This window comes from Agelaius tricolor, unplaced genomic scaffold (assembly GCF_023055355.1).
Source record: "Agelaius tricolor isolate 1412-34295 unplaced genomic scaffold, bAgeTri1.0.p SCAF_6, whole genome shotgun sequence".
Classification (NCBI taxonomy): Eukaryota; Metazoa; Chordata; class Aves; order Passeriformes; family Icteridae; genus Agelaius; species Agelaius tricolor.
Window position 1 is genome coordinate 22418004 of NW_027269266.1, and position 144179 is coordinate 22562182.

The following is a 144179-nucleotide window of genomic DNA, read 5'->3' on the forward strand; positions in this document are numbered from 1 at the left end:
AATAGTGTCTCATTTTGAAATATGCTGCACAATAAATAGCCTTAATTTACAAAAGGGCCTTCTAGAAATTTAAGTGCTTTTAAGATGTCCTACTTTTTCTTACTCAAAAATTTGGAAATGCATTTTTTCACAGATTTTCCTTATCTTATAAGCTTATAAGAATTGCTTATAATTTTATTTGCAGTTTTTTTTTTTCATGCTTCCTGTGCATCTGAAAGTCTGCCTTCTGGGATATAATCCCTTTACTAAAACAAGATAAACATCTGAAATTGCTCTTTTCATGGTTCTTGCCCTTTAAGTCCTGTTTGTCTGCACCACTGGCACTTGCTCACAATCATCCACTTGTAAATCCAAGGGAACAACATTCATCCTGTGCTCCAAAAAACCCTTGTAAATGAGTTCAGGAGTGATGCTGTAGGTTCTGCTCACACATATGGGAGCTTGGGCTCCTCCAAGGTCTGTAATGCAGCACCCTCTAGTCCAGAAGGCAAGAGTCACAGTGCTCAACCCCATGGGCCAACCTTCCCAGCAGCTTGAGGGTAAAGTATCCAGTAGGTCACCACTTACCCTACAAACTGAGAGCATATGGCATGGACACTGTGTCAGTGTCCCAAAAGGATGAAACTGTGATCAGAACCAGTGACAATAGCAGTGAGTTGAAGAGTTTAGAGTTTTTTGTTTCTTTCTTTTCATTCTCTTAAAGATAAAGCTAAGCATAGACTTCCATCACCTCTGTCTTGGGTCACTGGTGTAATTCTCTAGTTTTCAGGTGTTGAAGCAGGGGAGTAGCTTTCCCTGCTAGTGGGTTATAGAAATAGATTATGGATCTGAAAGGTAAGTGGTGCCCAAAGGAAAGTTTGCTGCCAAGGCTTTTCTGACAGGTGCAAGTACACCAACAGCTTCTGTCTGAGCTCTGCAGGTGTGCTGCTAGTTTTCAGAGCTTGCCTGATAGCTTACTTCTGCCTCATTTAACCTCATTTAATGCTGTAAATCATTTATCTCTCTTTAACATAATTCACAGTCTCTTTAACTTGACAGTGGTAATAGACACTCATCTGGCTAATCTTCATATAGAATTCCCCGTTTAGATTTTATTTAATTTCTATTAGTTCAAATATTTTTAAGGAACCTGAAGGAAATTTCCATTGAAATGCCCTTATGAAAGATAAAATATAATTTTTGAAAGATAAACTACCCTTTTTTCAACTTTCAAACATCCTTCATTACTCACATGTCATCCATTATAAATGTGATACTGGAATAAGCAGAAAAAAAAGTTAAAAGGAAGCTAGACAATAAAGTTCACATCACAGAAAACATTTCTATATTTGCAAAATAAAAGATAAAAAAAAAGAAAAATGGACTTCTGAAATTTCCTCTGAAAAAATGCATTAAAATAATCCCATCTTCACTTTTAATCTTGCTGTGAATAATGTCAGTTCTGGGTGAGCTTTGCAGTAGTGACCCCCACTCTCCCTCCTCTTCTCTGCCAACTGTTTCCCTTCCTTTCTTGGATTCCACAACAGAGCTGGTATTTCTCTTATCTCTGTTAGGTTTTCCCACATCTAAACACATAATTTCCTTCCCTAACTCCCCCAGTCACCAGCTCCTGGTAGTGCATGTACTCTCCAAGTAATAATTCTTGCTAATCTTGGCAAGCCATGTTGCTCTTCTGGCTCCTTTGCTCTCCAGAGCAGAACTGGGTGCAAAGCAACCAGGCTTGTACCAAAGCACTTTCCTATATTCTCTTTCCTATGTTCTGTGTTGCAAAATTCAGTCTGTAAAATGTTATTCTCTATTATTTTAATAGTGGCCATGAAGTTTATTTAGTTTTATAGAAGAAACAAGTATTTTAACCTGCTCTTTCTCTTTTGAAAAGCGCTTCAATTTCATATTACTATTTTCCTCTAATTCATTCCTTAAACTGTTAGGATATCGAAAAACAACACCTCCTCCACATGTTTGCTAGAAACATGTTTTTGGGAGACCTATAAAAATGAAGTAGAAAAGCGACCTCAGACATAGTAAGCATAAGAAAGAACTGCCCAAGAATGCATTCCTGTGTGCTACCAAATAGGAATTAATTTGATATTCAACATTTCTATGAATGGTTTGTTTTTTTGCCAAGACTCTGGAGTGCCTGGGAGCTCTCACCAGAGCAGGGCACTGCTGTCGGAGGCACTGTGCAAACAAAGGGGAAAAAAAAGATACCTGAAAAACTAAGTCACACAATAAACCACTTGGGATCTGCATAGATGTAATTGCTGAAGTAAAAACCCTCATTGTTCTGTCTGATTTTGTCAAAATAAAATTCCAGCTGGTACAGAAGGCCTTCCTTCAAGGACATCAGAGTCTTAAAGTACTGGGCATGAACTCATTAGGCAAAATATCTGGCTCCTCATAGTCCAGCCTGAACTGTGAAATCCAACTATTTATATTTGCATTTTTGCAATGGCTATCAAGATGACATTAAAAAAGAAATCTAAAAGAAAATTAAGTGTGATAGAAGGGCAGCACTGCTGTGGAAACAAATGTAGGAGTGACATCAAAAGGTAGCTGTGCTTAGTCATGAGACCAGACTCCTTAGAGGACAAATGTGCTACCCTGGCTCGCAGCTATGACTCTTGGAGGCTGTGGTTTCCCACCTATCCAGCAGTAATAATGAGAGGAAATGAATGCCACTAATATTTGACAAAAGTATTATGGGTTCCAGGTGAGGTACAATGCTGAGTATTTACAGAGTTTGGTCTGGTTTGGTGTGGATTACCGCTTATTTCCTTGAGACCCAGAGCTAGAAGTGGGTGCTTAGACATTTCTTGTCCAGCAAATGAGAAGTTCCTCTTGATTTAGAGGAAGTTTTGGGTAAAAACAGAATCTTTTTTAGCCTTTTTTCTTCTTTTTTTCTGCCCTCTTTGTGTACCTGAGGATGCAGTACTCAAACTGTCTTTTTCCTGTAAGAAAAGATGATATGAGAAAGGTTTTCTACATGCACAAGTCTATTAGTGGCTGAGTGCAAATTTCTTGAAGGAGAAAACTTCACAAAAAGTTTGAATCCACAGGTTAACTCTCATTAGCTGTTAAAGCCTGACCAGTTGGTAAACACAAGCCAAGAATTTAAGCCATTTCCTCTTCTATTTCTTTGTCCTCAGCCTTTAACAAATGACCCAACTAAGTAAAAACATAATAGCATAAATGTCTATAAAACAAAGAATAAAGGATAAAGAAAATTATTTCCTTCACACCTCCAGGGCAGTCCATAATAGCACACACAGCAATGACTCTGTACAGTCCTGTACACACACTTTTTCAGGGAACTTGTGGGGCTTGAAGCATGGAGCAAAACAGAGAAGGGTTTGGAGGTGCAAAAAAGCCTCTAGCAAGATATTCTCATCTTCTGAGATAAGCACTGAACCACTTTTTGTCTATCAAATGCTGACCATTTTACACATAGTCACTATCAATCAATAGGAATCAATAAGTGTTTATTGTAGATCAATCACCACTGGAGATTTTATTCATTATGTGTTCAGTTAATCATTTTAACATTAAAATTGATTTTGTTTACAAGAGGATACCTGGAGCCTACTTGGGTAAGTGAAGTGATCAACTTTTCAAGAAGCAGAGAAAAATGAAGGGAAACCCTAGAATCAGTTTGGGTAGATTATATTCATACTCTGACTCCAGTAAGAACACCATTTTGTCCATGACCTGATTTCTGAATCAATAAATACATTCACTGTTTTACTAAATTTTATTTTTAAAAAGTCATTTGTGAAAAAAATAGGACATTATTTGTGCTATCTTTATCAAGTTACTTGGGAATTAACTTATCATGGCAGTATTTCATTTGCCAGAAATCTTTTCTTTGATATTTTACAATTTATCTGCCTGATTGTTCAGGGAATACAGCTCAGACTTAAGTACAAGCAAGAAATCACTGAGAAAGCAGAATTTTAAATGCAACCAGGTTCTTTTAGCCCACAAAATCAAGAAAATTATATATAGAATTTTTTTTTTCAACAGTTAAAATAATTATCTCCACAAAGTGGTCTGGAGTCATAACCTAGTCCTCTGGATTCATTTAAACCTCCCCTATTTCTCACAGCTGACAGAGATTCAGCCTAAAGGTGCTGTGGCAGGGCAAGGTAATTAAAACCACAACACAAAATGACACCTTTCTTTCCATGGAATCGATCTAGCAATTGCTCTGGATATATTGCTGTGAAAACAGATCTTTTGGCTGAATTACTTTGGCTACTTCTCTGCATTATGCAACGCCCAGTAAGAGCAGATAAACTAAGATTGTTTTGCAGCTGAAATTATTTAACCTATGGGATTTATTGCATCTGAAAAATGAAGTCAGTTCTCTGGAGGGAACACACAGTTACTTAGAAATACATGAGAAATATTTGGGGTGAAGTAATTCATCTGGAATGGTGAACATTTAATTTCTGTAATTTAGTCCTAGATCTGTAACTGTACTTTGTTTCACAGGAAATTTCAGGAATTGTTTTATTTGACTAGCAGTATGGAATCAATCCTGAGAATGTTGAAAAGAGGCTGGTGCTGGAAGAGTCTGGTGCTAAAGCACAACTGAAGCATCTGTGACCTACCCCACCAGCAGAGCATGCTGGTGTAACAGTACTGGTTCCAGAGGAGTAACACTGGAGAACCAGCCCAGGGAATTGTTATGAAGAGCAAAATTAAAGGGCACATACAAAATATTTTGTTCATTTGTGCTCCACAACTTTCTGCATTCAAAATTTTGGTCCTCGGATCTCCAGCTAACCTAGGAGATTCTAAGTTCTGTAGATACCTACATTTTTTCCTCCAAAGTCCTAAGCAAATAAAGATTTTTCAAACATGGTCAGAAGTAAACAAACATCTCTCTCATAACCACCCTGGTGAGATTTACTAAGTTGTCATTCTTTCATGTCTCATAATAATCTAGACATTGGCATTCTTAGAGCACATAAATGAGGAAACCTTGGACACAAAGGGGCTATAGGATATGGGTGATTAATCTGATGCTGGAATCTGACTGTAAAGCTGGTTTCTTTTCTTTTGAAGAAGCAGAAATTCAGATGGCAAATACCTAAATTTTTCGTACAAAATGTTCCCTACTTCAAGTTTCTGGAATCCAGCTCTCTCTCTTTATTTTTTTGTATTCCATTGGGATAGTTATGTTTAATAACATCTTTTTCTTTCAATGAATACTGAATTATTGAATAATTTCAACAAGAAAGATCGGAAGAGATAGGCTGTATTGTGAGCCTAGAGTGTTTAAGAGGAATGTGTGGGTTTATAATATCTTAGTAGAAGAAAGAACTCTGGGTCTTCACATCTATGCAAGGGTGGTAACCATTGAGCTTATGGCTAAAAGAATAGGAACAATATTATTTAGCACACACTTCCCTGAAAGGAAGAACCTAGTGGGGGATTCCTTGCAGAATGACAGGCCAGTACTCTGCTAAGACTGAATTGTGTCCCATTGGCCCACTTGAAGACTGCTTTTTACCAGCTACCTTAACTGTTAGCTGTGATAGATGCTACTTGTTTGTCTTCCCCAAGTACAATTTAGGGGCCTCAAGAATGGCATTGGAGGTTATGGGTTTCTGCATTTCAACGGTGATGAGGCTGAATAAGTATGCATGAATTTATTTTTTCTTTTGGTGAATCATCTTCAGCTAGTAATGAGGATTTTGAGCATAGCTGAATCTTTCCTGTACACTTCTAAGCTCCTGCTGGCACCCAGACAAGCACACATCATGGTATTGGCACCCTGCTCCTGGCAGGAGGCTGGGACATGTAGACTCCCACAACAGCAGCAACCAAGAGTGCTCCAACACTTGCTTGGCCCATAGCCATAATGTGTTTTTGCCATCTCTCTAGAAGCTATTGAAATCAGCTTCTAAATGTTCCCAGATTCTTTCCCCTGGGGAGAAGAAATCTGATGGTGACATTGAAAGGCAAGACTCCCACAGGATTATGTATGTCAGCCTGTCACAAGGCCCTTTAGCCAGAAATATTTCTTTTTTGTCTTAATCTTTTATGTGGCCTTTTTACAGCTTGAAATAATGTTTTCTATCAGTTACAGATAATATTATAGTATCCTTATAAATGTTTATTTATCTGTTCAGTAAAACAATGAGATCTGGGGCTAAATGCTACAGACAAAAAGGAGATTGAAGTAGCATGCACAGAGATGCAGCTAATACCTCTAAGCAAATGTCATATTCACAGTTCTCGTGGTGAAATGGCATTAGCCAGAGCAGTGTCTTTTCTCTCATGTCTTCCCAATAATCACTGTTTCTTTCTAATCTGAAATTCTTCCTATCCTCTCATTCTATTAGTGACTCTAGCTAGGCAGAGACTTTTCATTGAATAGGCACAACCTTGGCAGAATATCTTCAGGATATTTACAGATAAAACTAGATTTAAAAATTTAGCCTACTCTAATGAAACATTTCATTCTCTTTCCTTTTACTTCATTCAAGACAAGCATTCAAGAGGTTGAAGTGAAGAGGTAGCAAGGAAACATCCTGTTACCTATCCATCTTTGGGGGATTCCTCGAGATACTCAGTGTAGTTACTCAGAAAGTCAATGGTTCATGAAACAGAGAAAATGTAGCTTATGTCTAGGAAAACATTTGGGCAGAAACTCAACTCATATTGCAGGTATTTATCCAATTCAAAAGAAAATGGTTCAAAATAGTTCCTTGCACTTTAAGCCACTGAGTCACTAATTTCCTCATTAGCAGAAAAGCAGCTCCTATGTAACATATAGCAAGAAAATCAGAAAATTTGCTAAAAAAGGGGTCACTACTACTATTTCACTAAGGACATGGGGCAGGTTTTCAGGTGGCCCATTCATCAGACCAGTGCTAATTTGTAGCTGGTAAGGACCTTTTCACAGCAATATTGTGACAGCAGCAGATGTGAGCTGTCACAGACACTGAGCTGGGATTTTTGAGCAACAAAGCCTTGTTGGGTGCATGCATTACAGCCTAACAATGCTGAACCTTGCTAAATGATGGGCAAAATAAGTCACTTGCTATATGGCATTAACAGGTCATGCTCAAGGCTCTTGGTATATTTTCATGGTCATGAAACATTTCTCAGATTACGTGCATATAAGACAAATATCTATCACTTGAAAGAGGGACTTAATTTGTCTGGACAAAAATAACCTCAAAGGCTCTGGGAGCTCTGAAGACAAACTTCTTGGTATTTCTAACAGGCTAGAAAAAGAAGAGGAAAAATTTCTGCCTTGATCTAATTAGAATATTGCCTTTTTGATCCCCATTTTCAAGCTGCTGTTTTTCAGGACCCAGTGAATTTGGGCTTTGGTCACATGGCATACATGCCTGTGTGCAGGCAGGGAGCTGTGGGTGTTGTAGTGAAGGGACCTCCTCACCAGGTTTTGGAGAGTGCAAAGCAGAGTTGGGAGTGGGGATACTGCAGCAGCTGAGGCCAGTGCTTGTCCAGGTGGGAAACAGCACATTTCAGAGTTCCTGCTCTGGAAAGGAAGAATACAGCCCAGCCCAGCACTCTGGAAGGTTTCCAGGTCCTTGCAGGCTGATAGAGAGGCACAACACACACAGTATGTGTCTAGCTTGGGAACAGGAGGTGCTTGCTGTGTTATAATGTGCAGGTTGGTCTCACAGAAAACTGGCTTTCCTGAAAGATGAGGCAATTTGTACTTTGAAGCAGTTCAGCATTTATGAAGCATCATCTCTGATTGTGTAATGAGCAGTGATATAAATCTACTTTTTTATTGCTTTTCACATTGAGTTATATTTTGTATTTTTAAAAACTTCTTAGTCAACCTTATTGAGTATAATTTCCCATTCTGTTTTCCAGTAAGTACTGAAAGGAATCTCACTTCATTGTGGGGTATGTCAGCTCTGTGTGGCCTGGAACCAAATTGGAATAAAAAGGGGAATTATATGGGGGACAGGGTAATGTCTGCTCTATAGTGGAAATTCAGATTGTGTAGTTGTCCTGCAATGCCACATGATTTCTCTGTCCAAATCCAGCACAGCATGATCCAAACCTTGTTTCTAATAACACATAAGGTGATCACTTGCTCAGCCCTGTCTGCTGCCAAACCCCTGTGAAAGAAATGGTACCACAAGGGCTGAGCTTCACACAACTGTGACAGCAGGGGCTGGCAAATCTGATGAACATCAATTGTCTAAAGTGAGTTTATCCCCCTTCTGAGCCATGAAAAGGTTTCCTCCAAAACAATTCCAGGCAATAATGATTTTACAGACAGAAATGTTGTGTTTCTTGAGACTGTACATTGCACCTTTTTGAGGGAAAAAATAAAGAAAACGGACAGTCCTCAGGACAATTCAAAGGACTTTTTGAACTTGGAAAGAAATCCTTGTTATGGTAACAAAATAGTTACTTTATAATTTTTTCCTGGGTGTTATTTTTTTAAGAACATTTCCTGTTTAATTGTCATTGCTAACTGGTTTTCATTTTTTTTTCCAAACATGTGAGAAGAATTATAAAGTACTCTCTATCAATAGTAAAAGGCAGTAAAAAAGAGCTGAGTTACAAGGGGTACAAGAATGCAAAGCAAAATTTTAGGGAAGCAAACTAGTGAAGCAAAGCTAGTACAATTTTCTGAGAGATGCTGTCATCATATTTGGTTGCAACAGGGCATCTCTGAAATTAAAACTGATGAAACAAATGAAAATATCAAATTAACTAAGAATGTTTGAAACACAAATTCTATGGTATTCCAAGAACTTCAGTACGAGTATTGCCTCAAAAAAGATTGGAAAGTTAGAATTTTGGCTAATAAGAATATGTGGGATACTTCTGGGTTAGTTTTACAGAACATCATAAAACACTGGGCTATAAAACCAGCAGTGCATACATAATAACAGCTAACTGCAAACACTCTGTAATGTTTTAACTTTAGAGGAAAATTTGATTTCAGAAGTAAAGGAAACGTGTGTTTCTTCCAAATACCTCTAACTAGACAGTATTTTATGTAGTAAACAAAATGGGAGACAATAGCTTCTTTCAGACTAGAGTATGATAATAAACCTGAGTTTGAAAAAATAAATGTTTCATCCTAAAAGATTATGACTTAGCAGGAATAGCCAATTACACACATTTAGCTTTCTAGAACCACTTTATGTGATTAGAAAAATGAATACAAGGGAATTAATGCATACACTCCTACATTCCTCAGTATAATTTGTGCTCTATACATCTGTCTTTTAGATGACAAATTTTAGAGACCAGGGCTTTTACAAAACATCAAATAAGCTGTTCATCTAAGTATAAAAGAACAGTATTGTGTAGCAAGAAAAACTGCTGATCAGATTTAACTTCGGAAAATAGCATGGATGTTCATGTAGCTTGTAAAAAAGATGGTGAGATTTAATTTTTTGAAAGAGTTTTGAGATACAGGAATGGCTCAATGCGTGAGAAGAATCCCCCTGGTGTCTGCCTATGTTGAATATTGCTGCCATGACTTTGCTTTCCATCATACTAGATTTCAAACCTTTATGTTTAAAGAGAAAGAATCCAAATATTAAATGTGGAACAGAAAAATTGTATGTAAGAAGAAAACAAAATACAAAAGAAATTTGCATTGATATATAAAATATTTGGCTAACCAGACTAAAAGTATGTCCATCTTTCTTTTTGCAGATGGCCCAGCCTTGGTTTACTCCTGCTGTGGTCTGGCTGTACATGACTCTATTAATGCTAAAACCAGCTGCCTTTTTGAGAGCTGCTTTTCTTGACCTTAGGTACCAGAATTATCCAAACTGAAGTTTGCCTGCTATCCCAGTCCTTCTGTTCTTTTTTAGGCAGATCAGTTGGGTCCTTTATGATCCAACTTGCAAGCAATTCCCACTAACTTTGTGAAATGTGATCATGAAAGCTCTGTTGTTCACAGCGCATGGTGAGTAGAACCGACAACTTATGCCGTGGGAGACTGTGCCTTGAGGCTTAGCCATGTGCTGGGTGCTGAGATGCCCCCAGTTTTCCTGCTTATTTTCTAGCTTATGTGCAGTGTCAAGAAAATGCAGCTTCACAATCTTTTTAAAGTCATGCAGGCCAGCAGCAGCCTTGGTGCTTTCATGCAAGGCTGGGATGGTATCTCCAGGCTGAAAGCCCTGGGGTTTCAACACAGTGATGGATGATGTGGCTCTGCAGGGACTTGGGCAGCTTCAGAAGCTGAAACACTTTATGTGAACACTTTATGTGAACACTTCATGTTCACTTATCCACTCAGCTTTAGCCCCAGTGCCTCAGATAAAGGGCACATCTCTGTAGATTAAGCACCTCTGATAAATGTTCATGGTGCATGGTGGACTACAAGCACCCTGAAAGGACTCCCAGGCCTTGCCGTTCTTCAAAAGATGTAAGACTGGGGTTTGTCTGCATTTCTTTGTGACTTCTCAGTCAAATAAACAAATCAACTTTTCATCTACCAGGCTTCCAAAACTTCTCATTGATATGGAAATTATATACGTGCAAGGTATATATGAAATCTCTGACTTGGATTTGTCAAAGCATTACAAAAGAAACAAACTTAGTGTTAAGAAATCTCAGTCTGTGTGAGACTGGCTGTTTAGTGAGAACATACTACTCCACACATTTTATAGGGCAAAGCATTTTGCCCTACAAAGAAAGGAACAAAGCATTTTGCTTCTTTACATGAAGGATGTTTTGGTTAGATTTGATTACTCTTGCTCTTTTACTAAAAATGAGACATTTGAGAGGAAATTCAATCTTATAAAAACAATATTTCGTTAAAACCTGGTATTTATACTTATATTTTTGTTCCAGGCCAGCAGTAAAAGAAAATATTTGAAACTTGGAGATTACCCAAAGGACAGAAATTTGGAGTTATAAGAAGCAGCACTGCTTACCAGGTCTGAATTTCACACATATTGAGCGCTCTCATTGCTCCCAAACCAGTTCCTTACTGTGTGGCCTCTGTAGAAAAAATCCATCAGTTCACCGTTTACTCATATGTTGGTCATTCTCAACCATCAATGCATTTGTGAACTTCCCTGCTGTTTTACTAGCATGACTGGATCCACATGAACCCAAATCTCTGGCCTTTCCCACAGTCTGCTACAAGGCCACCCCATCAGAGCTTTCTGATTCACGGCTGGTGCAGGGCACCAACGCAAGAACCATTTCACAACACAGAAGGTGTATGTGTATTTTCCCACATTACTCCTCACCCATCCCAGCCACTAACCAAACATGAGGTCTCACAGAAGACATATTGTCAAACATAGGTAAATCTGATAGATCATTCATCCTCCTCGTCTTTGCTGTAGGATTATAGCTGTCCTGTTTTTTCAGCAGACAATGAGAGAATTTAAGTCTCAGAAACTGATTGTGTTCCTTACAGATTTCCAAAATAAACAAAAACTTGAGCAACATATCTAGCAACTTAATTCTCTCTTTTGTGTTGAACACCAAAAAAATATATACATATTTCCAGTTATATTGCAGTCTATGCCAAAAATGTTATCAAAAGGTCAAATGTTAGAAGTCAGTAAAAGAAGTTGTTTTGGATGATGATAGGGACTAATTCAGTGGCACAGTACCTCCATTAGCTGAAAGGACTGACCTTGTGGGTGAAATGGCAGAGACCTTGAGGGTTACCACGTGCTCATCTCAGTCCCATTTCTGAGATTTAGTGACATAGTAGCAGAGTCAGACATAAGCACAGAGAAAGTAAAGATAACCACTACCTAAGGACAAAAAATAAGAGATTAAAACCAGCCTGTTTATCCTGGTTGATCTTACAGAAATATTTAATGTAATTGTATAATTATGAAGAGAACAGTAATGGTTTTATTCAGCAGGTTTTCTGGATTGCCTTTTAAGTGGATGAGAGGTACATATGAAATTGAGCTTCAGTCCCACCTTCCCCCCTGAAACCATCACCCTTACTTTATACAGCACAGTAAAGCCTCTTGATGTGGTACTACTCCCTTAAGTGAGCTGGCAGACCTATCTGTCCTTGCAATCTTCACAGTCTGCCTTCATCAATTCTCCTTCTCTTTCATGTATGCAAATACATATCTGTGGCATGAGCTATCCCGTTGAGTTTTAGATCTCATGAAGAGGCCCAACAATAGTGCTCAGATCTTTGAAAATCTGCATATTTTTTGGTCAATTCTGTTCATTTCAGGTCTGCCATTAAGATGCACTTGAAATTTCAACTTCCTTCAAAAAATCAGTTCTTTGTGTCCTAGCCTCAGACCACAAGCTCATTCCATACTGTGCATCAAGTAAACTTGGATATCAAAAATATTCTGGTCTTGGGTCTTACTGGAACTGGAAGTAGCAAGGTAAAGGCTGTGTATTGCAGGAATCCAAACTATTCAGTATGTCAACACTGTTTGAAGAGCCACGTGTGCGTCATGTTCTTGTTTGCAAGCTAATTAGATTGCTTGTTTTGAAAGATGGATTAATGAATTAATCACAGGGTGCGGTAGATGTTTTTTCTTGGCATTCTGAGGCTGATTTAATATAAAGTGTTTTATTTTTTTCCATGTATGATTCACTTCAGAACTCAAAACCACAAAAACCAGAAATGTAAAAATGATAGCTGAGTTAAAAAATGAATATTATAATCACTTTGGCACAGTCAGTTTTCATTTAGGTTATCTGAAACTGTAGATAGTACCATCAACCATGGAAAGAAGGAATGATCTGGGAGCTTTCTTGTTAAGAAATCAAAGCTGAATGGAAAAGGGTGTGGTTTTGATTGCACAAAATGTCAGACGGGTTTCTGGTTTGCAAATCTGAAAACAGGAGTGGTTCACATTTTGATGCTTTCTCATACTGCAGCATTTATGGAATTTATATTTTTTATTTTTTCAAATCAATTAAATTTTGGCAACTCCTAATATTGCAAAATTCACATTCAAAAGCAGAAGGCAGCAGAGACTGGGATCTGGCTCAGCCTCTGACCATTTCTGGCCACTCATTTCTGGCCAATTTACCAAGTCAGGCATTTATATGTGCACTTTTCACTTATTTTCCTGTTTTTCAGCTTTCCCATTCTAAACAACTGCCCACCTAATGGGTAGAATTATGCACATCATTTTCATGCTGATCCAACCCACTGAGCACTGCATGGTGAGATCCTGGCCCTTGGCACACAAGAAAAGGAAGAGCAATACCAAGTTGTGTGATTCTAAGCAGGACACTCAGCATGAACTATGAACCACCTGGTCTTCAACCACTTTGAAAATGAAAGGTGGAGCCAGATTTTCAAAGGTATTTACCTTAATAAATAAAAGATAGATATAAATATCCAACGACAGAGATAAGGTGCCCTAGACACTTATATTTCTTGGGAAATTCTTGGGAACTCTATCAGTAGGGGTTAGAAAGCTATGCACTTATTAAAATCACACAAATCAAACCTTTGCAAATGCAGTCTTTGTTTCCTGATCCCTTCTGTTTTTCACCTTCAGCTATACAAACACTGTGCAGATACAGGACTGTGCAGTTCCTTCACCAACAACCTCCTTCTCCTTCTTCTTCATTACTAAAGCTGAAGAAATGTAAGAGACCAAAGCACAGACTGCAAAATCTGTGTTACTAGTAAAGGAGACATTGTACACCCCAAACATACTCCATAAAGTCATGCACTGAGTCAAGGCAGAGTCCCATACCTGTTGATTAGTAAAATAAGCATTTTTCTTGAATACTGACTAACAGTTACAAGGAAATTTAGCAGAAATATCACACAGGAAGACTGAGTCCTAATTATGTATCAGAGCATGACTATAAAAGTGTCTGAAGGAGATGTTATCAAGCCATAGTGAATGAATGCTACCAATAACCCATAACACTGCGAGTTGTGGATTTAGTTACGCATTGCAATTTCTTTTCACATCTGCTTTGTTTGAAAGCAATAAAATAGAGAAAACTGTCACCATCATCCACCTGTTCCAAAAGTCTCAAATTCATGCTTTAGCATGTTTTATGGAGCTCTCACTGCTGCTGAGATTTATTGCATCAGCTGGGGAAAAAATTGTAATTATTTTATGTTTTCAGTTGTCTGACTGAAAATGTCTGGTGAAAACCACTACCTTTTAGGCTGTTGCCGAGTACAGTGATGCATTTCAAAACTGTATTAATACCCTATGCTCCCACCTGAGAGTCCAGACAGCAATTTTTTAAATTTCTTTTTCTTTTTGTACATTAGCTGGTGTGTGATAGTGCTGCAATATGACCACATGACCAACAAGTTTACAATGTAGCGCTCAAAGAATATAAATCAATATTGCTCCTTGGAATAAAATATCCAGGTTTTACCACAGACCATACTGTACAGAACAGACAGGAGGATGGATTTGCCAGAAGGGGCTCTGTCACCAGCCTCAGGATTTCAGCAGGCTGGATCATGTGGTGGGAGCCCCCTGTTCACGCCTGCTCTCCCTCTCCCCATAGCTGCTTCTCCATCCCCATTCTGAGGGATGCAGCCAGGGCTGTGTCCTGGCTCAGACCCTGCTCCTCTTGCTCTGTGCCTCTCAGCTCAGGTACCTGGCAGTGAGCTCCCCTAGCTCTGCACAGCACTGGGACAGATGTCCTCCCCAAATCAAAGTCATACTTCTAGCACAGGCTGTGACTTGCACTGGGAATAGGGATTTCCCCAGGCAATAGCAATCCTAAGTGACCTGGATGTCCAGAAGTGTTGATGGACTCAGTTGTATCCTTAGTTTTTCTGTGATGTCCTCAGAAAACTTAGTTGCATTTCCAGCATTGTGTTACTCTTCACTTGGGAGAGTCACTCACACTCATAGGGAAATTTGGAGTGAAAAGAGCTCAGACCACCTGGCTGATAAGCACAGAGAACATGGTCAGGTCCTGTGGTCACTGGGTCTTTCAAGAACATGGTGCAGGCAGAGGCTGCTCAGAGGGCAGAGCAGAAGGAAGTGCAGTGAGTCAAAAAAGCTCTCCCCTCCTCCTTCCAACCCAGGATTCCTTAGCCAAGGAATGATCATTGCTGTACAACTTATAAAAATGTCTCCTGTGATTTGGAGGGAGCATGCAAGAGCTGGGACTATTTTATTTTCCTCTGATTTACCTTTCTCAAGTGCTTAAGGTATGTCCTACCTCTTTTCTCTCCAGAAAGCCATTTGAACTGTTTGTCAGTGGCTTCTTCACAGAGCTGAGGGTTTCAGCAATAAATAGTTTGAGGCCATTTTGAGGTTCTGAGATCTGAAGCCTCCCCCTCTGCAGCTGAGACTCAGCATGCTCCTCCCTAACACTTTATGGGATGAAATCAGAAAACTATTTTGAGAAATCAGATTTCTCAAAAATAAGAAAAAAAAAAGCCCTCAAACTTCAATGCTACTAAGTCCTTACTGTCATACTTAAAGGCATATATTTCTGTGTGTTTGGGATAGAAAAACTGCAGATACCTGTACAAAAATGAGGCAATGGAGAGTTGGATAATTCTGTCAGCTCTATTGCAATGGTTTTACAAAGAGCTTTTTTACTGTGTATATGGAGTTCAAGAGCAGCTTTCCATCTGCATTACTGCAGAGTACAGTCTGTAATGTTTTTTTCAGTCTCATATTAAATAAAAAATAGAAAATTGGAAAACAAAAAGGAGGTGAGTACTACTTCAGTGACCCATTTACTTTTTATTAAACTTATTTTATTAGAACTTATGTGATTCATACTGTATAGTTTTGTTTGACTATTGCTTAGGTTAATTCACACTAGAAGGATGCAAAACTGCTCATATGAAAGCAGTCAAGGAGCACATTTTAATTGCCAGTACCAAAGGGGCACTTAAGTGTCTACTAATATGTAATCTATTGGAAAGAAGAGTATCCAAACTAAATTATGAATTTAAACCATACTAAATTCCTCCTTCAATATAAACTGATCTCTAATTATCTAAATATTGTTTTAGATTTTAAAAGAAGTCTTGACAAAGGTGGAAGGAACAAATCCTTAGAAACCTAATCAAGGAAACAGCTTAAATATTGAAACAGATATTTCCCAGTGTTTTTGTAAAATAGGCTTCATAGCAGTTTTAGTTCTAATCCTATTTAAAGACATATTGGAGTAAAGCAATGAGTTAGTTGCCCCACCAGATCCAGCAACTCTCTGGGCACTGAAATGAAGTTTGGAAACTTCTTGCTTAGCCTTTGTTCATTTGCTTACACCCACTGATGGACACTGGTGAAGTAGATCTCAGGTAAAGCAGATGCATGTGCTGCTGCAGGGGAATGCTGCTCTGTGCAAGATCATGTTTCTGCACTTAAAAGGATGTTATTGAAGTCTTTGGATTCACTCCAGCTGTTGTTGAAATCGTGGTAGAGTCCCTCTGGCTGGCACAGTGGAAATTGTACAGGCTCCTTATGCTCCAGTGCAGCAGCCTGCATCCATGAAAGAGCAGTAAATACCATTTGTCATCACTTTTTTCTCATTAGACTTCCCTCCCACTTTTAGAGAAACAAAAAAAAAAAGGGGGGGGGAAAGACTTCAGAGTTGTGCTTTCTACTGGAAGGAGGCATTTCTATAAAGTGTTCTTTTTCAACATCAGTGAAAATCAAGATTCTCCCTGTTGAAAATTACTGTAATGATGAAAAACTTCCCTCTGATTTGGTTGTGTGGTATATTTTTCACCCTCTACTCTCTTGATTTTTTAAATAGCTTTTATTAGTATAATCTAACCTCTTTATCTTGCTTCCTACGCAGAGGAAAAAAATTCTCATAGACAATAGTTTTCATATGCATTTATTAGACACTCTGAGTTTTATTACTGCATTTCACTCTAAGCCTTAATATAAACAGGCAGTGCCATCTTAGAAAAGCTGCTGCAAACTTCCTTAGTAGTGCTCTACCTCCAAAAAAACTCACTGGGCAAAACCATTGTAACTCAGCTGGTAGATATTGTAAAGTATTTGACCTGTAGTTAATATACTAAGGCTTTTCATGGGGATCTGGCCTAGGAAATAATAAGGCTTAAGATTCCTATATGCTCACCAGCTTGAAGTTTAGCCCCACCAAGTCAGACAATGTGATGTGTTTTGAGTAGCAATTGCATTTAAAACCTTTCACTCAACAGCAGATAAGCACCTAACGTGATTTGTCTGGAAGAGCACCAGTTTTGTCCATATTAATCCTAAATTATGGTCAGCTGCCAGTATAAAGGGAACCTTCATTAAAAGTGACTTCTTTTATTCCCACATAATAGATACAATGCTCTACATTTCATAGATAGCCTTTAACTTGCCTGAACTATCTCTCTTCTATAAAGAGTTCACACATGAGCTAGGAACACTCATTTCTCTGGCATTTATTTGGAAATCACAGCTCCCAATCACACCAGTGGCTAATGCTTTTATGCTTCTTGCTTTTTAAATATCACTGCTGTTCATTAGGCTGTATATTCTATAATTAACACCCCTTCTCCTCAGCAATTAAGTAATTTATCAGATAACAGACATTACTGTACAGGACCACCAGACACTGAAAAATGAGGCTTACTTCAACAGAAGCATGTATTTCTGTGCAAATTATTGTGATAGTCTTTCTAACTAGAAAGAAAAAGAGGCAGATTTTGCTTTCAACAACACTGCTGTAAATGCATAACAATTCTGGCACATCCCATCATGGTTTTCCCAGATTCACACAATCATAGCTGGACTATGTTTCTCTAGTAGAACAGAATTCTTGTCCCTGTCTGGGTCAGAACAGCTGCCCTCAGCCATACAGCTGACTGCAAGCTTCAGGATAAAATCTCTCCCCTCTGACTGGGGACACAAGTTTAGGGATTTTTATTTTTTTTTAACACGGCCCATTGTTTCTAAAAAATGCTTCTTTCTAAAAAAAAAAGTTCCACAGTTTCTACCTCCTCAGCTGATGAGAAGTGACAGAGAAACAGGAATGCTTTTGGTTATCAGAAATCTGACTCCAGGCATACAAGCTGAACTCATTGTCACTTCACTACTAAAGTATGGAATTGTGAGAAAGCCACTTATTGTGGCAAATCACTGTTAGAATTATATGTGCTTGCCATCATGTAGCTTATCAATAAAAAATATTATGTGCTTCCACGTGGACTTTTTTTCTTTTCTCTTTTTGACATTCAAAGTTCCATTGAAATATAATCTCCTACTCTGTAAATAATTTACAAAGGAAGTCCTTGAGTACTGCCACATGATGAAGAATCAGTGCAGATTTTCATTTTTGTAATTTTTATACAATTCTTTGCACGATATCACTAAGAAATGATCTGGAATTATGGGTCACAATGAAAGTTAAAGAGCATGGATGTTGCAATGCAGTTTATTAAAATCTGCTTATTCCAGCAACTACTTTCCAGTGGCAGGTATGACTGTCCCAGGCAAATCAGTAGTCAGGAGTTTCAATGGCAGCTTGCCTATGCAAACCCAACTGATTATAATCACTGCTTCCCTCCTCTGCTGTAGAAATTTGCACTGTGACACACAACACCAGATGCTGGACACTGGCTACTATAATAAAAGTTAATTTGCAGGATGGTACAGGCTGCATTAATTTTCAACGTGGCAAAACACTAACAGCTGGCCCAACCTTGGGCCAGTGTTGTTTCATCAGCAAACTGAAAAAGGAAGTAAGTAATGAATCATATAAAGGGCTTTAGATGGCAAGTGTTTCGATCAGTCAAAGTCACAGTAGGCTGAAGGAATGTAAGAGTAACCTAAGAGCACAAAGCAGAGCAGCACAGTGACAGCTGAAATTTTTTATAGCTAAAACAAAAGAAAACAAAAAAAATCTCAAGATGAAGGCATTTACCTGGAAATATGGTACAATTTATATAATAGCTTCAATAAGGAACTGAAAAAATCTACCATGAGCACTTCCTTTCCCTGCCCCACCTCCTCCAGAATACTCTGCAACCTGCTCGCTATGAAACCCTGTGAAAAACATAGTTTATGTTAAATTTCTATGTGATACCAGGTAGATAAGGGATTAACACCCAAGCCTGTGATATTTCACTATGTACTTTAGCAGCAAGCCCTAAGGCTTTAAATTATATTTTTATGCAAGTAAAGAAAGTGCCCATGGAGCAGCTGCATTGCACAGGGTGCTGCAGTGGTCCCTGCAGCATCCTGGTTCCATCAAGACAGCTCTTGCTGAGCCCCTGAGTTGGCATGAACAGATGAGTGCCAAATTCCTGGATCCTTTCCAGGACATGAGCAGGGTATTGCATTACTCAAGGCACCCAGTTCTGGATCAAAAACAAGAGTGGAGCTGCTCTCAGATTTGGGGCTCCCTTTAAATTCTAGGTTCACTTTTGTATCCCATCCAAAGATACTCCTATGAAAGTCAAAGACACAGAGAGATAAGGAGTAACAGAAATTTCTCAAACATTATTCCAAAGATTGTATCTATTATATACCCCACGGTGTTTCTGTTAAAATACAGCCATCCTTTACAGTTACAAACTGTGTTTAAATTGAACTTCAACTTCCTAAACAGGCTTAAGTTTTTATAAGCCATGGTTTGAACATGAAAACGAATGCAGCCCTAAATGTTTGTGTTATGTACAAAAAGATATTCAGAGGACACTCTGGGCTGCTGCTCTAAACAGCACAAAGTTCACAGCCAGCAGGAAGGGATATGGGCAATGTCCACAGATACTGTGCCCTGGCTCCACCAGGGAGTTTATACTGGCCCTTTTCTGTTTGAAGGCTGGCTACCAAGAGGTTTGGCATGAGACTCAAAACTGTGTCACAAGTTACTTACCATTGTCTGCCACAGTGTCCTCATTCACCTGCACTAAGCACGGGATGATTAAAATAAAAAGGGGCTTTGAGACCAGAAATGGAGTGACAGAAAGACAATGGCAAGCACAGACAACTGTTTTAATTGAAAATCTGGCAGTGAGAGAAACATCAGTAAGAAAATCAGATCTTGACTAGTTTGCCCATCATGTTCCCTCTCTGAAATAGGTTTAAAGCACACACCTGAATTATTCAAACTGAAAGCCAGTGTAATTTCAAACAAATAGCTTGTTACCCACACAAAAGCTATTCAGATAGTGCAACATCAAACAAGAGAGCAGCAGCAGACAATAAGCTAAACTCCTTTGAGAGCACCTCTTTCGAGAAAACCAGCTGAGCTACAAAACTGCTGAGGATGATTAACATCCATGCAATTTATTGGCTTTCTTCAAATAAAGACCTCAGTGTAAGGAAATGATTGAAGAGACAACTAAACTCTGTTAGAGTCATAATTAGCAAATTATAGGTTCCATTACATATACTGGTCTATACAACTCATTCAGGATAATGACAGAACAAGCTTTTTTTCCACAAAAAAAATTTTATTAACATTACTTATTAATTTTTATTTAGAAAATATTGACGGTGAAATTAACTGAAATTCAGACATTATGAAAATACAAAATATAAAAGAATGTGCAAAAGTATCACCATAGGCATAACCTACCATAAGAAATATAAAAGTGCCTCAAAAGAAGGATTACCCTTTTGTAGATGAAATTTGCAGAAATTTCTGCTGCTCTGCTTCAACAGCTACTGCATTATCACAAATATCAAAATGCTCTGCAGATGTAAACAGCATAGCTCCATTAAAATCAGTAAAACTATGCTGATTAATGCCATATGAGGATCTGGAGTAACTTAGCCAAAATTTCAAATGTCGTGAAGAAGTAATGGCTACACTTTAATTTTAATGCTCAACTAGCTTATTCATTGCCTTTGTCAGAGTGTTTATCAAGGCATCTCTATTCCAAATTCTCTCCTGTGGGATAAGCTGCACTTTAAATTTATACTTCTTGTACTGTTATGAAGACTTCTGAAAGCCTTTACTATGAACATTGACTGTAAATGACCATCTATTTAAATGATAGGGCCAAACTATGTAAATGGCAGGGCAATAAACCTCTGAACACACTTGTGAAAAGTTCCTCTTCTTCAGCAAGCAGAGGATGCAAAAAAATTTTAAAAATCCATGGTAGATTTTCAGTGTTGGACTCTCCTTAGTTATAATAACAGACATTTGATTTTTCAAATTTTAACTGATTTGCAACAGCTGAAATCTTCTCCCAAGGCAGTAGTAACATTTCCCCCATAAAAACATGGAAATTTAAACAAGTCTTTCCAAAATATTATTGCAAAGACAACACAGCAGAAGAACCAAACTTAGGTTCGTTATTCTATTAAATGCAGTTTCTTATAAAAAAGTAAATTGCATAAAAAGCAGCTCTGAAAGACAGAACTATGTCAGTATAAAACTTTGTGAAAAATATCTTACAAAAGAATAAAGTGGAATCAACAGAAAGTGTATCAAACATCCAAGTGCACATCAGCTTTAAGACTTCAGGTTATACATCTGAGATTTTTTCTTCAGTTTTCTCACTATTTTTCTGCGGGATAAATTTGTTGGCTTGTTGATACCTGGTTTCTGATTTCCTGCTAACAAAACAAAGGAAGCAGTTAGGGAAACTGAAGGACAAAACTGTTACTACTTGTTATTGTTTAAGTTTGGTTCATGTTACACTGTTCACTGTCCAATAATAACAAACATAGCAGAAACTGTAACATGTGTTCTGCATTCTCTATTCTCACACTGTAAGGTCACCAGTGTGTTCACCTTTGGCACTGGAATCCTACTTTGCTGCTCTTTTCCTGAGCAGGCATCAATGCCTTATCCAAGTGTCCTGCAGTGACAGCAGAATGGAACTAAATACACTGCCCTCTATTAAAAAAAACCAAAAAAACAAAAAAACAAAAACGCAACAACCAAACCAAAAAAAACACACACAAACAAAAAAACCCAATCTATTCTTACATTTCTCCAAACAGTGGGACAAAGGTTAAAATACAGCCAGTGCTTGTGGGAGATGTAAAGAGAAAATTATTTGAGTTTCTGCACAAAACTCACAGAAGCTGCAGAGTGGCCTATGACAGTCAGAGCTAACATCAGACATGCTTCTAAAGGCTGCATGAATTGCAATTCAGAAAACAAGTATTCAGCAATCTTGACTAAAAATCTTTGTCTTTATGCTACCTATTTACCAGCACCCAGAGCCACTGTGGCCAATTCCCAATTATTTTGCTGTCATCCCAAGGCATTTGCTTTCTTTTCCAATATAAACTTTAAAGATGAAATTAATCACAAACCTTTTCACTCAAAACACTATAGATCAATTTAACAAACAAAGTGGTATATTTGCAGAGGGAAGGTCAACTGAATTCAACCTGAGACTCCAAGAGGTAACATGAAAGCTGCTGAGAAGGAAATAATGGAAGCAGGAGAGGAGGAGCAGGAGAGGCTTAAGTTGCCTGAATTATTTGCTTAATGTTGCTGTGCACTCCCAAGCTCTAGAAAGGAATATGCATAGCACAACATTAATCAGCACTAATTATGCCCTTAACTTTGGTCTTCAGCTGTACCAAGCCTTACTGAACTGCGAAATCCCAGAGTTGATGAAAAAGCTTGTAACTGGTACTTTGCATGTGGCTATCTGGTGCTCTAGTTACAAGACAGACAGCATCTCCTTACCTCTTTCTTACACACACACAAAAGAAAAAAAAAAAAAAAGAAAAAAAAAAAAAAGGTGAGGAAGAGAGAATCGAGAATCCCCAGGTGAATCTTGATCTTGCTGGGTGTGGGCAGGGACAGTGTGGAGGCGAGATGCTGAAGAAGCAGTTTCCTTCCTCCTCTCTCTGAACTCTCCACACTGGAGCCTGGCCCAACCACTTCACAGGTAGCAATGGATGCAAATTAGATAATCACAAGCATCTCAGATAAACTTAACATACTATTAGAGACTCTCTCATAATACAATGGCAGAGACACACTCAGACTTGTCATCCACAGAAATATTACTGTAATGACTAACTGGCAGGCAATATTTTTATTTCTGAGGACTGTGCTCAAGGTACAATCCTTGCCCTAGACCTGGATTTCCAGCCCAGAACTGAAGAATCATCTCCCAGCATAAGGCTTCTGACTATACAACTTCCATACTGAGGTACTCAGGTCTTGTGCTTATTATGTTTAAAACAGAGCTGCTTTTTAGTTTTTCCTTTTTCTTTTTGCCAAAGGCAATGTACATGCTTAATACAGCCTTAAATATTTTTCCCATTAGTATCTATTTTTAAAATACTGCACTATGTCTGCTTCCTAAGTGTTCTGGGCAACAACATACAATTCTCTATCTCTCTCATTTATTTTCCTATCAAATTAATTAAATTAGAGTATTAAAACTTGCAATAGCTGCAATATGACTGCAAATAAAAGCACAACTGTTTCTATTTACAATCACAGCCACTAGCTGGTTTCAATAAAAGCATTAGGAAAATCTATTATCATTCCAAGCTTTCCCCCCACGGCCTGAGAAACAGCTGACACAGCACAACTGATGAGGCAGAATCTTTAGTAATGGGAATAGGAAATGTGAGTAGGCAACAGGGAATTGAGGAAGGATGGTAACTTCTGAAAATGCAAAAGAAAAAAGTAAATTGAGTTCACAACAGAATTTAATCCTATTTAAAACTATCCAGAATAAAAGGATATCTTAGTTTGTGGTCATGGAGATACTGAACAGTTTAAAGACTGATTCCTTGTAGGCTCTAGGAAGTAGGCTTAGTCTTTTTGTGTGCCCTCCTCTACACTTCATTCAAATATGGTGTAACCACCTCACATCACACTGATCTTGCCAGAAGGATTTAGCATTGCCTTTCAATTTTCCCTGTCCTTAAAAACATAAGAGTCCAAAATGCAAAAAGCATACCCCCGTAGCTAGCCAAGGTGAGTAAAAGAACACTATGAACATTTGATACTGTTATATGGATTGCTTTAAATGCTTGTGACTGACAGCATATGAAAAACAAACAAAAACAATAAAACAAAAAAACCCCAAAACCAAAAAACCCTCACCATTTCTGCAGACATTGTAGCAATCCTTTTCAGTGACAAAGTTGTTGGCATTTCCACCACAGCCAGTATATCTGAACTCTTTACATGATTTAGTCTTGGTGTCATAGTAATAGCGAGGCACAGAAGAGGAACACAATCCTTCATCCTTTGGGTTATAGCATAGCAACGGGCCAGCTTGGGAACAAAGGAAAAAAAGAAGAGAGAGCGCGAGAAAAATTACATAAATGCAATCACTGTAGGTGGCTTCTTAAAATTGATCCTGAAATAAATTTTGTGTCTAAACAGCACTTTTCCCCCTTGAATTGACACTATTACCAATGACTTCAGAGACTTCCTACATCTAATTCCTGGGAGCTGTGAATTTGAGAAAGCAACAGACCATCCTAAAAAACAGGATTAGATCACATAAGTGAAATTCATCAGCTATCCCCATTTGTGATGTTATACATATGACAGCAAAGATTTTTATGTAATCTTATTCTGTATATATAGGAATATAGCAATAATTTTAGTGGAACAACCTCTGCAGAGAAAAAAAAAGGCACAACTTTGCTATGATTTTCCCAGCAAATTCTGCTCGCAGCAAAAAGTACAAATCCAACAACTTTCCTCAAGAGCATGTTTCTTTTTGCCTCAACAAAATTTTATTTTTTCTGCTGTACCCCCTTTATCATCTCATTGTATGTACAACAGAAATAATTCAGCTTTCACCTAAGAAAATACTGATAATCTGTCATCAGCTACAAATAAATGCTTTTACACATTCTGGTAGATCTTCAAAGAGCCTATCTTGAACTAGATATTAATCTGGTGTTCACATCAAAACTTAGTTATAGTCACCTGCTCATAACTGCCACCAATCTTATTTAAACCTCAAATGGAGAGACAGTGAAGAACCACATCAGGCATCTCACTTTTATGAGAAGCTGAGCTGTTGAGTGCCAAAAACCTGAGCCGCCTACCACCATCTCCCAGGCCTGAATTTTAAAAAGGCGCTTCTGCTTTACATTACGCTTCCCTGAAAGTGACTGCAACACTCTCTGACACATTGTCCTCAACACAGATCTTCAACCTTATTATTTCTCTTCAGATACATCTGTACAGCTCTCTAGAAGTCAAGAAATTGATTTGGTATAGCTCTGGGTGTATTTAAGATCTCAGCATTTTTGTTCTTCCAGTAACAGCTAAGACAACATATTAAAATTAAAGTCGACAATATAAACATCTGCTTTACAGAAGTCTTCAAAAATACCACTGTATGGGTATTCAGAGGAAAATATAAAATGAAGTATCATCTTCATATTACTTTCAAACCATCTATTTTATTAAAAATTTGGAACAACCATTACTTTTTTCTGGCAGACAGTGGTCCACACAAGACTGCAAATCTCTGAAGTTGTTGCCATTTCCATAACAGCCACCATAGATGAATTCCTCACACCTCATCGAGCTCAAGTTAAAGGCATATCTTCTTAGATAGCTCCTGCAAGGTCCTCCATCAGCCTCCATCCGGCATAATTTCGGCACTTCTGCAGAAATAAAGAAAAAAAAAAATTCATCCTCTGTAAAGCCAGCCCTTCATGCTTTGCATACAGAGCAACATGGTAGTGCAGGTAAAACTGTATTACTTCAGTTGCAGGCAAGTCCCAGTTTGTCCCACTTGCTTTTTTTCTGGAGGAATCCAATGCATTAATTAGCGAGTAAGTGCAATATTAAATCACATTTAAAATCCTAATAGATAAATTCCACACGTCATCTCTGGGTCAACTGACTGTATTTTCTGCCCAAAACTGCCATCAGCAAGAAGCTGCAACAAGCAGGAGGGTCATCAGTTGGACTCGATCATCTTAAAGATCTTTTCCAACCTAAATAACTCTATGATTCTAAGACTCTATGATATATCGGGTGGGCGCAAAGCGTCCCGCAAATCCAAGCAGCCTCCCCGGTGTGTCCCCTCCAGCCCCTGCCACCCCGGGGCCCTCTGGGGCACTGCCGCTCCCGGGACTCACTCTTGATAGTCCAGCAGCTCTTCTCGCAGTCGTCGAAGGTGAGGAAGTTGTTGGCGTTGCCGTAGCATCCCCCGTAGGTGAACTCCTGGCAGCTCTGCGTGTGCCGGTCGTAGTACCAGCGCGGCACCAGGGCGCGGCAGGGCCCCTCGTCGGGGGGCAGCAGGCAGGCGCGCTGCTTCTCTGCGGAGACACCAGCCCCCGGGGCTGAGGCCACCGCGCCGGGGAGGCGGCCCCGGCCCCGCGGGGTCCCACCGAGGGCCCTTTCCTACCTGTGAGGGGGCGCTGGGCCAGCGCGGCGCAGGCCAGCAGCAGCAGCAGCGCGGACAGCGGCAGGCAGCAGCCAGGGGCCATGGCAGCAGCGGGGTCCCGGCAGCGAGCGGCGCTTCCCCTCCGACGGCAGCGCTTTATATGCACCGAGGCGGCTTCCCCGGGCCGCCTCCTTGCGCAGGTGGTGGGAGGGGAAGTTCTGATTCAGCGGGGCGGGAGGTCGCCGCTGACCCGGCCGCCACCGGGGCGCGGAAGGCTGCGCGATGCGGGATCCGGGGGCGCGGGCAGCCCCCGCCCCGTCCCGCTCCGCTCCGCCGGGGGAGCAGCGGGGGGCGCGCGGGGGGCGCCGCCGGGGCTGCCTCCCCGCAGAGCTGCACCGCCCATAGCCCAGGGGCCTCTGCCCCGGGGCTGCGGCGAGCTGGCTGGGGGCCACCCCCCGCCCCGCTCACGTTACGGGATGATGCTCAAAGAGCGTTTCCTGTAAATCACGGCGAAATCCGGGACAGGTCACTCAGCGAAAGCCCCCCTCTCTCATCATTGCGCGTCCCCCCTTCGTCATCCTCGCCTTTCCCACCCCCCGAGGCCGCTCCCTATTCGGAAGCTCCGGGTAGGACGGGGGGACTCCGAAAATCAAACGCTGGTCCTGCTGCCGGTCCCGATCCAGCCGGATCGAGTAGAGGCTGCTTAGAGAGTGCCGCCGAGACAGACGCGCGGCATTAGTTTACCTCCGTAGTATAAAACGCTGATGAAGTTGAGAAAATGAGGCTTGGACTCTGGGGAAACCCAGAGACGGGCCGAATGGATAACAACTCTGGCCGTGCAAAGAGGGATGAACTTCAGGAAATATCATGACCTGGTTTATTCTACAGATTGTAACCCACCAGGCAATGAGGCGTGATCTGTGGGAGGAGGGGGTGAGCAGCAAACAGCATACTTTCCCTCTAATCTGTTAGACACATTGCATTAATTAGTGTTTACCCTAGATTGAATATAGTAAGAGAGATAAAAGAGTGGCTGTAAATTAGGCGTGCTCTCAATAGATAACGACAAACTAATCTGATCTCCTATTGTTCTTCTCTGCTCCCTTTACAGCGACATTGATCCATAGTCCTGCAGGCAGGCACTGCCCGGGATGGGTTGCAATACAGGGCCCTGGAAATGTGTGGCCTGCAGGAAAGAAGACACAGTCTGTATGGGCTGTAAGCAAGAGGCACTTCAGGGCACCCTGATTACTTGAACTGACTTTCTCTCCATGGCTTCTGTGCTTTACTTATGTCATGGAGGACTACAACCTAGCTTCCTGACATAGTTTTATTTTTCATAAAGGCAAGAAAGGAGCAAGTCTAATTCCTACTCTACCTACATGACTTATGAAAGGGCGTGAATGGCACCTCTTTCCCTCCTTTTTCAGAACTGCTCCCTTTTTCAGAATCTCCAGCAGTTAAAGTATAAGTGGGTGCTTTACTGACAAGAAAATAAATCGTGGTGCAGCTTGAGTCATCATGATGGGACATATCTGCCATGCTTTAGATTCTTATAGCTACAATGGTTACTAATGGGTGTCCTCATTTTTAGGGATTTTGTTCAGCATATTAGGCAGAGCAGCTATATCAAAGCTTATGTCCCTCCCGAAGAAATGAACCAAAAAAACAAACAAACAAACAAACAAAAAAAACCCCACATACTTTTTCTATTTCCAAAAGAAAGCTGTCCTTTCTAATATTGGGAAACTAAAGTGGTTTTAATATTATGTTCTTTAAATGTCATGTCCTTTAGTTTTCATGACATTTTTTGGAATTGCAAAGAAAGAAATTTAAATACCACTTTAAACAATAGCAGCAAAGTGAATGCTGTAATGAAAACACCATTTTCAATATTTTCAATTTCCTCTGTGCACAGACATATAGAAATCAAAGTCTGATTTAAAGGCACCTATCTATCAATGCTGCTATTCAGCTTCTCTTTTGCTTTAACTTAGATCACGTAAATATCTGTAAAAATATATGAACCACAATAAAAGTTAACACAGTGAGTGGTAGAAAGTCCATTACTGACTGCCATCTGCAGAGCCAGTCACGTCAGCAGACAGGTCAGTGAAAGCTTTCCATTACAGAGCTAGGGACACCAAATTCTTCCCACCCCAACCATGTCAGTGGTGTGCCAGAGTCCACCTTCAGCTCACTCCTGCACCCTACACCTGCCTCCACCACATCACATGCTTTCTGCCTCTCCACACCACAATGCTTCTGCCCCCACCTACAGCCCAGGCTGTTGTGAGGCACTGGCCAGCCAGCTCCTTCCAGCTGTTTTGACTGGCCCAGGACCAGCAGCTAGTGGGGTTTGGGAATGCAGCTGTCAGTGTAGGTCATGGGCATGTAGAAAGCGCATGCCACCAGCTGGGGAGGGGAAGATAGTAGCCATAGGGAGAGGAAGAGAAACTGATTTTAGTGAACTGGCTGAAGTAAAACGAATACAAACCCCAAGGGCACTACAGGAGCAGTGCTGGAGAAGATGTAAATTTTACATGCTGCTGACAGCTGCTAACAATCTGGTGAGTAGGAAGAGGTTGGAGAAAGCAGTGTGTTTAACAGGAAAAAAAAGAGGAGGAAAGAGGGAGGGCCAACTGCCTATAAAGATCTTTGAAGTGGCAGATAACAGAAGGACTGCAAGCCCATTTTAATGGCTTGTAGCTGTGTTCAGTCTCAGGGGTCCTGAACTGTGCTTCCATTGCCATTGTAGGAAAGCAGCTGCTCGGATGAGAGATGCTGGGTGATGTACAAGCATGCATGGAGGGACCCCTTGGTTTCTAAAAGCTTAGAAACCTATTTGGGATCTAGACCTCAAAACCATATGCAACCACAGGAGAAGAATTTCCTAACTCCTTCTTGCATTTTCTGAATGCATCACTTCCCTTATGTTGAGTACTCCACCCCAACACCTGTCATAACTCCACGTGTTCGGAGACCCTTGTGCAAGCCAGGCACAATAACCCTTTTATGTAGTGTTGCAATTCTGCTTTGCAGACATACCTACCAAAAAGTTGCAATGTCTGGCATTGATGGGCTGGCCACCTTTTGAAGCACTTTATATAGGAGCTGTTTCTTCCCCCTCTACCTTAGTCCAGTTCATCTGTAGTGGTAATGCACAAGTATTGAGGAAGGTACCCATGCACACCACCTGCTTCTGCCTTAGCAGCGGGGGAGAAGAACACAGAGCCCAAGGATGCAGGTGGCACAAAGCATGAGTCATTTCTATGGCCGAGAGGTGCGTGGGGAGAAAGATCTCACTGCTGGGACAAAACCTCCAGCCGACCTCGCTGCTCTTGCTCCGTACTGGAGTTGCAGAGGGTGAAGCCAGGAAGGTCAGCACAGGAGGGTCTTCCAGCTCCCGGCTCCTGCTGGGATGGCCGGACCTCCCTGCGCTGGCAGGGCCCGTGTCAACGCCCCGGCAGCGGGGCCGGGCCGGGCTCTAATCCGGTTAGGGGGGATTAGCGCGCAGGTTTAAAGGCCGGAGCGGCGCGGGGAAAGGGTGCGGGCGCGCTGGAGAGGAAGCGGCCGCCGCCGAGCAGCGGGGCAGCCCGGCCGGCAGCGTGTGAGTGAGCCCGGGGGCGGGCCGGGGGCGGCCGTCCCGCAGCCCCGCCACCGCCCGGGGGCTCCGGCCCCGGCGCCCTCGCTGCCCAGACGTAACCTTTTGTCCTCACTCCCTGCGCGCTTCGTAGTGTAGACGATGCCAGCCATCAACATCGAGGACCTGAGCGAGAAGGACAAACTGAAAATGGAAGTGGAGCAGCTCCGGAAAGAAGTGAAGCTGGAAAGGCAGCCGGTGAGCGGGCGCGGAGAAGGGGCCCGGAGCTGCCCGGGGCTGGGTGTGGAGCGGGGAGCGAGCCCGTTCCGCCCTGGGCGGCGGGGCCGGGCGCGGCAGGGGCGGCGGGGCTGTGGGAGCCGCTCGTCCGCAGGGCCCCGACTGTTTTGGGACGGCCGCGGTTTGCACCGACGGTCCTGCCACCACTTTGGGTCAGGGGCCGGAGACGGCGCTGTTGGCACAGCGCTGCTCACACCGCGTAGGAGCGCCGGTCCTTGCCGGGGGTGGCTGTGGAGCCCGGGGGAAGGAGCGCATCATCGCTAGGATAAAGCGCCCCGAGGGGCTGGCACGGGGCGGCCCGCCGCGGGCAGGATTTGGCACCCCTTAACTTAATCCCGGTGGATTTGGCACCCCTTAACTTCCCCTCCCCTCGAGTCCCTGGCGCCCAAGGCCGGCACAAGACCGCCTGCCAGGCGAGGGAGGAGCACGTCGCGCTGTTCCCCTGTTCTGTAGCAGAACGCCCAGGGACGTGCTGGTGCTAGGGGAGGGGTGGTCCTCCCCTGGGAAGCCAGGGGAGCGCTGTCGCGGCACTACACCCTGCCTGGCCCCTAGCCGCGTCTCTGCTGCCCGCGTCCCCGCCCCGCTTCCCGTGCTGTGCAGTGCCCGGGCAGGAGCCAAAGCACCGCCCGTGCCGAGCCGTGATCCACCCAGCCTTGTTCCATGGACATTTAGACATTCACACTGATTGTTCCTTCCCACAAGTACTTTCCCCTTAAAGGTTTATGGGTTTGTACATTTTCTATAGACGAAAGATGTGCAGAACTGATCTTGGTCCATGATGAAACAAATTTTTATTTTTAATTCTGCATGCCAGCAGAGGCAAATTACACCTAAATAAACCCTTCAAGTTAGGACCAAAAATACATTTGTATGTAGGAATCAGTAGCATTAGTCATGTTGATTACATTGAAGGTCTAGGTTTTACCCCAAGAATAAAAATGCCAATGCTGAAGTTATGTTTTAGCTGTGAGTTGGGTATCAGTGATTGTAGATGTTACAGTATAGTCTAAAGCTCCAGCAGTACTGAGGGCTCAACACCCAGCTAGTGTTGATACCTATGTCATCTCTCAGAGATGATTCTTAGACAACTGAAATACACTCTGCAGGATATAAAGTTTTGGAAATAATAATAATTTCAAATACTTGTCTACATTTTTGGAATAAACCAAAACCCTGATCACTTTAGGAAAATGGGTATTTTTCAATTTTCCTGTAGTGAAGCATGCTTAATTCTACCAGTGCATTGTAACAGGAGTTTCACTGTGAGAATGAAATTGGTGTTGTAGTTGCCATGGTCCCCTGGTACCTGTATGGGTGTTACAGGGACTGGGAAATGCAGAAACCACATTACTGTTGGTACCAAAAGAAAAACATCAGCCAAAATTTTCTTGACCCCCACTAACAACTTTACAAAATAAAAAGGAAGAGGCCTTTGGAATGAATAAAAATTTCTAAATGTATATTTAAGCAGGCTTTTTTTCTTTTAAGTGAAAGTCATCCTGGCAGTGCTGACTGAAGTAAAACCCTGGTCCTTCATATACTTTGGCGTGCAACTGTACTATGGTGTTAGGTGCTCCAGTTTGAATGAACAAAGTCGGCAAGGCACAGAAGAACAAGACACGTGTAATGGGATTTCTAGGTGCAGCTTCTTCTTTGCTCTAAGGCAGCTAGATCTTATTTTATGCACTGTTTAATTGGGAATTAACTCTGTTCTTTCTGATGGCTTAAAGCTTAATTTTGCACAGGCCATGCTCTGTTGTTTGTGATGCAGCAAGTAAATTCATTGGTTCTCTTGTCATAGTTTTACCTTTGAAATAAAATATAATTAACAGAGGAGGCAAGGGGCCTTAAATTAGAAATACTAATCATCTAGTGGCCTGGCCAACAGCTGGTTCCTGCTGCTGACTCTGCACAGCAGTACCACTGCAGGGCCTGCGGGTAGGAAGGGAGGAGGAGGGGACAGAGCAGGTGCTTATCCTCAAGCATGTCAGGTATTTGAGCATCTAGGGACAGTTTCTGCTGACACAGAGCAAGAGATGTGTGTGCACAAGGAACCTCAGGAGCCCCAGACGTTCACTTATGCACTCTCAGGCACCACAGACACCACTACCACATGTGCTGCATGGGCTCCTGTGACAGTGAACAGAAACTAAACACCCTTCTTCTTCATAGGTGGGTTCTATTCAGGCTTGCCTACATCAGTGCTAGTTTGGTATGAATGCTATGAGAACTGTTATGGTCTCAAAACACAATAGGCTCTTTTATTAACCATTGTTTGAAATAACCCCAGGTAACCAGTAAATAAATTGTCTTTCCTAGTTAGACTCTCATTCAAGGTGCATCATTTCTATAGTAGAACTGCAAAGTAAGAATTGGTATTACCACTGAAAAATCATTGCTGAATGTTTTGTTTGTGAAAAACACATAAAGCCATAAATACTTTGAAACTGAATTTCAGTTTCTGACCCTGAAACTATTGACCATAAGTCATGCTAGTGCTGAGGGAGAGTGTGATCCGCAGCTTAATAAAACTAGATTGGCTAATTATGAACACAAGTTTAACTATGCAGCAACGGCTGTTTGGAGTGGCGTTTACATTCTCAGAGACGCTCACCTGTTCTGTCAATATCAGGCTGTGAAAAGAGAGGAAGGAAGCTGAGTGTGCACGTGCTTAGTGCTCTGTGGCCAGGTATTTTATGCTTGGTGGGAAGGTGAATGAGAGAGAATATAAATTCATGGGTTTCCTCTACTGATGAACGTTTCCCGCGGCCGTAACGCAGCCACTTTTCTGTCTTTTCCCTCGAGGTGTCCAAGTGCTCCGAAGAGATCAAGAACTACATCGAGGAGCGGTCGGGAGAGGACCCGCTGGTGAAGGGGGTCCCCGAGGACAAGAACCCCTTCAAGGAGAAGGGAGGCTGTGTCATCGCTTAGGAGAAGGAGCCCCGCGCCTGCCCCGGGAGCAGACATTCCTCCCGTACCCGTAGGGAGCGACTAGCGTGTCCCCACCGCCGCCGGTCTGTGTCGAACGAGCACAGGAGCGGATTTCTTTTTATTTTCTATTTCTCCTTACAAAAATACAGAAACCCTCGCGAAAGCTGCCGAGCCCCGCTCCGGCCGCTGGCCAGGGCCGGCTGTGCCCCGCTCCCCGCCGTGGCCGGCCTCTGTCGCTGCGCGGGGCCCGCTCGCCACCCGCTTGTCGGTCGCTTCATGGCTGTTCGTTGGCATTAAAGAAAACCTGGCCGTAACCCGAGAGCTGCCGTGACTTGCTGCAGGGGCGAGAGCAGGGGGACGAGGGGCGGGGCGGGGGCTGCCAGGCGCCCCGGGCTGGCTGTCGGAACAGGCGCCTGTCCCGGCCTTTGCCCGGCACTGGCGGCGGCCATGGCGCTGCGCGGCGGCGGGCGCTGGGCTCGGCGCCTGGGCTGGGCGCTGCGGGGCCGCAGCTCGGGGCCGCGGTACGCCGGTGACACCCCGCAGCACCGCGACCTGCGGGAGGCCCTCCGGAAGGTACCGAGGGGCGACCGGGCAGCGGCGAGACCGCGGGACACCCGGCCTCGCCGCCCCGTGCGGGGAACGAAGCAGGGCAAGGGCAGCGAGCCGAGAGAACGGCTCGGGGTATGCTTAAATGAGTAAACTTCGCTCTGCCAAGGCCAGAAACGGAACCGTGCGTTCCTTGCCTGCGGGTGACCCGCCGGGTGGCAGAGCCCTGCCCGGGGCTGCAGAGCAGGGCCACCGGGCACTGTCCCCGTTCTAGAGGCGCACGACGGACACATAATGGGAGTCTCCTGCAAAACTCAGTCATAAAATCAAGAGGAAACGGAGCGCTTCTGGTAACGTAGCATGTAGATTGAGTGCCAAATGGCAACCTGCAAGAACAGTAGTGCTGGCGATCTCTGTGTAGTCCATGTCAGTGAGGTCAGTGTCACCTGTAGATCCCCGTGGTACTGCTCAGGGCGCCTGCCGAAGCCAGAGAATCAGCAGGTTCGGCTGTAGGGAGCCCTGGTGTGGTGCCCACTGCAGGGCCAAGCACCAGTGGGAAAGAGAAATCCACCTTTAACCTACGAACGGCTGCGAAAAGTGCTGGAGTTCAGTACCTGCTGCAAGGGCCAAACACCATTATTGTGGCCACCACATAAGAACGTACAGTGGGTTCAGGTGAAGGGAATGTAAGGATTTATCTCAGATTGTAGGCAAGTTTCCAAACTAGCTGGCGTGCAGTGCTCTGCTGTAGTTTTTTAAAAACAGTATGCTCTGGATTGCCAGATACTTTCATGTGAGTTTGGAGCTATGCTGTCGTATCTTTCATGGATGCTTTTAAAAAATACTTGCAGAATCTTGTATTTCCCTGAATACACTTAATTGTTTCCAAACTTCACCTCCAGTCCACCGTGGACAAAAGATAGTGGAGTTTCTTCTGAAGGTAAGATTTTTTTAAACTTTCACACCTAACATATTTGGGATATGTTAAAATATCCCAAATCCAGTGTTTGGGTCAGATTTTCTGTCACTGAGATCTGTTATCATCCAGCTTTGGGAGAAGGGGATGTATCTTTTGTATTACAAAAAGGAAATCCAAGCAAGGAGGAAAAGAGACCCATGACTTGTCACTTTCTTAGTAAATTAGTTTCATTACTCTACATTCCTGGACTCCTTGCAAAGCAGAAATAAGATGATACAAAGAGAACCAGAAGCTGGAAATGAATCCTCACCTGGATTAATAGTGTAGAATTTTGTAGTTAATACCATTGTGTAAAATTTGTGCTGATTCTGTCTGGAGAGAGCCTTCATATATCTGTGTATCTGCAGAGCTATCTGCCCAATGAACTTGTTCCCTGGCATGCTGCTCTTCATTACCTGCCCAGGGACAACAACTGCATTAATAAAAAATTCATGTCACGAAAGGCAGAGGACAAGGCCAGATCTTGTAAAGGAGGTAATCTGGTTCTTTGTCATGGATAGGTTAAGGCGCACATTGTTTTGTATCTCAAGTAGATGTGTATTTATTGAGGACAGGGGAAGTAGCTATATTAGTGTCTGCTAGTGCAGTGTTTGCTGCTCTGTTGTGTGACACACTGCTTTTTTAAAATAAAACTTTCCCCTCCTTTTCCCCTTGTTTTTATGCCCTCCATGCCTACTGAAGTGCAGATAACAGTATGCTCTACCTTGCTGGGTTCAGTGCAGATAATTAAATCATGGGCTAAGAGGGAATATGATGCTACATTTATCACATAAAGCCCTGTGATGAATATATTGTAGAATAAATCACAGTAGACAATATAAACCCACTTTTTTCATTCCCCCGCATTTAAAAAAATGCTTATATAGCACTTATTTTAGATTTGCTTTGATCATATTGGAAAAAAATAAAAATCACAATTTATGTCAAATCCAGTCTGATGTTGTTCACACAAAGCTTCTAGCAATCAATGTTTGTTTTGTCTTAAGTTAAGCCTTTCTCTAGTGACTTTAGGATAAATTGAAAAGTGTCCCCAAAGTCTTTGGGAGAGAATGATCATTCAGTACCTGCAACACATTTTAAGTATACCTGTTATACATACTGGGGTACCCTTTCCAGTAGCTAAATCCAGATGCGAGTACCAGAGAAATCAGAGAAATGAGCAGTGCAATTCCATGAGTGAGAACTGGGGGTTTTGTTTGTTTGTTTGCATTAATTTTATTTTTTAGTGTATTAACGTACTTTAAATGATCTATAATTTCCCAATTGTTCTGAGCAGGATGAGGAAGAGACTCTTATAATTCCAGGGGGCTGTTTTTAGCAAGGGTATTGAAATAATTCTGTGAGTGGTTTCCTTTACAGCTTTATAGGTCACCACCCTTCCTCTTGGAAATTGAAAACGTAACTTTTCCTTAACTTGTTGAACAATGCTTGCAGTACACTGGTATCCTAGAGCTTGCTTCAGTAATTACTACAGCTGGTTTGAAGAAAAAAGTTTAACTTATTCTGTGTATGTGTGTCTAACAGTATTCATATATATACAGAATGTATATGGGCTGCTTATTTGTCTTTTCCTCTGGCATTAGTAGGAAGAAACTTTGGGAAATGGTGAAATTTGGCATACATTTTGCTAGAGCTGCATGTAATGTAAAAATGACATTTAGTTTTATGCCCAGTGGTGACTGAGTATAGTTACACTGTGTTGTGTGTCTGTAGGATGAGAATTTCCCCTCATGACAATAAGACTCCCCCAAGGGACACTGCTTCATTGTTTACCACTCCTGGCTTGTATGTCATGAGTTTCTATTTATTAATATATATCAATATATTTTTGCAGCAGTTAATGTCTCTTTGTATTAGAGCATGCAGGATCTGAATTTAATATTGACATTTCCTATAACTTTCTGGTAAAATTTCTGTAAATATTCCATCAAAATAATATGGTTCTTTCTGACTACCTGCAAAATAATGAAGGGTGACAACATTGGGGCACCTTGGATGGAGGGAGTTTATTTATCATTGTAAGAAATCATAAACCCCTGCCACAAGATGGTGAAGTAATAGCTTGTTGGTATTAGAAAGAATCACTTAAATGCCAGTTTCTCACTAAGTTGGAAGAGAGAAAACATGCAGCTGAATCTGAACAATTACATGACTGGCACTTGCAATTTTAAAACCTAATTTATCATACACCCCAGTTAAAAGCTTCTGGAAGAAAACAGTTGGATGTGACACTGGCAAGGCTCACAGATTCTGCACTGACTGCCCTTCTGTCTAAGGGAAGCAAAATGTATTCCCGATTCCGGGGTATTGCAGTAGTCTTTTTCATCTTATGTCTGCCAGAAACATCACACAAACATTTAGGGGCTAATTCTCTTGCTGGTACCAAGAATTTTTGATAGCAATTTATCAGAGAGGAAATCTTCATCATTGAATTTTGTTGTTATTGGAAGAGGCAGCTGGGATACACCACTATAATATGAGAGACCATCAAGTACACCTACTAGTGCCCTACCAAGAAGTGCTTTTAAGTCAGTGTAGGAGGGGAAAAAAATGAGGTACAGTTTATTTAAGCAAGTTCTGTAAAAAGCTTTTCCTCATAATAAGAAAAATGTCACTCTCTGTACAAATGCTTCAGTGTGTAGCAAAAGTGCAATTAAGGCAATTTTGTAATCAGTGTTCCTATTTGTTACTTGATGTCAGAATAGAGCTGACATTGAGATTGAGTTGTTATGTCCTAACACTGGATTTTTTTTTCCTGCCTCTTATCAGTGTTAGAAAAAATTTCCACTGTATCTAGTTAGACTTTTCAGTGAACAGTTTTTAGTACAACTATGCCTAGTGGATATTTTTGTGCCTCAGATCTAGCTATTATATTGCTTTATCATTGCCACATTTTATTAGGCAATACAGTTATGCATTTATGACAACTAAAATTTTGTCTTAATAAGCATTTTATGCCTGAGGAAAAAACTGAGGTTGAGACTGGTTTTGTCTGACAGTTCAAATGTGATGGTGTGGGCTGCAGTGAGAGAACTTGTTTTGTTCCTCCAGGGATGTAGATTCGGAAGGAGGACCCAAACCCCAGCATGCCAGCCTCTGGTGGACATTACACTCTATCTAATCAGCACCTCTGTGCTGGAAAGTATGATTTGCAGGTGCAAGAAAATCTCTGTGGTCAGTTGCTCAGTCCTGTATCTCTTTCATAACTCAATACAAGTAGCCTGGATACAATTCCAGAGGCCAGAGCTCCCCGTCACCCAAAATGCTTGTCCCAGATCAGTGCCTAGATTGGCACAGCACACATTTTTGGTCTTGTAGGACTACCCTGGTTTAAAAGCCTCTGCCCTCAGATCCTAGGAATAGCTGTGCCCTCAGCACTTGGTTTTTTACAAATTTTGGGATCCTCCCTTTTCTGCCATACTCTTGGATAGGGCAGTTGCAAGGGGTGTATTTGCGAGTCTGCAGGGACTGCCAAGACACTCAGGTCTGCACAGGAGGGATTTGTCTTTGCAACTGTCTTTGGAAAAATGACATAAGGAGGTGGTGTTGGCTGGGATCATGTGTGTTCCTTCCCAGCTGGAGCTGCCTTCTAGCCTCTCATTCCTCAGGAAATGGTTGGGCAGGGCTCAGCTCCAGGGTAGGGGGCTGAACCTTTCATTTTCTTAGCATGGTGATGATGTGTGCCCTCTCTGCTTCAGCAATGGGGCCCCCAGATGTGCAAGCAGCTGCATGGGGTGGAGGGCATGCTTCTGGACTCCTTGGTGAACTTTTAGCTTTTTAAGAGTTCAGTAAGTATTGGCAAAAACTTTGTAGTTGATTCAGGGTTTGGATTTTTTGGTTTCCTGATGTAAAAACTGTAGTCAGATGTATGGGATCAAAAGATAATCAGTATGCAAATTTCTGAACCAGTAATCAGCCTTCCTTTACCTGTTAGGTTTATTGCAAGGAGCTGCGTTGCAGTGAAAAGGAAGAAACACAATGATTTAAACAGAAACATGTCTGGATACTGACAAATGAATAGACCAGGCACAATTGCAGAATACTTATAAAGTGCGTGCTTTTTTCCCATGGAAAATCAGATTTTGTAAAAATAGATGAGGACAGGTATGCTTTGTTATGCAATAAGAAACTGCCAGCTCTTACATTATAGGGTTTTTCCCTCCACTATTTTTTTCCCTCTGAGAAAGGGAAAATTTCCTTTAGTAACTGTTTGTTCCCGTATTTGGTGATCACTGCAGTCTTTGGTACCCAGTGCAGTAGCAGATTGCAGATTACTTTGTTGCCTGTGGCACAGCTTAATTAAGGTACAAAAATGAATTGTTGTGCTCTAATTAATCAGTTTTAACTGCATGTATTTCCCATTTAAGCCTTATATTTTCCAGCTATTAGGAAAATTTTCTGGGTTTTTTCTTTATATAAGCCTACTCAATATTGGTTTAAAATCCATTGGAATCTTCTCTGGCAGGTCAGTTCTGGCCACAGCTCTGTGCAGCAGGATTGGAGAAACCCTTTTTTTTTTTTTTCTTCTCAGTGATATATTCCAGCTGGCTTGAAGCGTCCTCTTCATCCAGTAGGTTTTTTTTCTCTGTGTGGGCTACACCTTGTCCTGCAGGCACCAAGTAGAGCTATTGGCTTCTGCATATTCCATGTATTAAAAGCTGGGGAAATCAAATGTTTGAAAAACTTTAGTCAAAATTAATTCATTTTTGTTTTTTTTTAATTATCAGGAAATTCTACATCTAGGACTTTTTTTCTGCCACATTTTTCACAGTGTCACAAAATGGATGTCTACTTTTAAAGTGAAATTTTTCAGTTCAACCCCATATCATCATGGAAAATGTTTTCTTGGCTTGTTTCCAGAAACAGTCTGATGACAACTCAGGTTACAAAAGTTTCCATATCATCATTTAGGCCCAGCCTCAAATCCCATGGGCAAATAGGGCAAATTTTTCATTGACAATTCTTGTAGCTGATCATTTGCCCAGGTGTGTCACATGATATATTTGGCTGGGTAGCCAGCTGGGAATATTGAGTAAGAGATGCATATTTTGTCCAAATGCCAAATCTTCTATATTGTGGGCAAGAGGAGACTTGTCTGTGAGGCAGAGAAGTGTTTCAGCAGCATCTGGGACATTTGCTATCTGGACATGACCCCTTGCATAGCAATGAGTTATATTTTACATACATCTTCTAGGTGAGCTCCTAACGAATAATAACAACACATGTTTTTATAGGAAGATCCAGGGCTCTCCCCCTTGTTTCAGTTAGTTTTAAAAAATCCCCAAAAACAACAACAACAAAGAAAACCAACCCAACACCCCAAACAACCCCCCAGATAACCCAACCACAAAGAAAACAATCCCCAGAAAACAGTCCCGCAAAACTTCCTGAAGACCTTTGCCCTGTGCTGGTGGTGCATCCTGAAAGAGGAAGCAGTAGGCTGCAGCTTTGCTCTCTAGGTTACTGCAGACCACAGGCAAGCCTGTAATGAAGGATTTTCCTTGCCAGAAGAAAATGCGCTAAATAACTTTGTATGAGCAGGCAAGGTTAGCACTGCAGGGAACATTTTCTGGCTGCTGTGTGGTTAAATCATATTTGTTTAATGGGGTTATTTTTAGCCTGTTGGGGTGTTTTAGGTCACATACTGCCTCTGCTTCTGCACCCGATGTCATCGCAGACTGAATGATTGCCTCTTCTGCTGCGGCGCTGAGCCTGTCAGGTCAGGCTCTCCACCACCATGCTGGGTGATCCAGGCATGTGGGCAGCTCCTGGCTTCTGCTAGGGTCTCCTAGCATGTGTCATGGGGGCTGGAAGCACAGCACTGCCATCCATCCTGCCAGTGCTGGAGGGACTTCATAAATGCAGGACATGGATTTGCCTACTGTGTGCCATAGACATTCTCATCAGTGAGCTGCCATGGCAGAAGCTCAGTCTCTCCACAGCCTCTCTAGTAGGGAGCAGCTACAAGGAGCTGACCTGCTTCTCTCACACGCCTATATTCCCCCATAGTTCTGTCCTGAACATGTTTCCACACCTCAGTCTCCTTCCCTGTGGCCTTTCCCTACCTTTCTGAAGAGTATTACTGGGAAAGGATTGTCCATCAAACTTTATTTAGGACTTTGGAAGAGTCTTGAGAGAGTCAAGGAGAGCTGTGACCTCCAAGCCCTGGAGTGAGAAGAAATGAGTAATATATTCTGAGAAACTCATTCAGGTGTGCTGGGATGCATTCCTTGGGGGAACCAAGATGGAGATCAACATGTGGGAAGTTGGCAGCTGCTCTTTGAAATGGGGACTATTTTTCCACGTGTTTTTCACAGGGTCATGAAATGAATGTCTACTTTTAAATTGAACTTTTTCATTTCAACCCCATATCATCATGGAAAACCTTCCCTAGGTCTTCTGGGCAGCAGCTGAGAAGAGCTGCACAGGCTGCACATGTGGCCAGTCAGGAGCTCACCAGTGGGGTCCTGGCTGCCTTGCACTCCTGGGGTGGGTTTCGGTGTCCAGGTTTGGTAGCACGAATGTGTGGCCCATGGGTTTGCCCACCTCAGCTTTGCATTTATTTTTTTTTGCCTTAGCATCTTTCTAAAGTACTACCTTGACCTCAGTACAGTGTTGCTACAATGCTGAGTTGTCTCACTGTGCAGTCATTACTCCTTGTGGTTTTGATTAAAACTGAAGGGAAAATGTAGTTTTGAAGGCTGTTAATTATTTGCTTTATTTATTGCTGATATAGAAAGCAAAGAAATCTCTGGTCTATTACCTCTTGTTTGAGTCATTGTTGCACTAATGTCTAGGTACAACTACTTGAGAACTGTCATTAGTGGTTTGTTGTTTATTTATTTGCTTTTTACATTAAAGATCCTATTAACTGTGTCATGTTTGCTTATTATATCAATAGAGCTAAGTTCAATTACTGTAACTTGATTTAAAGGGGAAAAAATTCTGCTTCTAACATAATATGGAACAGTTATGTCATAAAATCATAGAATCAAAGAATGGTTTGGGTTGGATAGGACCTTAAAGATCTTCAATTTGCAGCCCCCCTGCTCTGGGCAGGGATGTTGGACACCAGATCAGCTTTCTCAAGGCCCCTTTCAACCTGACCTTGAACTCTTCCAGGGACAAGGCATCCACAGCTTCTCTGGGCAATCTGTTCCAGTGTTTTACCACCCTCTGAGTAAAGAATTTCTTCCTAACATCTAATCTAATCCTGGCTCCACAGACTCCATTTAATCTTCTTAATCCAAAATACCTTTTTCTTAGACATTTTCTCTTGCTTCTCTAATAAATTACTCTAATCTCAGCTGAGGTATAATTCACAGGAAGCTGTAGTAAAAATTTGTGTAATTTTTTAAGAATTCAGTTTTTTGTTTCAAAATTCATCATCTTGCTAATAGTGTGCTGAAACTGTACACTGCAAGGGGTACTTAGAAGAGGTATTGTGTGTAGGACTGGTGTGGTCTTTAATTTCTGAATTGCATGATAGGAGGTGAACATTCTGGTGAATAATGAAAAATAATCTTAATTGCTGTAAAAGTCATCTGTACATACTCTCAGTACCCAAATTAATTCAGGTACAGTTTCTACTGTTGTAGACTGCATTTATTTTAGAATTCAGAATTAAATGGCATTTCTAATTTTTCTGGGTAGTTGCTGATACAACTACAATATCAGCAAAAATACTGCATCAGCATCATATATTTTTGTTACTTTTCTCATTTAAATAACATACTAAGTTTCAGTGGGGAATAGTCAAAACTGTGGCAGTGATTTGGGGGGATATTTTCCTTGCTCTTTTCTGAAGAAAAACTAAAATTACCTGTTTCTAAAAAAAATCTGAATTTATGTCTCTGTCCCCTCTCCAACCCTGCCATGGCATTTCCCCAGACCTGGGCAGGAAGCTACAGATGCTGTTTTCACAAAACTTTGTCAAGACAGTTTCTAATGAAAACACTCATTTTTCTTACCATCATTCAACATGAAGTAAATTTGTTGGCTTGATCTATTTCCACTCTGGCAAGTATCCAGAGTGTTTTTAATAATTCACAGCTGATAACAGCCCTGAGGGCATTTTTGGAGGCTCCCCAGAGAACAGCCTGAGCTCATGCTGGGATGCAGGCTAAACCAAGGCTGCCTCCAGAGCCCATCTTTATTGTTCAGATGAAGCAGCCTGAGAAAAACACCAGTTCCATACAAACTGTTCAAACATACAGTTCACATGAGACTTACTGTGCCCTTGCTGTCAGGAAAAGAACAGTTTTTGTTGTGGTATACTGGTACTTCAGCAGGTAGGAAGGTTATATGGCTCCTTAATCAACTTTGCATCCCAAATGCCATTGAGATTTGGACAGCTAGATCAGGTGGAAAGATTTCTTTTGTGATTGGGCATATCTGTCAGATGACATCTGTAGTATGCTGTGCTAAATATTTCTACTTTTAGAAGTTTTAGATCTTGTTATAGTTGGTATCCTGGTGATGGAAGTCTAAATGCTGTACCCATGATTTCCATGTTTCTCATGATAAAGCAGCAGACCAGATGCTCACATACTGCTGAAAGCTTGCTTCTGTGCAATTGCCAAACACTGCATGGATACTTTAGGGTTTAAGTTAAGATCCCTACATAATATTTTCCTGAAGTTCAAGTGTAAAGTATTTTTCTGAGGGCACAAATGTGAGGAAATAGCTAAAGCCAAGGGAGGGGACAAATCAGATGGTTGAAGTACAAAGCATTATTTGACCTGTCTTCAGCAAGGTTTTAAACAAATGTTTAATTTTGTGATCATTCAGTAACTGCTGGCTCAACCCTTTAAAAATACCTCTCCTTGTTTCAATTAGCTTTTCTAGGAAGAGATGACAATACCCAGTAATGAGTGCTGAAGCACCAGCCAGTTGAGGAGTACTGTAGTTCTTCAGGAATTTGGCTTATGTTTTTATGAGGTAGTACAAGGGAAGGTGTGCCCACAAAACCACCGTGAATGGTCAAGTACCTAAGAAGAAACTGTGGCTATCAGTATCTGGACTGTGATTTAAAAAAAAAAAAAATTAATGCCATACACAATTTATGGTTTATGCAATGAAATTGTCTTTGGGGGTTTAATTGTGTCATGCAAGGAAGACCTTGTTTTACTCAATTTGGCAAACTCACCTGGTAATAAATCAGTTCTGTTAAGCAATTTGAGTTTTGCTCAAAGTCACAGGAGCAAACCTGCAGAAATCATGGCTTAGTCATTGAGAATCTGCTTAACTTCAAAGGTAGCTTTGTATGTAGGCTACACAAAAACTTGGCCCAGTACCAGCTACAACAAACAAAACTCTGTGTTAGTATATTCACCACCACATGTTTTTGCCAAGATCATCAAAATACTGGAATAACTTTTTGTATGCTCTTTTCCTGGGTGTTATCCAGTGAGCATTGCCAGATGCTATAACAGCCAAAAAGGTGTAACCACCTTCAACATCAAGTGTCAGTGTCTTAGGGTCTGAGCATATGGGACATGGTAATATAGAAGAGAAATGTGAGCTCTCCTAGACAGGGTTCTCCCAAGTATTTTTTTACTACTGATCATTAGGCCTGTGTTAATCAATATAACAGTGGGAGAGAGATAATAATTACTGAATGAGTTGAACATTCAGTATACGAATTTCTCAGAATTTGGTGAGAGAAGTGAAAAAGTGATTTTCCTGTTACCAGCATTCAAGTATGCTTATTTCTGTGGCCAGCTGGAAGACAGAAAGCAGCCATATATGGGCTGAAATTCTCCAAAGAATGTGCAATAAATACATGGTTTGAAGAAAGTTTCGCAGGGTCTCAAGAACCCAGCAGTCATGGAGGGAGAGGATTCTATTTCCAGCTTAAGAAATAGTTAGCACCACAGGACTTGTTTATTTATTGGGGAAAGAAGACTAAGAGGAGTAAGTTCTTGAAATAACAAATTCTCTCTTCATGAAACAGCATAGTAGTTAAATCATGGTCCCACGTTAAAGGCATTACCTTTCTATTGGGAACTGGTGTTTGTTAAAGGCATTACCTTTCTGTTGGGAACTGGTGTTTAGTTTGGACCCAGTCATGAGGCTGACCGAGGTGTGGGGTGCCCTTGGCTGCATGGCAGAAGCAGCCTGTGCCAAGGCCTGGTTTGGGCTGCAGAGCTGGGTGGAGGTGGGCCAATCCAGCTGCCTCATGATGAGCTGGTAGGCAGCAAGAACACACCTGCAGGCTGCCCACTTTGCTCCTTTCCCATAGCCATGGAAATCTGGGACTTTGTGGAGCAAAACATCCAGCTCTTGTGCCCTGAAAGCTGAAAGTGTTGCTGAATGTAGTGGCTGTACTGCAGTTGTGTTTTTCTTGCAAAGGGAAGGGAAGGGAATGCTGCAGCCTGAACAGTGTAAGGACTGTAGTCAGGCAGCTTAGGACACTGACTTTTGGAAGGTGTGCAGCACTAGCAGTAGCACAGACAAGAGCTGCTCAGGGACTAGATTTGGAATATTATCAATTCTGGAAGAAGGTCATACTTTTCCAGTACATATTGTGTCAGACTTGTGGGGAAGTTTAAATACAGACATGCTCCACACAGCACCAACTTCCTAGAGTGTTTCAGGCAAAAAGAGAGGAAATTAATCTCTTCTACTTGACTTTCTTGGAAATGTGTATGGTCATCAAGAACAGATCAACCTTTTTTGCAAAGGTTCTTTTGAGAATAATCCAGATTTCCTTTCTTGTCACTTTCTAGAAACTGTAACCCTACCTTCTAGAAAAGGTAACAAATAATGAGGGAAAGAGCCATTTTCATAGACCTTGGAGAGGCTTAAATTTGCCCAGATGGCCTGTTCTAGTAGTAATTGTTAAAATAATTACTTACATTTGCTTGAATACATCTTTTGTAATAGTTGTGGGTGAATGGAAAATAAGAATATACATCAGGAAGTAAGAAAATTAATGGGCTTTTCTCAGTATATTGTTTTTTCCTTTTCTTCTTGAATTTCAGTTTTTAGGTGAAAGTAGTCAAAAGCTTTTGTGCAGGATGCCTGTGTTTATAACTTGTACATTTTTTTTGTCCAAATCTAGATCATTGACAAGGAGATTAATCCCTTTGTGGATAAGTGGGAAGAAGAAGGACAGTTCCCAGCACATAAAGTGTTTAAAATCCTGGGACAGGCTGGATTCCTTGGTGTGGATAAGCCAACAGGTAGGCGAGTGTGTAACTCCTGACTATTAATAATGATAGACTCAAAAGATTAATTCGCTTTTGCCCCAGGTCAAAGCATGGGTTGGAATTCAGTGCAAAGTCTGCTTATATTCCTCAGTCACCTACAGAGTTACCAACTCTGCAAATACACAAAATAACATTGTTGCATACTTGTTGATATTCTTCTAAATACAAACGTTAAAACCTGTATAACTATTATTTTAAAATTAGGGAAATGAACATCACTTCAATTTTCAACATAAAATCTGTATAAGAACTTTTCTTCTCCATCCAGATATGTATGAAATAATCCAGATCTTCATTAAAGAAACCACAATTTGTAGGCATTGGAAGCATTTTAAGATTTGGCTTATTGTACTGCCTGAACATGCAACCTCTCCGTCACTTCAAAGGATGAGGATAGTGTGGCCTTTTGGCCATTATCCCCTAGATTGTCTTTAAAATGCATTATTCCAGCCCACAGAAGCCTGAACAGAACAGGAGGCTGATGACACAGAGAGCAGGTTTTTGTGTGTATGTTTATATATGTCGACGACCCAAAAAGTCCAGAGGAATAGGAAGTATTTCTGCTCTTCAGATAAGATACATATTCTGCTATCTATTTTTTTTAATATGTGATATAATATATACTTATTTTCTTTTCAAATGCTGCTGTTACATGTAGAATTCTTGGTGATTTTCTTTACCCCCATTTTCCTACATTCAGAGCAGCCCAAAGTGTTTAACAGTTAACTGCAGATAATTTTCTATATGGGGTAGCTCACATAATCTTGGTATGCTACACCACATCATGATATTGCTAAGGCACAGGGTTCTGTGCAACAAATTATGTCTTTTTATCACTTAATTTCAGAGGAAATATTCCCTCTTGAAATGAACTCAGATTCTTATATTATAATGTGGAAGGTTTTCCCACAGCTGTTCAGCTGTTAGATCTCAGAGAACTCATGGGCTGTGATTGTCTGACAAATCCAATTAGGTCTGAGCTGGTATTTCTTTACAGAAATGCTGACAGTTCAAGATTATGCTTAAGATCTATTTAAAGGACAAATAGGATTACTGGAGGAGAGAGAAAACTGCTTCTACTTTCTGCCATAATTGATAGGCAGATTTGAATTGCATCTCAGTGGGTCTCCTTTGCATTGCTGATATTCGTGTTGGGTGTAATAATGGTGCATTGCATGGCTGGCAGATTTCAGTTCTGCCTTCTTATATTCATCTCAGGGCATGCAGAGGCTTCAGCTGGGTTAAGGAACCTCAGTGCTGAAGGTGCTGCACATACAACAATACAGAGGTAGGAACTTTGTGGAACACTCACAAAATATCTGGACAAGAAATAACTGGAGTAAAATCCAGTGAAAAGTGAAGAAGGGACTCGTGGAGGTAAAGGTGGCACAGAAGGTTGCATGCACTTATTACACTTGTCCTACTCATGTTTAAGACCATTTTAACTTTGGCTTTGATGTTTGCATCTAGCTGTTAATATAATTTATTTGACCTCTGCAGCTACATTTTATAAAAGGTAAAAAAAATTGATAAAATCCTCAGCAACCTGTGATCCATCTCAGTTCAGTATTGTTGGGCACAGAAAGTGCACCAACTCCTTGGAAGCTGCTGTCTTTGCAGCATTCGGTTGTGCAAGAGGACGTCACCAGATCCAGCTTTGCTCTGTAATGGTGCAATGCCACCAGGTACATCTTGAAAGTCCTGAAACTTTCTCCTGATGGTAAGTCAAAGTAAGGTGTGTAACAGCACAGTGTATGTAACTGCACAACTTTGGCAAAGCCTGAAATTCTTTGTGTTCTACACTTCTACACAGTGCTTAGGCTTGCTGTATGATTAGTGTATACTGTAAAATAGAATTAAAAGATCCACTTTTATACTCTGCTCAGCCACTTCTGTTATTTAGTTGCTGTTTGCAGAAGAAGAGAAGTCTTATGAAATTTGAAGAAACCAAGAGCAGCCAGGAGCTTTGGAGGGTTGTTGCAGGAGAAGAAGGGAGGGTAAATTGATTTGAGGAGAGCAATTGCAATGCAGAGCATTTGTGAGTTAACAGTCTGCCCTACTTTCTCTTTCACAAACCAAAATTATCATGTTGTATCTCTTCAAATCCAGATCATAAGACATTCTCTTTAAAGAGCGCTGTTTTTTTTTTTAAAGTTAATTCACTTTAGTAATACTTGCTATTTTGAAATACAAGTTTTATTGAATTTGTTTTCCAAGATCATTCTGTCAAGTTTGGAGGGTTTTTTTTTTCCTGCAGAAATAATTTTGAAGCTTTCTGATTGGGCAGAAATGGGTCACAAACTTGTTTTGCTTAGATAGAAGGAAACATCTGTTGGATTTTAGATTTGTTGAAAGTAGACTTTTTCCTGTGTAAACACCATTCCCTTTATGAACAATGAGCTTCTTCATGGGAGGCAGGTTTTTAAAAGAACGTGCCTTACATGTGTCCTTTATCACTGGAAACTTTCTCTGTGTGGAGAACTGATTTGGGGCACTATTTGTGTTGCAAAAGCTCTATAAATTCCCACTGTATGCAGTTGCAGGCTACAAACTTGAAAAAGCTTTTCCTGTATCTTTTTTCACAGTTGTTTACACAGTAGTTGGTTCTAGTGAATATTGGCTGTAGTTCAGGATGTTCATTGGAGGTCATGTAAACGCTGTGGGCAAAGCTCAGACATGCACCCATAATTGGAGAATTTTTAAGATCATCAGTAGATTTGATTTACTGTCTGGTCAGTTCTCTGCCAGAGAAAGAGTCTTCTCTTTGAACAATTTCTCTGCTCTGGTATTCTTTACATGACTCAAAAATAGTGCACATGTTAGTTTTCCTTAGGAAAGAGTTTGTTTTCTGTTACATTGCAAGATTCTTCCTACTAGTAAAATACACGGTGAAAAGTGAATATAATTTATGCATAAAGAGTATTTTTGTTGTATGCAAAATGTGCATAAATTTACTTCATTCAGGATTTAGAAGGAAAAAACAACATGCCTATATACTTATTATTCTTCATTTATATTTACTGTCTATTTCTTCATAAATGATAAAATTCTGAGTTACTGAGCTACTGCCAGTCCCAAAACTAAGGGCAGAGAATATTAGGGCAGGGAGAAGAAATATTTAACCAGTCTTGGTAGTTTGCCATTGTCTGTTTTGCCAAGGGAAGTGGGCAAGACATATTCTTTGAACTGTTCTATGTGCAGATTAGATGAGATACTGGATTAAAAGGGGAAAATATCTGTGTGGTTATTTGTGATCTTATGGCTTATGAATCAAAGCCTTGGCTGTTGCTAAATTTTAGGATGTATTGCCAAAAATGCAGGCTCAAAATGTACTGTGTGCCTACGTATGCCAATGCAGATGATTAAAAGTTGTTTTATCAGCTGATGTAAAAGCACAGGAATCCTGTAGAGGATGGGAGAGAAGGGTTTGTGGAAGGGCAATGTTTCCTCTCCTGCATATTCACATGGCATCACTGTGAAACATGAGTGATAATGATGCTTGCTCTGGGTGTTTCATTAGTGTTTACACTGGCAGTACTGTAAGAATATTTAGTGGAATGCGTTAGCATCTAGAAATAATTATGACAGGTTTGTCCAAATAGTAGCCTTCATTTATTACTGTCAGGCACCTAGCAGTGAATGTAGAAAATATGTTCTTATATATTTCAGGAAAATTAAGTAACTGTGGTAGGATTTGCACATGGATGGGAAAGTGTAGCTCTACACTATCGGTCCCCTTCCTCTGCTGCTGGGACAAACGCCAGATTTGGGACTGGAGAAAGTAATAATCATTACCTTCTTGTCACTTCAGACAGAGAAGCATCTAATAAAAATAATGTTTCAAGTGTATGATTGCACTGCAATTGGAAAATGATACCTTCCCTTCAGAAAGTCTGCCATTGTCTGCCAGTTTATTACAAGTGTCTCTGTCTGCCAGTTTATTACAAGTGTCTCTGTGTTGAATGTGGGGAGGGAATATAGATCTGTACTATCCTCTAAGGTTAATTCTGTTGTTTTCTTTGCAAGTATACATTTATCTGGAAAAATAAGACCTTGTGAGAGTTTGGGCATGGAGAATCACTTGGAAAAAATGTACGGGTTTTCTGTAATACTAAGGCCTGTTATTACACAGAATGAGCATAGAAGGACCTGGGAGGAGCAAAAACTAGAAAGGGATTTAGTAGTTCAGGTGAAACAGGATTCTATGGTAACTTAGAAAGTCAATGGAAGGTGTTCAGGTACTTCTGTAGATAGAATTAGGAGCGATACATTTGTCAGAAGTGAATTAATTTACCCCAAACTGTTCCTGCATGGCAGTAGTGGACCAGCTGCAGTGCTTGTTCTTGGTTTAGTAGATTTAAGTATAGTCAGCTGAATTAACTGTGTGATCTTTTTCCCACTTACAAAAGAGTGCAATAATCATTAATAAATAGTAGTTGCACTCTAAAGGTTTGCAAGAGAAGCCTTTGGGCTGTGCTTTCAGACACCAATGAACCAATAAATCAACACTCTCAAGTGTTTACCAGCTATAATCTATACCTGTTTTGCAATCAAGAAGTAATTTTGATAGGCCTTCAAAAAGCAGTAGACCAAATCAGTCACTGCTTTATTTGAATCAATTTGATAACAAGAATTGTGATGTGTGGCAGGGGTTTGGAGACCTTGATCAGATAAGAAATTTCAGATGCTTATTGGACCTTCTAATTCAGTGGATTGAAATCTCAGGAAAACAGGGGTTTGTATGTGTATATACACCTGAGTTTTGTGTAGTTGAGACTTTTTTTCCCCTTCTTCACTGTTGTGAAATGCTGACTATTCAAGTCCCATTTAGTATCTTGCATGATGAAATTCAGTTGAAAATGGTAAGGGGGGGACAGTTTGCTACATTTCAGAGATCATCAGGTATTTCTGATCAGACAGAGAAATGAGCACTTGAGTTGACCTTTGGTTTTTCTTTAACTGTGAGCCTGACTTGGGAAATGGTTGTGTTTCTTTTCTTCATGGCTTGTTGGGAAATGCAGTGTTACCTCTGGGAATAGCTTGTTCAGCTATCAGTAGCAGCCAGCAGAGAACTGACTTACTCAAGGACACTCAGTCTTTGCAGAAGAGATAATCTTCCTTTAAATGTGTTGTTGATAGAGGGATCAGATTAGTTCCTGGGATTCTGCTTTTGTGTTTCAGATAAGGCAAATCCTCACACTTGTGGCTTGTAATGCAGAACACAGCAGTATTTCATGCAGTTCAGGTGAGCTAATAACAATGCCTTAGGGGTCAGACGTAGGTGTTTCTGAAATCTGGTATGTGTACAGGTTATGTCAAAATTATATCGAGAAGGCAATTTAAAATGTCTCTTTCCTGGAGAAAGTTAGAAGCATCTAACTGGTAGCAAATGCTCAGTTATGTATGTGCAATTAATGCCTGAGCTTTTGACACACATTTCTCTCACAGCAGACCTGCCATGCCAGATTTCCTTCTGTGAATCACAGGCTTTGCACAAACTGTCAGACCCACGTGGTGTCTTGAATCTGACTTGGAGCATCTAGAATCTGAGATGAGAGTGTTACAAGCAGCTGTCACTGTTCTGTCCCTGTTCTACTCTGGGTTGTGTAGAAAACTTTGTCCTCTGTTGTACTTGACTTCCCTCTAGTTTTGTAGGAAATTGTTGGGCTTGGGGATTTTCAAAGAGATATATCTGATAAAAATCTGATGTTCTTGATTTTATAGTTGTGAATAAGAGAAGAATGTGCACTAAAGAGAATAGTTGAATATATTAAAGAAATATGAAATAATATAACACCTGAAAAGAATATAGGGATTGAGACATTATCAAGTAAGACATATTGTTCAGGAAGTTTTTATTAGAGGCGTCTTGCTTATTCTTTACTTCTGTAGATCAAGTAGCAAGACTGTCTCTTGACAAAGCTTGGCCAATGAATGAGGTTATACTGAAACAACCTGGGTATTACAAATATGTCTAATTTACACATAACTGTCTTTTCCCAGCCTCAAGATTCTTGACATCTGTCATATACATAAATGGCATAATTTAAAAGCTTTCTGAAAGTATAAATGCATCTCTTATGCTTACATGTCAGTACACATTTGAAGTGTGGACCAACTGTGAGAGAAAAGGTTTAAGAAAACTGTTCTTCCCATCACCAGAGTTGTACATACACTGAAATTTAATTTAAGTTTTCTGTTTTACAGAAAAAGTTTTGAAGTAAGACCTCAGTGTCAGGGTTTTTTTCTGTTTTTTTCCCTTTGTTTTGTTTCTTAAGCAGAGGCATGGGTGGCCATTTGTGATAAACAAAGTACTTCTTGCAGGACAATTTATTTCCTGAAGAATATATCTGTTTTTTTTTCTCTTTGTGCCTTTCCTGGGTGGCCTAGAATGGCTGATTCCTGTTATCTCTAGTGCAGTAGCTATAATTTTCCATAAGACTACCAACCTGCTCTGTGGTCTTGCCTGCCCTGGGAGATACCTTCAGTGCTGGGCAGCAGGAGCCAGGAACGTGACGTGACTCTGGAGGAGAGGAGGAACTTCTTGCATGGGATCTTTGGAGCAGCACGACCTCTGTACATGCCCCTTGAGCCTGAGAACTGGCAGAAAATGGGCACTTGCCCAGAGCTTCAACCATTTACAAATCAGCTTCACTTGTACACCTGAAAGGGGGAACAAATATAGAATTAATGAAAAATTTCCATGAATGTGTATCACAGGAGTTTGAGTTTTTTGTGACACCATTGAATGCTTTAAAATTCTTTGAAGGTGACTTTAATCAGCATTTCTTGTGCTTCCTATACTGTGTGTCAGAGGAAATGAATGGGACTGTTCTCACCATTGCTTTATTATTCAAGAACAGGGGTCTCTCAATAGAGCAGAAGATCAGTGAGTAATAATCCTTCTGAAAGGAATTTTTTTTTTCCTTTTTACATTATGTATAACCGGTGAAACTCATTCCAGGAAATCACAAGGAGCAAAGTTTAACAGGAATCCAGAGAATGTTAAATAAATATACAGATGGTGGCACCATCCACAGTTACTACAGGGAGAGTAATTGTATTTCTGATCATCAGCTGCTCACTTAGCAGGTGAATACACCATTTCACAGCTTCTTGCACTCTGTGGCCTCACCAACTCCCCCCTGAATAGCACATCTAGCACTGCTCCGTGTGCTGGAGCTTGAGCCTGGCAAAAACATTCACAATACATATTTCGACTTGTTCAGGATCCATCCACAGCCCAAGAAAGGAAGCCTTAAATTAGTTACAGAACCATAAAGTTTGGAAAAGACCTCTTAGATCATCAAGTCCAACCATTAACCCAGCACTGCCAAGTTAATTTTTGTACTTTTCTCCATCTTTTATATTGGAATGGTTGTGAACATGTTTTTTACTACTATACATATTTAGTTTTTAAATCTTACCAACTGCTTTCAGCCACCTCTATCTACTTGTGTTTCCCACTGAGCCTCATCTCTTTCTTCTTGTTTTTTTTCCCTCTTGAGAGGATTCTGGTAGGTCCTTGTGTAACTTCCCTAACAAATTCTATTTGCTACTTCTATTTTAACTGACTTTGAAAGGACTGAAGGCAATAAAAATATTTTGCGAAAAAGTAATGAAAAGGGCCTCTGAATAAATTTTACTGTCTTTTTGGTCTTCGATTGTTTGCTTGTTTTAGGTAGAATAATGAGGGGCTCTTTCCCCTCTCATCCCCTCCCCCTTTTATTTTTTTTTTTTCCCCAAGAGCGATAGCATGGGAGCAACTTGCTCTTCTGTAGCTGGTGTAAAATAGCTGTTAGTTGAGTTTGTCACTCAGAGCTGGTCAGGAAATTCCTTCCAGTGTGTCCAGATGCTTCCTGTGCACAAGGCTGATGTCATACTTGGCACATGATTAAAAAAAAAAAATCACACTGAAGCTGTTTTTTAATTTGGTTTTAACCAGGTCCTTTTGCACCATGGAGGGAGGACAGTTTTGCTGGGGGGACAGTGACTCTGTGCTTGGGGTTGTTTGGAAGAACAAAAAGGAAACCATGTAAAATTTATCTGTTTCTAAAGCCTTACACTAATTCATATTCTGCACATGTCAGGTTCTGCATTATTAAAATAGTTATAGCATCTGATACTTGTAGCAGTGCTGCATTTAAGAAGAGATTTTGGCATCTTTGTATTCTAGGGAGTATTTGAGCTGATCATGATGCATCCTCTGACCTCTTTGTGGATTGTATTATTCTTTTACATGCTTCTGCATAGGAAAGGTTGTGTAAGCTGTACCTTCTGGTTGTTCCTGTAAAACCTGTGGGCTGCTGGACCTATAAAGGAAACAATTATGCACTTCTTACCTTTGGACAGGTCTCACATGGACTCCCTGGCACCACACTAATGAGATGCCCAGATAAACCTGATTCTCTCAAGAATAAAGGGAGTTTCCTACATTTTAACCCCATGTCCTCACCAACACAATGTTGGGAATCCCATCCTCTGTCTCTGCCCAGGTTGAAACTGTGTGTCATCAGATCCCGTAGCCCCAGAGGAGGATGTGGAGAGAGGAGAATACAAGAGGAAACAAACACCAGGAGTAAAATTCTTTACATAAAACTCATTTTGACAGGAAATGTTTTCCTCCTTCCGGTAGAACTTTGTAACTATTTTCAAGACACCAATTTCACTTTATTCCATTTTTGCATTTATTTCTTTATACAGAGAATCCAGTTTCTTCTTTCCTAGAAGATGGATGAGTATTTTGGTCTTTGAAAAGTTTGCTTCATCATCAGTTTAAAGTCACCAGCAGGTCTTCAATGCACATGAAAGATGCTATAAGTTCTGCTGGATAGTACATTTAAAACTGAAGGAATCCTGAGTTTTGGAGGTGCCCACTGAACATGCTTCTGCAAACTGATTGTGCAAGAATTGGCCTGGCCTGTAAAGCCACTGTATTGTGTAACCCATAAGCAGCTCCAGGGATTTCAGAGTATCATCTTTGAGAGGGATCAGAATCTGGCTACTGCACAGATTCTCTGGTGCTGCCTGCTAAATTAGGGAAGGGAAGGAAAATATTCATTTTCTGTTAGGAGACTGGAAAAACAGCAGAAGATAATGAACTGGACTTTCCCTAAAGATATTTTTCAAGCAGTTTAGTTAGGTATCTGAAACATAAAACATGTAAATGCAGAGGATTAGAAAAATCTTCCAACTTTGATCTTGCTAAAAGTTTGGCATGTTTTAAATGCTCCCAGGTTTCCGACTACGGACTTTGAAACAATCTGATAAAAAAACTAAAATGATGAGATTATAGGAGATTTTTACCTTTGCAGCAACCACTATCTAGCATAGTGTGGTTCTATAGCATAGTGGATTTATAGCATAGTGTGGTTTCTGCAAGGAAAAATGCACAGCAGAGTGTGGAAGGTGGAGAGGGGGGCCCATTCTATGTTGTACCTTGTGCCTGCATGATGAGCATTCAGGAGGCATCCTCAGGTCTTCTGTCATAGTTTCAAGCTGTCTGGGGTTCATGCTGAGATCTGTGGATAGGCTCTCCAGCGTGGCTTTAAAATATTTTGCCTGGATTTGGGTAGATGTGTGTTTGTGGTGTGCACAGTCTTCCACTGATGGATTTAGTCAGGAGAAGCTGAATAGAGAGTGTGTACGTGGACATGGCCAGGAGAGCTGGGGCTTGAACCTGCTCCCTTCTCCCACCATTCCAGCGAGCTCTGTAATTAGCTTGTCTGCAATGAAAGGTGGAAAAAGCCTCCAGCAGAGACTTTCCATGTCCTGATGAGAGATGAAGCAGCACATGTGAAGGGTGGTGGTCTCTCTCACTGTGAGAGAGACCACCATCATCTACTATCACCCTCTTTCCTGTCATTTGAATGAAGACACTGGTAGTGCTTGACAGAAAAAAACAGCTGATATTTTAACATAATTTTCCCTTCATTTCACTATTTTATTTATTCAATGGGTAGTTGTGAGCTGTATTCTGTAAATGCCTCCACATGCTGAATGATCTAATTTTCCACGTGGGAGTACAGAATAAACTTTAGAACACAAAAGGTTGCACAGAAAGGTGGCATTAATTATACAAAATTACCATCAGAAGGCAGATTATTATACAGAACATTCTTTTTAACATTATGAAACAGCTTTTAATTTAATACTAAGTTTGAACTGACAACATTCAAAAAACAATCACAAAGCTTTGGAGTTTAATTTCTTGTAAGGAAGTATCCTTAGAGGTAGTTGTTGAAGCATATTAAGTAAGTTTAAGAGGAAAGGAAATTTAAATATAAGTTCTGCTGAATAATAATAAAGGGATTAATTGAAATCATTAATTTCTGGTCATAACAGAGCTTGGTCAGAAAAGGTGAAATGGAACAATACCTGAGTTCTTCTCTGAGTCTCAAATATCCACAAGCTGTAAATATGAGAGTAGTTTTGCAGAGAACAACACTGCAGCTGAGGGTACTGGTGGATGAAAAGCTGGACATGACCTGGCAAATGTGCACTCATAGCCCAAAAAGCCAGAAGTATCCTGGCCTGCATAGAAAGCAGTGTGGCCAGCAGGTCAAGGGAGGTGCTTGTCCCCCTCTCCTCTGCCCTTGTGAGACCCCACCTGCAGTGCTGCATCCAGCTCTGGGTCCTCAGCACAGGAAAGATCTGAGCCTGTTGGAGCAAGTCCAGAGGAGGGGCATAAAGATGATCAGAAGGACAGAGCACCTCTCCTATGGGGAAAGGCCGAGAGGGATGGTGTAGTTCAGCCTGGAGAAGAGAAGACTCCAGAGAGACCTTGTTGCAGTCTTTCAGTACCTTAAGGGAGTTTATAAGAAAGGTGGGGACAAGCTCTTTAGCAAGGTCTGCAGTGATATTGAGTAATTGTTCTAAATTAGAAGAGGGTAGATTTGGATTAGATGTAAGGAAAACATCTTTTACAATGAAGGTGCTGAAGCTCTGGAGCAGGTTGCTCAGAGAGGTGGTAGATGTCCCTTCTGTGGAACATTCAAGGTCAGGTTAGACAGAGGTCTGATCTAGTTGGAGTCCATGCTCAGCACAGGAGGGGTTGAACTAGATGACATTTAAAGGTCAAGCCAAAACATTCTATGATTCTACACAGTTAATTTCGCAGGCATACAAATATAAACAAAAGCTTGCAAAGAAAAGGATTGTCATTTGTTTGAGGTATTGTTTAAAAAGAAATAAGAAAATTAGGCAACAAATAAGAGGAAAAATCAAAACATAACATGGCCACTGATTTGTCTATGGCTAAAGTTGCAAAATATGAAATAGTCAGTGATGAGGTAAGACTTGTGTTTTGTAATTATCCCTGGCTTTGGAGTGGTACAAGCTCTTACATGTTTCCTTTTTATCTCTAATTATGCCAACTTATTAAAAAAAAAAACCAACACAAAAAAACCCTAAAAAACCCCAAAAACCAACAAAAAACCCCAAAGCAAATAAACCACCAGCCTGCTCCAAGAGCTACACTTCTGGGATATTAGAGGCCACCTATGTAACCAGGTCCATGATGCTGGGTGGATGGTGGGTGCCCACCTGGAGCCAGGCTTCCCAGCTGGGAGCTGAAATGCAGAGATGGCAAAGTCTGGAGCAGAGCCAGAAAATGAACCCTAAATTTGGGAGTCTAGGTAGCTGTGATGAATGTGGGAGACAGGAGATTTCTGATCATGATGGTTTGTGCTTGCTCTCGGACAATCCTGAGAGAGTTACTGTAGTCCAAGACTTGAAAGATCCCAACAGATGAACCTTGTGGAGAAGTGTTTACCTCCAGCATCTCCCAACATCCCTGCTCAGCTTCCAACTAGCCTTCTCACTCTTGTCTGTGATGTTTTTGAGTCAAGATTGTTTGGGTTTTTTTTTTTTGTGAGAGTGTTAAGTTTCAGAAAAAAAGGTGAATGTTTTAAGAACATAGTAGAAAATTTGCTTAGGTATCATGCTGTGAAACCACTTGGCAGGGGTGGTTTTATTTCAGCTGACTCTGGAGAATCTGAGGAATGCCACAAATGCATTTTTAATGGTCAGCTGCAATTTTAATAAGTAAAAAATTGCACCAAGCAGGGCATAATTTAGAGTGAAAAATATCTCAATGATATGAAGTCATTCTAAAGCACAGGGCCAGATGAAAACACCCATGTTCAACACAGGCTTTGAACTCACTATGTTTGTGGAGCTGAAAGCACAATCAAACATTGCTCTTCTTTTTGGTGTATGAGATGTGTGTCATTTGCAAAGAGTGAAACTGGAGGGATTATAGTCAAGATCGGTTTTAAGTTGATCCTCTGTTAAAACCATATGTCAACCTACATCTTCTTGCAACAATGTTTTCAACACTCAGGCTTCTGGCTGAGACTTGGATAATTGCATATAGCTTCCCTGTTGCTTGCCTGTGTCTTTTTAGCTGCTATAGGTCAAATATCACCTTTCTTTAAATAACCTCTGCAATAAAACGCCTGAGTGCTAGTTATTGGGTTTTGGCTCTATTGAACATTAATGAGAATTGGGGACATACTTGCAATTTTAGTGTTTTGAAAACTGAGATTATAATGAGAGAAAGGAAATGATGTGATAAATATGCTTCCTCTTTGTTTGCCTCCTTAGAACATCTTTCCTTGCTGGTTTCTACTAAAGCCTTCAAGCTACCTGGAAGCATGTAACCAGATCAGTCAGTCTGTCCTGGTGTGTGTCTGCTGCAGACCTCCCCAGTCTCCCAGAATGATTGCACTGTTGCAATGCCCAGCAAGGGAATGATGGGCAGGTGGCAATCTCTGCTTGCAGTGATTTTAAAGGCAGCATCCTCGCTAACTTTAATAAACCCTGGATTAAAGGGCAGGAGACATCTAATGCAACTTCTCTGTAATAAAGGAAAGCTCCCTGAGCCACTCATGGAGATGTCACACAAGGGATGGGCAGATGTCACCATGCCCTCTTTCTAAGTTTTTAAAGTTTGGGCAGAGTGATACCTGTGATGAAATAACACCAATGCTACCTGGTCTGTAGCAGTGGTCTTTGGAAGCAAAGCTGAAAGCTGTTTTTATGAAGCTGTGATGTGGTTAAAGTTTATTTCTGAAAAAAACTTACTTTATTAAGTGCTCAGTTTCCTTTAATACTTCCGGATATTACGAAGCTCAGCCAGATTAATTTGAGGTCCCAAAGATAAGCAGTTCCTGAGTGTCTGAGAAAGTCCTTAAAGGGTGAGAGGAGAGAGACAAGAATGTGTGCTAGCAAGAAAAGAAATGGGGTGTGAGCTGAAGCTGCCCACTCCCTTGGCCCAGCTGGGGTAGCTGCTTTTAGAGCTGTTACCCCACACACCCCAGCCTTTCTCCTGGCTGCAGCCCGAGAGCCTGGAATGGGGAGCTGGTGGTGCAAAGCCTGGGCACAGAACAGGGGGAGCAGAGCACCTGGAGCTCAGACAGGATTTCCCTCTACATGATGGCAAAAAACACCACAGTCTAATTATTTTTTGTTTGCTGGGTCACCAGGCAGAGTAGTGATCATCACTGATGCCATAAATATTTATAGAAAAAAATTCCATTCCATCTTCCACTTTCACTGAGGTATTTATCCTCACTGTTTCTCTGTTTGTTGTCAGGGTACCCACCTGATTCATTTTTCATCACTCTACACTTGTGGGCTAATGCAATGTGGCATATATTCAGATATCCGTGAGAAGAATGACTATACTGTTTTTGCAGGAGTGCTTTTTTACTATACATTTTGCATGCTGGTAATAAAGCATTTCTGTATTGCTTTGAGATGGTACATTATTATTGTTGAGTGGTTTTTTTTCTTCTTTTGGATATATTATCAAAGCCTTCACTGGTTTGTTTTTTCTAAGAAAATCTTTATAAATCCATTTTCAAAGCTGTGCCTTGCATTTATACATATTTTACACAGCCTTAATATGTTGAAGAAAAATCAGGGGTCAAGCAGAAGCTCACAGATCCAATTAATGAGTTCTAGTAAATGCCCTTAAATCCTTTGTGCATTGGGAGTAGAGCACAGGGACACCTCTCCTGATGCTTCACTTATTCCTTCAATATTTAATTAGCATGGCTTACTCACTAATTCTCAGTGAATTTTGAAAATATTTAATTTGAAACTAATTAGACCAATTCCCTGACTATTAATTACCCAAACCTGCAGATGTAGGAATGGTAGGAGATCATAGGTGAAGACACTGGGTGCAGTTTTATGTCAAGGCTGAATCTCAGGTGTGGCTGAACAGACTTAGGCAAATCTCTGCAAATCTTTCTCTGTACCCCTTTTGTCCTTTGAAAGAGGGAAGAGGGGAGTGGCAAAACAACCTCAATATTGTGCTTGTCCTGCAGGGAGAACCAGGCCAGCCCCAAGCAGTCATGTCTGCTGTTCAGTCATGTCTGAAACATGAGTCAGAGTGGCAAGACATGTTGCTGGTGCAGAGATGTGCATACCAGGTGTGTGTCTTATGGTACATGCATGTTTGTGTGTGCATATGCATATCATGACACATCACAGAGTCACAGAATGTCTCGAGTCAGAAGGGACCCACAAGATCACAGGGTTCAGATCCCTGCCCCTCTCAGGACTATCTAAAACTAAACCATATGAGGGAATCATCCAGACATATGCATTTTCCAGTCTTTAAATTAATGAACAATTTTTATTTTGCCATAATTTTAAATGGTGAAATAATTGTATTGCTTGGAACATCGTATTCTTCTGAGGCTCTTTCCTGACTGGATTTACAGATATGGGAGTCTGTAGGGGAGGTCTTGTTTTTCACAGGTTCAATGTCCTGAAGTAGATATACTGCTGGTTGGAGATGCTCATTTGGTAATCAGCAAGTGAAATTTCAGTGAAGCATTACAAACTCTTAAGTTTTCCATTCCTGCTTCTGGGCAGATGGGCATTACTGTAATCTTGCAATAAATGTGTCATGAAATGTGTTACTGAGATTTGTAAACTTGCCAGTTTGATTGAAGTGAGGAAGCTTGCTCATGCTTCATTACTCTTGTGGTTTTGTATAAACATTTCTTAAGCAGTCTCAAGTTGTCATAAGGAGCATATACCTGAGTCTCTTTGTTACTTCAGTAAAGACACTGAGGGTTAGGTCTCACTCTTGGAAGAGTAAAAAAGGAAAATTATTCTTTTTTTTTTTTTTTTTTTTACATTTTCCAAAATAATGCTGTCCATTTTTCCTGCTGGTACTTTGGTTCTCATCTGAGGCTTTGTTTTGCATCTTGCTGAGTGTTTGGATGTGACTTTTAGCAGTGGACTTGCAGGCATGGAAGCATTGCTGCAGTGTGCTGAGCAAATCCCGCCCAGCTAGTTGTTTTCCCATAGACCTGCAACCCTGCCAGGCAGGAAAAGGTGTGGGTGGCAGAGCAGAGCCTGTCTGAGAAGCCACCGTGCAGCTGTGGGGTCTGGCCATGCAGCCAAGTGGGAATTAGATTTTTCTGTCCATCATTTGTTCAAATGGCAGCATGAACCCTGCTTCTGCCTGATTAAAGTCAGTGCAGCAGTAAATACTGCAGTAAATAATAGGAAAATACTAGCAAGATTTATTTCTCTGTGTTTGCAACACAATAGGGGCTCCAAATGAGTTGCTGCAGGTGCCCAGCATTTTCAGAGATCTTCAGCTGCTGTTAAATCACAGTTGTGCACTGGGACTTTCAGTGTTTGTTCTTCACACTGACATCAAAACTGTGTCTGCTTTCGTGCTTGTCTCTCAACCTCCCATTGCAGGAGGGAATGAAAGAAGCAGTGCTGTCTCCTGAACAACACAGGAGATGAAGTGTGTCTTATTTTCATGAGAATATTCATGAGGAGCTGCAGACTGACCAACTTGAGTCTGTAGTAGTGAGGGTGCCTGCAGTTCCTGTCACCCTTGATATCTGATGACAGTAAGATGACTTACTTGGGGTAAAATTGGGATCTCCATGCACTGGGTTGCTCTAAATCCTATGTAGCAATTGAGAATATTCTTAAGTAAGGTGTCTTTTAGTCTGTTATCTAGACTTAGTGCAGTGTGCATTATTGGCTAGGAAAGCTGTGGTTAATTTGTTTAAAACTGTAGAAACAACAGAGCCCTTTTCCTGGCACATGCCATGTCTAGTGGCAATAATAAAAAAAAAATAAATAAACTTAGATCAGTTTTTAATTTAACTCACCTTAGTTAACTCACTCACCTGTGATTCTTCTGTTTTTCCCAAATGCAAAATACTGAAAAAAAAATATTTTTATGCTGCTGGAGACAAGTAATGTATTTTATTTAGTGTAATTTGGTCTGTGATCTTGATTTATTTTTTACCCATCTGTTAATCAGCCAGAAAGACATTTTTGATAGGTCATTTTGTTTGACTGTTGGAATAACTTCACTCTCGTGCTGGACTGCTTCTGACAGTGAAAGACCTAAGTTTTGTAAGTAGCACTGAACCATGTTCTGCTGTAAGAGTTTTGCAGTTATCCTTTATGTTTGAGCAGAATTTGATCCCATTCTTTAAGTATTTGTTTCTTTCTTTCTCTTTGCTACAAGGCTGCTTTTCTTTCTGCATCTGTTTACCACTTGTGTTGCATCATTGTAATTACCAGTGAAAGCTCAAAAAAGAGGAAATCAATCTTTTCTGTATTTCAGGGAATTTTCATCTTCAGCTCTTAAGACAAAAACTAAATTAAGTGCATATTTTACTAACATTGAGGACAGATTTGGAATGGAAGCTATTAGCTGGGCATGTCTTGGCCTGAAAGTTTTTGGCAAACTAATGAGGTCAAGGAAGAAATTAGGAAAGCTCAAAGGATTGATCTGTAGGAACAATTTAGGAGCTCTCTAGCTGAGCTATGGAGTGATTAGAGTCATGTGATTACAATGTAAGTGTCTGGCATAAACAAGGAAATGAGGTCCTGTTTAGGACAGTGGAAGAAAATGAGAAATATAGACTGAAAAACTGCCAGCAAATGAAATGCTGAGATTATCACTTCTCACCAAAAGTTGGAAACCTTGCTGGTGAAGACATACCAGTTGTATTCATGGAGAAGATATGCAGCTGGGACTCGGTCTTCTGGGACCTTCGTAGAGGTTCTTGGCTTGCTTTCTCATGTCCTCACATCTTTAATCATCATTAAGAGCATCTTTATAGATGAGACAGATATAAATAAGTCTCTTTTCAGTGAACAGTGCAAGAGTATGAATAATGAAAAAAAATCAGGTTGGTATTGCTAATAGGCAGCTTGTCTTCAGAATCTCCATACATTTGTTCAGAAAAAGTGTTTATTAAACAATTTCAACACATTTATAAGTTTGTTGTTTATTAGCAAACAGGCCAAAAGACAACTTCTGACTGCAAAGTATTTGCTAAACACACTTCAATCACATATATATTTATTTTATAAAAAATTTTTGCTCTGTTTCTTTGTAAAATAAACCTAGCTTATATTGTCATTGAAAGTAGTGAAAAATGTTAAGTCATTTATCATGCTAATGAGAAAATAATCTCAACTGTAAACCGAAAAAGATAAGTAAGGAAACCATCAGTCTTCACTTTTCATGCTGCTCCCTCTAGACAGCTTGTTAAGTCACATTGAAGTCAGAGAGTATATGCCATGGAAGGACTTCTAAAGCAAATTTTGGGGAACAAACCAGAAAAATTGGTGTGGTTTTGTTCATGTCTTTTGTTATTCTGTCATGTGAAAGACCCAGAGTATTAAACAGACAAATATGAAACTTCTGTATAGAGTTTGGGTATGAGACAGAACACATGGGACATGTGTTTTTCATACACATCTAGTTTGGTTTTATATTATTCAAACAGCTCTGTTGGGATTGGTGACACTCATTAAAGAGTGTGTATGGTGGCCATTAGAATTAGAAAAAAGGGAGCTTTAAAGTGGAAGCATACTTTCATGCCAGTAGGATTCTTAAAGAGCTGGTGTAAATTTTACAAATTGATTTTTAAAAGTATCCTTATAATAGTTAAAAGTGGGGAACCCTGTGTTGAGATAGCATAACCAGTGAAGTACACTGTAGTATAATTTAAAACAATCTGCCACTTTTTAGCACTGGTTATTTCATAACTCTTCTATTGCTCCAGGCAGTTGTGATTGTGTGGCTGAGGAATGGGCACGCCAGCAGCCAGAGACAAATTATGTTTAGGTTGGAATAACAGCAGAGCTGCTGGCAGCTCCAGGAGTCAGAAACCCCTCTCCTGCTGATTTCTGCTTGCAGATGGGGCAGTGGTTATCACACTTAGGGATAGTCTGTTATCTTCAAACCAGTCCTCACTGTGGGATAAGGAAAATGAGAGTCTCAGCTGGTGAAAGTCCCAAGCCTTTACCTGTTTGGGGCTACAGTCTCTGTAGAGCTGTGAGACCTCACCCAGTTGTTAGGTTTGTCCTGTACATGCCCATTTCTGTGGGGCTATTCTTATACCAGACAAGATTATGGGATGGCAATAAAAACTCTTGGCCTGTTAAAGCTGAGTGGTGGAGCTGGGTTGCTTCTCCAGTCTCTACCTGCCCCCAAAGAAGCTTTTTCTTACTGTTTGCATTTTCCAGGAGGAAACTCCAGTTAAAGCACATACCAAGTTGGTTGTGAGGATTCATATTTCCTTCCACCCCTTGCTTCATTGAATTAGGTTTTAAACAAAATACTTTTATTCTTAAATTTCTTTCTCCCTTGTTTTTTGCTATGGTGAGCATCACTCCCCCCAGATGTCTGCCTTCCTTTCCATGAGCTTCCCTGAAATTGTTCCTCTGTTGCATTCCTTGTTAATTAATTATCCTGCTCTCAGCTTCAGGGTTTCTTTTTTTTCCTCCTTTGGCGTCTTTGAGGCTGTGATAAAATCCCATAACTTGTGTATCAAGAGACTTACTTTTTATCTTTTTATACTTGTGTTAGTTATCTTGCAGCATCTACTTTGTCACAGGGACCAAAACCATCACAATACTGAATTGTAGGCAATGCACTATTTCTAAATGACTTTGTCCTTCCACACCATCCTCTTCCATGTCTTTAACTAGTGTTGTAAATCCTGCTGTCATCATTAAGGGGAAAAATTTTCACCTTTTCAGTAAGTAGTAAGACATTTTAAAAGAAATTTCATAGTACAGTACCAGGGCTGTATTGCTTCACTGGCCATTTATTTTGAAGACGTATAAAATGCTTCTGTGCTTATGCAAGGAGATAAGCAAATGAAGGTAGATGAATGGATAAATGAAAGATAAGAAGTACAACTGTTTGGCCTCTCTCTTCCTTAGCAGGAAAGACTTGATAGCAGGTAATGCCTTGTATCTCTAAGTGGAATCTGACCATCAAGACACGGGGAGGCAGCAAGACAGTGTGGGGAGCTGAAGGCTTTTTGCTTAGCAATTGGCAGAGCACAGCACTGTGGCTGTTGTTGACAGCAGTTGCGAAACTTAGCTAGAGGTCAGATTAAAAAAAATTAAAATTGAGTCAACAGGGAAACATTTGGAATAATTAAATTCCAATATGATTAGTTTTTATATAACCTTGTTGCAGCACATTCTCCAGTGCTGGCAGGCTAAACAAAGAGGTCTTCTGATCCTGCTGTAAAATCTGTATGAATTTGGTTTGGATTCTTCCACCTTTCCTGCGTTTGTAATCAACAAAACAATCAGATCAATGAGGCCCATTCATCTTGCTAAAATATTCCAAAAACATCCCAAATGTGGGATAAAGAAGATAAATCTTCATTAGCGTAAGAAACAGGACTGAGTGAAGCACAGTGCCCAAAGCTGCATTTCCACTGATAAAGACTTTTCATTGAGGAAGAAATTAGGGAGCAGTTTCACCCCAGGTTAGAATGGAAAACACAAACCAGAGAATGGGATTTGTCTGAAGACACATCTTAGCTCTGGAAAGCTGGCATGGAAGGATACACTGAGAGATGAAAAACAAACAAAAAGTCGTATCAAAATTTGTTGCTTGATTACTCAAGCATATTCATCTTCAAATAAGAGTGAGTTTCTTATATCTCTTTGTTCCAACACAGTTAAACTTGCTAGTTCCTCTCTTGTGCTTAAAGTTTTAGCCTAAAGTTTTCTGGAAGCTGACAGGCTGCACACATCTTCTCAACTGCTTGGCAAGATTAAAAGAACTCCAACAGCACTAACTACTCCAACACAATGTCAGAAGCAAGCCAAATCTCACAGAGTGAATTGCAATTAAATTGCAAGTGGAAGACATTTTCCAGTGGTAAAACATTAGTGTGGGTGACCTCAGTCTGCAGCAGCAAAGCTTCCAAACAGCAATTTCCTTAAAATGGTAAAAGGTTGGGGTTTCTTTTGTGGGATTTTCTATTTCTTTCCATGGCAATACATCTAACACATAAGAAAAATCTGTGCAACAGGAATATGTATCTAGTCTTTCATGTAAACCTCTGTAAAATGCAGAGATTAGTCACATGGTTTGGTTTGAAAATGTAATTGCTAAGGTCTGTCTTTTAGCATGCTATTTAGGCGAATTTGTATTTGCTGAATTTTTCGTGTCTTGCTTTAATTAATTGCTCTCAGTTCATACTTTATCAGTGCTACACCAAAATTTAGAAAACAGGATTAACCACAGTTTGAGATTTCAAGCAAGAAGGAATTCTTTATTGGGGCTTGGTAGTGTAAGGAAAACAAGCTCAGTCATTACAGTTATACCATGTTTGCATCAATGAGAGTAAAATAAATAAGCTCATTCTTTTCCTTTGCTTTTGTGTAGGAGATTTTCAAGATAGAAGATATGCTTTCATTCATATTTTACTTTTTTTATGTCACCTGACTTGAAGTGATGAGGCTGTAGACTAGAAGATGCTGTGATCTTTTCCAGATGTAAAAACTCATCTCACTTCTCCCTCCCTTTGTTGTTGTTGTTGTTGTTTTTTGGTTGGTTGGTTTGATTTGTTTTCTTATTTAATGGAAAGAGAATTCCAGCCGTACAAGTGAGGAATTTTTCATGTAAGTTTTCATTGTTTCAATGATGTATAGCATGGTCTTAAAGCTTATTGCTAATTTTTAGTGTTCACTATTCAATGAACAATATATTTGTCTTTTCCTCAACTATTTTAAACATAGGGTGAGAGTTGAGCATAAAATGATGTCCTTGGTGTGGTCTTTCTCATTCTTTATGGTTCTGTACAATGATGTAGTTGGGAAAAAGGAGGCACAGTCACTGCTGCTTTGCTCAACATTAATTTGCTGTTGCCAGAATCACTCAGTTTGGGCCTACCTCATGCTGAGAGATGCTATGCACTGGATTAATCATAATGAGTTAGCAAATTGTTCTTAAGGAGGAAAAGGATTATAATAATGCACCACTGAAAGGATGTGCAGTATGCTCAGGATCATGAAGCTTATAAATTGTAATGCATTTATTATAGTTTTGTCTGAGACATTCCAGAAGCTTCAGAATGGGTCACGTTACGGATGCTTATATAGCACTTTGTTTCTTCAGAATCTCACTCTGCACTTTGACCATGCTAACACTGATGAAAAATCTGCTTTGCACCCTTGAACATCTGTCCTGGCTCTTGGGCAGTTTATAAAGACAGCCTGAGTCAGTGTGGGCTTGATGTCTCCACCAGACTAAGGGTACTCAGAGATGTTGATCGTGCTGTATTTTTACATGACTGTGAGATACAAGATGTGTGCTGGAAATGCATTTTAAGCCAGAAGCATTCCAGGACAGACATCTGCACATCTGCTGCTTCTGCTATGCAGCATGGAAAGCCCACAGTGTCTCAGCTGCAGGGAAACTCCAAGAGTCCAGCAGCAGTGGGCTCTCTTTGTGTGTCACCAGAATGATCCCCACAGTCTCAGCCACCTCCTGTGTCATGTGTTGCCCATAAATGAGAAAACTAATTTAGCTCAGCACCTCCTTAGGGTGCCTCTGAAATACTGGAAAACTTATCAGCAAGCTCTTTGGAGATGTTGTTTAAGAGTAACTAGGAGGTGGTAGAAAATATTTCTCTCTGAACAGAAATGTCCAGGAGACCACATGAAACAAAGGATTTGTCAACAATCTTACTTACAGTGGCTGCACAGTAAGATGGCTAACTGTGATAAAAGGTGCCTATGGTAATAAAATCCTCTTCAGTTCCCTTTCTTACAGGCCTGTGCTGCCCACTGGGGTCTTGTGGCCACAGAAGCCTGCAGTGATAGATGGATGCAAGTGAAAATGGGGCAAATAGTTTGTGACTATTGAGTGTCCTCCTAAAATAGTGCCTCTTACGAGATGTAAAGTTACGTAACTCAAAAATATGACAAGGAGCCTTAATATATTAAAATAATTTTCTAATTGTGTGTTTTGTTTCTGGAAATTCTTACACTAGTTGCCAATAAATGCATGGTATTTTATTTTTTATTTCAGATGTTTCAGTTACTCATTTGGAAACACATAACACTGTATAAACACCAGGTGTCTGATGGATGGTTCCAAGTGCTTTAAAAATTCTTTGCAATTAGATGGATCTAATGGAAAGTCCTTCATACAAGACCAATTAAAAAAAATTAGTAGCAATATGTGGTTTTGACAAAAGCTTTTTCCTGCATGAAAAGGCTACTTTTCCCTCCCCCATCATTCCCACTTTTTGTCTACATGTAGATGTGTGGGAGAGATAGGAAAAGCATGATGACTCTGGAAAATCTGTGTCCTTGAGAGTGGAAGGTGGAGGGGACTCCAGCCTCCCTCGTTTGTTGTTTGTTTGTTTGTTTTAATTTGAAAGGAAGGTGTTATTGGTTAGATGATTGAGCCATGAAGATAATAATTCAGGTATTTGCCAATACTTCTAAGATTATTTTTTAAATATCTCCTGGAATAATTTCTGAATTTCTATGAAGAAATAAAAATTGTTTTGCTTCTTTTATTTTAAAATATAAATATTTTAAATTCAATTTTAGGGACATCCCATAACAATACAATACATGTGTTGATTTAATGTAATTTGCCTTTCAGAATTTCTTGGAGAAAGCAATGAAATTTAATTCCTTCATAAATTTACTATGTGACCACATATTCAGTATGTTGAGTGTGAAATACACATTTATTGCTATGTAACACTAGAGTGATATTTTGAGAACAAGAATTTGAAATAAAATTTGTTGTATAGCTACTTATAAAAATGTAAATTACTGAGATGAGTAGTGAACCCTTCTTGGGTTCCTGAATGGTCTGTAAATATTCAGAACTGAGAGAAGTCTGAGTTTAGCCTTAAGTGTTTAAATAGCAAGTGGTGCAGATGCATCCTTACTGTAGACTTTAATTTGCTATGGCTAAATCCATATTGTATTTCTGTAGTAAAAAATTGCAGCTAAACTGTATAGTAAAAGGGCACTTAACTACTGGGTGCATGAGTTCTTAGGATCATTAATTATAATTCAGATAGGATTGGGAATCAAGGCAGGTGACAGGTATACTCTGGGGAGGAGGTTTTGCTGGTTCTCTGAACTCATCTCACTGTCCTACAGATACTTTTAGCCATGTCATTGTTCCCTTTTGCCCTAGATTAATCTCTAGGTATGTTATGGGCCCCAGTGTGTCACACTGGTAACTGTGTAATAGGCAGTTTGATGTGATTTTAATTGCAAACTGTATTATCATTTTATCTGGTCTGCAGCAGGGTGCTGTTATTCTCTCTTGGAACAACCTGCTTTTCATTGCTTTGCAAGCTTATTTGTTACTGATTTCAGAACTAAAACTATAAGAAGAAAACATATAATCCTGATCAGTGATAATTTCTTGGAGGAGACAACATTGTGTGATAAAATTCTTATAGAAATAATATAACACTCTGAGTAGAAGGTTCTTTTGAAGAAAATAATCTTGAATGGGGATTTTTTTTTTGGTACGCTTACACTATACTGAAAATCCTTTCACTTTTGGCCAGTAACACACACAAAGCACACCCTACAATGTCAGCATAAATAAAAATAGTAAATAGCATATTTCACACTGGAGATAGCAGTTCAGATCAGAATCCTGTTGTGTCAGCTCTTCTACAAACAGAGAGGAATAATCTGTTTCATTATATGGTCTGGCTGACAAGTCTTTAAGACAAGGATCTGCACAGAATCAATAGGCAAAAATGAGAACTGAGCCAGATATTTGCAGCTCTAGAATATGGTTTAAAACATTTATCCACATTCCTTAAACCAAATAAAAGTTATCAATGAAAATTTTTCTCCATTAAAATTATCAAGAATAGAGAAAGCATGGAGACATATCAGTTTTACTGAAATATTGACTTTATTGGAGAAAATGAAGGGAAAGGCATTGTCCTGACATTGCAAAAGCACTTTCATTTTTACCCCAGAAATGTTTTTTATTGTGATCTTCCCTTTGTGTGTCTTTAAAAAAAAACTAAGGTCACCTGACAGAAGCATACAACTTACTGTTATAAAAATACTTGGATTGTTTCATTTTTATTTAACTTTTGTTCCCTGTTTGAGATCAAACCCATTGTCTTTCCTGGAAAACTGCAAATTTGGGTTTTGTCTTGAAGAGCTCACCACAATCCATTGCTCAGAGCTAGAAATACTCTTTTATTGCTTTACTTTTGCTAGCGGAAAGCAGTTTCAAAAGCAGTCAGCTTTCTCAACAATCACAAATCCAGGAGCTGGTCTCCTTTGGTTTCTGCTGGACTTGGGAATTGAAACCTGTGGAGGTGCTCCAGCAGCACGATGGATGGGATGCCCACAGGGTGAGTGGTTGGGAGCTGCCAGAGACAAGGAGCAGTGGGAGTGGTGGCCCCAGCCCTGCCCACGCTGAAGGCTGTGTCAGCGTACTGGTGCAGATGTTGCCAGCTGAAGAGAATTTATAAACAAGGAAATTATCTAATGACAGAGGGTGTGCTTCTGGCTGCAGCATTACTTGATGGATGTCTCTAATAATCTCTTGGCTGTGGCTGTGCTGGGACTATGCTGACCTGCAGGTGGGCAGGCATTCTAGGATGGCATGTTACCTTTTTCTCAGTGTCTGACCCAACATCTCAAGGACTTAAGAAGTCAGCCATGAATGGAAACTAATGGAAATTCATTTAGTCCTTTTAAGTCTGTACTGATCAGGAATTCCTGTGGAAACCTCCTGCAGTGCACTTCTGTTCCAAGTTTGCTGCTACTGAACTAAAACCCCTGTGCTGGCCAGGCTAGCTCCAGAGCATGTCCGAAGTTTATTTCATTATTCACTGCACACATTATGAATTTATTTTTTTTTAAAGCTATTGCAAATTAACATTTTTTAAGTTTCTCCCCCCAATGCCCAGAATTGAAATTCTGAATTTATAATTCCATTTGTAGATTGCAATTTTTGGAAAGTGTGAACTAGTAAAATTTATGTCTTTGGGTGTGACATATTAAGTGTCTAAAGTTTTCATATCAGACAAATGTGAATTTCCAACAAGCTATTTATTATCTTGGACTGGAATAAAAGATCTTGTAGGGAAGAAAATTAAACATAGCTTTCAGCTGATAAATATTTAGTCTTTGTATTAAATGTTAGCATAGAAATTTTAATAAGTAGCACATGTAATAAAACTGTAATCCTTAAATCACTTAGTATTGCTTCTTTATTTATTTATTTATTTATTTATTTGGAACTCAGAAGAAACAGAATGATGTTTTTAATATTGACTGTATATCCTGATACCTTAAAGGAACGAAAGTAATTGGATGCCTGAAAGAAATGATGCAGTAAGTCTGCTTTTTTGTTTATAGAGAGCTACAAAACCGAGTACAGTGACTCCTGTTCATCCAGCTTTTAAAAATTCCTTACAAATCTACATACTTGTATTCAGTCCTGTTACTCATCTCTTCTCTCTGTTGTGCTTAAACTGGGGTATGTTCTTTGGGGTATCTCTGTTGGTTACCCATTGATAAATCAATTCCCATTTTCTTTCCCTCTTGACTTATGGATGGTTGAATGTCAGTGCATTACTGTATGTTCCTTATACTATCTATTTGTGCATTCACACTTAAGATCCTACTGGAAGAAAATTTGCCGTGATGCAGAGTAGCATAAACTTTTTGTAGGAATTTGTGGCAGTCCATGTGAGAGGATGAGTCCTGAATAGAAGCACCAGCAACACGTAAAGTTACGTACCTGCTTCATCCTTGTACAGATGTGGGACTAATTATTACCTGTTCAATGTGAACAAATATGTTTAAGACAGAAGAGCAGCTGTTCAGACATTTTTTTGGGAGGAAGAGCACATTTTACATGGGGCTGACAGATGCTGATGACAGATTTTGGTGCTTCTGAGGGCTGACTTATGGTTGTGTCAGGAGGACTGCAGTGGACACACATGTTGTTGGAGGATTTGCTGCAGTGGTGGCCTGATCATCAGAAGGGTGCCCACCTTCAAGCTGGAGAGAGCAAGCATTCACTGCTGGACATGCCTGACTCAGAGAATTTACTTGAGCATCTGCAAGCAAATCTTAGAGCAGGCTGGTAGCAAGTGTGTGCTCGATGTACGTAAGGAGGCTGGCAGCTGTTGCTGCTTGACTGATCTCAAGCAGCAGGCAGGTTGCAAAGGTGATATCCTTGAAATGCATTCTATGATTTGTTTATGAGCTTGCCCAAAGAGAATCCCCATGAGAAGTAACATGGCTTTTCCACTGGAGCTCAGGAAGGGTGATAGTCAGCCTTTATATTTCTTGACTTCATTTTTCTGCGTGTTTGATGTTTATTTCATTTCTTTATGCTGTGGCATTTAGTTTGACTGACATTTTTAAATGTACAATAATTGAGATCTGTGCTCTTTAACCTTAAAGAAAAAGCTGTAAGCTACTTTGATTCAAGTCCAATTCTTTGGAACAGATGTTGGATCAGACCTGAGTGGGCGGGAAATAAACTCCATTTAAAACTCCAGGCAAAAGACAACTGAGGAGTCTATGACCAGGGGTTGCTTAAAGTTTTTCTCTGGCTTCGAGCTGATGCAATAGCTGGTTCCTGTGGCTGTGTGCACTTTGGATCTTCTTTTTCCTCTTTTTTTTTTTTGGCTACTACATCTTTTACATCATTAATGTTTCTCATGTTGCCATGTGTACATTTTCTTCTATTGTACTGTGCAGCTTAGCTTTTCCTCCCCCATAATGTTTGTACACATTTTTGGGGGGTTGTGTGATATTGTTTTTAAGAGCTCTGATAATCTTCTGAGTTTGAAGTTTTATGCAAATGTGATAACTAACTCAATGTCACTGGGTGATTCTGCATAACCACTTAGAAAATGAAGAAAACTTACAAATTTTTGAGGGATGTTTTAGAAATCAGAGGGTAGCAAGTGCAGGTGTTGGCAACTTGGTGATTCTTAATATACTACTCTGGCTTTTTAAAGTGTCCTATACAGCTTTGAACCCTTTTAAAATGTGTCTATGCTGTCTCTAGCTGGGGCCAGGTCTGTGTGGTGCATTTATCTTTATCTACTCAGCAGCAGTATTTATCTGCTCAGTGGCAGGCACTGCCAAGTTCCTCTGTGGTATTTTGTGGTGGTGTTATAGGAGAGTTTTTATCCTTACACTGTGTGAAAGTTTCTCCTTTATTTTATAGTGTAGATCTGTCTTAATCTACAACAGTCCTGCACAGACCCAATCACTTTATTTGCCTTAGTAAATTTAGTTTCTGTGGTGGCAGCTGTGATGACGTGTGTAGCAGAACACAGAATACAGCACAGAATAATACAGAATACAGAAGGAGTTTTGCAGGAACACATATTTTGCATTGTTAATTGCTCTTGGGATTGTACTTGTGATGCCAGCCATGAGTGCTTGAAAAGTAATGAAAAGCCAGTCCATATTTTTCCTTTTCTGAGGGCTACTAGATCATGAGTGATACTAGAAGTTTGGTTAGCAGAATAAATCCTTACCTGTCTTGAAATTTTTGGATTAAGTAGTGTCTGTGAGAGAGCAAGTGCTGAAGGTGACTGTGATCTTTCTAGGATCAACCAAATAAAATCATGAAGCATTATAATTTTTCATGGTTTGGGACAAAATTTCATTCAAACTGGGGGAGTTTGATCTCTCTTACTAAGGTAATCTGTTAAAAGGAACTTTGCATCTGTTACAATGGTTGTTTGTGTCTGGACGTTTTTCCTTTGTTGTTTTTTTTAGTTTGTTGTTTTGTTTTGATTTTTTTGTGAATTGATCTGGGGGGGAAAAATAGCCCAATAATACATATGTCTTAATCTCAACAAGGCTATAGTGGACTCACCGCTTTTCTGTTACTCTTAATGAGAGGTTTTTTTCCTCTACACCCAGCCAGATGCAAATAACCAAGAAGGCAGGGGGCATTTTCTGCACTTCATCAGTCTCAACTTTTCAGAATGGATTTATGGGAAATTCCACAAGACAGAGAGTACACCCTTGGTAATTCTTTAAATCCCTTCAATATAAAGCAGAGGAAAAGATTTGTGATGTGGATTTCTGTACTGCCCTGCCTGATGACATTTGCAGTTATGTAGATTCAAGGCACTTTGTACTTCTCTGGAGTTGAAATTCTTGAACCATATTTATGACAGGTGAACAAGGTTTGAGCACTTAAATTTTGCTTCTGTTGATTTAAAATTGTAGGCTGTGATGAAAACTAGCAATTAGCTTTGTCATCCTAATATCAAATATAGAAGTCTCTCAGACCTATCTGCAAACTGGGATTCGATTCATGCTTTGTCTTTGACAAATTTTAGAGCAAATATTTGGGGTTTTTTTGCACTGAGGTAGATGCCCAGAGTAGAAATAATACTGAGTGATTTTCTTTGGTGTAGGTACACATCATTGAAACTTTGGAAAGTATGTAAACAAACAAGACCGATTATATAGGTTTAAGCATTTAACATGGAGTTCTGAATACAGCTGCATTGTGTTATCACCATCCCTTTATCCAGGCTCACTTAAATTCTTAAAATGCTGTGAGGACCACCTGTTTCACCTTGCTTCAATTCACTTACAGGCTGTTTTCACCACAGATATTGTCATTCCCATTAACAGCTACTAGATGGGGTTCAGAAGCAAATTCCAAATAGAGACACTTGAAAACTCTTCCAAATTTTTGACTAGAGACTTCAAGCCTGTCTCATCATGGAACAGTCATATTTGAACAGGGATCTTTAACAAGTGGAAAAAAATGCTCTGGTCTTCACAAAAGTGAAATGATTATATGAAAGACTTCAGCTTCTCATTTGCCATTATGACTTCTTTTTCATAGACTTTCTGTGCCTTTGTTTTTTCAACTGGTCTTGTCACCAGTGCTTCCATTTTGACCTGTTGCAACTAGAGATCATGTCTTGCTCTTTTATTTGTCGTTTTGGGCATCATCTGTCTACCCTAAATTCATATTTAAAACTCCTGATACCTCAAATTGTCAGATTTAGTAGAATGTACACTTGTGTCTTTTAAAAGCAATGTTTTTTAAGATTCACTGTGTTCTTTTGGCACCTATTCCACTGCCAGGATCTACAAACATGACATGTGAAAATTTGCTGGTCTGTATAAAATAAGGAGCTTTTGTGGGTTGGGGAATGGTAAAATAATGTGATGGTGGTGGTTAGTAGAAAAGCAGAGATCCAATTAAAAGGCATAGGTTAATACACTGACCATGGTGTGGTGGGTTTATCTTGGCCAACCACTAACTCACTCCCCCTCTTCAACAGGACAGGGCAGAAAATACAATACCAAGGCCTGGCTGTCGAGGAAAGTCAGGGAGACTGGCCACCAGTTACCATAACAGTAAAAAGCAGACTTGGCAGGGGGAAAATTATTTTTATTTCCTGCCAGTTAAAGTAGATGTGTGTGGTGAGAAGCAATAGCAAATTAAAACAAGATGTTCCACCATCCCCCCTTCCCAGGTTCATCTTCCATTCTTCCTTCCTGACTCATCTACCTCACTCCCCACCCTAAGCAGCACAGCAGGATGGGGATGGGAGGTTGTAGTCAGTCCACAGCACATCCTCTCTGATCTTCCTTCCTCCTCACACTTTTTCCTTCCTGCAGCTTGGGTCCTGCCCATGGGCTGCAGTGCAGGATCTTTATTTATTTGTATGTTTCTGTGCTCTCTGCTTTGGGCCTTATATTTTAATTTCTTTGTAAAAGAAGCTGAAATCCAACAATGGATGAGATATTCTATTAGGCCATTTAACAGCTGGAAGTTGTGCTATTATCATCAAAACTGTAACAATTTGAACATATCTGAGTTGCCTCTTTCTACCCGTTTTCAGCTATAAAAGCAATAGTGCATTAGACTTTCTGCCTAGTTTAATCTACTTTGTGCTTTGTTACTTTAATTTTCTTGCAAATTAAAATTGGTAATATAGCCAAACAATTCTCTAAAGGTCCCTCATCTCATTTTAAAGTAAAATAAAATATTTACCCCAGAAATATTTTACATGTGAATATTTAAATATAGTTTGTTATTCTTGATGTGGAGTTTTTTTGGTGTGGGGTTTTTGCTGTTTATTTTTTGAAATTGTGTGTGTGTGTGTGTGTGTGTGTGTGTGTGTGTGTTTGTATGTTTGTAAAGTGATCAAATCTGGAATTGATTTGGTTTCTTTCACTATGGATTTTCACCAAAAATGTCACCAAAATTTTTCACTCCTATGTTAGGCATGGTGTTTGCTCTTCTGAATTAAAATTTAATTGACCTATTAGCATTACATCATAGTACAGATACTTCCAGGAAGTGGTGTTTGTTGATGAGACTGGCGAATACAAACCTACCACCACCAGCATATTGCCTTTTTTTGCAAATAAGCGTTATTCCAAAAAAGAGTAAGTTCTGTTCCAAATAAAAATTGAAAATTAATTTCATACAAATTTACCATCATCACTGAAGGAGATGGAAATAAGAATGGCTTGGAGGTTTTGTCTCAGACTGAGAGCTGAGTCCCATGACATGGAGGGAAATGTGCTCAGACCAGTCCCAAAATCTCTGCCTGGAGCACTGGCAATGGGTCTGTGAGCACCAGGCTGCCACTAGGAACTGAGGAAAAAAGGAAATTTCTTTGGTGCTTGTGGCCAGCCCTGCCTGCTAATGCTGTGTGTGACACCACTGGCAGCCTTGCTCAGTGTGGAGGGCCAGTTCTCCAAAGAGATGGGACACAACTGTGGTTAGCCACGGCCTAAATTACCTGGATTACCGGGGTAATAATGGCACAGACTGCACTGACAAATCAGTCTCCACCTTGATCAGGTATGGGGGGCTCAAAAAGACATTCCCTATCATTGTTTATCAAATCACTCACATTTCTCCATGAAACTTTGGCTTCTTGGCTCCTGGAGCAGAAGTGATGAAAGCTTAGCTGTGGTCTGATTAATGGTTTTATCATTTGCTTCTGCCCTTCCTACCTGCATCTGTGGTTGTCTCTTGTGTTATCTATCCCCAGATTACAAAATTTTGGGATTTTATAATCTCTTTACCTAGCAGGACTTCCCTCTCCACCTTCAGCTCCCAAAGCTTCCTTCTGCTCCTTTACTCCCTTTGGTCAGAAATTCTTTCATTCTTATCCTTTTAAAAGTTGGCCTTGGCAGTATTTTGGTTTTAAAGTGTACTGCTTAGTAATTTATCTCAAATGAGAGCTAGAAGAGTCTGTTATGTGGTAATATACAATGGATTGTGGTATGGACAAAGAATGTCTCTAAGCTGGATACTAGGATAAAGTAGCCTAAGTTGGGTCAGTTTTGTGCATAGCATTCCTTCTGGGAAGTTACTTTTGATAAATCAAAATAAACTAAGGTTTTGATCTGTGAAATTTAAGTGAAAGGTGGGAATATAACTGCCTGTTAGACAAAATTAAAGATAAAATCAGTAATAACAGTAGTCTGACAATAAAAGCATTGACTGATTTAAAATAAAATTTTAAAAACCTAATGAAAAGAATTTGTGAGGTGCTAGAACTGAAGTTATCTATTATAATTCTGCTATAGATCCATTTCAGATTAGCAAAATCTCTCTCATGCCAGATATCTTTAAATAGTCTTGCCTTTACAGGCACATACATTACTGCTCCTCAGAGCATTTATTTATTGCTGGGGGCTGTGTAAAGGCAAGAAAATTAGATTATCTGTTATGTTAAACTCATTTACATATTGCTGATGTTTCATTGTACTGCTTAAGCTCCCAGTAGGAACTTTATTTTGTATTTTTAAGAAACATTGTTTTCAAGCAAAAGTTTGGAGAAGTAGTGGGTTTTTTTTAATTCTGACAGTCTAAACTATTCAGTATGACCTAAGGAGAAATGGTTTTTTTTATGCTTAGCCTTTCCTCTTGTGTTTTTCCTTTCAGCAAAAAAAGGATGCACACAGATAGATTTTGTGGGTTTAGGAAACAGATGATAGCATGCAAAGTCCCATGTTTATATGCACTGTGGTGTTTTGACCTTTATTTAATGGTGTTTTTTGTAAACTTCAGAGTAGGTCAGTGAAGGGTGTGCTCAGTGTTTGAGGTCAGCAAGTGAAAACAGGTGAGGGTCATCTGCCCCTTATTGTGTGTGTGAGGGGTGAGGGTTTGTATCTATTTATTTGAAATTTTCTTAGCCGGTCTTCAAAGGAGCTAAAAGAAAAAAAAAAAAGAGGCAGCATTATCTAATCAAAGCTGCTCAGTCAACTAACGACGTCAAGTAGTAACCTTAACCTTCACTTTCTCACCGTGTTTCCTTTGGACTGTAAGCTATTTAACACAGCTAAAAATTACCTCATCCATCATAGCAATGTAGCCTTTTTCTGTGCTTCACTATGTAGTGGGTTTATCAGCACTGGGCATGGGAATGAGGTGAAGAATAATTTCTTCTTTAATTGAATTTGCAGATTGGAATGCTGGGGGGAGAAGGGCAGCAATGGGCTGTGCTGGCACCAGGCCAGCACCCCAGCTTGTCAGCTCCCTGTGAGCAAGAGTGCTTTAATCACTGCACAGACCGGCTGCAGGGTGTGGAATAAATGCATTCAGTGCTGCAGTTGTGTCTAACATGAATTTTGAGCTACAGCAGTAATTTAGAATAGAAACACGACCTGTGTGTGGTCGCGCTCCGTGCTGACTTGGCTGCTGTGTCTGAGAAAGAGGATTGCATGTGTGATGAGAGCGGGTGTCAGGTGTTATCATGGGGAAATAGAAGCACTTATTACCTTGTGGTGTGATTTGTTCATATGACCTTGCTGTTGGGAAGAATAATTTTGCTTTCTGGTATCATTTACAACAGCATGTCACTTCTTCCTGCTGTTTCCAGTAAAAGTAATGAGGCTACTTAGGATACTGAGGTGACTTGATGTGCACATAGATAATTAGAGCAGGTGTCATTCTCAATTCAATTCTCAATATTGTAGAGAATAATGTGGTATTGCTTTTGTGAAAGGGAAGCTGGTAATTATGAAATACTTAAAAATTAGCAGTTAAATGGCAGTTGGCAAATCCTTGCAGTAACAACATCTTTTTTTGCTGTTTTTCTTGTTGCTTATGCCAGTCTAGAATATGAGAATCACAGATTTGTTTTTTCCTCAGAATATGGCGGCATGGGTTTGGACTTCTCCTATAACATTGCAGTGGCAGAAGAGCTGGGAAATATCCGTTGTGGAGGTATTCCCATGGCCATTGGAGTGCAAACTGGCATGGCTACCCCTGCCCTTACAAGGTAATTTTCAGAAAGTTTGGTTTAGCCTAAAACCCAATTGTCATGAGTAGAAAAAAAAAAAACAATACTGTGTAGATTTACTGCCTAGTTGCTAGTCAGTAATGCCTGAGGAAAGAAGCTACTCTCTACTTCTCTCAGTTTGCTTTAGGGGAGAAAATACTTTCTCTTTTTTTTTAATGCTAGAGTTATATTGATTATATGTTAAAACATAAACCTTGTTGAGTAGTAGATGATATGTTTACAAACATGAAATATTAGTACCACAACCAATTAAAAAAATTAATTCCAGAATCCAATTTGTTCATGTTTGTCTTTTTTCTTATATCCCAGTGCAGTCATACTAAGAATGCATTTAGTTGTAATTATTAGGATCAGTCTAATTCTGCTTTATAATTTACTTGTTCTTTTTGCAGCTTTGCAAGGTGTCAGTCCTAAAGTTGTAGCACATATATCATGGTCCCTAAATATACCCATTCTAGACAATTAATAACTTTTCTTTTTCTCATCAACTATGTCAGTGTTCCCATTTTATTCACTTACTATCATTTAAGCTCCTGCATTTTCTTAATCTGATTTGTAGTGTTTTTTCCTCCCTCAATAAAAGTTAACAACTTCTTTATGTAGGAGTTTTGCAGATATTTTGTGTCAGAACAGCAGTTCTTAAAACTAGAGTGGGGCAACTGGCTGATCTAGCATTTTGTCCCTGGAATATGGATACACCTAAAATTCTGGAAGATGAGGGTGGGAATTAAATTCTAATAATTATGTTGAAATCAGAAATTTCTCTGCTCTAAACAGATGTACAAGAAGGGATATTTTATTCAGAAGAATATTTTAGGGATTTTTTGGTAATTTTTAGGAGGTTGTTGACTTTTTTTCCCCATTCTGAATGGAAATGCCTGTAAATCTACTGAAGAGTCTGAAATATAAGCTCTATTCCCTTGACATGTGCTTATCCTGCTGTATGTGTGACTTTGAAGGTCTCATCTACAACAGATTTTTCTTAAAGTTTTCTTCTCCTTTGTGTAATGCAACAAAAGCTTGCTAAATGCATGGAGTTCAGTACATCTCTTGCAACAGTGGCTTAGCTATAGTCCAACTGAGTATAAGAATAGTATTTTAAAAGACTTCAGACAGTACTACCTTGACCCCATGACAGCCTTTTATTCAGGGGTTTAAAGAAAATCTATGGGTAAAAGAAAATGGGATTTTGTTCCATTGCAGTTTTTTGGCCTTCTGTTACTCTGTTCTGCTGTAGTAAAACAGTGAAATTATGCATATTTGTGCTAGTGAAATCCTAAAGTGGAAGTTCTTGGAAAATAACAGTGAAATTGTTGTTAACTTGATGAAATTTTTAATTGAGTTTGTATCTGCATTATTGAATTTTTCCCCCACTGCTGAGACAATTGCACTGGCTATTTATACAGTACAATGTCCCCCACACACATGTAAAAGTGAAACTTGGTAATGAAAAGAGAAAGCTGGTTGCTACAGGAAATTTTGCCTGTGTGCCTCTTTACCTCATGCTGTGTAGTGGGAAGACCAACTGCTTGTCCTGGGTCATGGATTCAAATAGCACCAATGCCCTGGATGGTTTCTCTAGAAGTATCTGTATACTGTGGGGATCCTAAACACGTTTGTAGAGATAAGTCAGATTTTGCATCTTGGCTGTGCGTTGTTGCACAAATCAAACAATGATGTGGGAATCAACCATCAACCCCTAAAAAAGCCTCTGTAGCTCTTTCTTGGCTTTCATAACCTTGGACTTTGTTCAGCATTCATCCAGCACATATTGAGTGTACCTACAAACTAACTCCATGAATGTGATTCCTGTAATTCCCAGAATCCCCTAAGTGAAGCAGGGGATTCTGGGAATTACAGGAATTTCTAAATCTTTCTACGGGATATAGATATAGATATATAATATAGGAATCTTTCTAAATTTAAGAACTAAATAGAAAATGCTTTGTCTGCAGTGATCTGACCTTTGATGGTTTGGAACATAACTCTGCCAGGTCTTTCAAATGCATTCAGATATAATACTGCCCTTCTTGCCCACAAATAGAGTGGAGAAAGCAGCTCCTAGCTGAGGCAGTGAATGATAGGCATTCCCTGAGCTTGTAGACATGTCTGTAGGGTGTCACATCTGTAGTCATATCAAATCAGTGTAGAGCTGCTTATCTCAGCAGTAGGAATGAACTTTACTTTTTTTTTTCCCTGTTGTTCATAGGCAAATAGTAAGCAAATTTAAGATGGGTAGAATTTTACAAAAGCGGCATATTTTTTAACACAAAAGCTAGCAGCTGAGCAAGAAGCTAGCTGTCTCCTGCAAGGCATAGAGACCCACCATCTTCTGAATATAGTGTTGCCCAACTATTTCTTTTTTGATTACAAAATAACATCTTCTATAACCGCACATTTGGAAAGAATTCAGCTGTTTTTTGGAACTCAAAACAAAGAAAGACATCAAACCAAAAATATTATTCTAAGCAAAGTCTTGCTGTGAAAATCCTCTGTTGAAATGCTAAAGGTTAGCAAAGTTTCAAGCATTCGAAAGCATTGCCAAAAATCACCACAATCTGCTCTCATAATCTGATTTTCCATGTTGATGGTTGGGCTGTTTGGGGTTTATTTTGACTGATGAATATGCAGCTATGGGTAAATCTAAATCTAAATCATATTTGATTAGGCCCCATGGAAAATTAAAAAACAAAGTTTGCTGCCTAACAGACATGGGCACTTAGTTCCAGTATGATAGAGGAAGGAACTCCAAACTTGCTTCTTGTATTTATTTGGGATTGCTGCTGTGATTTTTAGCAGGGACGGGACTAGGAATTAAGCTCCTTGTGTGCCCCAAATGGAAGTGTCTGCCAGATCCCAGTCTGTTGTCTGGCTGTCCCATGTCCTTTGTGCCAGGGTTGGTTGGAGGGGGTGACAGTCTTAGCTTGAATGAATGGCACCATTCCTTTGGAAAAACTGGGACAATGTTTTAGAAGGAGGCCCCAGTGAGCTTAAGGAGGCGAGTGGCAATGATGAGCTGAGAAGCCTCACAACAAAGAGGAGGCTGAGGAGGAACTTGGATTTATGGATTCCTGGACACATAGGACATTTCATGACCCAAGGAATTTTTCAGTCACACAAGAAAGGTCTGAGAAGTCGACCATGAACTCACCAGTCACACTGCAAGAAGAAATCAGTGAATCTTAATTAGGACAAAATCAAGCATGAAATGAGATGTAGCATATCTTGAATGGATACAGTCTTCTAAACAGCAGAAAAACAGTGTGTGCCTCTTAACTGAATTTAAATACAGCCAAGTGAAATTTTTGTGTTAAAATACCATCCAGAGTTTGCTGTTTCCCTTTTTATTTATGTGGAGATAAAAGAACAGCTGGAAGAAGCATTAATGGATTTTACTGAGTGATTTAAATGTAGATGTGAAATATAAATAATTGAAATACAGGTCTTTGCAGATGTCAAAAGTTTTCAGTCACTACTAAAACCTGGCAAAGAGATGGTTCAAGAAAACAGACCAGGTCCTCCATCCTGGTGGTTGCAGAGTAGTGCAGGAGCATTGAGAGGAATCCTCAGGGGTTATGTTTATTTAGATCTGGAACTTTTAAAGCAACAGACATGAAGATGAATTTTGGCCATCTAGACCACATGTTTCTGTGGGAGTAAGATGCCTGAATACTTTTTAAAACTTCTTTGAAATGATTATGACTGCACTTCTGGTGAAGACTCTGAATCACAGCTTTGGAGGGTATTAATTGATCAATGTGTGGGTAGAAAAAAATTTGTAACTAACTTCTGAATAAAATTTACCTTCATAGGGTATTAATATCGTATGTTTTTGTTATTTTGTTGCAGGTTTGGTTCTGAGGAGTTGAAAAAACAGTTCCTCGTACCAACTATAGCTGGTGATTTTGTGGCTTGCTTGGGAATCAGTGAAGCTGGAGCTGGGTCAGATGTCGCAAGTAAGTGAACCTAGCAAACTGTCAGTTTTAGACAGCCTGATGTTTTAATGGAAATAATCTGTTTTTCCTGACCCTTCACTTTGTCCCCATCCTTTGTAAGAAACAAAAGGAAGGAAAGTCTGGTGTGGTGAGGGCAAAAAGTAACATTCCAGGAATACAACACATCCTTCTCATGCATCCAAAAGCAATCAATTTTAACATATTTGTCAGGTGAATCAGTGAAGTAACCCTGTATAGGCTGAGCACAACAGATTAATGCAGCTTTTATGCTGGCCCTAGTTTTCTTCTAGCGTTCTGCTCTGCCCAGGCTCACAGCTGGCAGGAGCACTCCAGCACCTCATCAGCTGCACAGCCATGCTCAGTCATGCAGCTCTAGATGTCCTGACAGGGAACAGAGTCTGTTCAGCTGGACTAGAACTGGGGCTGCCTTGACAAAGACCTCTCCACTGAATGGGGGAAAACTACAGAGCCTCTCTGATCTGAAAATGACAGCATCACTTTCAGGATGATTTCCCCTTGTTCATCCTTACTTCACCTCAGCCCCCTTTCTGTCATTCCTGTGAAGCAAAAGTATCTCTCAATTGGTGATTGCTTTATTTAGAGCTAATGAAGAATTTGCAATGTCAAATCTATTATCTTTATGATTTAGTTACTTTACATGCAACTTGTTTTTTTTTCTGGTTTAGTGCAAGAATATGTTTAGAAACCAGGACAAATTAAACTATTATTCTGAAGTGCCTGAGGCAGTAAAAAATTTGAAAAATTAAATCAAAACAGATAGAGTAGAAAAAGAAAATGTATCTCCTCTGATGATGAATCATGGACTTCACGGAAAAGGGAATGGTAAGTGACCACTTTTAGAGGTTTAGTTGTTGGACAGAGCATGGCCAAGTTGACCATATTGTGTTCTTACAAATTACTGAGACAGCTTCCTGCAGACAAACTTGCCAATGTATGACAGACATTTTTTATCCGAGGAATCCTATATCCATCTCCATGAGCAAACTCCTGTTGTTTTTTCAAGGCAAATAGGTAAACATCCAGTGCATCCAAGCAGAGTTGCAGCAGGTAGATTTAAAGAATGTTAATGTGGGTAATGAAATAATGGCACTAAATCTTCCTGCATATTTTATTGCTGTTTTCCTTTCTGGGTTAATTGAATTTATTCATAAGAAGAATTCCATAACTTTAGTAGACATGTTTATTAAATATTACTTATTAAGAATACTTAATAATTATAAATAATAAATTTAAAATGTTAAATTTCAATATTATTTATACTGCATTATTGCTTATTGTAATTTAAATATTATTAGGATTTAAATAATAAATCTTATAATAGCACTTAATAATTTATATATTAAAGTAGTTATAAATTTGAATTTTTCTAATATAAGAAATATAACATCATTTATTTTAATAAACGCCTCTCTAGTTTAATTAGATGATCATCAGAAAATTCTAAATAGGAATTTAATTTTTTTGATGCAGTGTTCCAGATAATAAGTAACATAAATATTCCTTGAACAGCATCTTGTTTATCATCTAGTTAAAGTGGTATGATACACTTAGATGAATGCAGCTAAAAACCAATTTGGAATCAAAAAGGATTATCTACTGAATCTATGCTGCAGCTTGGAGACACACTGCAGGATGAAATTAAAATACTTTTTCCCCTGTCCTGGAAGATTTGATCCCTGACATAAATGCCAAATCCAGTTTACAGTGCTTCTGAAGGGCAATTAAATGGACAATTTAGGTATGAGCAACAATAGATTGTGTTCTGAGTTGCACCATCTCCAGATGGCCCAGCTGTAAAGCAGACTGAGGTGTGTGAAACTACACTTGGTGCTTCCTTTTGTTGCTCATGCTATTGGGATGTTTGTGTCCCTAAGAGAAGTGAAGGGACATGGCAGCTGTTCACATGTGAAAGTCAGGGATGTGCTTCTGCCATGTGAGCCAGTATATTTTAACCAGAAGAACGACACAGAGTAAGGTATCTCTCACATTTTTTCCTGCAGTTCCAAAGTTACTGACGGTGATATGAACACAGAAAACAAAAACAATGTTTACATGAGAACTGAAATGTGCCTCAAACTAATTTATTCAGAATTCAATAAAACGAAAAGGACCGTGTATATTAGTCTAATACAAAATTCATGTCAATTTGAAGGAACACCTATCTGCTTTCAAGTGTAGTTATTTTATGTTGTCCATAGTAGTCAAATGGTCACCCATGTGCACCAAAACTAGCACAGAGATGGCTTGAGAAGAAAAACAGAACAGTACAGATGATACAAAAAGTGTCTTTAATTTCAGGATTCTGGTACTACAAAGCATAAACGTTTGTGTCAGTTTGAATGATTTTGTCACATTCTATCTCACTCCGATTCCACAATTTATAGAGTGTAGTCTGTGCGTATATATAAGACTAAATAATGGAAAAAAACTTTCTCACACACATCCTCTATCTTCAGGTTATGTTCAGGTATCTGCAGCTAGCAACACTGTTCATGTCTACCTCTTCACCATAAATATCCTCTCCATTTTGTCTTAGTGTGTTGCTTGTCCCAGCTAGATGGTGACAGTGTGGGGGGTGACAATCCCCCTCTTTCGGGGCTCCGCAGGATCCCAGCTACCAGTGGAGGCACAACGTGGAACAAAAAGGCCACAGCAGCAGCACGGGCCTGGGGTGGCACTGGGTTCCTTTATTTGATGTTACACTCCCCGAGTCGCAGGGCCCAGGCAATGAGCTGGGGGCAAACAACAGCTTATAAAGTGGGGGGGCAGGTCTCAAGTGTGGATACAATGTTCAGCTAATCAGGAGAACCGGGGGTGGAACACAAGGGCAAGGGATACAAGGGAGGAAAACTGCTTGGGACAGGAGGGGTTAACAACTGGATGTGGGAAGAAGGGGTCTGAAACTTGGCAGAAAAGTAGCTAAGTAGCAAAGAGATAAACCGACACCTGGCTCAACTGAATAACAAAAACAAGTCTGTGTCACTCCAAAAACAAGGGGGGAAAGCCCAAAAAACTACCAAACAACAAATCAAAGTATAACCTGCAAAATAAAAACACATTAAATTACAACATCAGTTGAATCCAGCCTTTCTGCTTTTCTGGATTGAGGTTGTCTTTGAGCATAAAACCCCAGACTTCTGCATGGTGTCTGTAACGGCACAAATACATTTCCAACCCTGGCAGAAGTATTACTCTCCAATACATGATGTTACACAACAGCTTGCAGACTTGTGAATCCTGTGATTAACTGTGGATCATCCTCATTACCAGTTTGCTATTGAAACACTTCAGGATTTAGCAATCACTTTTACTACTTCGTGTCTGAGTGCTTGTACTTACCATGTTGAATTTGAAAACTCAAGATCATTCCTTTCTTGCTGGGCCATACTTCAGTTGTGTTGGTGATGTCTCCCAAGTTTGTGTCACAGACAAATTTAAGTAGGGTATTCCTGTCCTTTTAAAGATCATTAATTCAGTAGGTTTTGTCCAGAGGCTGATATCCAGGGAGGGGCTTAACTAGTACTCTCCCTGCACATCAGAACTTCTTTTAATGTAACCTGATGCAATTTCTGCTTTGCCAAGTTCCTTATGCACATTTCCACTTTTGTCTTAATTCTTATATTTTCAAATTTTAACTCATAGTTACCTGGTAGTGTTAATTTCACTTGCTTGAGTCCAATAGGATTTTTCTCTAGAAAATCCTATTTCATAATAAATCAGGTTGGGTTTAAATAAGGTAGCATGAGTAAATTGAATTTTTTATTTCCAAATGTATTTTGAGGCTGTGCAGATTGCCAAAACCAACAACCTCTGTTTTCACTAATTTCAGTCTTTCTTGTAGGTGTTTTGCTTTGTCAACCATATTTGAATCTGTCTGTAATCTCCTGTGAAATATTTCTTTTTTTTGAAGTATCCTCCATATGCCTCATTTTTTCCCATCCTCTTTTCATTTCTGTGACTGAAACAGTTTTGTTTGCCACCACAATCTTCTTTGATTTTGCTGGTTTTCATCTGCAAGATTTAACTGAGTTCAACCTGTTGCAATACTTATATTCTAAACTCCAAATTGTAGCTTACTTTCCTGATTAATCTTGTTCATTTCCTGCTACTCATTTCCTGGTTTTTGAAGTGATTATTCATTCAGTTAGACTTGAAGGTATTTCTTTAAAGTTTTGGCTTGGTTTTTTTTCCTGTGCTGATGATGTAAATTTAAGATATGTGTTCTTCATATTTTACTTTAAGGATGTGTGTTGCCTATCTTTGACTGTAATACTGACCTTAAAAGTTGAAGCCAACCTTACCTTTAGTCAGATCTATTTAAGTGCATGGCTGGACTCAAGTGCAGTAGAGAAGAAAATTGAGCCTTGAGTAAGTGTGATTTGAACAGTGATGTGACCAGCCCTCATTGCTTTTATGGCACCAGCTGTGTCATTCACCTCTGGTGATGCCTTGTGCTCTTTCCTAGAAGGGCTTCTCAGAGAATGCTGTGTAAGAGGTTGTGAGAGTCAGTGGTGTGTGCCTACAAAAATCAGCTATGGAGCACCCACTGAAGTAGCCTTTTCCCAGAGATAGGCTCTGTCAGGAAAAATAATTAGTCAAATATTCCAAATTATCCTCATAGCTATATTCCTGAGTCCACTTGACCATAGTAAATTGTTAAGTAGGTTTTCAAAGCCTGCTATATTTTAAACATAAAACTTATGTATTGATTTGATCATCTTTCTTAATCATCTCTAATTAAAGAGAATTGATTATTCACAAGATCATTTGAAATTGTTGTTTCTCAAGTGTTTGAAGCAAACTGTGAACAATTGAATCTGTAGTACTTGAACATTCTCATTAGTAAGGCACTTGTTCTTTAATCTGTATTTGGGTGGCTAGGCCCCTGTGACGCCATGCCTAAAAGAACTATTTACATTTGTGGTAACATCACAGTGCTCATTGTTCCTTTGCAGGCCTTCTATGGGACTTCTATCTAATCTCTCCAGTAGCTGTTCCACAACAAAGGGATGTGTGATGTAAATCACTGTGTATGCTCCCATCCTTGTCACACCATTTCAGTACAGTCATATTTCTTATTCCAGCTCTTGTGTGTCCTTCCATTATTATTTAGTCTCCATGTATGTGAGTGTCCAATGTCTGTGTCCGTGTATTATAAGTGCCAGTACTTTAGATTACTTAAGCTTCTTGGCATTCATTATTATACAGATTTCATACTGAGCCCTTTGGATAGATTTGCCACAGTCTTTTTATTGGATAAATTCCTCTGTTTCTGCTGGTTTTATCCACATGATTACCATCTCTTTCCCTCGCTTTGGTTCCTTTAGCCATAGCTAAATCCCATACTTCCTTATTTTCTACCTTATATGATTTTCTCCCATCATTTTTCTCCAGTGCCTTCCTTAACAAGACAAATTTTCAGCCATGCTGACCTCAGTCCCAGTTTACCTCCTAAATGTAGATCAGATACTTGGATTTGCTTTTGGTTTATGCTTAGATCCCCAGGGAAGAATGTGCATGTGCAGACTGAGGTGATTGTGTATGAAAGTATGACCAGATGACTTAAACATGCCTGCCCATTCCACTTGGTGTTTGACTCCTACCCTTCAAGTCTATGATCCCCCTTCAGTGGATGGTCTCATGAATTTCATAGTCTTGTTAGATTCACAGGTGCTATTAGGAGTGTGGCTGGGTTCTCTTATACCATCCCCTACTTACAGCTGAATATCTATTGGAGAGTCTTCATCAACTGGGGCTCTTGTCAAAGTTCAATTGCAGAGAAAAGAAGGGAGCCCTTTGGAAACTCTGCTGGAGGATAAATAATAACTAATTATTCTCTCTGGCTGGCTGTTGCAGCTAGGGCTGTTTGCAGCATGATGTGAACCATTGCAGATGAAAATAAGATTGTTTTTTGCCAGGGTGTATAAATAGCAGGTGTTTAGAACTCCTTCATGTCCACACACTCATTGCATTCAGACTTGGCCTTCAATAGCTTACCAGCTTTGAAGGTATTGCAGCACTGTGACCAAGAGCATGCAGGAAATGCATGTTGATTTATGTTTATGCATTAACAGATATGGAGGTTTGTGTTTGTTTAAGTCGTGACTCTGGAATAAATGGCCTCCTCAGGACTAAGGCACACAGTAAGAGAAACTCTGACAGATCACCTCACAGTGAAATGCTTCTCCCCCAAGTTTTTGACCACCACATTTACTTAGGAAGTTTTCTGCTCTCATCCACTGGGATGAAGACTCCACCTAAAGGAAAGTGGGAGAAGTAGTCCTGTTTCCCTGGCTTGCCTTCCAAGAGTTTTCTAGACTGCTTTGCCTTATGGCCTGGAAGAGTTATAGGACAAGGGAGTAAGAGGGAGAACCAAATAGTTTTCTGTCTTGAGGGCAAGGGAATGACCCTGCCAGTCATACCTGGACCAGTATACCCCTCCTTCACAAGAATAACCCTTCATTTCCTGTGTTTTGAAATAGATATCAAGACAACGGCCGTGAGAAAGGGCGATGAATATGTCATAAATGGTGGTAAGATGTGGATTACATCCGGGAGCCAGGCAGACTGGATGTGCCTCCTGGCAAACACCAGCGAAGGACCTCCCCATCAAAATAAATCTCTCATATGTCTGCCAATGAATCTACCTGGTAATAACACAGAATTCTGTCTTCTCATTTGAATATATATCATTTGATATATATTCAATATATATCAAATATAATATAAATCATTTGATTTTATTGGTGTTCTTTGTATGGCTAATACAAGAAGGAAAGGTGTTTAACCAAAAATACATCTAGAGAAGTTGTTCAGATACATTTTCATGGAAATTATTCATATCCGTATGAAAATAAAAGGATAAAGAATTTAGAGATTTCAAACTTGGGAAATACCTCTCAAGCCTGGTGGGCTTGCTGAAGAGAGTTGAAGGCATATTCAGGGTGTTTCATGGCTGTGCTGTGCAAAGGGATCCCTTCACCAGGACACTATTATCAGTTAAATTTAAAAAATAGTCTAAGAGTTAAATGTGGGCTGGAGTGAAAGATTCAAATATCCTGGAAGTAGTGACTTGGTTTAGAACAAGACAAGCAATTCAGCTGAAGACATGGAATAAATACTTCCCAAGCTAGGTCTACCAGTTTCAGTGGTACATCCTCACAGTGTCTGTTCCTGAGTAATCTGCAGACCTCACAGAATGGATGAGTGCTATATGCACAGAGATCATCATCCAGACAGGATGCAGTTAAGATTGTGCTGGTGGGGATCTTTTGCAGTTTTGACACCTGTTCAGAAGTTTTTAAACCTTTTAACTCATTTTAATATTTTCAAATATGCAACATATTAATTTATGCACTATATAATATATAGTATATACTTAAGTATATACTTATTAATATTAAGTATTAATATAGTATATTAATACTTAATTTTTAATGTTTATTTGATGCAAAAAACAGTTTAATACAATTTAATAGTTATTAAATCTAGAATAATGTCTATTAATATATTTATATATAAGATATTTATACTCAGGGCTCTTTTGTTCATTCAATTCAGAATATTTTACACACAAAGTATGTGCCATTATTGGCATTTCACATGTAGGAACACACCATAACAGTGAAGGGAATGAATCTATGTTCACTTAATGGATTAGACTGAGAACAAAACCCAGGTCTTCAGTGTTCCAAAAGAGGATGATGAGAGCTTCTTAAGGGAATGTCTTTTAAATGAATTTAAGCATGGAGTAAGTCAAGCAAGTGAGTTGCCTTGGGAATCAAGCAGGTTCTGAGTGAACTGTGAGCTTCTACTACCTCTGCTCATGCAAGACAGGCTTTGAATGGGAGCTCATGGAAGACAGACCTGAGCTGCTTCACTAGTTGTGAACATTATTGAGAAGCAATGAGCAAACATGTAACTTACAGCCAGAAATGCTCTGAATTTCCAGGTAAATTCACTATTCAGCCATCTGCTGACAAACGAGTGAAGCCTTCTTGTGATTTTTCATGGATGGGTCAGAATGCAAATGCAGTACTTCTTCTCTGAGATCAATCTTCCTAAAACAACAAAGCAACTGACCCACAGTTGGTGGCAGATAAAATACATAGAAATTGACTTAGAGGTTTTCGGCTACTTGGCTAATTCCAAAAAGACACTAGTTGTCATAGCTCTAGGAGGGGGGAGATGTTAGATCTCACAGCCTAACACAGACCTTCTTTACCTGCATTAAATAGATTTAGAGCACAAAAATTGTCTGAGACACCTTATTCTGATCTGCAGAAGTGTAGAAGTCTTCCTAGGAACAAAATTTGTGCTCCTCAAAATGCATGTGTTCTAATTCTTCTGTGATGATACACATATTTATCTCCAAAGGGGTCACAGTACCAAAACTGGTGACCTTTTGAAATGAAGTATTAAGGCTGTTGATTGTGCTCTGCGGGTGAGTCATATCAGAAGTGAGATTTTTCAGGAAACTCCATCTGGTTTGATACATCCTAAGGATGTCTGTCTGCTAAAGATTGTGCTCCTGGAGGGCAGCAGACCAAGGCTGTACGGGAAGTGTCTGGAGGACATCACCGAATGATGCACTCTCAAACGTCTGGGGATGTATGTGTGTCAAAGCTCAAAAACAACTGCAATGGAGAGAAAATGTGCTAAATGTACTATGTCTGACTCACCTCTGCAGGCACCAGCCTATATGGCTGGGTAAGGAAGGATCTGCAGTGTATTTTTGCTAAAAATCTAAGGTTTTTTGTATTTATATAGTGTGGTGGGAAGAAAAAGAGAGAGAAAAAAATTCAAACTGAATTATTAACCTCAACAATTGATAGTTTATTGGCTAGACAAATTGGATTTGCTTCTTCTAATTTTAATCTAAAATTTCTTCTAATGTGGGCTGAAGCAAATCATGGTCTAGATTTGACAGACATTGCTGAATACATTTCTCATAAAGGAAGTTTAGATAACAGCACCATGGATCCACAACAGATATCCAAATTAGGTGAATACTCCTCATACAATAGCAATGTCTTAAAATTTTTCATATAATGAAAGAGAATCTAGCAAGTTGCCAAATGTCTGTGTGTAAGGTATATAGACAAATGGCTTGCAGCCCTGATATGGTAACTGTTTTGTCCTCTGGTTTGTCCTCCGAGTCCTCAGATAGCTCTAGGGGAGATCGCAAGGAGGAGTTAATAAGGAGAAGAGCAACCATGAAAAGAGAAAGAGTGTGTTTCTTGGATTGCAATTTAAAATGTGTCTGTTTCCATTTGTAATGGCACTAAATGGTGTCAGGAGAGAGCAACTGCCTGTTTCTCAAGATAGAATACAGGAAATAAAAGAGATTTTAAGAAGGCTGGAGGAATGGGAGAAAATTAAAAATCAAAGATGCTTGGGACGAACTGCCCAGGCAGAGAAATAGCAATCCATCTCAATGATACTGGTACAAGTAGCTTAAATGGCTCTGTTACGGTGATTCTAGTAAGTCATGTGCTTGGCCTTGTTAAGTTCAGATTTGTGAGTTATTGCATGTAATTTATTTAATACAGATGAACTCCAGGACTTACCTGGGCCAGTAATTTCTACTGCTGCTGGTAATTTCTCATTTGTAGTACCCCTTAGGAAGAGAAGGAAGATAATTACATAAAGGGAGATTTTGATTCCCCCATAGTGGCCAAAGAGATGATTATGTACGATTGTCTTCCACAATGTAAAGCATAGCCTCAAAAGGGGCATCTCATGAGACTGATGCAGCTTGATCTCCTTGTGGGTGAGAACCATGAATTAAGAGCAAGTGAAACTGGTAGGGCATGACAAAGGGGGATGCTGCTGGACCCAGGAAAATTGAACCACAACCCAATCTGGAAAAATTACAGATAGAAATCATCACACATTTATCTCACTAACCAAGCCTGTAAGAGCTTTCTTCAGTGGTATTTGCTGTATGTGGATCTGGGAAGTAAACAACGGGATTAATTTAGCAATGTAATAATGAACTGGCAGCAGTTTTGCTTTCTTGAGAAGAGTCCTTTTAAACCACCCACTAACAAGAGCAGTAAGTGCATCTTCATATGGCTGAAGAGCAGTGATTACATAAAACCAGTTGGCTTTATACCATACATGATCTCTGCAACTCTCAAAGAAACCAAATAGCAGTATTCCAATGGGAAACAATGTTCCTGATTTCATCTGGGCTTCTAAATTGCTCAGTGTGTGGTTATTTAGCTATGTTTTTAATATGGAAACAAACCACAAATTATTTTTTGGCTGACTGAGTACAAATTACTGGATAATTTTCAGTTCAAAAGTCAAGAATTTTTATACAGCTGTCCTGATTTTACTCCTGCATTGATCATATATCAAAGCAAGTCTTCCTAATACATAATCTGTTTACAGCTTGGTTGGTGGAGAAAAAATCTTGAGTAGAATTTGTGGAAGTCTGTGTGAACATTGTTCTCAGAGAAGTCTTGGCATTTGTAAATAATCTCAGTATTTCATCTCTGTGAAGAAATGAAAATTTCCATAACCTTATTTAGTGCAGCCAGAGAGAGTAAATTTGAAGGAAATGACTGCCAACTTCTTCTGCCTACAAAACCAAAGTAATTTTCATATCTCTGAGGGCCTCCTGTGAGTAAAGGGTGAGATGTCTGTATTAGTTCAGAAAGAGATGTTTTCTGAAAGCTGTGAAGAATAGCAAGATATGAACAAGTACAGAGGAACCAGAACAATCTGTGTGGTGACCAACCAGGTTCTACTGAGCCATGCTACAGAGTAGTAGAGGATTGAAAACGAATAAAGAGGAAAATAACAACAGAATACCTTCTCATCACAAAGCTGGTTGGAATAACATGGACATGAGTAGTAAAAAGCTTTGGTTTTCTGGCAAAGATACATATGCTGAGTTGGAGGACTGTTTTGCTACACCTACAGACTTGTCAGATGTAATTAACGTGTTATGCACAAATCCTTATGCCATGTTGTTGTCCTCCTTTTGCTTTTGAAACATTCTTGACTTTCACTCAGAATATTTGAATTAGCTCCAGATCAACAGGGAGATAAAAGCTGAAGACAGGAGAAATGCCAGGGGAAAACAGTGGGTGCCTGTCAAACTCTCGTGGCACAGGGGTGAGCCATGTTTGCATCTGAACAACAGCAGGGAAGAACTTGTAGCTATGAAAAAACAAACAACATGAAGGAGTCCTGTCCAGGGTGAGGAGGCAGCTGAACCCTCATGTGGCCAGACCTGAATAAACCAGGTTCATCTTCAACAGACCAATGCATGTGGGGTCAGAGTCAGTGCTGTGTAGAGAGGTCTGTGGGGAACCAAACCCTCCTCACAAAAATATACACATGAAAACTGAGAGTGATCACTGTACCAGAAAAAATCAGCATAGGCTAGGAAGGGGAGGATAAATGAAGAAGAGAGGGAAGGAAGAGGATTTCCAGGAAGAGAAATACTCCTAGCTGCAGCTTAAAATGTAGCTCTCTTTTTGTCCTTACTGAATATTTGTGTATTGTTTCATAGCAGTGCAGGTACTCAGCAAATATTGCCAAATTGAATTTCAGCATTTTATTGTAATGCTAGATAAAAATCAAACATAAACAAATAAAATTGCATTGTTTGAGGACCTGTGTGGAGTAAGATTATTATGACTAGTAAATATTTATTATTTGGGGATATAATGAAAAGTGTGACTTTTACATTTAAAGTTTCTGATTTGCTGGTTTAATAAAGTGGAAAAACTTTTAAAATAGGATCTGGGCCATTTCGCTCCAGAATACTGTTATGTTTTTCCTGAGGGTAGGTTGCACTGTTGTCTTGGAACATACATTCACATCTGCAGACTTTTCTCTCTGAAAAGAATTGTATTTGTTCATAGTGCTTCTATTTTTTGTGGTCTTTCTCATACACTTTCTTTTCAGGCATTCATGTTGCTAAAAAGATAGACAAACTGGGCATGAGGTCATCGGACACAGCTCAGATCTTTTTTGAAGATGTAAGGGTGCCCTGCAAGAACCTCATTGGTGAGGAAGGAAACGGTTTTACATACCAGATGTTGCAATTCCAAGAAGAGCGGCTGTGGGCAGTAGCCAATGGTAAGTCATCATTTGTGCTTCTGCAGGGACACAGGGGTCACTCTTTGCATGACTAACAGCACTTTTCTTTTCTTGTAAGTTGCAATGATCTTTTAGTATCTGTTTTTGAAATCCGTCATAGCCTGGATACAGACGACATTCCCTTTCTGTAGAAAAATTCCTTTTTCTGTACAAAAACCTGAAGCAGAATATATTTTGTGAGCCATTGCAGACGCTTTTTTTTTTGCCTTGTTTCTTTTTGTTGTTGCTACTCTGCAAAGAAATTATGGCATCACGCTATGTCTATTAAAAATATAGGGCAAAGGCTATCAAAATATCAGCATGAAATAGAAGGATGGTGACTTTTCCTGTAGTACAGTGCGTTATGATGCTGATCATGGATTTTAGAAAGTTAACTTACTGGCTGTGTAAAGTTAAGTGGCTCTTGCAGGATGTCAGAGCTTTGTTTTGCAAATCTGTTTTACCTCTGTACACTTTGGACATAAGTGCTACATTCCTTTCCCTGAAGTTATATTGTCACAGAGTTTATGTTACTCAGAACTCAGGCTGTACTCAAATCTATGTATTTGAGTTATATGGATTCTGGATATTCCAGGAAGCCAGATCCAAGTCTGGATTGTCTACTTTCAGCCTGCAAACTTTACCCTACCCCTCCCTACCCCTCTTCTATTTTACTTGAAGAACCCCTTGGTTCTTCAAGTTAAATAGAATGTGGTTCACTGTGAGAAGATTGGTCCTCTTTAGATTCCAGGGTTGTCTAAATAATGTCTCTGTATTCATGCTCCTGTGCATTCTCTGTCTGTCACTGTCTGTGTGTGGCTGGGGAATTAAGCATTCTAAGAAATGGTGTTTTGATTCAGTGAACAAATAAAAAAAGCACTCACTATTTTGGGTTCATCACAGACCAAATATTTTGAAGTTCACATGCCTTTAAAAAAACTCATTTATTGAGACAAAGTTCTTAGTTCAGCCTGAGATAAATAGTACATGTGAGAGTAGTTTTAGCAAAGGACAGGATGTTACACTTGCTGAGGATGTCACTGCAGAGTCAGGCAAGCAGGAGTTGTGATCCTACCACTGCTTCTGCCTTAATTGAGGTGTATACAGACTGCAAGGATATGCATTGTGCATTTCTATGCTCAGTTCGAAGTCTAAATTAAACAAACCATGAGAAGCTCTGGGCTGCAGTGAGACTCCCCAGGCAGCAGAGTAGCCAGAGTAGCTGGCAGCATTAGTCATGCCCCAGGCAAAAGTGACGTGCACTGACAGCATCAATGAACAAAGCTTGGCAGGTTAGATCACTCCTGCTAAAACCACAGGCAGCTTGGTACTGTCCAGTCTTGCACAACTGCCTAGCTGTCACTGTGCTCTGCCAGGAACTGGAACACCAGGTTTCAATTCCTTTTTTTGTCCAAAACAACGCAGCAGGAGCAGGTGAACCCTTGCCCTGGATGAGCAGCCTGGGAAGGGCCTCTCTCCTTGCCTGCTATGACCAGGCAGGGGCCAGCAGGGAGGAAGAGTCTGGGAGCTCACCAAGGAGAGGGAGCTGCTTTCTGCAGTGGCTACTGTGTAAACCTTGCTGGACCCCTTGGGTTTGGTTTTTTTCAACTACCTGATATAAAATACATAAAACCATTGGCAGCAGGGACAAGACCCATGGTTTGGGCCAAGCTCTAAATTTCAGAGATCATCAATTGTGGTAAACAAGAAAAAGCGTAACCAGTGTTCAGAAGGGAGCCCAATACCCAATGGGTGCAGTTGGTTGTATCACAGCATCTAGAGATGTTAACTTCCCATCCTGAAAATAGTTTCACATATGTTCAACCATGACTGCTGAGGTGAAGGCTCAGATGTGTGAAACTATTTAAGTGCCTTTAAGTGCCTTAGGTCTGCATGTTTAATCCTGGTCTTCACTTCTGCCCCTCAGTAGGACATTCTGTTCCTTCCCAGTTCATGACTGTGACATTGAAAATCATCAGTCTGCTTTTAAATGCTTTAGGCACCAGTCCTGGGATCCTCACTGTTACTGCTTCCTTTAACTTGGAAAAGGCAGCTGACTTGTCTGTTTTTCCTTTCTGGGTGTTATTTGGTTGTGTTTCGGGTTCTTTGTTCTGTTTCTCTTTGTTTGGTGAGGGGTTTATGTATTTTTAGTTTCAAGTATCACATGCTCTAGACTTCTTTTTGTTTATTAATTATCTTCTTTGTGGCCAGTGTCTTTCTTCACTTGGTTCTTTCTTTTAAAATCTATTTTCAGTCAAACAGGTTTAAAATACAAATGGAAAACTAGCTTCCTGGAATTGCAAAATGTGATCCCAGGTGTGGTTTCTTCTTCTGAGTGACATATCCTCAAAGGCATTGGTCAAAGTCACTGTGTTTCTTGCTCCACCAAAAGAAAAAAGGTGCCACGGGTCTCCCATGTTGTGACACTTGGTAAACACTGTCCGTTTTAAGGGCCTGTTGCACTGATCACAGGAAAAGAATGTTGCTATGGCAAAAAAAGCAAACAGTTGTCCTGTGAATTGCTTAACTCAGAGACAAAGAGGGAGTTCAGCATGCATGTGAGAGCAGAATGGCACTTTTCTAATGAATTCTATTTGCTCCTGCAACTTCAGTTTTATGAGCACCATTGAGTCATGGCCACTAAGCAAGATGACAGATCCTTTTGCATGGGCAACACACATCCTTAAGAATCAGATTGCTCAGCTTACAGCTCACTGTACATTTCATTAGAGAATGATCAGTAACAACCTAGGAAAAACATATTAATTTCATTTTCTTTTGAGAGGAAACACAGCAAAAGACAAAGTGTCTTTACAGTGAGCAGAAATTTTAAATGGAATTATATAAGTTGGATGGAGATATGAGGAAAAGATTATTCTGAATTGGCAACTTCAAGTGCTTTCACAATTCTCAGCTGTGTGATAGGCCACACATTCCTTAGGCTGCCCTAGTGACATTTCCTGCATGTGCTGTCAGTTGAAACCCACGGGGCTAAGTTTGTCTGAGGATGTGGGGAACACTGTATAAGAAAAGGAAACAAATACACAGAAAAAGAGGGGGGTTCCCTATTATGAATGGCATTTCTCTGAATTCGTATGACTGGGAAAGTGTTATGTGCTGTTATTGTGTTGAACATGGCTGTTGGCTGTCATGGTATTCATGGTGTGCTGCATTTGGGTGCTGTTTGCTACACAGCCAGGCTTTGCCATGTTAGAGCTGTGCTCAGAGCTCTGAGTTCCTGTCGTCAGCATCACAGAATGGTTTGGGAAGGGACCTTTAAAGTTCATCACATCCAACCCCTCCACCATGGGCAGAGAGAACTTTCACTAAACCAGGTTGCTCAAAGCCCATCCATCCTGGCCTTGAAAACGTCCAGGGAATGGATATGTCTTGAGGCACCCAGAACTCCTCTGGGCAACTTGTTCCAGGGTCTCACCACTCTCATAAGACATTTCTTAGAATCGTAAAATGACAGAATGGTTTGGGTTGGAAGGGACCCTAAAGATCATGTAGTTCCAGTTCCAAAACATTCTTCCTTTTGTTCAATCTAAATCTACATTCTTTCAATTTAAAACCAGTCCCCCTTGTCCTGATACTACAGGGTCTGGTAAAAACTCTGCTCCTATCTTTCTTATAAGCTCTCTTTATATATCAAAAGGCTGCAATAAGGTCTCCCCAGAGCCTGCACTGCTCCATGCTGAACAACCCCAACACTCTTAGCCTATCCTCATGGGAGAGGTGCTCCAGCCTTTTAATCTTTTACAGGACCCTTCTCTGGACCTACTCCAACAGATCCATGGCTGTTTTGTATCACGGGCTCCAGAGCTGGATCCAGTACTCCAGATGGGGTCTCAGGAGAGCAGAGTAGAGGGAGACAATCACTACCCTTGACCTGATGGCCTCTTGTGAAGCAGCCCAGGACAGTCCTTAGATTTTGCAAATGACAGTTCCTGAAATAAGAAGGGCAGTAATGGTAGTGAAGGAAACAGGAGAATGGATCAGCAGGGGCAGGAAGGAGGCAGTGAATTGGAGAGGTGGACACTATAGGAGCAGTTTTCCCAGAACCCCAGTCTGAGCCATGATGTGTGGTGACAACCTGAGCAGAGTTTGACAAAGTGCCTTCATGATCTTTAGACCTTTAGCAAGCAGGACCTGAACAGTTTCTGTCATGTTTCTTCCCACCTGATCTTGCTCCTGCCTCCTCTTTGCTGTTTCCTATCTCTCTTTCCCTGGTGCTGGGTGCTGGGAACCACACAAGCCGTGCTGGAGCACCTTGCACTGACAGACCAACACAAGATGAATGCCTTGTCTTTATCTCTTCCACCTCCTTTCTGCTCTCCTAGCACTGGCATGTACTGTTTAGTTTCCCATCCAGCAGCTCAGACTGCGCTGTATTCTTCCCAGATTTCAGTCGGAGGGAAAGGGACAAGTGGTGCCTGGATACTCCTTGCTCTTTCCTTACATTTCTCAAGCTGGGGACCATAGACATACAAGTAAAAAAGCTGTTGGTGTTATACATGCTACACTGTTGTGTGATATTTTCCTTTGGAATGACAGTATTTCTATTCAAGAAATGTTCCTGAAAACAGAAATTTATTTTCCTGTCCAGAAGGCCAGCATTTGGGTGACAACATAGTGCATTAACACAGAAGAAATTAAGACATTACTGTATATGCTCTTCTGAAAAATAAGCATTGCAGCTAGTTGTATGATAAAGGAGGGGAAAATATTTAGGTAATGAGAAAAGCTGATCACCCTATGGAATGTGGAGATGTGAAAAATGGTGCTCTGTGGAAGTGATGGTGAATGATCATGGCAGGGACAATTGGTGGGATGCAGAGTCTTCACAGGACAGCAGTACAGAGATGAAATTTAAATAGCAGAGATCTTGAAAACAAAGCAAAAAGCTATATGGAACCACACCAGGCTCCTGCAAGGGACGATCATGTGAGTAACTCACAGGTAGAAAAAGGGATTTCATACTAGTCCAAGGCTTGGGTTTATTTTGCATTTCACATTCAGAGTTTTGTGGTTTAGATGCAAATGGATGTGGATATGCATATTTTGAAAAGAGAAAATGTGACCCTTCTCATACAGATAGTTTTGTGAAATCATGCCCTGCTGCTTGTCATAGTGAGTCCATATTTGCCAAACAAAATTCTCCACACATTCTGTATCTGCTGTTATCCCAGCTACACTGCAAGGGACTGATAGCTTAGTCATTCATGTCAAGGCTGGTTTGCCTTGGAAGAGAAACTTTTCCCTTTTTTTCTTGTTTAAAATGAGATTGCTCAAAAAGCAGCAGCAAACTAGCTCTGCTTTAAAGCATCGTCTGCTGCCTCTCTCACCTGTTTTACAGCAGTACCCTATTTTCATGCTGTTTCCATCAGGAGAATTATTTAATGTTTTTTTTAAAGTGGGTATGAATTTTTTTTTCTCTATGCTGGGATCACAGAACACAGATGTATTAAGCAGTCTATTTGTGTTCCTTGATCTCAGAATAGGTTTCTGTCTTTTCCCTGAAGGCTTCCTTCAATTTACATTTCTACAGTCTTCCTCACCAAGCACACTACACTGTCTGCCTTCATAAAGTTTACCTCATCATGTTGGTACTGCTTTTTATGACTCTCCCTCTTTCCTACCCACTTCTGTTCCTTCTCTTCCAGGTTTTGGCAGTTTAGGGCTCAAGTAAGATAGATGTCTTCAAGGTACAAGGAAGTACCAGACTCTTCTCAGAATTAAAGCTTCACCACAAACTGAGTGTACAGAACAATTTCCTTTAAAAAACCTAATGTGTTGGTTGTACAATGTGAAAAAACCTTCTCTTTCAACAAGAAGGTAAACAAATCTGGCTAAAATGATGCCTTGTTCTGTGCTTTGTTTCTTCCAGCCCTGACACCACTGGAAACTGTTATACAAGAAACTATTGACTACACACGGCAGCGGAAGGTGTTTGGCCGGCCTGTCCTGCACAACCAAACCGTGCACTTCCGCCTGGCCGAGCTGGCAGCCGAAGTGGAGCTCCTGCGCTCGCTGCTGTACCGCACCGTGGGTGAGCTCCCACATCTGCTTCCCAGATGTGCTTCTCTTCATGCAAAGAACCTTGTCAGGCTAAAGGAACATGGGGAGGTGACTTCCAGAGTGAATGACTTTTCATGTCTTCTTTTTTTACTAGCTCTCTATGTAGAAGGCAACGATGTGACAAAATTTGCCTCCATGGCTAAGCTAAAGGCAGGTCGTCTGACCCGTGAAGTGACTGATAGCTGTCTCCAGTTTTGGGGAGGAATGGGATTCACCAGTGAAGTTCTCGTGAGCAGGCTTTACAGGTAAGAGAGTGATGAAAATACGAAGTCGCTTTAACTGAAATTTAGCCTCTTAAATGTCCTGTTAAACAATCACCTACTTGAAAAGAGCAGCAGCATCTCACCACTGTGAATGGTCTTGTTCCACTTCATACATGTCACTGAAGTGGGTTGTGGATGCAAGGACACCCAGTGCCATTAACTTTGAGTAGACAGGTGTCGGAACTTAACTATTCTGTTGGCAAATCTTGGCTTTGCAAGATTTGTGCATTAAAGTTGTGAGTTTGAACTGCCCACAGGTTAGCTTAAATGTAAAATGAAAGAGGAAAACTCAGTATTTTGCCTGATGGTCCTCTGGTATCTGTCACAGAGTAGAAAAAAAGGTGGGAAAATTGGGAGCTACCAATCAGTGACATTTTTCTCTTTGCTTTTCGTTTGATTGTAATCTTGATTACAAGAACAGAAATAAAACCGGAAACTTTCTTCTAAAATGAATGAAAATCAGCTTTATCTTTTTCCCCGGATATGTGTGAAACTGGAGTTCCCCACTTGGCTTCTGCAGGAGCCTGTTGTGATAGCAGTCTCCACCCTTTTAGTCACACTAAATACCATGTGAGACATACAAGAGATGTAATTGCTTCCAGAAAGTTGTTAGATCATTAAAATGGTCCAGAGGCCTTTTTGTACATTAATTGAGGTCCCTTCAGATTTTAGTCTCTATCTACTTAGAACAAAATTCTCCTTAAGGAAACAGGTTTTTTTTGTATCTGGCCGCAGTGTCTTATATTCTGTAGAAGGACCAAAATTGACCTTAGATTCACTTGCAGTAACAGCTTTCTGTTCAGCCCTTACATAGACAATACCTAATCCAAAGTTAGACAAATCAGTGGTTCAGTTAGTTGAAAGTTTTGGTAAATGTGTCTGTGTAAAGTGAGAGCAGAACACTTGGGAGAATCTGCAAAAAGCTTGTTTCTTTTTAGGTAGGTTGAGTTACTTTTTCTATTTTTAATATTTTATGAACAATAATGTCATTGTAGTAAGTCAACAGATCCTCAATATTTTTTACAAGTGAACTCCTGAAATTTTCTTACAAAGGTACAGACTGCTTTATGATGGTGGTTTTAAGCCAGCTGTCAATATGATGGTTTTCCTTAGTTATTTTTTTCACAGCCTTATTTTAACAAGTAATGGTCATTGGTGATAGAGATGTTAAGAACTACTGCAGTAGGCAATCTGAATAAAATGAATCCCTGTCCTTACAGCACTTACTATAAATTATGTAGTCTGGACAGATTAATGTGTATGTGCTTTTACATAGTTTTGTTTAAGATTTCCTAGCCCAGTATAGTGCTAACTGTGAGCAGGGCTTTTCTGTGTGGATTCCAGAGTGATTTCCAAGTATAACAGCACAGTCACATTTTTCCTTAGAAGAAATCCAGAAGGTTTCCTGTTGGTGTACGCAGTCAGCTGGCTAGAGAAATGTATCTTTCTACCTCTAAAACAAATACTCTTATAAATAAATGAGGCTAAAGACAGTGTGATATTTATACTCTGAAATTTTCTATGAATCAGTAAAATTCCACCATTGAGTAACCAAAGGTCCAGGAAGGGACAAGGAGAGTTTTACCTAAATAAACAATTACATGTTCAAGATAGAATCTTGTTAATCTGTAACAATAAGCAAAGCAGCAACTTCCCTAAAGCCCTTCTTTCTACTACAGCAGTCTGAGTAACCATTCACGTCACTGTGATGTTTGTCCAGTAGCAGCAGTATCATTGCACAGCAGGACATCTAGTCCTAATGTTCAAACATTTTTGTAGCATAATCTTTATGAAGTTCCCAAAGAGATGTAGGTCAATCTTCAACACTTCTCGCTGTTACTCACTCCTCAAAGAACATACAGTACAATGCATACTGTGAATGTTAGTGTTCACATGTTAGTGAATGAAGTCTCTGAATTTTAGTTATTAGGGTCAGTTAGAGATCATAAACAGAAACAGCACAAAACTGCCAACTTATTTTATTGATATCTGTCATTTAATCAGTAACATTTTAAACTTTGTAGAACAACTGGCATGTCTTCATTCCTATTCTCTAGAAAGCATGAAGAGAACTGCTTCACCATGTAGGTGTCTATACTGGGTTGATTTTAGATATGTAAATGTCTCACTTGTACAGATTCTAATAAGAAGAACAGGTAAAAAAAAAAGAAAAGCTTACAGCTCAAATATCAAAAAGTTTCATAGAAAAATACAAGACAATATAAAACCCATAAAGAATAGACTTTCCAACCTGTACCCTAGTAGCAGGATTCTGGAGAAAGAAAGCACTAGCCTGGAGACATGCTTGTTTATTTTTCTCTCCTCTGTCTGAAAGGCCTTAAAGACATTGTGACTTGGCAAAAATCTATTATTGAACAAAGCCATCATTTATATGAAAAACCTCTCAAGGTTATGAGAGACTAAGGAAAGAAACCTTTTTGAATTAAGTTTATTGCAATTTTTCAGACTTCCTGAGTTTTAAAAAATTGCAGGTAGTGATCCCTGTATTTTAATAGTAGTTATGTGCGCTTCAATTGTTATAGGAAAAACTTATGTGGTCTTCTTAAAACAGTTTGATTTGTTGGGTTTATTTTAAATTCAGATTGTTATTAACTGCTAAACATCACGTCTAACTGCTTCCAGTTCTCAAAAGTTTTTCTCCTATGGGCTGTGATGGGGAAAATGCTATCATTTCTTTACTTGCTATGTTGTAAAAGACTCAAGAAAACAGTAGTGAAAAATATTGACCACTCATGTGAAATAGAAGTGTAAGTAGCATTGCAGATGCATAGTTGCAGAAGAAACACATTTTCATTTTACTCCTCAACTGTCGTGTAGTTATTGCCATATGAAGGTCTATTTGTAATTGAGGATAGCTAAAAACCAAACTTCTGTATAATTTTAAGTGGATTTTTTGAGTAAGTAATGTATTTCCATCTAATTTTTTTTCCTTCCCATATTTCAAAAGTTAGTTCAAATAGTTCATTCAGTTTCATTTTTTATTTCATTGCTTATAGTCTTTCATTCTTTATAAAACATGTCTAAACTTGAGTGAGTCCAGACAATTGGGGGTTTTAATCAGCTTTTTTCGTTATAGTAATTTGTAGTTGTACCAAACAAAATGAAACGTATCTATTTCTGCTGACAATTTACTTTGATGTCTGTACCTAACTGCTGAGACAAAACTTAATACAAATTGCTGTCATCTGTGAAACAAAATCTGCAGTTTCCACCTTTTTCAGCAGAGGCTTTGAGACAGATGCCTGTCTACCACTTTCTTTGACTTTTATGAGTACCTTGAGAAGGAATTTAGGAGATGAAGCACATGACGTTTACCTTTAAGATAGCAAATCAAGGCAGGTAACTGTACAGTGATGACTTTAAAGTAGAGCTGTGCTCAACTCTCTACTTTATGCTCAGAGCAGGCCAAGGTGATGCCCATTCCCTACTCTTGGCCTTCAGAATGTCCCTGAGGGGGAAGGAACAGGGTCATGGGAACTGGCAGGCATGGCTGTGGGCTGTGCCAGCCTGGTCAGAGGCCTGCTGCACTGAGTGGCACCAGTTCAAATTCTTCTCTCTAGAACAAAGCCTCCTTCAGATTCTGCTTAATTTGGACAGCCTATAGGTAATCTAGCTGAGTCTGAATATGGAAGAAGTCACAAAATATTAGGCTTGAAGGTTCATCAGTAACTTTTTTGGAGAAAATTCTTGCCAGTAGTTAAACCTTAAAATAGTTAAAACCTGAAATAGTGAGTTATGAGAAAAAAAGGGTAAAGGTTTTGTAATCAAGTGCAGTTTGTGCTGAAAAGAAGCAGTGTATAAATGGCCAGGGAAGCAGTGATACTCTGAACCACGCAAACCTTGGTAAGGTTTTTTACCAATGGCCTTCTAACCAGGGAAGCGGAGAGCAGCATCTCTGAGGGACTGCTGCCTTAATGCCAGGCTGTTAGGGGAACCCAGGGCTTAAATCACCAAAACTCTTTCTTCCCCCTGTCTGACTGGCGCTGATCACTGCCAGAAAAGGGAAAAAAAATTTCTTAGTATATTTTGGCAGGAAATTTGAAGTTTCATGAAGACACCTGCATCATAGATAGTGCAGCAGGCTCCTCTCAGCTTGTTTGGGAACAGAAACAGCTTCAATCCAATTCCATATGGTTTCCCAGAGGAAAATGTAGTGTAGAGCAGCTCCCACAGCAGGCTCAGCTTCTCAGCTGTAGGAAATAAATGGTACTGGAAGGCACAACTGCAAGCATGATCACATTTTCCCAGCTTGAAGCTACAGACAGATTTAGTGTGCCATGAGCTGCATATAGCACATTACAAGATCTAAAAGTTTGCTTGTGCTGTGAATGGGTACATGTCCCTGCTTTATGGCTGGGGAAATCGCAAACAAGGGAGAGCTCAGACTGGGATAAGGACTGGCCCTGATTTTCAGGAAAACTGGGACCAAAAGTTTTAGCAGCAGGGTAGTAGACATGGCTTAGCTTGTGCAAAACAAGGTCCAAATGTCACTCAGGGTGCAGAGGGGTCAGCACCAGCCAACAGAGGAATGTTAAACTGCAGACTATTTTGGATTACACTATTCAGAAATACATTTTCAGGCTGTAAATTACAGGGTTCCTAATCATTAGAACAACTTTGTTATCTCATAACCTTCAAATTAGGGTAGTCCAAGATTAAAGGGAGCTTGTTTTTTCTCCTTCAAGCAGTGCTTGACACATTTCTGAAGGCTGTATTACATGGCCTCTATGGAGATGGGAAACATGGTTTGACAATGTGGAGGGCTTTTTTTTTTCCTGTTGCTTCCTAACTATAAGTTATTAATCACCTGGATTGAATTTGGTGGGTGGGAATGGTGCCTCACCCTCCCTCTTAAGTGCTGTTTTTTAAATTTACATTGAAGATTTTTTTGCTTTTATTCATTAAAACATAGATTAATTTTTACCATTTATCTCTCTTGATTTGGTTGAGTGAAGTCTTATAATCTACAGTGAGACACATGGGATTTCCTGAATGTAAGGGAACATTTCACAGGGAATATTTTAGAGGGATAGAACACAATAGTTGGATTCTCTCCTTCCACAGGTTAACTCCCACTCTCTAAAGAAAACAGCATTCAATTACATTCAACAAGTAGCTAGAGGTTTGGTCCCTCAAAATGACATCTTTAAAACTGCATGGTGTGCTGCAGGCTGGTTCCTCATGGTCCTTGGTCAGGGGGAAGCCACCCCAGGCTGATGCTCACCTCAGGATGGCTGAAGGTGGTTTAGGATGTGCTGCTCTGTCATGTGGCAACAAGACAGTGATGCAGAAATCAAAAGCAAAATGTTATTGTGCCAGATCAAAAGCCTTTACAGCAGTAGCCTAACAGTGTCCCTTACAAAAGCAATCAAATTCCAATATTTATATATATTGAAATACTTATGTGCTGTATTAATAATGCATTCTTGGTATAAGATAAACTATCAAGCCATAAGCATACATTAAATAACTGATACAGAAGCTGACTTCACTATGTGCTCTTTCCCAGCTTCCTTACAGAGTTTCTGGCAGGATAGTTAATCCCATGGTTTCAGCTTCTTATGATGAAAGCAAGTTTCTTTCCCAGAAGAGGGCTGCTGGATTAAAATCATTTGTGTCTTTTGTCATCTTAATCTGCTTAAATTAGGGGGAAACCTTCTGTCCTGTCTCCCCAGAGGAGAGATCAGCATTAGTCTCCTGGCTGTAGATTCTGTAAGAAATATTCCTTATCTCACCCACAGAGACAAAAATATAATTATCAGCAAATTTGTAAAGATACACACAAGCACAAAACATATGAAAGGTGTTCTGTTTTTTTGAGACGTGTCTTTATACGTGACAGCCTGACTTGTCTGTCACACACACTACCAAAGCCAGATTTTACCACTATTTAAAATTTCATATAAACAAGCCCCATGTGTCCAGGATTCCTGCTGCAGAGACAGGATTTCTATTGACATCACAGCGTTCTAAGGATTAGTTACTCGCTGGTGCTACAGTGAAGATGCCAAATGCTGAGCATTGGCAGGGGCTTTCTGCAGCTTGACAAAGCAGACAGCACCGCAGCACTAAGAACAAGCAACCTACCACTGTTCCAGGTCTGCTGCCTTCAGCAAGGCCCATAGGAAGGTGGGGAATCTGCAGGTTACTAAGCAGAGATAGTTTAGAATTGTTCTGGTAGTTTTATTGGTGGTGGTTTTCCTTCTCCCCTGAGGTAAAATATTTGTGAGTAAAATTGCTTGAGGCTGCAGTAGTGAGGGCTCTGGCTAGCACAGGGAACTTAGGCAATGCTGTTAGGGTTGACTTGGGATGGTTATGGCAGGTTTTAAATGAGTGTGATTAGAAATATCAAATAAAGAGTAAATATTCCTGAAGTATTAATTTTTAAAGCACAAAAGCTCTATATAAAACTACACTAGAATACTATACAGAACTACTTGTAATATTATACTATGTAACATTAAAGTACTATATAATACTAATGAGGCTTTTACCAGATCTTACATAGGCATTAGGAAACCTGGATTGGTTAAAAACCTTGAACGGAAATTATACCCTTTCTGTGCAATTCTCCAATACCACATGTACTGGTTGACTCTTCCACCACAGTTAAGCAAATTTAAGTGCTGCAATGCTTTTTGCTGCTGGCCCTGGAAAAGCTCCTTCCCCTCCTACAGTTCAACTGCAGGCTTAGGCACCTACAGGTTTGGGACAGGCCCAGCAGGGGTGTTGTGGGCAGCATCACAGCCCACCTGCCCAGGAGCCAGTGGATCAGGTGTTCTGCAGGCATGTGGCATTTGTATCCAATGTGTAAGTAATTCTGGGCAAGCTGTCCAGCACAGCACCATCAGAACAGCATGCAAATGTTTAAATCTACTCTTTATATTTCTGCAGGGACTTGAGATTGATGTCAATAGGAGGTGGCTCAGATGAAACCATGCTTTCCATCATATGCAAATACATGGACATACTTCCAAGAAAGTGACGCATCGGCACTCTCCCTTGAAAATGAAGAAAGCAAGAGCATGACTTGTGCTGCATGCTGAATGGGTACAGATCAGTAATTTTGCCATCAGAAAGCACATCAAAGTCTTTCACCATTGCCACTTTGTGCTTTCCAATGTCAAATTCTTGTTGATATGAAGCACTCTGAAAGCTTGCAGCCTCCTGCATTCCGTTTTTTCAGTTGGTGACCTAAGTTTTCCAATGACCCTTGCTAAGCACACAGAAAAAAATATGTTCTTTAATCAAGCTTTATCTACACTTCACAGCATCTAAGCTGATAATTACACAACAGAACTTCCATATGAATGGAAGCTATGTAGCTTAATCTCACTTCAGTAAAGCTTTGCTTTCAAGATGAACAATCATGGCACAAATTATTCCCATCCATAATGAAACCCCAGAACAGTGCCTTTCCTCCCAATTAACAGGTACCTTTCCTATCTTTCACTTTTAGCAAGCAATCATTAAAATGAGCTCTGTCATCTTTGACAAATCCATATCAATTTGTACTCCACTCTCATGGACTTTTGGTGATGGGAGTAGTGTTAAATTTTTATTTGCAGAATTCTACAAACAACTGTTTCAGTGTATCTGAAGCTTGCAGAGGGTGAACTTCAGCAGCAATGTACCATGTTGTATGCATAATTATTAAGAAAAATATTAAAATAAACACATTAATATGAAAACTGTGCATAATTACTGCAAGTCTTCCTAAAACAGCCATTTAAGCTGGAAGAGGCAGCCTGTATTATTGATTAAAAAATAAAAATTGCCCCTTAAATACAGCACCATTTCAAAAAAATACACTGGTACTCTACAGTAGAAAAAAATGTATATAAACAACACTAGCTAGGATAATACTACAGGACACTTTATTTGTAAGTTCATTGTTGGTTATTAATGATAACACATCATACAGTATTTCTAAAAAAGTTTTTCAAAAATTGTAGATACAATTTCAATATCTAGCAAACTTCCATTTTTTTGAATGTTAAACTCAGCAACGTAATAGCCTCAATGATTAGAAACTACTTGGTGAACCAAAATTAAGTTCTCGAACCCTAATGTGACTGCACTGCCAACAAATGCATCATAATCTACTTTAATATAAAATTCAAAATATCTGCCATTGTATTTCAGACATCATGCACTGTAGATTTAGGGACTATCACTAATTGGAAAGTAAACATACTAATGGTAAAATTTCAAGTGATTCAATTGAATCATTTCAGTTTTAAATACTTTAAATATAAAGAAAACATTTGTACTGTGTCCATATTGGTTGGTCCCAATGATGAAAGGCATTTGCTTAAAAGAGTAGATGTGTAAACATGATCTGTCACATTTAAATTAAAAAATAAAAAATCCAATTTTAAGTAACTTCTTGCCAAAACACGCAGTTAAAGTTACTTGCACATTATCAGACCTAAATACAAATGTAATTTTTGGGAATACCACTATTACATTTGCTAGCTTCAGGCCAGCCTTTAAAACTCCACAGGTAAGATCTATTTAGAAAGATCAACATATTCTTTGTGCTCTTGCAACTGAAATGACTATATGCCTGAAACCGGAGCTCTAATTTAGAGCATGGCCCAGAATGAAAAGCAGAATGAAAAAGAAAGCCTTGAAATTCTGCAATTACTTCATTTTCAAATAACCACTGTTCTTTGAATTTTTTCAATCAATTCTAAAAACTATTTTTCCCTAAAAAATCCATCCCGCTATGCTAGCTGTTTCTGCATATTTACAAATAATCCCCCCAAAACAGGGGATGATGGAAAAACTCTGATACATTAAGAAAACTATATATAACTTCGCATTAATTGTTAATGCAATTTACAACAATTTCACTGTTTTATCCACAAAATGTGCCACTTTAAATCAATGTCTTCTTTAACTAAGACTACAGTTGAAATTACACAATGTAAACCAGAGGTAACATGCATCACCTCAGTTTAATAATCCAGTATATCACAAAAAAAACAAATAATGAAAAGAGCATCATGTAGCATAATAGCTTTGTCTGGCTTCCTCTGGAGAGTGTTCTCAGTCTGCCCATAGTTGCACCTAGAAGTCCACCCGTAGAGTCAAAATCATTCTCCTACATTTAAAAAAGAAACAACCAAGGAAAAAAAGAGAAAAAAAACATGTCACTCTGAGAGATAAATACCCTTACAGCTCACTCAGTATAGTTTTCCCTGTTTTTTCAAAGTTTCCAAAACTAAAATTATTTTAGAGGCAAAAAATATCACCCATTTAACCAGTTCTATTATTACCCCAAGCCAAAGCAAAGTGAAAGCAAAAAAGGCATTTCTGACTCTCTTGTTTTTGCTTCCTTCTTCTATTCTTGAATACAATTAAATATAGAAGTGTCTTTTTAATGATACTTGACATTTGCTGATTAAAAACCTATACTCATATCCAAAGCATAAAGATCTAGGTTGTGCTTTAGGAGTAATGTATTTGCATATCTTATCTTTTTGAACAGAAATACTGATACTGCTGACAAATCAGTCACACGTTACAGTCAACAATAAGCTGTCAAAATTTTAATACCAATGTTCAAACTAAAAGACAGGATGCTTTACATTATTAACTTCTAATCCTGACCCATATTTAAAGAAAGGTAGTTATTCAATACTCACCATTTCTGATAACATTTTATTCTGGTTTTTAACTTCCGTTCCAATTTCAATGGAAAGCTATAAAAACAAAACAAAACAAAAACCAAAAAGTATTAAAGATGAAGAATCATATTTAACATAAGTTAATACACAGATTACAGAACCCAGTCAAAAATACATGACATGACTAGCATTTTCCCCAATGAAAGCAATACCCGGTATTTTCAAACACCAAAATAACATACACAGTATTCTATCAATGACCCTTAGGGAAATAAAAGATTTTCCATCTGACTAGATGAGTCTAAAGAGTCACTGGAAGTACTCAAAGCTCCTCTTCCCCTTTTCCAGAGAACGTCTTACTTGTATTATTGGATGGAATTTAAAACCTCAAGATCTAGTCAAGTCTGAAGTAGCAATTACCCATTCCTGGAACAACTGTTAAAACTGCTGGCACACAGCAGAGAGAACCATGAGCATTGGTTCGACTCCTAGTGTTGCTGGAGCTGACACGTGTAACCTGCAAACACATCTCTTTTGACAAGCTGCTGTGCTATAAACAGGAGGACTTTCTTCAGTGAACTTGTGTAGCCCTTCTCTGCTTTATGTCACAGAACAGAAGGAGGAAAGCTGCACTAGAGCCAGTCCTGAGACAGTGACCAGGGCCAGCAACAGCCTGGGCAGACAGGTCCCAGCTCAAGCCAGAAAGTGAAGTGAGGTTAGGGTTGGAATCAGGGAGGAATGAGACCAGGCACAGCAGGAGCTGCAACAGCACAAAGGTGGAGCCAGCCAGAAGAGCCTTGGCTTAAAGCAGCTCTGGAGGTAAACAGGGGAGAACTGACACTGAGCCTGTTATTGGCTTAGCCTGACTCTGTTATCAGCACACTGGCCTTGAACAACCTGCTCAACTCCTGGGGTGGAGGGAAATGCACTCCAGGGCCCCATGCTTTGGATTTGCCAAAACCCATTTGTTTTCACATGTCAAAACTTGAATCTCATTATCTTGTACTGATGCATTTCAATCAAGAGTGAAACTGATTTTACATGAGGCTTCTTGGATTATGTGAAGGCTATTCCACATGCCAAGATTATCCCATTGCACTTAAAGACAGAACTACAGAAAGATCTCCTTGGGGAACCATGAACTGCTATTTTGACATACATGGATTTTGAAATGTAACATATCACAGCAGGAGACAAGAAATGAAATTTGATAACAAAGGTCAAAGCTTTTTTTTTTTTTACCCCTTAACTTGCTCCAAATTCTTATTCTAAACCTGTTTAATTTCTCTTTGAGACTAAACCGATTTTAAGCAACAGCATTAAAGTAAAACTTCGAGTGAGTTCAGGCCAAAAAAATTCACTGGAATGTGGTTTATAAAACTTAAAGCTTTTAGGAACAAGAAATCCACACAACTTTAATCACAGAGCTGTCTTTCAGTTAGACTTGTTTGAAAGAACTCCTCAATCTCTGAAAGGAATCAGAATCATCAGAACACCAAACTTCTCCTTCAAAGGATATTGGCATGCTATTTCTAAGAGCTGTTTTCACATTACATGTTTTTTTACTGCAACTCCCATTCCCTGTTCCCCTGTACCACTGAGAGTAAAGAAGCAGAGAAAATTGGGTGTGAAACTGAACCCAGGAAAAAGGGAAAGGTAGTGGCAAGCCATTTCAAGTCTTTTATTTCTCACTACTCTACTGATTTGATTGTCAATAAATCCACTTCCCCAAGTCAAGTCTGTTTTGCTCATTATGGTAGTTGGTGAGTGATCTCTCCCTGCCCTTACGTTGATGCATGAACTTTTCATTGTGCTTCTTCCTCCCTTGTCCATCCACCTCAGGAGTGACAGAGCACGCTTTGGCAGGCACCTGACATCCAGCCAGGTTAACACATCACAGTTTTAAATTTCTGTTTTAAACAAAGTCTGCTGCTTCCCTGACTGATATACCTGAATTTCCTGACTGTGGCGACACCACTGTGGTTAAATACATACCGATTTAATGGCACTGACTTTTGAACGCAGACTTTCTGTTAGCCTGTCATTCTCCTCTTCATAAACGCTGTAGCCACTGTTGGTATAGCCATAGCTCCCTGCAGGTGCTCCATCACCTGCAAACACAACAGTCAGTAGGCAAGCTTCCTTCAGAACTCCTTGCATAAACATCCATCCCCCCTCCAAGAAACAGCACACAGCTGGGTGGCCTCCGCTCTGAGAGGGAGCTGTCAGTCTGACAAAGGAAAGGACTGAACACCTAAGCACTATCAAATGCCCACTTCTTAATGATACACTTCCTAACACCTCTCTTGATTCACTAGGAAGTGTTCCCAAGACTTGTTTGATTTCATGAAAATACTACTGCACAATACAAATCTGAAGCATAGGAATAAATCTAGGGTAGTGTCAGACACACCTGGTTTAGCCCCAAATACTTTCTAGGAGGAAGCCCCAGGACTCAGTCATACACTTCAGAGGTGTGAACATCTCTTAAACTTTAGGGAGCCGTCACAGCACCCACGTGGTTGTAGAAGGTGACGTGGGAGTTCAAAGTTTTCCTTCTAGTCATCAACATGACTGATGGCTGAAAAATGAGGCCTAAGCTGCTCAACACAGTCAGCAGGAACTCTGCAAGGATTTCTCAATTTGCACCAGATTATATCTGTAATAAATTTATAACAGTGGGGATTCTTGGTTTTTTACTCCCTAAACATGGCAGGAAAATAGAGAAGCACTTAAAAAAACCCCAAATGAACAATTTCTGAATTTGGGAAGGAGTTGACAGAAGAGCAACAAATTTGCCTATTCATGGGAACACGGCTCAAACTAACATGGTATTAGAACAACTGAATAACAGCACAACTGAATGGGGCAATACTATTTACAAGAGCATGTAGTGACAGGAGAAGGGAAATGGATTTAAATTGAAAGACAATACGTTTAAATGCAGTATTAGAAAAGAATGCTTTACTGCGAGGGTGGTGAGGCACTGGAACAGGCTGCCCAAAGAAGTTGTGGATGGCCCCCCATCCCTGGAAGTGTTTGTTCAAAGCCAGGTTGGATGGGCCTCTGAGCAACCTGGTCTAGAAGAAGGTGGCACGGCATGGAGGGTGGACCTAGATGGTCTCGGAAGTCACTTCCAAACCAAATCCTATGACAAACACAAACCTGTCGCTACTCGGTAAATCCAGCTGGGCCAGAAGGAGAGGCAGAGGCAGGGCTGACGGCCTTTCCCCGCCAAGCTCCCGAGCCCTGCCACCACCCTGCATCCAGGGCACAGCTCCCCTCACGCCTCCTGCGCCCCCAGCCCTGACAGGGGCCGGGCCCTGCTCGTGTCGAAGCCCGGCCCGGCCCCGCCGCAGCGCTTACCCAGCCCCGCGCGCCTCATGGCTCTGCCCTAAGGTGCCGCGGGAGGAGCGGGATGAGGAGCGGGAGGAGGAAGAGGAGGATGAGGAGGAGGCCGGAGCGCCGCAGGGAGGCGGCGGCTTTGGCGCGGCGGCCGCGGAGCCTTCAGCCGCGAGCGCCACGACAGCGCTGCGCGCGCGGCCCGCTGGGAGCGCGCCCGGGGCGCGACGGGGCCGCGCGGGGGCTGCTGGGGGCTGTAGTCCTGGTCTAGGGCCGCAACAGAATGCCAAGAAAATTAAAATTAAGTGCTGACAGGAGCTTTTAACTTCTTTTCTTCCCCCTCTACTGTTTATTTAAAAGCATACAGAAACTTAGACAGGAAACTTGAAGATAAAATTATTATTGAATGTGATTTAAATTTTGTTTTCAAAGATAATTTCTCCTTCATTCATTAATCCCTTGCAATGCTTTAGCACATATGGGTTTTTTCTGCTTATATGAAGGATGAATTCACTGAATTGAATTTATTTGCCAGGATGATACCAGAAGGATTTATCAGTACTCCAATGTAAAGAAAACACCACTGAGTCCATTCAGAATTTGCTATTTCAGGGGTGGTGTCCACTGGACTAAAGAAGCTGAACTGACTTTCCAGCTACAACAGGCTGCCTTTTCATTAATTTTAATTAATATGTAATTAATTGCTCTGGTGTTTGTCTTCTGGTACAAACTGGGACCCTCAGTACTGGACCAGCACCTACTTGCATTGTACAAAGTATTTAAACACAGAGCAGAGCTCCTTTTTCAGGGATCTTGCAGTACACCAGGAGCCTTCACCTAGGTAGGCAGAGTTGTAGAAGGAAGAGTAAAATAGTTCTGGTCAATATGAAGGCCCATGGCATCCTGCTGACCTCCTGTGTAATTGCTGTAAGACACCCCAAGTCTCCAGTAAATAAACCCACAAATACTTGCAGCGTATCTTTTCTCTCCCTTTGTGGAAGTGCATTTGAGACCTTAGTCTCATATCTGTCCAAGTTCTGGATAGATGTTGAGAAGCCTATTTATTTCCTTCTCTGTCACATCTGGACACCTGTGTCTCAAAGAACATTGCAAAGAGTTCTTGCAAGCCACCTGTTTTTCAGAAAGACCATCATAAGCAAATTGCCCATTCAAAGCACCTTTATAAAGATCATTTTCTTAGACTGCTGCATGGTCTGCAGCAGCTGGGTTAATTACCTGGACAGAGCACAGTGCTAATGGGACGATGTGACTTCCTGTCCCATGATGGCTCATTCTGAGTTTTCTTGTGTGTTTCTGCATTGCACTACTCTGGGCCACAAGAGTACGTATTTATTTCTGTATTGTTTGCTTGATGCAGTGTAGCAAACTGGAAGAAAGTGTAACATTTTTCTCCACAAAGATGCGTCAATGCGCTTCTAAGAAAAAGCTATTTTAACTTACTGAAAATCTGAACACAATATCTAACTTCTAATGAAACTAAAAAAAAAAAGCATCATTTTTTATGGCATGGGGTCAAAGACTGAAGTAATTATAGTGCAGAAAGAATCACTATGTTTTAGAATGAAAACTCATAGGTTCCCTTCAGAGTTTTCTGTAAATGTAGCTAAAATCAAACTTACGTTATATTTTATGCCACACCCATGAAGAAAGAGTCCATCTCCTGCAGACCATTCACCAACAGAAGTAATATTTACTTGAAAATAACTTGAAAAGTCATTGTCACTTGTCAAAAGTGTGGTCAAAAAGGACTTTTTTTATGAGTTCAAATTAAATTATATTATGCACATCTATGCCATGACATGCAAACCATCTACATTGACACCAGTACTCAGAAACTCGTACTTGGACAATAACCCTACCCTCTGTCACTTTAGGGACCATGTTAGGCAAAAGGTCTGGATATAGGGTAAAAGGTTTCTACCCCATTTACTGCCAGTTCAAGTGCACAAAACCTGCATCCTATTGTGAATGGCTTCTGTTCCACCAGCTGGTGCTTTGCTGGTGGACCAGGAAATCCAGTGGTGGGTTGCTCCTTGGTTCAAGGTCCATCAGCTGGTGCTTTGTTATGGATTGGGTCCTGGCTTACAGCTCAAAGTCTGCTGGACTGCTCTTTTTTCTTTTACTCTCAGTGCTGGCCTTGTCCTGCTGGAACTCCATTCCCTCCTGTTTGACATGTGACAAATTAAGCTCAACTCTTAAATACTTTTTCCTTCCCTTTTATGCTTTGGTAAGGAGACCTTATTCAGTTTGTCAATCCTAGTCAACACCATTTGATATCCCTGCTGCTCAGAAAATCCTTGAGTAATCTGTATTTCTTCATAGCCGAGTAAATATGGCTTGGTATTTTTAAATCCTTTTACCTAGAATCGAACTATTTCACTGGACCCTCTTATCTAAATCTCTTCCCTGAAATTCTGAATCAGGGGAAAGAATCAGGCTGGTGGTTTCTAGAGAATATATTTTCCTGGAAGGGTTCAGGAAGGATGGAGAGGACACTAGACATAACAAATTCCACTCAGAGTGATGTTTCTGAGTTGACTCCAAATGCTAATTTTGTACTTCGGTTGGAAATTCCCAGAGTTAAAATACAAATATTAGTTTACCAGAGCAATGCTGAATGTCTATATACTCCATTGGTGTAAAAGAAAATGTAGACAGCATATCTGAATTTCATACTCATGAATCTTTAGTTATAAAGATAATTTTTCTTTAAAGGAGATTACTAGGATAACCTCACTCATTAAAATAAAAGTTGTTATTCAATATGACTGTCTTTTAAGTTATGTATTCCATGTATGTGTAAAAGCTATGCTTTAGGAATTACTAAATGAAGTATATTTGAATCTAACTCCGTTAGAATCCCTATTTCCTGACAGGATACATGGTCATGGATCTGGCTTCAAAAGTTCTTCTGATGGCTTCCTGCTCACTGGTGTCAGCAGTATAAGCTTTAGACCACATTCCTCTTTCACAGGTCAGCATAGATCACAGACCACAGCAAAAGTAGGGATGATTCTGGCCACACAATCATGTTTTACAAGATGCAGTTTTCTGTGTCTTGACAAATCATGACCAACTACAATGTGACTGACTGTCTATAAATTACAGAATATCTTGGGTTAAAAGGGTCAGGTCCCACAAGGACAAGGATTCCCAAGAATTACACCACATGCCTGAGAACATTGTCTAAATGCATTGTCCAAATTGCTTCAGGCCTTTTCCAGAGGCTACAGTTCCTAAGAAATTAGTAACAGAAAGAAGCCTGGGAAAAACAGCAAAACTAGACAGCAAAAAAGACAGGTCTGAGGCACCGGCTTCTTGTGCCTAGCATTTGCTTGGCACATACAGGCCAGCTCATCCTGTGCCAGATGTCAGACTGGAGGACTGGAACCAGTGCTGGTGTGCAGTTTGATGTAAATGTGACATATCCAGTGTGTGTCATGTGTGTGCAAGGCACCGTGCGTGTGCACATGGCACAGAATGCACCTCTCTTGGATGTGACTCATGCTCTTCATTAATCACAGGAAACACAAAATATCCTGGGCCAAGTCTCCAAGAAAATCTTGGTGACCTGCCAGGAGAGCAGGTCTGGCTCTAATTCTAGGTTTGTGCCTCCTAACATGGTGGTACATGAGAAGTGAGACTCAGTGTGTGCTCCCATGCTGCTTCTGGGAAAGGGGCAATATTTCCTCATTTCTCTTGCAGCACAAAGTGCAAGTGACAGCTCAGAAAATGTTCCTAGAAAGTGATATGCAGGATGGAGACGGAGGATGATTGGATTCTAAGTTTGAAAAATAAATTCTGGGATGGAGCCAAAAAACATCCCTGTTCCTCTTTTTCCCTGTCAGTAGAATATTAATTTCTTGCCAACGATGTTAAGAGGTTTATTTAATCATTTTTACTAATATGCTCTAATGTCTTGAAATGGGGCTTAGGAAAGAAAAAAGTGTTATTCATTGTCAGTAAAAGAATAATGTCCACTATTTGTGTTGCAGCAGAAACAATTACCTGATCTATCATGGAGATTACATAGGGAGACATAATTCCTTCCTCAGAGTCAGTGGGAGAGGAATGACCCCTTTTTGCATTACAATAGAGTAAGATGATATGGTTCATCTTGTATGTTTTATAGAAAGGCACAACAGCTCTCCTAGATGCCTTATAACTCTTGTGATCCCTGGAGTATTTTATCCTACTGTGAGCATTAAATTTATGCCTCATTTTAGCAACAAGGAAGCCATTTGAAGGAAAAAACATATAGAAGTGCAAACTGAATAGAAATACATGAATATAACAGTATATAAAATATATATTTTATATATGTCTTTGTAATAAAGTAGAATTTTTTTTGCTAGAAATAATGTACATTTGATAAAAGAAGCTATATGATCTGTTTTAATGTTATTGCACTGTAATTTCCAGTTTTATGAAAAAGACACAGAATGTGTCTTTTTCATAAAACTGGAAATTACAGTGCAACAACATTAAAAAACAGAAGTTTGCAAAATCATGTTCACACACATCACCAAACAGCCATATACAAAAAGCTTTTCTGTGAGGCTCTTTAAGGTCACGTTTTATTATGGAATAGATACAAATTCTGTGTGTGCACTTACTGGTAATAAGAATCTATTCTCAGGAATCACATAATTTATGGAGCAAAAGCTCATTTTAGAAATTATAAAGAAATATTTGATATCAATCACCCTTTAACAAATTCATAAGGATTTTTGAAAATTTAGATGAAGACAGTTAAAAATAAGCAGATTTGTTCTATTGTATACTATGAATTGATTTTTTCAAAGCTTTTTTCTGACCTTCCCTGTATCGCCCACCTAGAGATTGTCACAGAGAAGAAATTCACCTTTCCCTTGCAGCACTACCAGCAGGGAGGGAAGCAGCCAACAGCATTCAGAGGGATCCCTGCACCCTGATGTGCTGACAGGTGCAGCAGTTTCTACAGGAGGAGAACTGAAGACAGAAGAGCTGCACATTTCTCTGCTGTTTCAGATTGAGCATCAGCTGCTCAGGTGTCCATGGTGAGGGTGCTGGGATGAGCAAACCTGTTGTGTCTACTTTTGGCCATGTCAGGCAGCAGCCTTGGTGCTGATGCCAGGGAACAGAGAGAGAAGGAAGGGGCAAGAGAGGGACCTCGGGAGCTGCCTGGTGTGCAGTCTACTCAAAGCTTTCCTGTGAGCAATGAAGGCAATGAAATATTTCTCTTCTGTTTTGGTTTTGTTGTTATAAAGCTTAAGAACTTGCAAAACACCTTTCCCTCCACTAGTGTGTTATTAGGGTCTTGCTCACTGGTCAGGTGTCTGCAGGACACTTGTGGGAATTCAACACAATAAGGCCAGAAGCCTGTTCAAATACAACAGCAATTACCCAGGGCTCGTGTTCAAATGGATTCAGGGACAGAATGCAGTGTCACCAGGGGACTCCTGGGATAAGACTCCTCTCCTGGAGAACTGATGGGGAAGAGGGGAACGAGACCTCCTTAGACTAGAAGAAAATATGTGGAGGGGTAGAAATTAAAGCCTTGTGCATGGTTAGTAAAAATACAAAAGCAAGGAAGTTATGCTGTGTAGGAGATGTTCTGAGGGAGCTGAGATATTCAACTCTCCCTACCCAGCAGAATTCTCATAAGATGTTGAATCCTGCTGGACACTCACATGTAAAGGATGTGAATATTGTAGGCAGCTGAAAATGAGAGTATGTTCCTTTAGGTGTGACTTTTGTTAAGAGTTTATTAGATGAGTTTTTACATCTTAACTTTGATGTTCTTCGATGAACCAGTTTGTACAAAACTGGTTTTCAGGCATCTCTTATGAGCTTTGATAGTAATCAATTCTAGCCAAGGCTTTTAAAATAGTCCAACTCACTGCCTTCAATTATTTAAGAGCTCTTTTTTTTTCTTAAGACTCTGGAGAATATTACCTTGAAGTCAAATAAAACTGTTTACACATACTGTGAACCATCAACAAAACAATTAAACCTCTTTCTAGGGGACCATAACACACCAACAGTTAAGATTTTATTTAATGGAATACTAACGAGGATTTTAAATGACATTTAATGGATTTGAGAAGATTATTTTCTTTCCACAGCTGAATTATTAGTAGGTTTGTACTGAGTTGCAGGGTATCATTATTATTTTTACATCAGTGATGCCTTTCTAACCTCAATTAGCAGGAGATCAGAAGCCATGCTCTGAATCTTTCACTGAAATGCAGTTGTCAGCTATGTAAATGACTTTATAAATATGTCCCAAAAATGGAAATGGTTTATGCAAATTAACCTGAACCACAGTGTACAGGATTGGAAGTACAAGGAATAACTCAGTGGTTTTGGGAAGCATTGAAAAGCATGACTTGGAGAATCAGCTGAGTTCCACCAGAGGCAGGAAAGGAGACCTCACTAACATTTGCAGGAGTGCCAAGGATGGAGAAGGACATCTCTTCTGCTCACCCTCTTTTCTTGTAAAGTTTTTTTTTTTCATTCTCAGAGCATTTCCTCTCATGTAAAAAGAATCATACTTTTAAATATATCCTCAATGATTGGAAAAACCCTACTACAAATGGAAATAGATTTAAAATTAATATCATTAATGTTTCATGCTCCTTAGTGGTAGCTGGTTCTTACAAAGATTTGGAAAGAAATATAAAAATCCTTGAAGCTTTTCACTTTGAATTATTTGAAAGCTGGTAGACTGGCAAAAAGAAATGTAAATTTTTTCCTTCCTTCAAAACTCCTGAATATTTGCTAAAATTTGCTATTTTATCCATTTTATTAAAGGCTTCTCATGAGCATCTGCTCTGAATTTGCTTTAGTCATTGATTATTAATTTCTCACATACTGTCATGTGAGATGTTATTACTCAATGTCTTTCAGTAGGTTTAACTCAGTAAAATCTGCAATTGCTGCTCCTTGAACAGTTTTTATTTAGATGTATTTATACAGCTTGGGTAGAATTTCTTATCCAAAAGGTATTAAGACCTTAAAGAGCACAGAATTTTGATCCTGAAACTAAAAAATAGCTGAAAGAAGGTCCAAAAGAGGATCAGAAAGATGTCTGATGTGAAGCAAATTCAGGTGTTAGGTTTTAGCTTGTACATGTGTAATAGCATAGATGAAAAGATTCACCTTCCTCAATTCCAGCAGACACATTTCTGTGAGGAATAGAGGACTCTGTCCTAGATGCTTTATTGAAAGATTTACTCATTCTTTTAAACTATTTATTCAGAAAAGCTGAGAACTTTGTTAAATGAGTTATAGTTTCTGTCAAGGTACATAAAAATAGCAAACCATAGCTAGTTTAGAAGTTGGCAATTACAGTAGACTTTTTAGGCTAGTGCTTCTTAATAGTTATTATTCATAAAATATTTATATTCTAACTTTTTTGTGAGCATTTTAAAGAAGTTATCAGTTCACTGCTAAAATGTCATGTTGATGCATTCCTTATCTTCAATATGAAAAGTTTCCAGATAAGCCGAGATATTGCATCAATTACTACATACTATTTGTAATGTTAAATTTGCCTGAGTATCAAAAATTGGAAGGGACCTCTGGAGGTGAACTGGTCCAACCCCATGCTCAAACAGACTCACAGCCAGAAAGCTCCCAGGACAATGTCCAGAAGGCTTTTGAATGTCTTCAAGGATGGGGATAATGTATTGATTATCTTATGCCTCTTAATGACTCTTACAAGCACTCTGAAAGCAGGCTTAGCATTTTTGAGAAAGCCTCAAGACACTTTTGCCTACTTGAGAGCTGTGAAATACACAGTGATTACACTGCTGTACAGAGGGCTTACCTGAGAGTCTGGGCTGAGATCCCTGGAATCTCAAATGAACACACTGGAATGGTTCAGTTATGTCTGAAGTTGAATATTTGCCTCCTGCTGTGTTTCATATGTTTCACTGGGGGAAATCTACTGAGGAATTTCATAAGCAGTTCTATTTTTTATTTGAGTTTTCAATTGTATTTCCAGTCCAGAATTTTTATCAAACACACAGCAGTTTGCTGACAGAATTCACTGCTTCATTTCAAATGCTCCACTTATCACCTGGTTTCTGCTGGATGCTTTATCTATTTTTTAGAAAACACTTAATCTGAGATACCAAACAGCTTTCTTAATACTGAGTATGTATTAGTCAATATGGCAGCAAATAGAAAGCTTGCACACATCTATTACACCAGACAAATACAGCAATCAAAAACTTATTTAGCAGCAATTTCTGATAGCATCAAGAAATAACACTGATTGTAGGGCAGAGGATTTCTTCAATGTGAAGAAATAAATAGCCCTTAATATACAGTTCTTTTGTATGTAGTTTATTTGTTGCTTTTCATAAACTATGCCAGTTGAGTTTGTCATTTAATAATGGCACATGGAGAGGGGAAGCCAAGCTGTTAGGCTGTTTGTTTCTTAGCACAGAATTAGAGCACCTTTTCTTTCATTTAACAGATTTGGACCTTTTATACTGTGTGTATAGTATCCTAGCAGGGGTGTGTCTGTTACATCTCCCATAAACAATTGTTTTGTTGCCATCTGCTAACTCACAAAGATCCACATGGTCAGTGGAAGTGTTAGAAGTAAAAACCTTGCTGAAAACTGACAATCACATTTTTTCACATGCCTCCTATGAAATAAACTGGTAGAACTGGTGCAGTACCCCCCAGTCCAAAGATCAGGGAGTGAGGTGGAATATCCTGTAGTTGTGTCAGCACTGACCATCAAATTTAACTCATTAAGGGCTATGCTCTCAGTTAGTTATGAGTATACTGGTCTTTGGATTTGCACAAGTGTAATCTCTTGAGCTCTCACACACAATCAGAAGTGACAGCTAAGTGCTGCAGAATGACTCACGCAAAGCAGGAGAAGGCAATGCTGGACCCAGCAGCAGCGGTGAGGGTGCAACAGTGACTGCACAGGAACCACAGAGGAGGCTCTGGGAGCACTTCCTGTGCTCAGAAACAAAAGGGTTGCTTGTATTCCCATAGCTGTGACCGATACATTGAAGCAGTCTGCAAACCAACATATGCACGGCGGTATGTCCAGCCACTGAAAAGAGTTGCTGGGACTGTTGTCAGGTCACTTATGAAAAATTAAGGGCTATAATTTATTTTGACAAATACATTTAAAATGAGGAAAAAGCCCCACACTGGTACTTGCATAAGGAATATTTGAATTCTATTAATAATATTCTGAAGGAGTTTTATGAATGACTAAAAGAGCATTAACAAAAACCATGAAAAATCTCTTTCTGGTCAGTATTCCATAAGGAAAAGACAACAATAATTATTTATGAAAATGAGCACCTCAGAGGTGATGTATTTACCTATGGACAGTTGAAAGAATGTGGAAGTACAAGTGTTCTACAGATTCCTAAGAAACTACAGACAGAAGTAATTATAAACATAGATTGTACTACCTTAGAGGAGTGAAAAAGTTAATCTTCTCATCTATGCTGAATAAAGATTTTTTTACTGCTACTAGGTTAAAAAGGAAATGCATTGTTTTCTCTGTTAATATTTAATATCTCACCATTTTTTATATCAGAGATATGCATAGATATGTTGTTAGAGTCCACTAAATATTGGGGGTTTGTGTTCATTTACATTGTGTGGCTTTTCAGTGTCTGTTCAGTATTTGTCCAGTAAATTCAGGAATCATAGCTGATTTATTATTTATATCTGCTGAGGGCCCAGGCTGCAAGTCTCTCTTCTGTGGTTTACAGAACTATTGCAGTATTGCTTCATGGTATCAGACTTCCACATTTAAGGGCAATTAATCTGTGCTGAAACAATCTCAGAACATATGAAGAATGTAGAAGGACATATGTATTTCATATATGAGTATGTAAGTAAGTGTTTATAAATATTTTGTCAGAAAGACCACTGCTTTTCTCAACTGTAAATGTAAATTATACCTTATTTATTTAGGATTCATTACTTTTGAGGTCTTCAAATATTTTGTAGAGGGTTAAATGTCTGTTCAGAGTGACCATCAAGTTTACTGCACACTTACAGGATTGCTTATGCACCATCACACATTGAAGGGAGTGTCTCAGCCTGCAGGTGCTTGGAAGGCTGGAACTGTTCTGGGGTGAATTGATTCATCTTCAGTCCTTACTTAGGGCAGGTTGCAGCTATGTCTGAAACATCTTGCAGTCTAATAATTTAGGTCTAATTTAGTCTAAAATTTAGTCTAATTTCTCTAATAATTTTCTTCCCATTGTGTGAATAATGCAAGAAAGTCTGGTATTTCTCCATTGTGGTGGAAAATAAAAAACCATGAATTTAATAAGGGATATATAAAAAAAAGAGTGTGTATCTGAAAGAGGGATTTAGCCAATATTTAGCTTTCAAATCTCAAGCTGCAATTTCAAGAACCTCTCCACAGCTTCTGTCTCATAATGCACACACTTAAACTCCTAAGCCCCCCAGTCCTCTAGACTTTTAAGTTTTTCTACTCAGACTCAGAAGCATTTCTGCTTGGACAAGGCTGACCTCCTCAGGATTTTTCAATTTAAAGATCAGATACAAAAGAATTCTGGTGACTAGCAGCCAATCAATACCCTGATGTGGCTACTTCTTTTGATTGTTATATGGAATTCTTCATCTCATATGAAACTCATAAGTTTCGCAGCAAATCTAATGCAATTACTTTTTTTTCCCTGCTTTTGTGTGCTTTTATCCTTGGAATGATTTCTGGACAAGTTTACCAATAAGTGTTAGGTTTTCTTACTAAAATACTGTTGCTTCTTCAGTAGTTTGACAATATTAGCTAATATATGAGCTCACAAAAAGGTTCCTTCCTCCCACTTTTTTCTTAGCAATTCTTGTTGATATTGACAAAGTTTTTGCTCATGGACTATAGGTATCATTTTTGGTATTCTGACTTTTAATAAGCTGAGTCAAACATAGGGAGTAATCATTATGAAGACAGCAGATTTCAGTTATGAAAAAGTGAGTTGCTGGAAGGGTGAAACCTTAGTCACACAGAAGAAACCCTCTAGATGTAGAAGTCCCCTTGTACATAGTTTTCATTCCAATTTGGGGTATATACCGGCAACTCACTGTGATAAAAAATTGGCTGTCTTGAATGTCTCAAGACTTGAGAGTTCATTAAAAAAAAGAAAAAAGGATGTTTTGAAGAAAATACATAACAATACCTCAAAAATGAAATGAAAATATTTTTTGAATGAAAAAAGATATCCTAATTAGGATCAAGAGCACTGTATCTTCTCACAAAGTCAGAAATATACTCCACAAAAACAATGCATATTTCTGTCAGCCACTGAAGGAGAATACATTTACTAATTTGGTTGAATCTGCCACTTTTTTCCACTTCCTGCTAACCAAATAATATATTTCAAATTTGACAGCTCTCTATATTATGATCTTGAACACCTTCCAAAATCTGTGGGCATATAATAAATTTCAAGCCAAGTCTGAATCAGAAGGTTTTTTCTCTGATAAATGTTTGTACCTTTTGGTAAGGGAAGTTCTAAAGGGATGACACGTGTGAAGAAAAATGTGAAAATAGCTATTAAAAATCATTCTTCATGTAACTATGTTTAAAAAAATGTGTGTTTATAAAAATCTCTCCCATATGGGGAGCCTTCACTCTCAAAAAGAGATGTCTTATTTTCAGAAACAGAGAGGCATTGGAAAAACTTAGAGAGATAGTGCTTTTGTTTTCTGTCATGTGACTGACTCTAAATGGATAGTACTATTATAGAAACATCTTCCTGTAGATTTAAAATGTTGTAGAAATACCAGATGGTAATGGGAGATGATTTTTACTCTTAAAGAAAAAAAAACTGTTGTTACTTAATTCAAATGAGAAACCATTAAAATATGGTTATTAAAATAAAAGAAAAACAATAAACCAATAAAGTCCAGCTTTTGGGAGTTTGGGATTTTGTCTATGTGTATGTTTTATGAATCCATAAAATAGCCTGTGCTTTTCCTTGGAGTATTATGGTTCATGTTTGTGATTACTGAGCTTATTTACTTTCTCATCAATGTGCTTATGATTTGCAAGGTGGGGCTATTAGCAAGTCATCAGGAGCTAACAGCAGGTAAATTAAATCCATGGAAAGAGCCACATGGTTCTGCCTTTGCTTGGAACAGTTGCTCTAGAGAGGAAAAACTCAAGGCTTGAAGAACTTGCAAGAAGTAACATTGTGTAAGTCTAGAAGTGCTAAGTTACTGTGTTCCCAAACTCATGCTGGGGCTCCTCACCAGCTCTGTGGCTCGGTCCCTTCCAGCCTTCCCTGTTGGGCGATCACAGCGATGCTGTGGTTACCTGGGGCCTGTGTTATTGCTCTTCTTTTGCCACAGGAAGGTGTGAGAAGTGGTTAGTCTCCTGACTGTTTCCCAGGGTCTAAAACTGAGACAGCTGGTCACGGGTGGGAGTTTCCAGGGCTGAAGGTGAAGCCTTAACCCTGTTTTATTTTGGTTTTCTTTCTATATTTTTTTTTCCCTCCTGGGTATACTGTTCCCTCTCTATTAGCAGAAAACAGTATGGAATATTGAACAAATTAATTGTTGCCAAATTTCACAACTTGCAGTCTGGACTAGATTCAGCTGATAAACTAGCTGATGTCAATTTTGACTCTAGAGTCAGTTGTAAACAGAAATCATACAAAATCTGGACTCACACTTTCAGTGTTCGTGATGTTCTGGTGTAGCCTGAACTGAAGAGTGGTTTCCAGCTTTATAACCTGATTAATGTCTGTAGTATGTCCAAGTAGTGTGCTGGTGGAATATTACTGACAGTATTTGGTACAAGTTCTATGGCTGCAGTAAGTTAATGCACATAATGTACAAATCACTTGTTCAGGCCCATTTAAAATGTCACAGAGAAAAAATATAATAAAATTCAGAAGCAGAGAGTTCCCATCCTTTACCAAATAAGCTGAATAATCTATGATTCAGGGAAAAAAACTACCCTCCAACCAGATATTTTTTCTGGACTGCTTAAGCATAATTTGTGCATTCTCTAATAAAACTGAAAAATGTTACTTTTTATGCTTTCATGTCTTAAGATTCCAGTAAAAACAGTAAAGATGAAAACTGAATATAGGGTGAAGAGTTCAACTGAAGCTTGCTAATGAGGCTTAATTTAGGACATTCTGTTTGCTGCTTTTTCATAAAGTCTTTCTCTGTTCTTTTTAGCTGAAAATCTTCCTTTGTTAACCTCAGCTAGATACTAATAAAAAATAAAACATGGCTTAGAAACGTTCACCCCATAATAATTCAGGCATGCAGAGGTGTGCCTGCAATGAGACATACATGCCCTCAGCAAGCAAAGAAAAAAATCTGATTCCATTTGCTCTAATCAACAATGGCTGTGAATCCACTGTGGTTTGGGGCCTAATTAGATGATTGTTAATTGCTTAATGTGTGAAGGAAAAGTTCATGACACATAAGAGAATCTTCTGTTGCTGATTTGAAAACCCATGAGTAATCCTCAAGATTAGCAGTGGGACCATGGCTGACTCAGCTCTATGTAGTGTCTATAAACACATTAGCAGAGCAAGAAGCTGATGAGTTATTCTGGGGAGAACTCAAGGGGAAAGTTATTTCCTCTGCTGTCAGTCAAGGCAGAGCAATAAATGTGGCCTTTCTTTGACTTGGTATTCCTGGTATACTTCAGGTTTTCACTGTCCTCTATCATCTTCTCCTTCAACATCTGCTTTGTGCTTACCCTGCCAGCCATCAGCTAGAAAACATGTAGACTGGCTCTTCTTAAACCTGAGAGTAATTATAAAGTCCTGGATACTTTGTAAGCCAGAAGGAACTAAATCAAAGGTAAATTAAGGCCATAGGAAATCCAGGAGTTGTGGCAGAAGCTTGTATTGACCAGGAACCGGGATAGAGGAAGGGATAAGTTAGAGCAGCAGAGCCACTGATACAAGTAGAAAATGGTTCATAAGGCACCCCTGAATACAGACTGCTGAAGGGTAAGCATTTCCATGGTGACATTTAAGGAAGAAGAACACACCTCCTCTTAAAGAGAGAGATTTGCTTTTTTTTATTCCTTTTCTCCTTTTGGAGGCAGAGATGCATAAGGGTTTCCAGAACTGAGAGGCAGGAAAAAAATGAATTGGGGGTCAAAAAACTGTTGCCTTATGTAATGTTTGACCTTTTTCCATTGTTCCTAAGTAAGTTGTAATTAGAGTCTGACTTATAGAAGAAACAACTGTTTGAAACACAAAATAGCTGAATTCTGGTTTACAGAAATGTGAGAAATTATATATTTGATGACCTTAAAACATCTCTTTTCAATGTTTTATTATTTTACTAGAATTAAATACTTTTAGCAAAGTGCATCAGCTTTAATGGGTGCAGTTTTCATTTTAAAAATACTTAGAGTTGGAAATAAATAAGTTGCTTTTTTTAAGACCTCAAGTGTGTTGGAGTGTGTTCTACATGTGAAAGACCATGTGTGTTCTTTTGCTACAGAGTTCATAACAAAACACCACTATGTTATCTTCAAATCCAGAAAGATTATGGCAGTTAATGTTCAGATTGGAATATTTGAAATCAGCTTGTACTTAGATCAGCTCATTTATGTACTGTGCTGAAAATTAATTGTTGTAGGGTTTGTGCCAGTATTGGACAGTATGGTGTGTTGCTGACCTTGCAGAGCTGATAAATGGAATGTTTTATTTTTTCTGAAGAATGCTATGTATGGCCTACTGAGCTCATATGAAGGAAGCAATGTTTTGCATCTCCATAGTAATTTTTAGTAGTACTTAGCTCTTTGTGTAAACAATTTTGCTGTTTCTTCTGCTGTAATTTCTTCTCAGTACATATCAATGGAAAACTGTAATTGAAGAGTTCCTACTTCAAAAGATACGAAATTTCATAATATTAGGTGATCTGTCAAGTATGGAAAAGTCTTACCATGAAGAGCTTTACAGTTAACACAGTTACAGCTGCAATTCCCAATTCAGTGCAGTCAGTATCAGAAATTACAAATCCAAATTGAGGACTTCCTACAGGCTCCTCTGAGAACACAACTTCATCATCTTGTACTTACCTACTACTCACTAACACTCTTGTACACAACCCTCTACTTGAGTAAATCCCTTCTTGCTTGTTTATCAGCATGGGCTCTGATACAGTGTGGTTTTTTTCAGTGCTTCCCTCTTCTATGCTGAAGCATGAAGATGCAAGTCATCATCTGGCTTTTCTAGCTTTCTAAAGGTGCCTTGCTTGAAACCTATATGAAGAAATGATTTTTCATTGTGCTCACCACTCTGTAACAAATTCAACCTTGACTGAAAGCATTAGGTTGATTGTGCTCTCAGCAGCTGTTTCATCGGAACTGCACTTTCCCAGAGATCACTCTCAGGCTCATTCTATCACCTGTGAGACAAAGAAGAGAGAAGTTCAAGCAATGAAGCAGTTCAAATGTCAAAACATATTTTGGCAAGGCAATTTTAACTGACTGTTTGCAGAGTTCCTGATCACACTGTAGCCAGCAGTGGAAAAAAAGCTACTGCGATTAATGGTTTCCTCAGAACTGTTTAAGATAAACAATTATAATGTCTCTGGGAAACAGTCCCCTGTGGCTGTCTGTTTGCATAAGTTTTCAAAAAAATGGCTCAAGTCTATTTCACCAGAAAGTCCTCAATTTTACTGCCACTTGAGAAAAATTCAATAACATCAGGATAAAGCACCCTTGAGGTTCATTGATGGCTAAAAAAGCTGTTAGTGCCTATTTAGAGTAGAAACACCTGGTCTATTTTGGTTTTTATATGCAAGGCACTGAAAGCATAGCTAACAGATTAAGGTGCTCAGCATCTGGGCAAGGCAGGCCCATAGTGCAGAATCACTGATGGCTTACTTTGCATCAGTAAGCACCATTTTATGGTAAAATTACTTTTTTCAGTCAACATTATTTAAATATGTGTTCTATCGGTTGCAAAGTAGGGGACTTAAAGAGAAGGTCTTGGTAGTCACAAAACTTGATTCTCCAAAACAGTTTAAAAATACTCAAGATCTAATAGATCAATCAAAAGACAAAAAGAGGATGAGAAACAGAGCTGATCAGTGCAATCATGCAGCAAAATTAATACCCCATAAAGAAAAGATACTGCAGACCTGTGAGCAGAAAGCAGTGCTCTGTTTCCTCATCAAATTCTTAAACCTTAGGTGCTCACTGCCCAATGAAGTCATTACAGTATTTCTAATTCTAGAACTGCTTTATATAGATACTAATGTTGTAAGCAAGGCTAGCAGAGGCCACTTAAGGAGCAGAATATGTTCTTTAGCTACTCTAAACAAAAATACCAATTTCCATTGTCAGGTGGCTAAGAGCAGCATGAGCTATGGACCTTGTGCAAGTGCAGTGAGTACTCATGTGGAAGTTTTGATCCCATCAGGAACTATAAGAGTATTGAGTGTCACTGCTAGTGACTTAAAAGATGTCTAACTTGCCTTGCTTCACTGGCTCAACTCTTTCTTTAATTTAAATAGCTGTTTTCTTCCTAGCTGCACTGTAGAACCACAAAATAGCTGTGATGCCACATTTAAAGACTAACTGATGTAGTTTTTATACTGGAGCACTATTGTGCAGAACTTGGCAGAACATATTAATTAGACAGCTGTAGTCCAAAATTCCATATACTCTACTTCAGTCACATATTGGAGAAGTTTTTTTCTTAATTGTCATAGAATGGTGAGCATTTCACATTTCATTAGACCAGGTTGCTCAAAGCCCCATCGAAATATCCTTGAATACTTCCAGCAATTTAGGATCCAAAACTTCCCTGGACGACTTGTTCCATGATCTTCCCACCCTCAGTGTGAAGAATTTCTTAGTAATTGCTTTTCTAAATCTATCTTCTCTCAGTTTACAGTCATTCCTGCTTGTGAATTACCACTCCATGCTCTTGTAGTAATTTCCTGGTCAGTTAATAATGTCATGATCCTTCATCCCTTCAGTTATGTGCTACAGGTGACAGAATCAGGGGGAAGGGGTTGTTATTTTGTTTGTTTTGTGTTTTTTTAATGCTTTCTGACATGTGTCAGCTGAGGCATCTTAGAAATTATAAGCCATTCAAAGTCTTAAGGGAAATAATTCAAAACAAAATTGGTATTTTAATCTTATGCTTCTTACAAAATAGCGAATGTTTGTTTAGGATACCTTACAGAAATTTAGGCAATTAAATATCTTAAATGCTCCACAAATAAGAGCAAAGATAACAGGATTTCAGTTGCATGTAGGCAAATTATTTCTGTGTGTGTAATGACTGCCTAAAGAAATAGGCACTTGAGCATGCAAGTGATAATTATGTATGGTAATGTCTTGTTATCTACCAAACCACGCATCTTACATGAGTAAGTGCTTTTTGTGTAGAAGCATATTTGTGTAACCTCTGCAAAGGGCCTTTCCTCACTCTTCTCTCAGCTCATGGGAAGAGAATGATTCAGCTCATGTTATTGAGTTCTTGGTACTCTCTGCAACTTTTGCCTGTCTGATTCAATTTGCCTGGTTTTGATAATGAAGTTCCCATTTTTCAATACTTTCTGTAGCAGCTTTTCTAAAGAAGTTTTTTTCAGTTTTTATTAGGAAGTAGAGGAAAGGCAAAAGGAAGAATCAGAGGTGCAGATTTTACAAAGCACTGGGGAGTCCCTGTAAAAACCTTGTGTCTCCACTTAGGACAGTATTACCCTCCTGGATCTGAGCTATATTGTCGTCCTGCTTTAATAAATGCTCTTCTCCCGCCTACTATTGCTTGTGACCATTGAGAGCTTCAATGCATATTTTGCTTGAAGAGCTCTTGCTGTAGCATTCCATTACACATGGACTGCCTAGATGCTCTGGAATAAGACTAGTCCATGGAATGCAGCCCTTGCACCCAATAAAGTACATGCTCTTAGTCATGAAACTGATCCAAAGTTGATCTGTACTGAAGTTCTCTCATTTGAAGAAAAAACTTTATTAATTTTAGTGCTTCTCAACACATAGTTTCAAATGAAATCAAGAAAAGTAACTAGCCCTCAAATAAGTCATGACACATGCAGAGCAGGGGAAAAGTGGAGAGTGGGCAGGTATGGTGCCTACCATCCCTTAAAGGAACAGGTGATTCTCCTGTTGCATAAAGGAAACATCTGATGGTGAGCAGTAGCTGCTAACTCCCATGCTTTTAAACCTCTTCTTTCATAATAGGCCAAATCTACTTCAGTCAAAGAGCATAATTACCTGAGTTACATTGTTATACTTCTGTGGAGAAGCTCCTGGGAGTCCTGGTGAACAAGAAGCTGTCCATGATCCAGCAGCACCCTTGTGGCCAAGGAGGCCAATGGTATCCTGTTGTTCACTAGGAGCAGCATTGACAACAGGTCAAGGAAGGTGATCCCTGCCCCCTACTCAGCCCTAGTGTGGCCACACCTGGAGTGCTGTGTCCAGTTCTGGGCTCCTCAGTAGAAAGGGGACATTGAGCTGCTGGGGGTAATTGCGCAGCAAAGACGATTAAGGGACAGGAGCCTTTCTTTTATGAGGAAAGGCTGAGGGAACTGAGTCTGTTCAGCCTCGACAAGAGACAGCTGAGACCTCATCCATGTCTATCAGTATTGGAAGGGAGGATGTCAAGAGGATGGGCCAGGCTCTTCTCTTCCCTTCTCTTCTCTGGTTCCAGGCAAGAGGACAAGAGGCAACAGGCAGAAACTAATGCACAGGAAGTTCCACCTGAATGTGAGGAAGAACTTTACTGCACAGGTGACCACGCACTGGAATAGGTTGTCCAGAAATATTGTGGAGTCTCCCTCACTGGAGATACTCAAGAACCATCTGTACACAATCCTGTGCCTTGTGTTCTAGCATGACCTGCTAGAGCAGAGAGATTGAGCCATATACCCACTGTGGTCACTTCCAACCTTACCCATTCCCTGATCCTGTGGTTCTGTGATGAGTCATGAATTCCCCTGTCCTTAAAGGAAAGTCTGCTGTAGCTGGAAAACTGCATCTCACATTAAACTATTACGGATTAATGAATTGTCTAACTTTAGACTCAACCAAGCCAGATAGGCCCTGAAAGTGTTCAGTTGTCTCTGTTGATAGTTGCCTATACAGATCTATCTCCCTATCCTTGCCTCTATCTCATCTTTTTCTGCCTTTCTTCATGTGTTAAATCCTGTGCTTGTAAGGTTTCTAAGAAAGCTCTGGGCCCAGTGTGCCTTATGGTGGTGTATTGCTCTGTTCTCACAACATTTCCTGTGATTCAGTATAAGATTCTCTAAGAAGAGAACATTACAAAACATGTGCATTTATCCAGAAACTGTACTTGAGTTTTAATGCTTCCACATCAATCTTGAGTTGCAATGTTTCTGTAGAAGTTGAGCTGATGGAAATTAGTAGCATAAAAGGGATATTTCTGTTTTGCAGAGAAATTCTCTTTAATTTGAATGTGGACTGTGGCTTGATGCCAGTACATTGAGCTGTTTTGCACTGCAATAAAGTATAAAAGAGAACATCAGCTGTATGAAATTGTTCTGACCTCTTCCACTGCCTTATTCTAGGAAAACTGAATTTGGAGGGAAATTAGTTAGTACAAAGACATGTGGAGGCTGTCTTCTGTCATGTGTAAGAGCATTCCAAGGTGTGCTTCTCCAAGACAGGGACAGCTGTTCTCACTGCAGAAACCATTCCCTTCCAGAAGACATCTACAGAGAAAAATAATGCAGGCCTATGAACCTGGTTCTATTTCAATGTTTCACCTTCCCAGGTGCTTCATTGTACAGCCAACAGAGTGAACTGCCTCAGAATAAAAAAAATCTTACAATGCTTTTTATTTTACACCCTCCTGGTGATATGCATGTTGGATGTGTTTAACAGTAGCAGTTAATCTTTACATTCTCAGGAATATTTTCAAGAGTATTTATCTTAAAGAACTGCTGCATCAAATGATTATGTAATGCCTTTAAAGGTAATTAACAGCTATATTTTAATTAGGAATCTCTCAACATCAGGTTTCAAAGTGTAGTAATCATTACATTAGAGTTTTTCCCCCTTTATATAGCCTCTAAGAAGCTTGATCAAAAAAACTACTACTTGTAACCACCAACAACTTGGCATTTGTAGGAGACACAGGTTTAATTCTGTAGCTGAAGGATGTTGGTGACTTGAATCAGTCCTAGGTAAGTAAACCAATTTCTGGGCTATTCAGGAGGTTCTTGGAAAGTTAGTTTCAGGGCCCTGACACTGAGGAGTGTCTGATGTTACCTGGGATGGGAGAGAGGAGGAACACTGAAAGGAGCTCCTGTTGGCTCTGAAGCAAGATAACTTCCAGATACTTTTCTGTCTTTGACAGGACAGGTTCTTCCGTTGCCTATTTAGTCTAATGATTCTAAAATGCTGGGATCTCTGAAATGCAATTTTTGCCCATTCAAAATAGTAAGAAACCTGCCAGTAAACTTGGTAGATGATTTTTTGTATGAAGACTTGAAGTAAGCATAAGTTTTCTTTGCTTTGAGATACTATTTTTGACAGCTTACAATAAATCATAGAGAAGTGAATGATTATATTCCTGCAGTGGTCTCATACTATTTATCTTAGGAAGCATGAGTTTGTAATTTTGAACCACATAGCATTTGCTCTATCCATCCAGATTTTGTGCAGCTCTAGGGAATACAAAAATACAGGCCTTTCTGTGGTGCCAAGATATAAAAGTAGCTAACTGGAAAGCTGAAATAGCATGGATTTAATGGAGAGAAACATCTGAATTGAACTTGTTCATATTTTAGACACTGCATTTAACTTGTTATTGTGACTTCTTTTAAACATGCTTCCTAAGTGATGTTTGTATTTGCCCCTGAGGTTAGTCAGCCTCAAGTGAAGTTAACAGCACATGAAGTTCTAAGGATCATTTTTAACTTTTATATTAATGTTTCATTGCTGCCCGATGAAGCCTCCATCCAATGGAAAACATTTGCTTTTAACAATTTAAGATCAAGTCCTAAATTGTTCTAGCAGGCCTGAATCAGTGCACAGCTGGAATGTGAACATCACAGAAATGTACATGCTGAAAGGTCTGGAGGTGGCAGAGGGAGCCAGGAGCCTGCTGCTGGATTCTCAGCAGCCCACTTTGTGTCCAGGCATGCCAGAAACCTGGGGACTGCTCTCCGAATTTTCTGCTTGAAAGTGCATGAGGACTTGAGGCTAGAATTCCTCTCTCTCTCCCAAAAACTTTGCTTTAATGCATCACACCAGTACCATTTGAATACCAGAGACTGGCACTTCATATCTTGCATCCTAGTAAAATGAATTGTTCCTGTGTTTGATTTCATTTCCTTGACTCCTAACCTCCAAGCAGAACAAGAAAAAGTTAATAGTGTTGACTATGTAGGCAAAAAAGGGGGATTTATGTCAGTGGAGAAAGTCTTGAAATGAACCACCCTTCTGACAGAAAACAAGAAAACACTTTTCAGAAAAGTTCAGTTCAGTAGTTTAAAAAGTAGTTACATAAACTGCAGCAAAATAAGTTTGTACGGTGGTCAAATGTATCTTGAATGTTAGACACTTAATTTCCTTGGATGTTCATTGAGTTGAACTATCCCAAACAAACCTGTAACAACTTCCCCACTGGAATATAATTTCCTTCTGCCATGTTACAGTTCTTTGTTTCATTTTGCAAAAGAAACATCTAGCTGGAGAGTGGGTGGAGGCAGACTGCAATGAATCTTCTAATATTTTGGCCAGAGATACATCTGCTGTGGATATAATTTGAGCACAGTGGAATTTAGAATTATGTCTCTGCTGGAATTGAATTGTTTTCCTTGACATCAAAACTTGCACTATATGATAATGTATAGGGCATAACTGGGCTGGTTTTCTGGGTTTTTATCTTTGTCCTCCAGTACTTAGTTTCATTTAAAACATAATTCTACTACTGATAATCTCAACTGCAAGAAAAACCTCCCACTTAGGCCTTTGTGAAGTGTGACATCAGCTTTTATTTAAAGTTCAGCTGAGGAGAAAAATCTAGTTTTTAGTGGAAACTGAAGGTAGTGTGTGATTTTTCCTTGCTGTTAATAGCACCACAAACTGTCTTAGTCTGGTCTTTATATAGCAAAGTTTTGACTTTTCCAGTAGCTGACAGATGATGCTTTCACCACCCCTTCAATGCTGGAACAAAACACATGCAACTCATCTGTAAAGTAAAATCAAGGTCAATAACACAGACTGACTTGGTTTAGTGTAAAGCTGATTACAATTTTATGTCTGTTCTATCTGAAAATGGTTAAAGAGAGAATCTCATTAACAAAGCACTGGGCGATGGAGAAAAATTCTAGATTTATCATTCTTAAAGCTGAGATGTCACCAGGTCCACAGAGGCAGCAGCCCATGTTGATACATGACATGAGGAGACCACATCATGCTTTCATCTTCTTTCTCTTATTAACAAAACACCTATGTATGTTTTCTCCATGTGTACAGGCTGCCTGAAAACAGTCCCCCTTGGATCTTGGCCTATCTTGTGAAATATTGCCTTGTGGTGGTATTGCAAATATGGGTGTTGTGAACAGTTATCCGAGATCCAACAGTTTAGCAGGTACCATTGCCTGAAATCTTATTGCATTCTCCACCATTGCTATTACCCCTTCCCCATGGTACAGTTTTCCCTTTCATATTTAAAATGCAATAATTGTATTATGAGTATTGTTTCCAAACTTATTTGGTTTAATTTAGTTAGTTTCTCATTAGCTCTGGATCAGGACCTTGCTGCAGTACTGACTCTGCTATACTTCATTTAATTATATTTAATGCAATCTCTTTGTTCCCCAGAGGCTAAACAAACCTGCAGCCAAAGAGTGAAAATGAGAACAGAGGGCTGCTTTCAGGCAGGTCTAGAAGAACTAGACTTAAAGCATGCATTGCATCTACTGTTTAGTTCCCTATCTCTCCATAATAGGCATGACCCCCTAACCTAGCAGCAGGAAGCCAACCCAACTCAATATGAAAAAAAACTCTTTCCCTCTGGACATCCAATAAACTGGTTTTGTGCTTGTTCTGGGTTTCCTATTTTCCTTTATGCCTGGTCTTTCTACATTCAAATGCTTATTTTAGCTGAAGATTTGGGTTTTGTTTGGAACATCTGGCAAGGAGATGTGGTGCTGAGCACCTCCATAGAACATGGGGCTATTCAGTTAAATCTCATTTCCACATTTATGTGCTGCAATTGTTAGTTTTCTGACAATACTTACTGGAAGAGTCCAATTTATCAGTTTTCTTTCCATTTTCCAGCATAAATTGAATTCTGCCTTTCCAATGTTTCCTATGTTTACCACTATTACTGTAGCTCCACTTCCAATACAAAAAAAAAAGGTAGTTTTCATGCCCTGGGAGATATCCTGCTGTTTCCTAGGATACTTTTCACAGAAACTGAGAGATGCCTCTTTCTGCAAAAGTAGCATTGCTGATTGCCCACAGGTAGGGTGAAAAGGGCAGAGAGCAACTGGTTTGAGCTGAAGACCTAGGGATAACAATGTGAGGAGCAAATCTACAGAATCTGATGCTGTGGAAATTTGTGCCCATTTCTCTTTCCATATCTGCTTTTTAAAGCATCACCAGGTCCTATTTGCCTATTTTTACTGCACAGGTGCACAAAGAGACACACTGCAATAAAAGAGTCCTAAATGGCAAAGTATGTGCTCAAGTTTCACTGCTGGGCATGTTGCAGTAGGAGATCACTGTGAATGAAGCTCCTCAGAAGCAAAGCAATTATGAAGAGTGAACAAAATTAGCATTTCTTCAAAACCATGAGGCCTCTATAAGCAGAAGAAATGTGAAGGCTAACTGGGGACATGACTGGAGATAAAGAGAGAATACAGATGTGCTCTTCCTACTGGGCCAGATGCTCAGAGAAGGGTTGAATTCCGTCTGCTTTGAGGAGTACTTGGCTTCCTATTACATCTCACAAGTCACTGTCCTCTATTTTCACAGGTGGCTTTCATACAGTAGTAAAAGCCAACACAGGATTAGGTGAGAATCTGGTTAAAACCCCATTTCATACAGAAGAATTACATATTCCTCTGGATGTTTCTGTAGTGGTTCCAGGATCTTTTGCCTAAGCTTCAATTAGTGTAGCTTTGTAATAGTACATTTCACCCAGAAATACCAAGGGTTTAATAAAATTAGCTCTATCGTTGTGTTGTAATGTACTCTACGGATTTGTAATTAAAGCTGATTAAGAACATTCCAATTAAATTATTTTCTATTGAATTATGCATATGCTGCAGCATTATGATGTTTCCTTTTACTTTTCCCCAGGAGCCCAGGGAGGGTTCAGGGGGCAGGCTGCTATGTGGTGTAGAGCCAGTCTTAGCATTCCAGACGCCCTTCCCCAAAGCAAAAGGTCTGAAGTGGCAGCCCAAGAGGATTTGAACAAGACTGCCAAGGCTGCAAGTGTTCTTGGCTGTATGGGAGGAAACTGAAAGCAGTCTCCAGGAAAGGGAGGTCACTGTCATTTTGAATGGCTGCAATTAATCTTTCCAAGCCTCATTCTGTAATGAGAGTTTGCAACAGTCTTTCTGATGAAAAACTCTTGTTTTTTCTTCTGAAATCTCAGACTTGTTTATTCCAGCCAGCCCTCCTCTTTTCCTAATGCACAGAGGAGTGGAGGCACTATCAGTGTCTTTAGCTTTTCTAAAATCTCCTGGGAAACAGAAATAGCCAGCAATAAAGACCAGCACCTATTATCACTGCTTTCTGTTATGATAGGTGTACAACCCCTGACACTGTCACTTTTAAAAAGCTACCTACCTTTTTCTAGGTGCTCTGAAAACTTCTTTTAATGAATGGATTAGTCAGTAATGATTCTTGAACTGGGTTGCCTTGGACTAACAAACCACTTACCCTTTTCTACTGGGCTTTCTAGTAGGAATGGGGACTTACAATTTGCTCATAAGTGACTTAGAAATACGAGAGTCTGAGTGTATGGAATCTTACCCTTCTCCTTCTTCAAAGGGACATTGTGTAATCCTTGCTTTCTTCAGCTTCAATGGGGTCACTCCTGACCTTACATCAGCTCTCAGAGTACACTGTGCTACTCTGCTGTCACTGAGTGCTAATTGTGGCAAATAACCCCACAAATTTCTGCTAGAAGCAAGGAACATTCATGCATTTGAAAGTCACTGTACTTGGATGTACTTTAATTATGCTCTATATTTGCATTTTTCAACATCAGCATCTCACTAATACCTCAGTTTATAAATGTTAATCATCTTTTTTTTAAGACTGACAGCAAGCCAAAGTTACAGCTGACTCTATTCAGGTGTCTGGGAGCAGGTCCAATAATGATAAAGAATCAGAGCAGCAAGCTCTACTTATAGACATCAATTCAAAATAAATATAGAATATGAAAGAATTATGACTTTGAGAATTGCTGCTTTTAAAACTAGCTAAGGAAGCATAACCTAGTGCTCAAGTGATAAGGCAGGTAATTAATAATTGCATGCTAAATGGCTGAGCTGAAGTCAGAACTTGGAAGTAAATTCTACTTTTGAAAAGTAAAAAATTTTCCTAAAAGAAATCTTTAAAACAAGCAACATAGTTTCTTTAATTAACTTTTAACTTAGGAACCAAGATGTTTGTGACTGAATCTTCTTTCTCACTGTCTTTAAAGAAAAGATTCTATGGCATTATGAGAAAACTTACACTGTCTTTTATCTGAGAGAAGATTAAAAAAAAATAATTGAAAAGGCCTAAAAAGTGTGTGAAGTATTACACAGGTGTACAGAGGGAATAGTCAAATTCATCCCAGTACAGCAATAATGCTTAAAAATATGCTGAATTTTAAGCAGTAACTTAATTGGATCAGGATGAAAACTGGTGTGTGGATTGAGTTTGGAATTCCTAACTTCCTCATACTCTTTGTACTGTAAGACAAAGTCACAGTACAATTCTCAAAAAAGAGACATGGAAAAAGAAACACTGCCAGAACTTTCTGCTTTGAGAGTTACAAGGCACAAAATGTTAGAAATCCCTCACCAGTAGGGATTTGGAATAAAAACTTTTGTTTTACCTTTTCACAAAACTCTGGCAACTGCTTGAGAAGTTGCAGTGGAAGCAAAGCATGGTGAGTAAAACAAATCATAAGGGCAAAGCCTACCTAATAATATAAATCATTTAAAAGGTGGTAGATCATTATGTATTTAGGAAATAGGTTTTCTTTTTAAAATATACTTTGCAATAATGACTGCAGCATTGCTACAGGAATATATTAACATTAGACTGATGATTAAATGCAAAATTAACTTTAAAAAATTTGGGCTATTAAAGAGCAAGATACAGTAGAGGACAGAACAGGAGATTGCCAGAATGACATTCACAGTCATCTTAAATGGCAGTTTTTGCAAAGAAAAACCTATACAATGTAACAAGGTAAATTGCATATTATTCACTGACATTCTTCAGCAGGAATTCTTTGAATAAAAGTTTATTCAGCTCAGATGTTTGGAAGACATCCCTTTTTCAGGCTGTAGAGTCTTTGATATTTTCAATATGCAGAACTGCATAGTAGTCATGGGTTTGTTCTTACAGCTGAAAGAACCTCCTTGTCTATTTTGATTTTAAAATTTTTAACAGCTCTTAGAACCATTTAAGGGTTTTCTCTGCTTCATGAGACACTGAGATCAGAATTTCCACCCTGTCTTTGGGGTTCTTTTTATTATGAATTTATTTTTTTTTTTATTAATCAAAGTATTTTGAATACCTCCCAGGGAGAAAATTTGGACGTTTATGAGAACTCAGATGGAGCTGAGGATGTCTACTCAACAAATAATGTGAGTGTGCATGGCTGTAGAGAAGGGGAAGGCACATGGGTTTAAAGCAAACACTACTGTGTTAAGCACAGATCAGCCACCAAATTTCTTGAGCTCTGAAACTAGGAGTGGCTTTCATCTTGCTTAATTCAGATATAACACTTTCCATCTAAACCAATCATGCTAATCTCAGTTTATAGTCAAGAAAGACAATTAGGTAAACTCTTTCAGCACTTACTATGAGATGAGAAAAGTTGAGCCTGACACTCTAGTGGGGAGACTGGACTCTCTACTCCCTTCCTGATGTCTTTTGGGCTCAGGTTACTGTAGTCCAGTGAATTACTGCCTCATTTTTGCCACCAAGTACAATTAGGGCCACCCTCATTGCCAAGTTAAAGCTCTAAATAATGAGACATTGAAATAGCCAACTGTCCTGCCTCAGGCTGGTGTCCTCCGTCATTCTGTAAGATTATGCCTGAAAAGCCTGATGTCTAAAGGACAGGATATTAGCAAAATAGCCCACCCTGCTGTGGGAGGTGTGATGAGGGAGATCTCCCTGGCGTGTGCTGTGGGACCAGTGAGCTGCACACAAATAGCACTCTGCCAGCTTTCTGAGCCATACCAACAGATCATGGCCTGAGCACATCAACAGGATGTCAGGAGGTTCATTGGACCAAGAATGAAGGCTCTGACAACTGTCAAATGTATACTACAAGTGTATTTCTGTACTCTTGGCTGAACTATTTAAGCTCTGAAATACTCTCTTCCACTTTCCCTAAGACATCTTGGGCAGCTTTGTCATGTGTCAATTACTATTTAATTCAGTTTTATTCTACTTTGCAGCCTATGGATGCCTTAGTTTATTACACAGCCTTGTGTAATGTCCTTGATGTATTGTTATGAGTACTTTGATTCCACCTGTATCTGATAAGAACTGCTATTCCATTTACTTGTCATTGGGAGGACATTTTTTTCTTGTTATACAAGTGTTGGGCATTTGATCAGACAATTAAGAAAACTTGGAACAGAACATAATGAGAGGCATGATGGTCTTTAAGTTGTCTGCCACTCTTGGTGTGTCAATTTAAAGCTTTGTTATATTATAAGGTCACAGCAGAACACTAACTTTGCGTGTAACATCAGCCATGGGACTAATCAGCATTAACTCCTTGCAATAATACCACCTCTATTACACATGGAAAAATATCTGACAGATTTGTTCTTGTTTAAGATTGAATGGTGTTCCCAGGCAACTTATGGCCATTTGTTGGGATTTCAGCCCAGATGGAAATTAAGCACCATACACAGTTCAATAATTAAAATATGGTAACAATTGTAATTTTTTTATAATAATGAGAATGAAAAAGGAAAAAACAAGTGATGCACAATGAATTTATTCACCACCCACTGACAGATACCAGACACCACTTCTCAAATCCAGATCAGCTGCCCTTCCAGGCAACTCCCCCCAGTTTATATACTGGGTATGACTTTCTGTACTGTGGAATATCCCTTTGGTCAGCTTGGGCCACCTGTCCCAGCTATGCTCCCTCCCAGTTTCTTTTGCACACCTCCTCACTGGCAGAGCATGAGACACACACACAAAAAAAAGTCCTTGAGTTATGATAAACACGACAGCAAAAAACCAAAACATCAGTGTGCTTTCAACACCATTCTCACTCTAAATCCAAAACAGCTCTGTAACAGCTACTGAGAAGAAAGTAACTTTACCCTAGCTGAAACCAGGGCACAATTACAGAGTTTTTATTCCCTTCTCTATCAAAATAAATAGATGAATAATTAGTTGAGAAGGAAAAAGTTTGCACCTCTGAGAATAGACTGAAAAGGCAAACACCTTATGTAGGTTAATTTAGGTACTGCATACATACTGGTATGAATGCATAAAAATATATAGGGAAGGTAGAAGTAGTAATATTTTAGTTTATTAGGAGCTAAATTTTGTTACAAAAGTGAAAAATCCTGTAAGGATTAAGGAAGAATGGGAAGACAATGCCACCGTTGTTACCTTACAGCAAGGGACTTAAAGGATATGTAGATGACAAGTCTTTAAAAAAAAGGCTTCAGGACACCAAAAAGACACTATTCCATATTGGAATAAGTTGTGAGAAGTATATGCCATACTTTATCACATTAGTATATTCTTATATTTAGAGAGTACATATTATGGGTTATTATTAACAGTGCATTTAAGGTATTCCTCAAATATAGTCAAAAGCAGAACATATTTTCAGAATTTCTATTTTAAGGCCCAGTACTTGCTGTGAAGAAAAAAAATCTATTCAGGAAAAAATGTTGGCAGACTTATTACAAAGTCTTGCATTAAAAACCAAAGTAAATAGGGAAGCAAGTACTCTGTGTCCTCAGATTACCAGCCCTTCACTCTATGACTCCTGGAGAGAACCACACACTGAGTTCTGTACACTCTGCTTTGAAGGCAGAAGTTACAGATGAAAACTTTTCAGTTTAATCAAAGAGTAGGAAGTCATGAAGGGCCTGGGAAGTCTGGAAGCAGGTTTTTTGATTACAGTGATAAATGGCTTTTGGTTCCTAATGTGTTATATTCACAATTGAATGTAGTTTGATTTATTTT

At 39.6% G+C, this 144179-nt stretch overlaps 4 protein-coding genes across 6 annotated transcripts; 2 read left to right on the forward strand and 2 right to left on the reverse strand.

The window, feature by feature from the left end:
• Positions 1–19864: 19864 nt before the first annotated feature.
• Positions 19865–26643, reverse strand: TFPI2 (tissue factor pathway inhibitor 2). Of its 2 annotated transcripts, none has more exons than XM_071429013.1 (5): positions 26207–26643; positions 25938–26117; positions 25278–25457; positions 23929–24102; positions 19865–21455 (listed from the first exon to the last, which is right to left on the reverse strand). In XM_071429013.1, the coding sequence occupies exons 1-5, from the start codon at positions 26286–26288 to the stop codon at positions 21355–21357; spliced, it is 717 nt and encodes a 238-aa protein (XP_071285114.1). In that variant the 5' UTR covers positions 26289–26643; the 3' UTR covers positions 19865–21354. The 2 variants fall into 2 exon arrangements, with proteins under 2 accessions (XP_071285114.1, XP_071285113.1); XM_071429012.1 differs by having other exon boundaries at positions 19865–21458; positions 26207–26632.
• A 2995-nt stretch (positions 26644–29638) lies between these two features.
• On the forward strand, positions 29639–33310 carry LOC139590981 (guanine nucleotide-binding protein G(I)/G(S)/G(O) subunit gamma-11). Of its 2 annotated transcripts, XM_071429016.1 has the most exons (3): positions 29639–29795; positions 29923–30026; positions 32871–33310. In XM_071429016.1, the coding sequence occupies exons 2-3, from the start codon at positions 29931–29933 to the stop codon at positions 32994–32996; spliced, it is 222 nt and encodes a 73-aa protein (XP_071285117.1). In that variant the 5' UTR covers positions 29639–29795; positions 29923–29930; the 3' UTR covers positions 32997–33310. The 2 variants fall into 2 exon arrangements, with proteins under 2 accessions (XP_071285117.1, XP_071285116.1); XM_071429015.1 differs by having other exon boundaries at positions 29711–30026.
• Positions 33311–33374: 64 nt separating this feature from the next.
• Positions 33375–109474, forward strand: LOC139590977 (probable acyl-CoA dehydrogenase 6). The gene is made up of 9 exons (XM_071429011.1): positions 33375–33569; positions 45587–45707; positions 79192–79321; positions 83192–83298; positions 89802–89969; positions 95245–95418; positions 101309–101470; positions 101594–101744; positions 108678–109474. The coding sequence occupies exons 1-9, from the start codon at positions 33444–33446 to the stop codon at positions 108766–108768; spliced, it is 1230 nt and encodes a 409-aa protein (XP_071285112.1). The 5' UTR covers positions 33375–33443; the 3' UTR covers positions 108769–109474.
• A 1253-nt stretch (positions 109475–110727) lies between these two features.
• On the reverse strand, positions 110728–114977 carry BET1 (Bet1 golgi vesicular membrane trafficking protein). Its single transcript, XM_071429014.1, has 4 exons — positions 114785–114977; positions 113414–113529; positions 111437–111493; positions 110728–110892 (listed from the first exon to the last, which is right to left on the reverse strand). The coding sequence occupies exons 1-4, from the start codon at positions 114801–114803 to the stop codon at positions 110737–110739; spliced, it is 348 nt and encodes a 115-aa protein (XP_071285115.1). The 5' UTR covers positions 114804–114977; the 3' UTR covers positions 110728–110736.
• Between the last annotated feature and the right edge of the window lie 29202 nt (positions 114978–144179).

Bases quoted from the DNA above. Each gene is read 5' to 3' on its own strand.
- TFPI2 (XM_071429012.1), bottom strand. From the start codon at position 26,288: ATGGCCCCTGGCTGCTGCCTGCCGCTGTCCGCGCTGCTGCTGCTGCTG. The intron at 25,458-25,937 runs GTGAGTCCCGGG...TTATTTCTGCAG, and splicing joins GAGCTGCTGGACTATCAAGA to AAGTGCCGAAATTATGCCGG. The intron at 21,459-23,928 runs GTGAGGGTTTTT...TTGTTTTGTTAG, and splicing joins CTACAATGTCTGCAGAAATG to CAGGAAATCAGAAACCAGGT.
- LOC139590981 (XM_071429016.1), top strand. From the start codon at position 29,931: ATGCCAGCCATCAACATCGAGGACCTGAGCGAGAAGGACAAACTGAAA. The intron at 30,027-32,870 runs GTGAGCGGGCGC...TTTTCCCTCGAG, and splicing joins TGAAGCTGGAAAGGCAGCCG to GTGTCCAAGTGCTCCGAAGA.
- LOC139590977 (XM_071429011.1), top strand. From the start codon at position 33,444: ATGGCGCTGCGCGGCGGCGGGCGCTGGGCTCGGCGCCTGGGCTGGGCG. The intron at 79,322-83,191 runs GTAATTTTCAGA...ATTTTGTTGCAG, and splicing joins GCTACCCCTGCCCTTACAAG to GTTTGGTTCTGAGGAGTTGA. The intron at 101,745-108,677 runs GTAAGAGAGTGA...ATATTTCTGCAG, and splicing joins CTCGTGAGCAGGCTTTACAG to GGACTTGAGATTGATGTCAA.
- BET1 (XM_071429014.1), bottom strand. The intron at 111,494-113,413 runs GTATGTATTTAA...TTGTTTTTATAG, and splicing joins AAGTCAGTGCCATTAAATCG to CTTTCCATTGAAATTGGAAC. The intron at 110,893-111,436 runs GTGAGTATTGAA...TTTTAAATGTAG, and splicing joins ATAAAATGTTATCAGAAATG to GAGAATGATTTTGACTCTAC.